General features: G+C 45.2%; 1 long non-coding RNA gene across 1 annotated transcript; it reads right to left on the bottom strand.

Moving 5' to 3' along the window:
• Positions 1-73,232: 73,232 nt before the first annotated feature.
• Positions 73,233-128,902, bottom strand: LOC119159881 (uncharacterized). The gene is made up of 3 exons (XR_005108146.2): positions 128,744-128,902; positions 77,335-77,429; positions 73,233-73,392 (listed from the first exon to the last, which is right to left on the bottom strand). It is a non-coding gene; the product is annotated as an uncharacterized LOC119159881 (long non-coding RNA).
• Positions 128,903-144,179: the final 15,277 nt, after the last annotated feature.

The raw sequence follows: 144,179 nt of genomic DNA, 5'->3' as shown, positions 1-144,179 counted from the left end.
CTCCTTTTAAAACTGTTTACCAATACTGTACTGTGCCCGGCGGTGCTAAAACATTTCAATTTATCCTTTGATGGCACGTGCCAGTTCTGTGGTGAGGTGGCTGACACCTTTCCCATCGTCTGGGCGTGCCAGTCTAATCCATCTATCCCCCCCAACCCCAATCCCACGAGAGAGGACTGGCAGGCGGCCCTGCTCGGCTGTCAAGACCTGAAGGCCCAAGAGGCTCTGGTTCAACGGGCGCGGGCGGCGTTGCTTGCCAATGGAGCCCCGGTATAGGGGTTCCACCTAGTGCTGTGAGGGTAGGAGGCCAATAAGGCCCCAACCCAATCACCTGTCTGTAACCATTTAATGGTTAATAAATGTTTTCACCACCACCACCTAATGGGTCTCCGTTTAGAGTCCATTCGCCTACTCATCGTTCCCGCGTCAAGCCGTCGCCAGCCCTCACAACGCTTGACGTGTTTTTGGTGCATCGTTTCTGACAGTAGTTCCAGTGGTGCCACATGGTTCATCATCGTAAACATATACATACTTGACGGCGGCCAGCCTCTCCAAACGTATGCGCACCATGGAATCTATCCTATAGGACAAAAAAAAAAGCCAGGTCCCGCGTACCGGAGGAAAGTAATGATATGGGAAGCACGAATGAGCAATGCTGATATATGACTTTAAAATCAGCACAACGTTACGAAGTGGCGGTGAATGATGCCGTACATGGCTTCCGTGCAATAATTATCAGGTATAGATGTGTCGTTTACCTTTGTCATCTATTCACGTCACGTGATACCAAATTTAGTATATGTGGAGCTGGCGAAACGCCCGCGAGCAAGCTATGAGTGTGGTATGTTGTCATGTTCTTAAATGACACGTCTGTCAAGACTATCATGTTTGCACCAGTCATATATTTTGTCATCCATTGACGTCGCGTAGCACCAAATTTAGTATATGGGAAGCTAACAAAATGGCCGAGCGCATCATGAAGGACCCAATATACTTCAATGTAGCGTTTACGCACGAACACGCTGGGCACAGCGACGCTACGTTAGCAAAACGCGCGCACTTTATAGTCTGGCGCCAGGTGCGACCAGCGTCCATCGATGCGGCCCGACGGCAACCGGCGTGAAATGCGACATGCTGCATTTCGTGTCGATGCGTTACCCAGGCAACACTTCATCTCCCTCTTTTTGTGACAGAGGGACGCAGGACGCACTGAAACGCGCATGTGTCAAAGCAACGCAGCGCGGCGAGCGCCTGCGAGTATATGACAGGACCAGCGCCTGGCGTGGCAACACCGGCATGACCCGACGAAATGAATGCCGGCCAGCACGCGCACCGCGTCACGTCGAAATGTATTGGAGCCTTGACTGTGGCATGCAGTCATGTTCTCACATGAAACGCATCTCATCATTATCGCATTGGCATCTGTCACATACCTTCGTCATCCATTGACGTCACGTAATACCAAATTTGGCACATGTGAAGCGAGCTAAACGGCCGCGACCGCATCTTGAGCATGGCATGTAGTCATGTTTTACATGACACGCGTGTCGAGATTATCATGTTTGGATGTGTCATTTACCTATGTCATCCGTTCGCGTCACGTAATACCAAGTTTGGTACATCTAAAGCTAGCGAAACGGTGGTGAGTGCATCATGAGCGTAGCATGTAGTCATGTTGTTACAAGACACACATCTCATGTTTATCATGTTTGCACCAATATCATACCTTTGTCATCCATTCACGGGCCGTGATACCAAATTTGGTATAAGTGAAGCTAGCGAAACGGCCACCAGCACTTCACGAGCGTGGGATGTATACATGTTGTTACATGACACGGCATCTCATAATTAACCTGTTTGCACCAGTCAGATATCTCGTCACCCATTGACGTACCGTAATGCCAAATTTGGTATATGTTACGCTAGCGAAATGGCCGCAAGCTCATCATAGCGTGGTATGTAGTCATGTTATTACATGACGTGCGTGTCATGAGTTTCATGTTAGGGTCTGTCGCTTTTGTTTGCCATGCAATCATGACATACCATACCAGTTTTTCAACATGCCTTGTGAAAGAAACCACCGCGAGAGCTGCAGGACCACGAAATGTAAATCTTGACATTCATGACACAAATATCTTGATTTTCATGTTATGAGCAGTCAAATATGTTCTTCATGCAGTCATGTTATGCCATACCAAGTTTGATGTCGATATCATCATCGAAACGTCTAGGAGAGTTAAATGTCGTAGGCGGCTAGATAGATAGATAGATACGCTCAATGTTGCCGAAGTTCGCTAAGAAATGCTTCGCATTTAAAACGCGAGGCCTGCGCGGAAGGCGCAGCACAGTCACAGTGAAATCTAGATGTGTGGCCTTTCAGAGCCTTTTCTGAACACTCATTGGGTAACTGCTGTAAGAGAACTTGCTCTATACTCACTACGGAATTAATAATAAAAAATTCAAGGTTGTAGGCTGGGATTTGTTGTTCAATTTTTTTGTCAAATTTCTGAGATGCGCGGTATCCGTTGAACACTCGTAAAGAATTTTCTGCGAATTTTCGGCTGACGACGATGAGTAATTATGCCGTAGGTGGGTATCCGCCACAGTTAATTGGTGAACAAGCTTTGGTAATCAGTTGGAGCATTGGATGACCCATTCATTACGCTATTCGCATTGTGTGAGGACTGGTTGTTTTTCGCTGTTTTAAATCGCTTTATAAGTCCTATTAACACAATTGCTTTCCCAACATCAAGCCTGCCTAAAGCAAGTTTGCCAACAAGTCCCATGCACCGGCACCAGCGTGGCTCAGTAGTACAACCCTGATATGGCACCCAGTGGACCCGAGTTTGAGCCCCACTGTGTCTTTGCTCTGCAAAGTTCTTTATTTTAAATTTCGTGCGATGTGGTTACCGACGCCGGTGGCGACGTACAACCACGCGTTACCCGAGTTGTGAAGTCATAACTGCTTTCACTGTAAAGGCAGTATTATGCTATATATGCTTCCACGGCCAAGATACTATAGAACACTGAAATTACACAACATTGATGACGTACGTGCATGAGCAGGCTTGAGCACGTCATGCTCACGTCGCCTTGCGCATGCATCACGTGTTGATGCGTCTATGATGTGTGATCCACCGGCTGAGATACTGAAGAGGGTAGAGAAAAAATTTGGCTTGCGTCAACTACAAAGGGCGAGGGTAAGGGTCTGCATCTTCCCTTCTCGCACCATGTTTTCGTGGCTCGTACCGAAGCAATTTCAAAAACGATCGTGGTACAACTTCATTCGGCACGCAACAACTTCTAGTGTGTCACTACAACTTCTTATGTGACCTGGAGAAGGGCACTTTAAGTAAATTACCAACAAGAAGAAAAGCCGTGAGGATCTCACAAGTATTTTTTCTTTTGATCCGCACTCTCCTATCCCCTGACAGCTTTTTAATGTGCTCGTCGTCGTTTCTGTCTGTGTCCTCGTCTTCGGTTCGCGCTACAGCACTCGCCATTTAGGCTTAGAGAAGTTGCGCCTTTTTCTCTCCGCATCGCTCCTCGTCCTCCTTCCCTAACCACTCGTGCAATGCATATGGTTAACCTAGCGACTTTTATAAGCCGCTCGCCACGCTACGGTGAAGCGTGTCCTCCTCCCATTACGCTAGTTTTTTTTTTTTCTTTTCTCATCTTTGAAGACCTCTCCCCTTCTTTTACCCAACTTTCTTTTTTTCACTCTCACTGTCCCTTCATTCCCTGTTCTCCTGTGAGTGTATCGGTTGAGGTTTCCTCACATGAGAGACAGTTACTGTGCATTTTAGACAGTATTTTCCCACCCTTCCCCCTTTTTCTCAAGAATACCCCCCCCCCCCTTCTTCCTGCCTCGTACCATTTCAGTGTGGCTAGCGGTTGTTTTTTGGAAGTTGTCGAAACCGGGGGACTTGGTCAAACCTCATAGAGTCCAGAAAAGTGAATGTTGCCCCGTGACATGAATAATGGTTACAGTATGCACTCGAAAACAAAATTTGAGAATTAATAGCATTTTCTTATGAACCGATTTCGAAAATAGCCTTCGAAACGCGCAGATAGGTATTAAGGCAAGAATGCCACAAATAGACCTTTATGGGCACTATAATAAAATTACAGCATATTTACAGAGTGAATGATGATTAGTGGGGTAGATCGTCCATCAGTCCGTCCGCGCTTCCATCCGTCCATACGTTCTTGCTTCCGTCTGTGCAAATGTCTGTCTGTAGATCCGTCCATCCGTGCACCAGTCCGTTCATCTGTCTGCGCGTTCGCCCATTCGTCCCTCTGCTTGTGTGTCTGTCCGTACGTGAGTCCACCTGTGCGTCCATCCTTCCGTCCATCAAGTGAACACTCCAAGTACGGCTATCTCGCATATTTTTCATATATTCATCACATAGAAGTACCGCATTTACCGGACATTCCAAGGACTAAACGAGAGGCGGCTACCTACTACTACAACGACTTTACTACTACTACTACTACATACATTGTGGACGCACGGCCCACGGCTTAAAGAGCTTCGCCCCTTAAACATTATGAAAGCCATTCCTAACCTCTAAGGCATGCTCATATATTGTCACGTAAGAGTGAGGGTAGCCCGAAGACAGGAGACCGGGAGGCTTGTAGAAATAGAAGGAGATCCGTTTATTTGGCGGACTTGCGCCCACTAAAGGAAAGCAGACACATCGGCTTAGCGGGTGGCGAACAGCGTGTTCGACGGCCGTCGGGGAACAGTATGTCCCACTGGATTGCAAGGCGCGTTCATCATCCGAGATACAGTCGCCGTAGCGTCTGGCGCTATCTCGTTATCAACGAATGGTCGACGTGCGGGCCACGATCTTCGCAGATGAATCGCGGTGCATCCTGGACCACGATAAGGCCGCGTGCCGGCGGTATCGGCATGCGCAACACTATCAGCAATACGCTTCGCGGCAATATCAATGTGGCACAATAGGGACTCAAAGAAAGAATTCGACATTTGCCTAAAATCTGCTCTCTAATCAAATCCATTGGATTCCTGCGTAGTTCATATTGACAGAAGCTACGTCTGTGAAGAATTCCTAAGGCACGTTCTGGTTAAGTTGCAATGCTCCCTATGTGGGCAGTCCAGTTTAGGTTGTCATTTTAAATTACTCCTAATTATTGAAGCGATTCGACTGGTGGCATCGCCTCTTGTTTAAAACATATTGAACTTGAGATGAGATCTGCTAAATGAAATATTAACAGAGCACTTTTATGTACATTGAAATTCATGCAGTTTGTCTCTATCCGTATATACTATATGTAAGATAGCATATATAGCCTAGCATATATAACCTTATCTGTACCGCACAGCGTGCACTTTGCCAACTTTCGTCGTTCTTCGGAGAAGCGGGCCACCCGCCACGCACTTGTGATTTTGTGGATTTTTTTATACAGGGGCTGACGACGAATAATTATGCCTGGAGCTTTTGTAAAAGATTGGGGCATTCGAAGACCCACTCGTTACGCAATATTCACATTGTGTGACACGTGGTTGTTCCTTTGCTGTCCTAAAATACTTTATTACTCATAATAAATAATAGTGTAGTGCAGCCCCAAAAACACACAACAAATGAGCGAGAGAACAAGGACACAGCGCATTCTTCCAACTAAAGTTTATTAGACAGGACATGAATTCACTATGAATGAATTGTTCCAACTCGCCCGACAGGCAACGTTACTCTTACTCATAATAACACGGTTACTTTACTGAAGTGATGCCTGCCTAGGATCTATTTGCAACGGAGTTACAAGCATCGGTGGAGCTTAGTGGTAGAATACTGGGCTGCCACGCAGCGGACCAACGTTAGAACCCCCTTCTCTCATTACGGTTTTCATTCGGTTATTTCACTTGATGGCCTTCATGAACACCGGCGGTGGACAACTACGGCGTCATGATTTATATGTGGGGTTTAACGTCCCAAAACCACCATATGATTATGAGAGACGCCGTAGTGGAGGGCTCCGGAAATTTCGACCACCTGGGGTTTTTTAACGTGCACCCAAATCTGAGCACATGGGCCTACAACATTTCCGCCTCCATCGGAAATGCAGCCGCCACAGCCGGGATTCGAACCCGCCACCTGCGGGTCAGTAGCCGAGTACCTTAGCCACTAGACCACCGCGGCGGGGCAACTACGGTGCCAAAAAAAAACTACCCTTGTAGTGATAAAAAAAATGGCAGCATATCCACGGAATGAATGATGGGGAGTGGGGCGAAGCATTCGTCCATCCATTCGTTCTTGCTTCCGTCCGTTCCTGCGTACGTCTGTGTAACCGTCCATGCGTCCATCCACCCGATTGATTGAATGATATGTGAGGTTTAACGTCCCAAAACCACTATATGATTATGAGAGACGCCGTAGTGGAGGGCTCCGGAAATTTAGACCACCTGGGGCTCTTTAACGTGCACCCAAATCTGAGCACACGGGCCTACAACATTTCCGCCTCCATCGGAAATGCAGCCGCCGCAGCCAGGATTTGAACCCGCGCCCTGCGGGTCAGCAGCCGAGTACCTTAGCCACTAGACCACCGCGGCGGGGCGTCCATCCACCCGTCCGTGCGTGCGTCTGTTCGTGCGTCCGTCCCTGCGTTTGTCCGTGCATCCGCGCCTGCGTCCGTTCATTCGTCCATCCATTCATCTGTCTGTGTGTCCGTTCGTCCATCTATTCAGCACTCCAAGTACCACCATCTCGCATCTTTTCATCATATATTCTCCATATAGAAGCACCGCCATCCAGCGGACATTTCAAGGACTAAACAGGAGGCGGCACATGCACACTTTCTTACGGCTTGCACTTCGGGTTTACTTCCCACCTTTAACCACCTCGAGTTCATGGTATATACTAGTTCACTGTATTTATGGCACTGCGGCCCAACGCTCGCTAAACCTTTCTAAAACTAAGGAGGTTACACCCAGCGAGTATAACGTAGCAACCCTTTCTTGTCAGATCGTGCTCAATGTACATGCCAATAGCTGCTAATGGGGATCGCAGCGTGCGCGTTACCTAAAGGCCGAATGCTCCTGTCTCTCATTCCCCCTTAGCAGCCATTAACATGTGAATTGAGCACTATCTTTTATTGTTCAACAACGCACAGAAGAAATCTCTCACCGGAACCACCTTGGAGGTCAAAATCGTAAGGACCGGTATTTCGGGTATGTGCCACTGGTGGTTACGTACTACGAGGGACGCACAAGCCACGCCATAAGGAGCTTCGCCCCCAATAACAGCTTTCTCTGTAAAAGAACTGCCGCGTGACGGGGCCGTATGCGCGCGTGATGGCAATGCTCCATAAAGTTCGTTGTTTAAACGACATGCTCCTCTCACGGTGTTTTATGACAGTGACGAGCTGATGTAGCTGTTATCACTTGCGCTTCCGTAAGGAAGAGGCGCATGTGAGCATAGTTGCCACCTACGTCGTAAAGAGGTCGTTTGTTAGACGGCAGCTGTCCCGACCAAGTGCTGCGGCTGCTTATACGCCGAACGTTAGTGATCCGAGTAATATCGGTAGCATGTCACGTTGCGTCGTTTTCTTTTTTGGAGTCATCTGTAGTAAACATAAATATATTAATTATTATTAGACAGAAAGTTAGAAACTCTTTCGCCAGGCGTTTTGACAATTTACGGATTGAAGGATGTTTTCAGCGTTCGTTATTGAATTTTGCGTGATCAAGGAATCGAACGAAAGAATGAATGAAACGTCGCTTACTTCAATCAACAGTCAGAAACACGATCTTTGTCGTGACGTCAAAGAGTGTCTTGGCATATCTTTAAACGCTGTCTAAAGTTCGCAGAAATACCCTGTACATTTGCAGCTGTAAAAAACGACATATAATAGATATTCTTACTCCGTGATTGGAAGTACTGAAAATCGCGAAGTGTTATATACTTCTCAGCTTTGCACCCAAAAAGTACGTTTTAAATATGTTTCATTCAAGAGCATACTCCTTTTTTTTTTAAGAGCATTGACGGGGTGGCGTAAGCGAGGTGTAATGCAGCATTCTAAATCATCTTTGTTGTCTATTTATCAATAGAGATCGCCATCGTATTTTTTTTCATTCACTCACCCGTTACATGTGTGACTGCTGACTTTTACAATACACGTCCAATAACTAGTAACCATCTAGATAACCTGATAAACTACTGATGCGATTACGCGAACACAGCTCCATCGGCCGATATCATTGTACAACGCGTACAGCTTGCTGTATTTTCCCTTTTCCCGGTGACAAGCTCGGCCAAAGTAGGAGTTTCGTTTTGTACACGTCAATTCTGTCTTTTTGTATTGTCACAACCACGTGAAAATACATTGTTACGGGTGACAGATGTTTATTGTACAGGCGGGATGATGGATGGTTGCAGAAATCAGGCCTGGCACAGAACACATTCACTTCTTTTTTCTCTACCTCACTTTAACGAAAGTCCCGTAGCGTTTCCCCCGTTGCAGACGATTCCCACTGGGTGAGTTAGTCAGTGTCGCGCGTGGTATGGCTTCAACCTGGTGACATGTACGGCGTCAGTTTTTGTGGAGCGATGGCCAGAATATGTGAGGCGTGATATCATGTACGTAACGTCGCTAAGGCGCGACAAAACGATGAAGAGACCTGTATAGCGGGCCAGAAACTTTTGATACAAGCCACTCTTGTAGTATGGAGTCCATTGCCACACCATGTCACCTTCGCTGTACGACAAATGTCGATGTCGCTTATCGTAGCGAGCCTTTGAAGGGTCTTGGGCTGCGAACGTCCGGAGACGCGCGATGCGCGATGCTCCATGCCTCCTCTGCGTGAAAGAGTGTTTCTGTAAGGGATGTATTTTCTTGCTCTGAAAACGGGAGAATTGTGTCGAGGGTAGTACGTGCCTCATAGATGTAGAGAAGGTAAAATGGGCTAAAGCCGGTGGTCTTTTTTAGCACAGTGTTGTAGGCGGCTCCTGCAAGTCGGCGAGCCGGCTGCTGCAGCCAATTGTCTGCAGTGGCTGCGTCGACAGTGCCACTCTCGCCATGCACTGAATTGGACACCACGCTGTTTCTTTTTTGTAATGGTCAAACCAGCCACTGCTGCAACTGAAGTTCGTGTGCCCCATTTTCAAGGCCAGAGCGTCTGCCCTCTCCGTCATTATCGCTCAGTCATTATTCTGCAATCAGTCAGCTTCGATTTCTGAATAAGAAGAATCGTATTATACCCCAAATGCATTCACAGTTGTTTTTCTAATTATTTGTTGGGAGCAGAGGAAAAGATGTATTCTTGGTGTTGGTCATAGCACGCGGCACGTCGAACAGTTGTCCGGCATGATAGTGTCTCCAGCAAAGTGATCTTCTGCGCCAATACGCAGCCCAATGAAGTTCAGTGACTGCTAGTTGTCCGCTCGGAAGCCTTCGCGAATGTGCACACTATCTTTCAAGGCACCTAAAGAAATGCAGATTATGTTACGCACCTTCAAAGTTGATATGTACAGTTTACACTCGACCGCTGAAGGGAATAAAGCTAGTGCAGTCAAACCCCTATGTAAGAGACACTGATGTAAGAGAACAATTTGTATAAGAGACAGCTGTGTGCCTGCACCAAAATAGGTGTTAGAAAAACGCATATGTGGTACCCTGCTTATAAGAGACACCTCACATTACAAACAAAAATTCCTCTCCGATGAATGGGGTTCGGCTGTACTGTTCAACCTTTGTCGCCTCAAGTTTTCATGTTCGCTTGTTGTCTGTACGTTGAATTATTTACCTATCTATTTGACATATTGTCTGCCCTCCCACTACGGCGTGCATCATACTGTATTTTCTAGTATGTAATCCACCCAAAGATTGCAAATGCTGAGCTGAGGTTGGGGTGTGGGTTGTTAGTACATTTTGGTTGGCAAGTTGGCTATGTGGCACTGGTTCATTGTGATGCAGAGAGGCAGATTCACGACAGCGGGCAGGGATTTTAATCTTCTATTTCTTTTTAAAACAGTTTGTAGTTAGGGGTGCAGTTCATATGCAGTTTTAAATTATATGCGAGAGCCCCACTACGGTGGTCTAGTGGCTAAAGTACTCGGCTGACCCGCAGGTTGCGGGATCGAATCACGGCTGCGGCGGCCGCATTTCCGATGGAGGCGAAAATGTAGGCCTGTGTGCTCAGATTTGGGTGCACGTTAAAGAACAGTGATGGAGAGCAGCGATGGCGTAGTGGTTAGAGCATTCGCCTCGCATGCAAAAGGTCCATAGTTAAAACCCCGGAGCCGCGCAGTTCCCAACCGGATGAAAAAAAAATCCGCGTGGTGATGGAACTGCATCACGAGGCCTGGGGTGCGGCCTCACCGGTAACCACCGCGGGGAACGCACTCCCTCACCAGAAAAGGATTGGCCACCCTGGTGCAGTATCTGAACTACCTCCCACATGCATACGTCCAATAACTCACGGCCCTCAGCCCCCAGCAGCTGCAAAGCAACTGACCACGGCGGCGGTCAGATCTGCAACGCAGCAGAGGGTGCTTAGAATCTCTGTATCCGGACAGGCCGCCATTGGAACCTGAATTTGGCAACGTTTAACGCTAGAACCTTATCTAGAAAAAGAAGTCTAGCTGTACTATTCGAGGAGCTAGAGGGTGTTAAATGGGATATAATAGGGCTCAGTGGGGTTAGGAGGACAGATGAGGCCTATACGGTGCTACAGAATGGGCACGTCCTTTGCTATCGGGGCTTGGCTGACAAAGGAGAACTGGGAGTGGGGATCCTAATTCACAGAAACATAGCTGGAAACGTGGAGGAATACTATAGCAATAATGAAAGGGTGGTAGGTATCGTAATGAAACTGAATAAGAGATACAAGATGAACGTGGTACAGGCTTACGTGCCTACTACCAGCCATGATGACGCTTCAGTTGAAAGCTTCTATGAAGACGTGGAATCGGCAATGAGTAACGTAAAAACACAGTTTACAATATTGATGGGAGACTTTATAGCAAAGGTAGGGAAGAAGCAGGCTGGAGACCAGGCAGTAGGAGATTATGGCTTCGGTACTAGAAACGCCAGAGGAGAGCTACGAGTAGAATTCGCAGAACGCAATAATTTACGGATTTCGAATACCTTCTACTGAAAACGAGGAAACCGCAAGTGGACATTAAGGAGCCCCAATGGCGAAAATAAGAACGAAATAGACTTTATAATGAGTGCACACCCGGGCATCGTGCAGGATGTGGAAGTGCTTGGCAAGGTACGATGCAGTGACCATAGAATGGTACGGTCTCGAATTCGCCTAGATTTGAGGAAGGAACGACCGAAACCGATACGCAAGAAGCCAATCAATGAGCTAGCACTGAGAGGAAAAGTACAGGAATTGAGAGTGTCGCTTCAGAACAGGTTCTCGGCTCTTAGTGAGGAAACCAACCTTAGCGTGGATACAATGAATGATAATCTGACGAGTATCATTACGGATTGTGCAGTGGAAGTTGGAGGCATGATAGTTAGACAGGACACTGGCAAGCTTTCCCAGGAAACGAAGAATCTCATTAAGAAGCGTCAAACCATGAAAGTTTCGAGTACAACAGACAAAATAGAACTGGCAGAGCTTTCGAAGTTGATTATTAGGCGTAAGGTATCCGATGTAAGAAGGTATAACATGGAGAGAATTGAACACGCTCTGAAAAACGGGGGAAGTGTCAAAGCAGTGAAGAGGAAACTTGAGATAGGCAAAAGTTGGATGTATGCAGTAAGGGACAAAGAAGGCAAAATAACTACCAATATGGATAGGCTAGTTAAAATAGCGGAGGAGTTTTACAGAGATCTGTACAGTAGCCGGGAAAACCATGACCTTAATATTATAAGAACTAGCAGTAACCCAGATCACACCCCACCAGTAATGATAGAAGAAGTCAGAAAAGCTTTGGAGAGCATGCAAAGAGGCAAAGCTGCTGGTGAGGATCAGGTAACATCAGATCTGCTGAAAGATGGAGGACAGATTGTGTTAGAAAAACTAGCCACCCTGTTTACGAGGTGTCTCCTGACGGGAGGAGTACCAGAGTCTTGGAAGAACGCTAACATCATCAGCTTGCTCTCTGTAGTAAACAAGCTATTTACAAAGGTAAGTTGTAACAGAGTAAAGAAAACATTAGAATTCAATCAACCAAAGGAACAAGCAGGATTTCGAACAGGCTACTCAACAATCGACCACATTCACACTATCAATCAGGTAATAAAGAAATGCTCAGAATATAACCGACCACTATACATAGCCTTCGTAGATTACGAGAAGGCGTTTGATTCAGTAGAAATATCAGCCGTCATGCAGACACTGCGAAATCAGGGCGTCGATGAAGTATATATAAACACCCTGGAAGAAATCAACAGGGGATCAACTGCTACCATAGCGCTTCATAAAGAAAGCAACAGAATACCAATCAAGAAGGGTGTAAGGCAGGGGGACACAGTCTCCCCAATGCTATTTACCGCGTGCTTACAGGAGGTTTTCAGAAGCCTATAATGGGAACATTTAGGGATAAGAGATAATGGAGAGTACCTTAGTAACCTGCGCTTCGCCGATGACATTGCATTGCCGAGTAACTCAGGGGACGAATTGCAACCTATGATTACGCAGTTAGACAAGGAGAGCATAAAGGTGGGTCTTAAAATGAATCTGCAGAAAATAAATGTAATGTACAACAGCCTCGGCAAAGAGCAGCGCTTCGAGATAGGAAATGGTGCACTTCAAGTTGTAAAAGACTATGTCTACTTAGGGCAGGTAATAACCACGGAGACGAACCACGAGAGTGAAGTAACAAGAAGAATAAGAATGGGGTGGAGCACATTTGGCAAGCACTCTCAAATTATGACAGGTACATTGCCACTATCCCTCAAGAGGAAGGTATATAACAGTTGTATCTTGCCGGTACTTACCTACGGAGCAGAAACATGGAGACTTAGAAAGAGGGTTCAGCTTAAGTTGAGATCGACGCAGCGAGCAATGGAAAGAAAAATGGTAGGAGTAACCTTAAGAGACAAGAAGAGAGCAGAGTGGATTAGGGAACAAACGGGGGCTAGGGATATCATAGCTGAAATCAAGAAGAAGAAATGGACATGGGCCGGGCATGTAGCGCATAGACAGGATAACCGCTGGTCGTTAAGGGTAACTAACTGGATTCCCAGAGAAGGCAAGCGGGTTAGGGGGAGACAGAAGGTTGGGTGGGCAGATGAGATTAAGAAGCTTGCGGGTATAAATTGGCAGCAGCAAGCACAGGACCGGGTTAGCTGGCGGAACATGGGAGAGGCCTTTGTCCTGCAGTGGACGTAGTCAGGCTGATGATGATGATGATGATGATGATGATGATGATGATGATGATGTAGGCGTAGGTCATAAATGGTAAAACTTCCTCCCAGTTTTTATGCTTGGAATCAACGTCCATAGCGAGCATGTTAATGAGCGTCCTGTTGACACGCTCAGTCAGACCTTTGGTCTGTGGATAGTATGAAGTGGCGTGACGAAACTAGGAAGCAGACCGGTGAATAAACTCTTCTACGATGTCGGCTACAAACTGTCGGCCACGATCGCTGATGATGGCAAAAGGGGGCCCATGCCGGAGGATGATGTAGCTTTGCATGAAGCTACAAACGTGATGGGCTGTTGCCGCAGAGATCGCTGTGGTTTCAGCATAGCAAGTGAAGTGGCCAACACAGACTATAATCCAGCGGTTCTCAGTGATACATCGTGCGAAAGGGCCCATCAAGTCAATTCCAACGACCTCAAAGGGAAAACATGGAGGCGGTATGGGATGGAGAAATCCTAGCGGCGCACTTGTTGGATGTTGATGTTGTTGTTGTTGGACTCTTGTACCGTTGACAATGCTCACAGCTGGTCACGTATTTAGCTGTAGCCTGACGAATTCGGGGCCAGTAGAAACGTTTCAGTGTGCGGTGATAGGTCTTGGCAAACCCCATATGCCCAGAAGTTGGATCGTCGTGCATAGCTTGCAGCACGTTTGGTCGCGAAAATTTGGGGACAACCTTATGTAGGCGGGCCCCCTTTGCAGTGAGATTTCGCTTGTAAAGAATGCCATCCTGTACGACGAATAGGCTCTGATGCGGCTTATCGACGGTATATATAAAAAAGGAACCAGACTACGGTCTTGACGTTGTTGTGTACGGAACGCTTCCAAATCTGGAAACGGTGAGTCAAGAGCGGCCAGACAGCTGTCTAAATTGTCAGCGTCGCATTCAGTCGTGGGAATTGAGAGTCGCGATAGGCAGTTAACGTCCACGTGCCGGCGGCCACTTTTGAAGTAAACATCAAAGTCATATTCTTGCAAACGGAGCGCCCATCGTGCAAGACGACCGGTTGGATCTCGTAGACCAGTGAGCCAAAAGTGAGTGATGGTCTGTGGCGATGAAGAATTGGCGGCCATAGATGTACGGGCGAAGCTTGTGCACGGCTAAAACAGCTTCCAGACATTCTTGCTCTGTAACAATTGCCCTAAGCTTTACTAAAAAAAAGGCTCACGTAGGCAATGGCATGTTCGGCGGCGCCATGACGCTGAACAAATACTGCGCCGATACCGATTCCGCTTGCGTCGCTGTGCACCTCAGTTGAGGCTGATGCGTCAAAATTACAAAAAATAGGCACAGAAGTGAGTAGAAGCTTCAGCTACGAAAACATTGACTCGCACTCTTTCGCCCACTTGAAGGGTACATCTTTGTTGAGAAGATGAGTAAGAGGCTCAGCAACATCGGCGAAGCTAGGAACAAAACGCCGGAAATAAGAACACAGGCCCAGGAGGCTTCAGAGTTCTCGTAACGAGCTTGGTTGAGGGAAAGTGCTGACTGCGATGATTTTGTGGGGATCAGGCCAAACGCCGTGTTTGTCTACAAGATGGCCAAAAACTAGAGTTTCACGATCACCAATATGGCACTTTTTGGAATTGAAGATACGTGCTGCTTTCTCAAGGCACGTGAGAACGACATCAAGTCGACGATTAAGTTCTTCAAACGTGCGGCCATGGGCTTACAACATCATCAAGATAGCAAAGACATACTTCCTATTTTCAGCCACGGCGAACTGTGTCCATAAAGCACTCAAACGTGGCTGGAACCTTACATAGACCAAATGGCATGACGTTAAATTCAAATAAATCATCTGGAGTTATAAAGGCCGTTGTTTCTTTATCGGCAAAGCACATTGAGATTTGCCAATATTTAGATCTTAAGTCTACGGAAGAAAAGTACGAAGCACAGTGCAAACAATCACTAACATCGCCGATGTGGGGAAGCGGATATACTTCTTTTTTTAACTGAGTTAAGCCGCCGATAATCTACGCAGAATCTTCAAGACCCATCCTTCATTTTTACAAGTATAACTGGTGCAGCCCAGGAGCTAGACGACTCGTGTATAACTTCCTTAGACAGCCTTTTTTTTTATCTGCTCAGCAATAACTTTACGCTTCGACGGAGATACTTTGTATCGTCACTGAAGAATTGGATGGGCGGAACCAATATCAATCGCATGACGAGTGCGAGAACGTGGTGCAGAAATTCTGCGGCTAGCGAGTGCGAAATTGAAAACGGGTGCATCGTTGGAGAGGATCCATACTAACGCTTGTCTCTTCTCTTGCGATAGCGACTTATTCACCATATCAATGAGTATGTCATTACTAGAGGAAGCCACATCAGACCCATTTTCCTTTTTCCTGTCGTTGCTAATGACTGCAATTTTAACGTTGCTCCTGACGGCGAATTCAAACACGGCCAGCCTCAATAAAACAGGCAGTACAATCGGCTCGAACGAGGAGTTGACCTCCCCTTTGCCCCTAGTTGCATAAATCACGCGATGCGGTAAAACCACGTCCCTCTTCGCACAGCTCAGCTAGATTGGGTGAACCATAACGTCAAAGTTATCTTCTGTGATATCACAAACATTAACAGGCACTTAGACTATCGACTGGGGTGGCAAAACTGTCATCAACGACTGCAATAGTCTGTTGGCATCGCATAGGCTCTTCACGAAAAACCAGACAGTAAAACTTCATTAGCTGCGCAATTCACAGTGGCTCAACATTCTTCTAGAAAGTCGATCCCCAGGATAACGTCATCAGTAGAATTCAGAACTGCAAAATCTGCCTTAAACAGTTTAGCGCCGAAAGTAATAGTTGCAATACAAACTCCCACTGGGCGCAACGGTTCTCCACTAACTGCACAAAACGTTGTCTGGCTACCGCAAGAGAATATCAGTTTCTTGCCAAGACATGTCTTAAAATTGCTGCTCATGACTGAAAGAGTCACTCCCGTGTCGACTAACGCGGACGTGGGGACACCATCTATAAGAACACTGAACCTATTTTGTAGCATGGAAACTCACGGAGGCATATCTGTACGCAGTGAAAAATGTCCGGCGACCTCACCTCTATCGGCCACGGCGTCTAGTTTCCCGGTGGAGGAGGAGAAGTGAGAAGCCGACGACCTGGTGATAGCGACCGATGGTGGCGGGAGGAGGCTGGTGGCGTCACACTTCGCACAGAAGCCGTAGAATTGCTGCGGAAGGTCTGTTGTAAGTCGCTTCGGTAGTAGCCGTTCGGACAGACATGGAGGATTACCGGGATAGGGGATCTAACAGGCATAGTGAAGCGACGCGCTGGGTTCACGCATTTATTTTGTGCTATTTTTCGTACGTAGCTGCTATGCTTAATTGGAGAAACGGGGAGAAAGACAAACTGGAAGCTTTAATCAGAAAAGCTGTTAAGGCGGCACTGGATTTTTCTCTGAGTACATGAAATAATATGTTGTTGAGGCTGCGTTTGCATAATACTTTTGATTAAATTGCCGAGGCTCAGCGTAGAGCACAGAGAGAGCAGTTTCTGGGTACGCAGGTACGCCAGCTGGTAGGCATACCTTAAAGTCAATCGGGGAATCGGTGGCGACTCGTAATGGTGCATGCCTATACGAGTTAACAGTGAACATCAGGGTTAATATCATAGTTCGTCCGTTTCCGCGAAATGTGCACCCTGTGTATAATGTAGGGAGGCGAATGGTGAGAGCTAGGGCTTTGTTGCGCGAGGCAAAGGATCAGGAGGAAGAGTCTGCGTTTGTTTACTCAGCGTTTATTAACGTTAAAGATGCTTACTAGGAGGTGGTAGTAGTAGGGAAAGGGTGCGTTCGAAATGCCGCTTCTGTTTATACAAAAACACCGGGGGTTGCTGAGCCTGTGGCTATTGCCCTAGCGCTCATTGATTCGGGCAGAGTTTATAGTCTTTAGTGACTCTCTCTCTCTGCAACTAAAGCCTTCTTGAGGGAAGTTATTAGCGAACTGACTTATAGACTTCTGCAGGGTAAGGACATCACTCCGCATACCATTACTTGGTTTCCGGCGCACATTGGGTCAGTGGAGGGCGCTCCACGTAACCTCAATGAGGTGGTGCACTGAGAGGCACGAGGATTAGTGTGCCATGCAATCACTGAGGCGGCTTAATCTCCCACTCCAGAGTTTAGGGACCAGCTGGTAATGTACAACGATATAACCAAATAATATTACTTAGAGCACACATTATTACTTAGAGCCCTTGCCACATTTCAGGCTTAACAGGTCACAGGCGGTTACATTAAGGCTACTACAGACGCGGACGTACCCCAACCAAGTCATCATGAATAAAATTAATCTGGACTGCAGGGTTTAGATCTATTGTAGTAAGCGTGGGGGCTTGCTCGATTTTGAACACATGCTGTGGCGCTCCTCGGCAATGGCCTGTGCGGTGCGGCTTCTCACGGTGAACAGTGGTGGCAGGGAATGCTGACGCGCTTTCGGACCCACTGAGGGCTGTCCAGAGGGCCCATGTCATGGCAGAAGGGCTTGGCCTCTCTGTCCCAACGTGGGAGCAGCCAGCATCAGTCCTTATGAAAGGTCTTCATACCATACCATACCAAGAAAAACTTGGTCGCATATCTACATGCTGCACTACAAAACTCGTGGAAAGCCAATAGCCTTTTGTCGGCCGTACTGGATGAGTCCTGGTCTCATCCGCGCCACCTCGTTATGTCGTTTTTGTCCGGCGAGGTGGTAACATAATATTTTGGACAGGTTGGCAGAGGGCTTTTTCGAGCATTGTGTCGCATTTTTAGTGCATCATAAAAACACTGGGGTATTTAGAATTACGTATCTATCAAATTTCTAGGAAAAAAACACACCATTTGATAGTTACGCATTCATGCTGCGCCTCAGATGTGCGTAAAATGTTTTTGATCAACAATGCTCAAAAGTATGAACGCAGCTATCAGGTCAAGATGGCTGGGCATTCAGCAAACGCTTCATGATTGGTCGGGTGGTTGAATCATGTGACAGACGGACATACAGTAAGACGGACCAAAATTTTTGGGTTTAAGCATCCCAGAAAGGTGTCGCTGGGCAAGCTGGTGCGTACATGCAAAATGAAAAAGGCAGAATGCTGTGTCGTCTGCGTTCGCTGTTTTGTCGTAGTCATTCAACTTATTTAGGGGCGAAGTTCTTTAGGGCCGAGCCATGTGGGCGTCCGCATCCGTCGTGGGGAGATTCGTGTATGTGAGACACAGAAAATATTTAACAGTAGGCTAATATCAAGCATAATTGTGAGGGAACAATATAAAAAACCTCGAAGTAGAAACGCTTTCTACTAATCAATGGCTTTAACGTAGACAATATGGACCTCCGTACATGGCTTTGTCATCGAAGCTCACTGGCCGCTGTCAAGGTTGGAAAACAATTGATACAATCGACACATCTCTGTGTGTTCTTAAAAAAGTGTCACAATGAACGAAGAACAATAATAAATAGGCAGGAACAGTTTCAAACACCTACAAGCACAAACCTTTCATGCTGTTTGGCGACGTAAACGTAGACATTATGGACCTAGACGCCAAGCTTTGTCATTGACTCTTTAGGTCACTTTAATTCACTCAGTTTACAATATATGGGGCATCACTCGAACAACGTATAGTAAACACGCGAAAAAAGAGGTTCAAAAACACACTAATGTCAATAATAATTGTGACAGAGCAGTATAAAACACCTTTTACACTGATATACGACCTAAAGGTAGACATTATGGACATTAAGACTTAGCTTAGTCTACTCGTCATCACTGACTTTGTCTATATGCCTGAATTCTTTTGTTCTATTCATCCCATAGTAACATTTCTCCAGATATTTCTCCATAAAGACTTCTCCTGCCATAGACTTGTGAAAAGTGTGGCGACCACGGCCCCCCCCTTTTCTTCCTATGAAAATTACAGTGGTGTTCGTCCTGACAGGAAGACCACCGCTGTTAGAAAAGAACGAAAACTAAAGAAAGTTAAACCGTGTATAAGTTAATAACGAACACAACTCTGTTAGTCCGATTTGCACCCGGTATTCTTGCGCTCACATTTACACATTCATTAGAGTGCACCAACTAGACCAGCGAAAAATGGAATACAGCGAAATTTACGCCGTGCGACGTCAAAGTCACGGTGTTTCTTCCTGATTTATGTCCTTCAAGTGCAACAGCACCTCTGCAGTGCTTTACGTGCACGACTACCTTTGTCCTCACCACCACTAGCAGTTGCTCATTCATAATTAGCAGCTCCGTAAACCCTTGTGAACAGCCGAAGAACAGGTCTTGTTAGTTGAGCGTCGGTAGCAGCTATGCGTACATGAGCTTCCGGCCATTCCCGAAGGCGCGCTGCGTCCGTAGAGCTGTTGCGGACGCTGAACGAATCTTATATAATCACCGAAAGTAAAGATCGCAAACTTAGACAAGACAGACGCGCCTTGTCTTGGTGTGTGTCGTTTGACACAACGTCCGCAGTGTATATTAACTGGACCAGCAGAAAATCTTGCTCAGTTTTAGTTTGTTCTTTTGATTTAACTCGACGCATATGAGTTGTTTTTAAACCACCAAAAGCATACAGATACAATTTTTCAACACTGCAGTATAGGCAAACGTCAACGCCGTACAATCCTACTTGGATGCCCTAAATGCGAAAAAGAAAGAAATATCAATGAGAAAAAACCTGACTTAATAATATAACTTAACCCACATATTGGAGGTAACAACTTATGATATAGAGAACAATTTCTATGTAAGTCTCAAGACATTTAAATTATAATGACCATAGTGAATGCTTTGACGGTGTGTAAAAAGACACAATGCATGTTGAGGAAAGTTACTTGTTGGGAAAGCTGGTACATACTTAGGTAACTACAAAGGAGGCTTCAAAACGTCAAAATCAGGGGAAAAAAAGCAGAGCGACAGAAACATAGAGAGTGAGCAGAAGACCTGGCACTGACAAGTGACGCTAATTTCGGGAAAACCCTTCTTCTCAAGTCCACGCAATGCATGCGAAGATAACATATAAAAAAAAACCAGCTAATCTTAGCAAGTCACCTCTGTGCTAGAAGTAAACTTATCTCCTGGTGAAATAAACCGAAGCTGCACAAACACATTTGTCTGAACAACTTTCCAGATTTGGAATGCCTCAGATATTTCCTGTTCTCGCTGCGTCTTAGCCTTACCGAAAACTTTAACAGCGGTGTACAACCGCTCGACTAGCAATGCAACGGCAACTTACCACCAATGCCCGAGGGTAGAAGATTTTCATGCTCCCTCAACCGAAAATGGACACATCGACCAGATTGTCCAACGTAAAACTTGTCACGACTTAAAAGTGTGCAAATGATGCACGCGCAGTATTTTTTACATGATTTATGTCGCAAATCCTCCTTTTCGTGCCAAGCTGCACAACCCTCTTATAAAGACCCGCGAGTTTGCTGGGTGAGGAACAGAGAAGTTTTACATCAATTCTGGCTGCAACGGTTTTCAATCTTTGTGACATGCCGCGTGCGTACGGCATACCCACAAGGTCCTTAAGTTTTCGAACACCATCATCACTTCTGTGTTTTGCGTTTAGGCGCCTAAAGACATATTCAGCAACGGAGCTTATCCCCCACTTCGGGTATCCAGCCAGCAAAAGTTCATGTCCAAAGCTCAACCATGCTGTCTTGCATATTAAGATTGCAACTTTTAGTAACAGCATCTGAGAGACTAAGCTTGGCAATGCGTCTTAGCACAGAAGTAATCTGCTTAGATTAGCTGGGTTTTTTTTTGTACGTTATCTGTACATGCGTTGCACGAACTTCGGAGGAAGTGTTTTTCTGAAATAATTGCCATTCGTTAGTGTCACGTCTCTGTTCTCTCTCTACGTTTCTGCCACTCTGCTTTTTTTTCGATTTCAACATTTTGTGGCTTCATTTGTAGTTCACAAAACATTACATGCTACCCCACGGCAAATGCTCTGCAGACATATGGTGCTCGGCTGCTGACTTGGAGGTAACGGGTTCGACTCCCACCTCAGCGGTCGCATTTCTATGGCTGAATGGTAGCGGTGCTTGTACTGTTCTATATCATTCTACGTTAGAAAACACCAGGTGGTCAAAATTTACGGATCCCACGTCTACGGCGCCCTTCATGATCATATTCTAATTTAGGGACGTAAAACTGAACTATTGTTACTATTATTACGTGATGCATCAAACGAACCTAGTGTAAGTAACAATGGCAACAGCATATGCGCATAGACGACACATATGTAGAGCATCAGCCCTGCGTTCATGAAGTCCGCGGTTTGAACAGTGGTGCTTCGTAATAGCCAGTACGAGGAGTCAGTTTTGGGAGCGGGGGGGGGGGGGGAGGGGCAACAAACTGCTTTAATTTTTACTACGAGAAGGCAAGTGTTAGCTCTTTTGTGGTGGGCTATCCCGAAAGGCCATGGTGGATTACTGCTTGCGCTCAGTAGAATCTGCATATAGAACATAATAGTATGCCAAGTGAAGGCGCCAGATAGTCAAGATCACATACATAAAAACCTAAATTTGCGAAGGTGACCTTACCAGGAGCTCATGCAGTATCAGACTGAAGTAAAGCGGCTACAGTGTCTTCATTATAAAAACATTTCTCTGAGTGGCGACCCTCAGAAATATTCAAAATGAGGAGATCTTTGCAGACATTCAGCTCGACAGTCTCACACCTAAAAAGACGCTGCCGAATGGGCTTTAATCAGCAGCGTAACATAATGAATTGACGTTCAAATATTTCTAGTGCACGAGCCTTGTATCATGCAGATTAGTAGTATCACAGCATTTTCGGCACACTACATGGACAGACACCAGGAATATACATGAGTGGCATATGACTCAACTGAAGTACCTATAGCTTCGTCTGGTTTATTTTCATAACGACGCTCATTGCCTCTTGTGTAGCCAAACGCTCTCAAAGGACTATATCCATAAAAAAAAAATCACAGCATATTCACGGAGTGCATGATGATGAGTGGGGCGAAGCGTTTATCAGTCCATCCACGCTTCCGTCTGTCCGTTCTTCTTGCTTCCGTGCGTCCATCCGTGCGTCTGGCTGTACGACCGCTCGTGTTTCTGTGCGTCCATCTGTCCATCCGCGCGTCCGTCCCTGCGGGCTTCCGTTCCTCTGTACATCCGTCTCTGCGTCCTTCCGGTCGTCCATGTGTCCATGCGTTCTTCCGTGTGTCCATACGTCCATCCATTTGTCCGTCTGCCCATCTAGTGAACTCCAAGTACCTATATTTCGCATATTTTCATCATATATTCATCATATAGAAGGACCGTGATCTAGCGGACATTCCAAAGACTAAACAACCTACTACTGCGACGACAACTAATACTACTGCTACTACAAACATCGCGGACGCACGACCTGCAGCTTAAGGAGCTTCGCTCCTAAAACTTGAATAATTGGATGAATTATTACATGCACTCTTTTGTATCACAGGAGGAACACTTAAAAGAGCGAGGATTTCTATAAACTATTGGAACGGCAACTTTATTAGCACTCTCGGCTGATTTTTGCCGTTGCCGTCCTCATCGCCGTCTTGTCCCGGATATGTGTATGTAAGTATCTCTCGGTCTCTCCATAAATATTTACGGGAAGAGATAAGACATAACTTGTTCGCGAACCCTGACGAAGACCGGTTCACTGGTCGAAACCATTGGACATACACAAAACTTAGACAACCGCCAAGTTGCGTCTCATCTCTGCCCAAGTATGTCTGGCCCAAACCTCTTTAGCAGACAATACCGCAAAGGAAAGTATAGGCGAAGTTATTAAACGGAATAGTAATGTAAATATGAAGAAAGAAAAGTGGATGAAAAGATAACTTGCCGTGGGTTCCTGCCCACGGCAAGTTATCTTTTCATCCACTTTTACATCCACAAAAAAAACGGCGCACCAATGCCGCTTTTTTTGTTTTATCATCGGGCCACTGGTCTCTTAAGGGACGCACGAACTTGCGCGCGTAGTTTGAATACCGCGTCTCTCTTGCGTCATTATCCCTCCTCCAAGAACGCATCATCCCGATGGGTAGAAGCAGTGTTGCTGACATCGTCTGAATGCGTGGTCTCCATTGGAGACATCGGTATTTCTTATGATCGGGTGTATAAGGTTCGATGTTCATTGCCTGTCAAAGTATGGCTTCATCCTGACCACATGTAGTTTTTGTGCTGCTTCGGCATCTTGATGAGCTCCCTTGTCCTCCGGTGTCACATCGCAGTTCAAGATGCCAATGCAATGGAGGATTCGGTAAGGGCCGAATTAGCGCTGCAGAAGCTTTTCAGAGAGGCCGGGCGTCCGCACGCGACTCCATATCCAAACTCTGTCGCCTGGTGCTTAGTCGACTCCTCTCCGCCGAAGGTTGTAACGGCTTGCATCAATGCGTTGTTGTTGTTTCATGTAATGTCGCGCCAACTGCCGTGCTTTTTCTGCTTACTGAATGAATTCGCTGATGTCAGGCTTGTGCTCTGTGTTGTCGCTTATAGGCAGCAATGCATCTAAGGGTAGGGTAACTATTCGACCATAGACTAGCTTGAGTGGCGTCACTTTAGTACTCTCCTGCACAGGAGCATTATAAGCGAAAGTGGCGTACGGCAGTATTTTGTCCCACGTACGGTGCTCCAAGTCAACGTAAATAGACAACATATCGGTCAGAGCTCTGTTGAGTCGCTCGGTGAGCCAATTCGTTGGGGGGTGATAAGCCGTTGTTTACCTATGACATGTGAGGGCAAGTTTCATAATGGACTGCGTCAGATCGGCTGTGAATGTGGTTCCTCGATCCGTGATAACCACCTTTAGGGCCCCATGCTGTAGTACAATGTTAGTGATGAAGCCAGCTACTTCTATGGCCATGCGCCTGGTGAGAGAGGCTGTCTTAGAATACCAGGTTAAATAATCAGCCGCCACTACTATCCATTGTTTGTCCAATGATGATGCAAGAAATAAACCAAGTAGACCTATTCCCACTTGTTCAAACGAAGATTCAGGGGGTTCTATTGGTTGGAAGAAACCTGCAGGTTTTAATGAAGGCGTTTTGCGCCTCTGGCAATCTCGACATGTCCTCACATAATACAGCATAGCATCCAGTAAATTTGGCCAGTAGTACTTGGTATGAATGTGAGCCAATGTACTACTCCTCACTGCAAAGTGTCCTGCTTCTGGGTCATTGCGGCGGGCTTCGAGGATTTTGGATCGCAAGGCCGAAAGAACGATGAGTAGAAATTTTTTTCCTGTTGTGCTCGAAGACTCTTTTGTATAGAACGTTGTTTGTCATAAGGTACGACGACAATCCCCGGACGAGATCTCGAGGAACACGCACGCGTTGCCTTTCCAGATTCTTGATCAGCTGAAGCAACTCCGCGTCAGATCATTGATATTCAGTCATGTCTGCTGTGCTAACAGCTCCAAGAAACGGAAGGTCGTCCCCATCTTCCACCGGTGCAGATTCGACTGGTGCACGTGACCCGCAATCAGCATCGCTGTGCTTGCGACTCGACTTGTACACGACTGTTATGTGGTATTCTTGCAACCGAAGGCTCCATCTAGCAAGTCCCCAGAAGGGTCTTTTAGGCCTGCGAGCCACCACAGTGAGTGATAGTCACTGATTGCTCGAAATGGTCTACCATATAAAAGTACGGTCAAAGTTTTTGTATGACCCATAAAACCGCAAGACTATCTTTTTCCATCACCGAGTAATTCTATTCAGCTCTCTAAAGAGTGCTACTAGCATATGCGACCACTTGTTTCTCATCGTTTTGCAGCTGCACGAGAACGGCACCTAGTTCCAAGTTGCTTGCGTTCGTGTGAATTTATGTTTCGGCTTCCTCGTTGAAGTTGAACTTGAATGATTTTTTGAATGTTGGGCTTAAACGCAAATAAGACCAAGTACATGCTGTTTGCCCCCGTGAATAAACCAAGAAATTTTAATATGACTATTACCTACAAGGGACACATATTAGAACAAGTTAATAGCCAAAAGTTCCTAGGTGCCTGGTTTCAAGAAGACCTATCTTGAAATGAGCACATAGCAAAGTTAAAGTCAGAACTAAGTAAATGTATTGGCTGCTTATACAGGTTAAATTCTCTCATACCACTTTGGCTAAAAAACATCCTTTATTATACTATCTTCTACTCACGACTTTCTTACCGCGCTCTTGTGTGGGGGACTACAACACTAACAAACTATTCTAAATTGGTTATTATACAAAAGAGGGTTCTGAAAATCTTTGAAGACTTTCGTGGCCCTATACGTGACTTGCGGACAGAACCGCTATTTTCGAAATATTGCATGCTCAAAGCAAGCCAGATTTACTCTTTTAAGTTATTTCAGTTCATAAAACGCAATAGACTCTATCATTCACTTGATTCTCGTGGTTCTCTGTATGATTTTCGTACTTACGCTAGAAGGACTCCGAAGACTTGAACGATCTACGGACGACAACACTCATCTTTTCAGATACCCACGTTTTTAAACAAAATCGACAGCCTCCTAGATAAAATTGTACAGTTTCGAAGCGTACGATCAGGATGGTACTGATCGAAAACAACATTGAATTTTCTTGACTATCGTTCTATGTGTCCTCTTTGTCTAAGTTGTATCTGATGCTTTTTATGCGTGTGTTCTTTTCCTATGCTTCCCTGTGTATATTGTTATTTTTGTATATCTCTTGCAATAGCGATGAGAAATCGCAACTTATATCTATTGGTATTTAAAGCATTAAGATGGTTATGTATATTTCTGTTTACTATAAATAAGACTTCATTACTGTTGTATGTGTTACAGTATTTGCACATGTACCTTATGTATATTTGTATATTTTTGTATTTTTTCTGTATCCTGCAAAATTCTTATGTCAGCCTGTCTGCCTCACTGTATTTGGAGCAAAGGCCCTTTGTCAGGCTTTCAGCCTTTTGCCTTCGCTCCATTTTCTGTACTGGCACAGAAAGAAACAAATAAAGAAAGAAAGAAAGAAAGTTTGCAAGGACAGGGTGGTTTAGGAGTCACCATCATAGCTCATTGAACGCGTCTTCTTGCTCGCTTGTCCAGTTGAAAGGCGTTTCTTTTCTCGTCTGTCGAGATAGTGGTTCCGCAATCTTCAAAAAATTTTCGACGAATCACCTGTAATAGGCGCATATTCCTAAGAATCCTCTCACAGTCTTTTTATCTGTCGGTCTAGGAAACTTTCCTACAGCCACTGTCTTTTCGAGGCCATGTCGAATGCCTTCACAGCTAAACAAATGACCGAGAAAAAGGCGAGAGAGAGAGAGAGAATTTACAGAAAGGTAGAGAGGTCGACCTGAGCTATAGTTTGTTCTGGCCTGCTACTCCACACTGGGGAAGAGTGACTGGGGAGTGAAACAGTGATATATGACGATGATAAGGTAGAGGGATGATATGTTTTTATTAGGCCGGGTGACTCTACAGACGTGCATCCAGTCCAGTGGCTTCTAAGAAAGCGATGACGGCTCGTATACCCACATGTGTGCTGCTGGCGTCAGGCCAAGGACCTAACAAAACCTCATCGGTTAAAGGTCGACTAATATATCGGCCAATCGAAGATATCAGTTGCTGACGTTCGCTTGCATATGCTGGACCGTCGCAAAATATATGTTCGAGCGTGTCTGGCAACCGACAGTGACCACAATTGGGACCTGTGTCATTATGGCCAATCAAGTGGGTGTAACGTCTCGTGTAAGCCAGACCGAGGCGAATGCGGTGGATAATGCATGAGATGCTTCGCTATAACTTGTGAGGCAAACGGAACTTCATTTCCGGGTCCCATTTGGGCTGCCGCTTGTGCTGGTGTTCTGGTTTCTGCCAGTGCTCTAAGATGGAGTTGCGCGTTACGCGTCGAAGTAGGATGTTAGTATCTTGTCGAGAAATGGCGATGCACACTTCCGGGGCACAATTTGAAGCTCTCTTAGCTTCAGCGTCCGCCTCTTCATTGCCCATTATGCCACAATGAGCAGCTATCCATTGAAATGTTACACGATGTCTATTTTTTGTAGCAATGCGAGGAAGCAATGCGAAGTATGATATGGACCTTATCTCAAGAAGCCATCGATGGTTTGAAGAGGAGCTTTGGCATCGCACAGTATCGTCCATTTACGAGCGGGTTCTGTCGACATGAAACGTATTGCCTCCCGAATGGCAACAAGTTCCGCGGCTGTATGTGGTCTTGTGATCTATCTTGAAACGTCGAGCTGTCTTCATCTGCGAGATGACAAAGGCTGCGGCGGAGGTACGTTACGTGGAAAATCCATCAGTATATACGTGCGCCACACCGTCGTACATAGTATAAATGTGCAGCAGTGTAAGTTGTTTCAGGCCGATCGATGATACAAGGGACTTCTTCCTAATCCCAGGAATCTGAAATATGACAAATGGTCTAGGCAGGAGCCACGGAGGTGTCTCAGGAACACGTGAGAAAGAGAATCTTGGCGGTATGATGTTCTCGAGCCGCAATATAGCTCTTGAATAACTGCAGTCTCGGTGGCTGGCAGGGAGCGCTGATAGGGGATGTTGCCTGTGTCGAGTCAACAGGCGAAGTTGGAGAAAATGAGTTAATAAAAACCAAAATCACACTTTGGGGGTTTTATCGTCAGCCCAGCTGAACTATATATAGCTTCGAGCCCAGTCTATAGTCATTCCACAAGCTGATCGAAGGTGGCCGAAAAGATCACGACATCATCGAGATAAACAAGGCAGGAGTGCCATTTTAACCCGGACAGCACAGTATCCATCAACCGCTGAAATGTGGCGGGTGCAAAACACCGGCCAAACGGGATTACCTTGAACTTGTATAACCCATCTGCGGTGACGAAAGCAGTTTTCTCGCGATCTCGTTTGTCCACCTCTATTTGCCAGTCTCCACACTTGATGTTTAAAGAGGAAAAAAATTTCGTGTCTAGTAGTCTGTCAAGGGTGTCTCAATCCTTGGAAGTGAATAGATAATCCGCTTTGTGACGACGTGCAATTTTCGGTAGTTAACGCAGAAGCGCAAAGTCTGGTTCTATTTCTTTACCAGCACTACTGGTGAGACCCATGTGTTGGCTTATGGTTGAATTACTTCGTCTCTAAGCATTTCTTCAACTTGGCCTCTGATGACCTCTATCTTGGTGACACTCGGTACGGGTGCTGGCAAATAGGTCAATAGAATTATCGATTATGATCTGATGTTTGGCGATGAATGTTCTTTAGACTTTCGATGACGTGGAAAAACACGAGGCGTACTCCCGTATAAGGCTCTCGATTTTCTGTTTCTCTTTCGGTGGTAGGGCTGCTTCGATGTGGATAGATGTGAGTATGGATTCTATGCCGTCAGAATGTAGTGGTGCCGTCCCGGAAGAATTCAAATCTGTAGTCGGAACGTAATCGTGCAGATGACAACAAAACAGTTCCCTTCGGAAGATGTTGCACCTTATTTCGGAAATTTGTCAGGAAGACATTCGAGCACCCATCACTCAGCCGTACAATACCTTTTGCTGCACAGATCCCTTTCTCGAGTAGTAGCCCAGTATTGCATTCTGCCATTCCTTCGAATTTGTTGTATACATTGCTCCTTACGGTGACAACGATGTTGGATCTTGCAAGTACTGTTACATCGTCGCCTGCAATCTGGAGCACATCGAATTGTTTTCCACTCTCGAACTTCACAAAGGCCTGTTTCGTGAAGAATGAAACTCACATTTCCTGCAAGTTTATCACTGCGCCATTGGCCTCCAAAAAGTCCATTTCAAGAATTGCATCTCTTGAACACTCCAATAGGACAATGAAACTGGCGACGTGGGTGAAGCCGCGTATTGCGACTCTGGAGGTACACATGCCTGCCGGGTCGATAAGGTGTCACCTGGTGGTTCGCACTCGCAGTCCTATCCAAGGGGTCAGCACACTTTTCAGCGTTCTGGAAAGTACCCTGCTCATGTCGGAATAGTCTGCGTCTGTGTCTACCAAAGCATTCGTTTTGTAGCCGTCTATAAGAACCGACAAATCAAGAGCACGTTACCGTTTTCGCACGTAGTCTCGTGTCCATCATCACATTTCGAAACAGGCGCTGGAGGTTGTTTTCTTGCGTCGGCAGCGGCCTTACCTCCCCAGGTCGCCGATTTTAGTTTTCCCGAAGCGGGCTTTGGGGAAGTCGCCTCGGAGAGTTTGAAGATGGGCACGGACTTGGTGACTGATACCTCAGTGGCGCTGTCGACCGAGACTGATGCTGCTGCGAGGAGTGAGCACCTTGACGCGTTCACAAGTACTCCTCAATTTCAAAAGGTCGCTCCCCATTCCATTTCGTGGACAGGCAGCGTTTACGGGAAAACCCCGAAGTCCAGCTCGGCAATATTCACACATCCGGTAAAGATGGCCAGCTTCGCCGCAGTGATAACAAAGCAAAATTCAGTCAGGAGTGCGCCATATATCAGCTTTTCGGATCCTCATCTCGGGCGGGGACGGCGTAAATTGAGGTTTCGGCAGATGGGTGGTTGCTGCGGCGAAATGAGACCCAGGGCGACGAAAGAAGGTACAAGGGCGCCTCCCTGCACCTCGGCGTACGAGACTGCGGGCTGCATCAGAACCAGCGCTTGAACCGGCTGTGCTTGTGGCTGCTGCTGCTCACGGACTGCCTGCCTTGCTTCCTCCCGAACAGCTTCCGCTAACGACAAGACCATTGAGGGGTTGCCGTTTAGTTTCTGGAGCTCTTTTCGAACCACAGATCGAATGAGCTCTTGTTATACGTCAATGCCATTCCTGAAGAGTGCCGACACCGCGTCTACAGATGCTACGTTCACAACCCGTTTATAGTGCCTCGCTTGCTGTTGCAGAGTTTCGCCTCGGCGAAACATTTAGTGACGTTCCGTGGGGGGCATCGGAGCAAACCAGAAAAATCTCCTTCTTCACCCCACGCTTAAGGTGCCGAAGTTTCTTCATATTTTCATATTTTGATCATACTTTGATCATACCGGGGAAATAAGCGGCAAATGTCTCCAACATACATTGCGATGCTTTCATTGTTGCGCTGCCCCACCGTGGTGGTATAGTGGCTAAGGTACTCGACTGCTGACCCGCAGGTCGCGGAATCGAATCCCGGCTGCGGCGGCTGCGTTTCCGATGGAGGCGAAAATGGTGTAGGCCCGTGTGCTCAGATTTACGCGCACGTTAAAGAACCCCAGGTGGTCGAAATTTCTGGAGACCTCGACTACGATGTCTCTCATAATCATATGGTGGTTTTGGGACGTTACATTCTACATATTAATGAATTATTGCTGCGCTGGTTTCTTGCTTGCAAGGCAGCTTCAGCTCTTTACTTGCGGTCCGTGATCGGGTATGTCCGTGATCGGGGAAAATGATCGGGCGTCCGTGGCTCATCAACAACGACTTGCGTGGTAGCGACTGAAGACGAAACAATGTGTGTGGCATTGGTTGGAGACGACATTTCTGTGCTCTCACCGGAGACAGCTGTAGACACTCTAGGCTCTGGTGGCAGAGAAAATTCCGGCGGCTCACCAAGTAGACCGCGGCTGGCGTGCTGATGTACTGGCGTGAGCTCAGTTGGTTCGAGTGGTTATGGTTCCAGGCTGCTTCTTCGAAGTCCTACTATGTTTGGTATCATTACCTTGGCTTTTCCACCATAATTGTTACGCACAATCTAAATGGTGTAAGAATAACTATTTCTTGAGGCTAACTTGGGCCCGAAAAGTGAAGAAATTGTAGCAGCGTTCTTAGCAGGCGATCCGAAAAAGGAATTGATCTCCGAGAAGACCTCAAGCGGTGCCTCACTTCTTTTTTCTTCAAAATCCCGTGCTGAGGAGGCGTGCGCCATCACGGCCTTTTCTTGTTTAAGCAATGGGCCGCTGGTCTTTTGCGGGACGCACGAACTTGCGCGCGTAGTTTGAATACCACGTCTGTCTTGCGTCAATATATAGGCCGATCAAAACGTCATAAGTAAACAGTTTTCGAGAAGGGTGTATTGATTTTATCTTAATTATACAGGAACCGAAGCCAGACTCAGACATATATATATATATATATATATATATATATGCACAAAGAAGAATAATCAGGAAAGAAAAAAGATAAGTTTCATGGCTCATGGCTCTCACCGGTGATCGGTGATTCGAATCAGCGACGCCTCGCTTCTCAAAACTCTGCGCCAAACTTCTGTGAAATTACTCGGGCGCATAGAGATAAAGCAGACAAGCGGCGTAGTCCAAAAGAACACCACCCAGCCTCTTATCAGTGTTTTTATTAGCAGCTGCCTAAATTCCTTCGTTTGTCTTTAATGACTTTTCCTGAAGCTACATCAATACACCACCGTGCATTTCTTTTGAAATACGGGAGAACAACATCTGAATTGCTTGCACAATTTGCTGCTTCGCTACCTTTATGACTAGACATTCGCACGACGCGCTGCGCTGAACTGCTTGCTTCGATTTCACATGCGGCCGCTGCTCAAGTCATCTTTGCGTGTTGTGTTCATGCATGAGTGTGTGGAGGATGGTGTTCGCTTTTTGAAATGCAGCGAGATAGGCGCTCGAGGCGTATATTGGCGAAAGCGCCTCTTCTTCTTGCTTGCTATCTTGTTTACCTTAAAATACTTAGAGCCACGCCCGTCCGAACGAAGCAGCGCGTGACCGTGAATTTATTCTTCCTAAAAGGTTATCGATCTGTTGAAGATGTTGCGCTTTCAGTCTCTCTACGGTAACCTGTGTGACGGGGCTACGAAATGGATGTTCGACTTTAGCGAGTGATCCGGTTCTTCAGTTCTGGACTTGACTGCCTTAAGACTGAGCTTTCGCTCACGTTTCGGTGCTTCCTTGCGAAAGAGAAATCTTTATCCCGTTCAGAGATTTGGATCAATTCGTTCTTGCGTCTTGTGCGCGCTCCTTCAAGTGCTTTAGAAGATGCTCCTGTCTTTAAATTGTTTTTTGGAAGTAAGAAAAGAGCGGTGTTACGTGGGTTTCTCTTGCTTGTGAATTTTTCATTGCATTCTTGAAGAAACAATATTTGAAAAGCTGTCCTGAATTAGTGATAAGAAATGCTAAAGAAATGAATAAAGCATACCTGTTGTTTGTTTAAACCGATAGAAAAAGAGCTTCCTCACGAGCACTATGAAAACCAGCCCATTACTACAGGAGCAGCATGACACGGCCACCTCTCAGTCTGTTGATGCTGCGAGTGTTGGAATGGACTTCATCGGTAATGTGCTCTAGAAGATACTTCTGTCATGGGATTGTTTTTTTTTTATTGAAATAGAAAATAAACGAAGGAGTTTTTGTCACCGCTACTTGGCGACGGCTAGCCCTTTCCACTTAATTGGTGGAAATTAAATCATGAAAAAAAACAATAGCATATATACATATATACAGTCCTACAGGGGCGAGAGCAAAAGTTCTCCTATATGGGCAGAACAAACACGTAGACGCCATGCTCACTTTTAACTTTTGTCCGCTCAGTAGTCCTCACAAATCTTCGTTTCTTCGAAAAACTGTTGCAGCATCTTCATTGCTTTGCGACTTGTTTTGGATGGCCATGGACCTAGTAATTTATTCAGTGCAAATGGCGGCTCGAGATCTAACTTATGCAGTTCTTGTTCTAGTCGCCTTCGGCGTGTGTCGTGTTTTGGACAGTCGAGCAAGAGGTGACAGATATTTTCGTCGTCGTGGCCGCATGAACGTGCTGACGATGTTGCACGCTGAATATGGAGTAGGGCGTGCTTTGTGTAAGCAGTTCCGAGTTGTCGACGATGAATGAGTGTGTCGATACGTCTTGGGAGGTCACGGCCTAAGTGGTATTCAAGATTAGGATCAACAGAATATAGAATTGGTTCCTTTGTTTTTTCTGTGAACCAGGTAGACAGGCATAGTTCACGTTTTGTTTGTCTTAAAGTTCAATTTACATCATACTGAGATACTGGAATGAGACATGTTTGGGTAAAATCATGAGCGGTTTTCGCCAACTCATCCGCCATTTAAATTCCCTTAACCCCGCAGTGACTGAGAAACCGCTTAACTGCCACTCGATGATTCGACTTCTTAGCTTCTGAGACCTCTTTTAGAATAGCGTATACTATACGCACATCAATGTGTCTTGAAGTGGCATTTTCCACACATGCCAGTGCTGCTAGAGAGCCTGTAATTATCCCTCATTTTCTCGGTGTCGTTGGCAGTATAATAAAGCTTATGGCTAGCGAAATCGCAACCAGCTCCGACATTGTTGAAGAGGAGAGGTGGCCCAACCGACATGCATATTCTTTGTGCAGTTCCGGAATAATTAATGCTGATGTCGCTGTCTCTTTGGTGACAAGTCGTCAGTGTACACGTGAGTGTATCCTTGGTACCTGCCAAACAGATGACGTGGCGCCAACTGCTGTGCTGCAACGATTGGCACTTCATGTTTGCTGAGAAGTCCATCTATTGACGTTTGAATAGTTGGTAGCTCAAGCAGGCATGGTGGGTAGTTTTGATCCAGTGGCCAACGTCTCGACACAGGAAGCCGGGAAATGAACTGTTCGTACACATCGTGTATTTGCGCTCCTGCACGGTTCACGATGTTGGATATGAGCGGATGGGAAGGGTGTTGCGTGACTAGGCGAAAGAGGTGCCGACTTGTCTCCACATTTCTAATTACTACAAAGTTGGGTTCTCTTGCCTCTGCCAGTGTCACAGAACTTGATGTTGCCTGTGGAACCCCCAGACATATGCGCAAGCTTCGTGCTTGTAACAGCTGAAGTCGGTGTAGCAACGTCTGAGAGATGTTGTGGAGAACTGGCGCAGAGTAGGCAATTTTCTGTAGGATTAGTGCACAATGGACGGGGAGTAGAGACGCTAATGTACCACCCCATTTTGTTCCCGCGACGCAACTTATAACCTTCATGAGGCAGTTCACGTGATTTTCTAGATCAGCAATTTGCTGACTCCATCTGAGTTGGCTATCTAAGGTTACGCCAAGGAAGCGATGCTTTCGTGCGATTTCAATTCTCTGGCCATTCACAAAAAGCTTCAAGTTTTTCACTGTCTTTCTCGTGTAAAGCAGAACTAAAGATTTGACGTGAGTAATCTGCATGCTTCACTCTTTGAGGTAATCACTTATTGCATTTAGTCCTTGTCGAAGCCGACGTTCGATCACTTCCAGTCTTTTGGAAGTAGGAAATTAGCGGTGTTACGCGGGTTTCACTTGCTTGAGAATTTTTCATTGCAAGCAAGTTCATAAATCATACCTGTTGTTTTAATAAACCGATAGAGAAAGAGCTTGCTGACGAGCACTACGAAAACAACCACATTACTACAGGAGCAGCATGGCACGGCCGCCTCTCAGTCTGTTGATGCTGCGAAAATAGGAATGGGCTTCATCGGTAGACAATTATCGAATAAATGATAAGGGTGAACAAGGCTGTGTTTCAGCTCATTAATCACATCATATTCATAAAAAATTGGTAGATCCCACGTAGAGTGGGAATCAGTGATATGCGAAGCATGAATGAGGAAGGTAGAATTGTCACATTAAAATCAGCACAACGTTACGAGGCAGAAGTAAATTATGCCGTACATAACTTCAATGTCATGATTACAATGTGCGCCCATCATTCGTGCACGTCGTCTATTCATGTCAGGTAATACCAAACTTTGGTATATGTGAAGCTAGCGAAACAGCCACGAGCGCATCATGAGCATTGTATGTGGTATGTTCCTACATGACATGCAACAATTATTACCACTTTAGCACTATCTATGGTCATACACATTCGTTCTCCATTCACGTCACGTAATACCAGATTTGATATATATGAAGCTGGCTGAACAAGCGCGAGCGCATCATGAGCGTGGTATGTAGTCGTGTTCTTACATGACACGCATATTAAGATTATCGTGTTTGCACCATGTCATACATCTTTTTTATTGATATAGTTTATAAGAAATTGTTCGCGCACAATTAAACACCGGATACGTCTTAGCCCTTGAGTGAAACTTGAACAAGCATCGTAAAGTAAAACATACAGAGCAGTGCATGGAAAATAGAACACTTGGGAACACATATGCAAAAACACACTTATACGCACATATTGACACCTGTAAGGAACTGTCGCTTCGGCACAGCTGGAATGGCACTCGAAAGGAGGAAGACGACAACGTGGTTGTTGTGGGTTGGTCTCTCGAGCTGCCCACGTTTGCCTGCATGACTGTGCGCTCTTTATGCCGTTAGCAAGACCGGCTGTCGATGAACAAATCTTTGCCGTAACGTCTTTTGGTGGAGGTGCGGGGTCTTCACACAACCCGGCTCTGGAACTCCGCAGTGGACGCCAGCTTTGTCCAGCCACGATGCTTGAAAGCGGCATTCAGGCCTTGCAATCCACGCCGGCTCCATCACCTGTAATTCCCTTCCATCTTCTTGAGCCTGGCACGTTTCCAGAACGGACAGTACGGACGTCGAAGAATGGCTCGCATTGTTTGAGCGCGTCAGCAAGCACTACAGGTGGGACGAGACGCTTATGCTGGCAAATATTCGATTCTACCTATGGGGTACGGCACGCGCCTGGTACGTCACGTACAACCAAGACGTTCAGGCACTGTCCCGGAAGACTGATAAAACCATGTCCGAGGCGGGCAAAATCACCAACGTGTTGAAAGGCATTGCTGATGATGCTTTCAACATACTTGTGTGCAAGAACTTTACCACTGTCGACTCCATCGTATCTGAATGCCTACGATGTGAACAAGCTAAAAGCAGGCGAATAACCCACCACTTCACGAGACTACCAAACACCGCTGCGACTTCGTCTTGCGAGGATTCTGCAGTGCCCTGTTCACTTGCGCCTCCTGCCAATATCACAAGGATTGTTCGCCAGGAGCTGGAGACCATAGCACCCGCTTCCTATCAGCCCTCTGCGCAAGACAACTGGGCAACAGTCTCACCTATTCAACCCGTCGTACGTCAGGAGTTTGCCAATCTGGGCGTCCAGGTTCCCCAGCCCACGAGGATCATGCCGCAGACCATGAGCACTCCCGTCCACAACGCTGACCACCACGCTGTTCCAATTATCGCTGTGGCAGCTTCGACTCTTCGGATTCCACCACACTACAGAAATCTATCTTAGTGGCGCATGATGATCGACCCATCTGCTTTTCTTGCTCTAGAGTTGGCACATCTCCCGCCATCGACGCAACAGGTGGTATTTCCGGTCAAGCTTTCCATATGTGGACCACCGTTACGACCGTGGACACTATTCGCAACCCGCTTTTTCGGATGACCTTCTTCGGGACCTTTCACCTCTTCGTTCATCTCCACGCTCCGAACCATCCTACGCTGACGTCGTCGCCCAAAGAAACTGGTCTAGGCACTCGCCGTCACCTCAGGGTCGGCCGTCACGCTCCCCTCAACGCCACCGCTCTCTGTCACTGACTTAATCTGGTCATTCCCCGGAAAACTGACGGGTGCAGCTCCTGCAGGCGGCGCTGCGTTGACGACTCAGAACGAAAACCCTCAATCGGCTACAAATTCAAGACGCAATTTACTTCGAGTGTTCGTTGATGGCCACACCGTTACTGCTCTAATTGACACTGGTGCCCAAAAATCTGTTATGTGTTCAACACTTCGATATTGCCTCAAAAAGGTTTTCACACCTTCTATGTTCTCTACTGTTCGAGTGGCCAACGGAAGTCAAATATGGGTGCTTGGCATGTGCACTGCCTGCGTTACTTTTGCTGGCCACCACACTTCCGTTCTCTTCTCAGTCCGTGATGCTTACTCTCACGACGTCATCCTTGGAACTGATTTCTTAACCCCCAGTCCACCCTCATCGATTATTCTACTGGTATCATACGGCTCGAATTGCCTTTGTGCACCGATTTCACTCCTCCAAGTCGCACTCGGCTACGATCCGGAGTCTCTACGGCTACCACCCTAGGCTGCTATGTACATTCCTGTGTCGCCCTTTCCGTCCGTTCCTGATGAAGACTATCTGGTGGTTCACCTCATTGATTTGACCCTTACGCACCACATCGCACTACCACATACTATAGTGGTTGTTGCTAACAACACGGCGCTACTTGCAGTTCTGAACTTCTCTACGTCGACCCTAGCTCTTCCCCAAGGCATCACTTTAGCCGATTTTTCCACCTTTGATAAATGTTCGATTTGTTCTTTTATCCCTGACACTAAGACCATGGTGAATCTTGTCATCACCTCGCAATATAAGGCGTTCCTCGATAAAATGATATCTAGCGACCTCTTACCTTCCCAAATTGCAGCGCTCCGGGGTGTTCTATTTTCTTACCTGGATATCTTTGACGTCGACGACCGTCCCCTGAGCCGAAAAAGTGCCGTAACCCACTGCATCGACACCGGCGACTCCAGTCCACTCCACAAACGCCCTTATCAGTTGTCACATGCTGAGCGCCAAGTTATACAGACGGAGGTCGAGAAAATGCTGAGCAAAGGTGTAATTGAGCCTTCATCGAGTCCTTGGGCATCTCCGGTGGTGTTAGTTAAAAAAAGGACCACACCTGGCGCTTTTGTGTCGACTATCGCAACCTGAATCGGATCTCCAAGAAGGACGTTTACCCTCTACCCCGAATTGATGATGCGCTCGACTGCCTCCACGGCGCCAACTATTTCTCGTCCCTTGAACTTCGATCCGGATACTGGCAAATTTCGGTCGACGACCACGACCGTGAAAGGACAGCATTCATCACACCCGACAGCCTTTACCAATTCAAGGTCATGCCTTTTCTGTTGGGCAGTGCCCCGGCTACTTTTGAACGTATGATGGAATCGCTTTTCCGCGGTTTCAAATGGTCGACATGCCTTTGCTATTTCGACGATGTAATCGTTTTCTCGCCCTCCTTCGAAAGCCACCTGTCTCGTCTCTCGGCAATTCTTGACGTTTTTTTGTTGCGCTGGTCTCCAACCGAATTCGTCGAAATACTCATTTAAACGCCGGCAGATTAAACTACTCGGTCACCTGGTTGACGCCACTGGTGTTCAACCCGACGCTGAAAAAGTCCGCGCAGTCCGAGAATTCCCGGTTCCGTGTTCCACACAAGAAGTTCGCAGGTTTATTGGGCTCTCCTCATACTTCTACCGCTATGTCTTCAACTTCGTGGATATTGCTAGGCCCCTCACGGATCTCCACAAAAATAATGTGGTCTTTTCTTGGGGGAAGGACCAAGAACAATCCTTCACGTCGTTGATTACTGCCCTCACATCACCACCTGTGTTGGCTCATTTTGATCCAGCGGCTTGAAAAGAGCTTCGCACCGATGCAAGCGGTCATGGCATTGGTGTTATACTCGCTCAAATACAGAAGGGCACCAACCGTGTGATAGCCTACGCTAGTCGCCTTCTGTCGCAAGCGGAAAAAGACATTCCATCCCTGAGCGAGAATGCTTAACCCTTGTTTGGGCCATTGCTAAATTCCATCCGTACTTATACGGACGTCCATTCGCAGTCATCACGGACCATCATGCGCTTTGCTGGCTGTCGGCGCTTAAGGACCCTACACTCTAAGGCAAAAGGGTGTTAGAAGGATGTGTGGTTCATCCTTTTGTGGACTAATGGGGCTGCCACAACCATTAATCTCTTTAAGGACTAAATGCACCGGGTCTAACGGTTAGTGCCCTTAAAGGACTAACATTTAGTTCTCACATTTACAACTTAGTGAGTAACCGTTAGTCCCACAATTCACCCCGAAGGACTAACATTTAGTCCTCACATTTGTACCTTATAGAGCAACTGCTAATCCCTACATTTACACCTTACCGGGCAACCGTTAGTCCTCACAGTTGCACCTTGCCGGACGAACGGTTGATCCACTCAAATACTCATATCGGGTGAACTTTTTGTCCCCAGTTCAAACATTGTTCTTTGTTTATTTTCCGCCAGGCCTAAAACTTTTTCGCCTGTTTTTCCGCGCCGTGAGCAACAAATTCTGCAGAAAAGAACACGCGAAAAGTAGTTAGCCACCTATGTGTAACTGGTTTCACAGTCACGGCAACAACGACAGACAAAAGTGAGACAACGAAATATTTTATTTTTCTACGTACACATGAAGTTTCCCCATTCTTTTAAGAGAATTCTTGGTGAAGTGTACAAGTCCAGTCTCGTTGTCAAAACTTGTTCACTCCTTGGGGAGCTCCTCAGACGGAAGCGATAGATGACAAGCATTGCAGACGCCAGCGCACGCAGCCTTCTGCCTGTTGTGTTCCCACGGCTGCACATACAATATTATAGTAAAATTAGCAAGGCACACGTCACAGAAGATGAAGATGCACGCATATGACAAGTACGTGCACGTTATTTTAAAAAGAAGCGTTAAAATATGACACACAAATAACTGTACCTTCACATCTCGCACAGTCCTTCTGAAGCTGCTCTGACAAAAGAGATGAATGACGGGCATCCCAGACGCCAGCGCACAGTCTTTAGCAGTGTGTGGGCACACGGCTGCACAATAAGTATGTAAAATAGTGAGTTACACGTGACAGAGTATGAATACAAATGCATACGAGAAATAAGTGCTAGGTGAAATGAAAACATAGGTGAGATATGACATGCTAATAATTTCACATTTATGTCACACATCATCAAAAACTCATTTAGTTCCCCGTAGCGCAACAGCTTAGGAGCGGCGGCCGCAGTCACAACTCCGCGAACCACCGTGCCGCTAACAAGTGGGCGAGCCCTAAGCGAGCGACGTCGTTCAGCTCGGGCAAGGGAACGCGAGACCAAACATGGCGCTGCACGCGGAACGTCTGCCGCCAGCGAACTTCGAACGGGAAAGCGAGCGTACGCTTGGCCACCGCCGCGAACAGCACCGAGCTCGTTTGGAGCTAGCGCCGAAGAAATCGACGGTAATGCGGCCGTTTCGCACAAACTCGAGCGAGTGCAGAACGCAAACGCGAGTCCGCCGCCGCGGCCAGCGGACGGTGCCGAGCTTTTTGCGACCCACTGGCGGGAAAGCCAACTGTAATGGTGACCAATTTTCAGTGAGTCCCGACACTAGCGAAAGCCCCACCAGCCCGTGCTGGTTTAGAGACAGGGCGCAACATACTACAATCAAGCTTTTTACGAGAACCCGTAACGTGTTTTTGACGACTCCCAACACAGCGACGAGGTCTCAGCCCAATAGCATGAGCCCGAAGCTCATCGCGGCGGCGAAGACAGGCGAGCACTCGATGAGCGAGCGTACGGGAGGCCGACGCCAATGGCGGCCAATTTCTAGGTGGTCGCAAAGCCCAGGAGAACTGCAGACGCCAAAGCTGACCTTCGCGATGCACTTCGTGCGTGCGATATATAACATGACCGAGCTCGTTGCCAGCAAGCGCGATCCGTATCGCACACGCGACAAGAGGAGTAGAATAAAGAATGATAACCTACTTGTCTTAGAATCCAGCGCTGTTTTCTGCCCTGAGTCGGACTGAACTATATATCCGATAAGCCTGTTCTTCTCAGCCGCCATATTGACCTCAATTGTTGCTGTTGTGTGTTGGTCGTGACTACCTTAAAGCCAGAGATATACAGCGCGGCGTGGTGACGTGTCGAGACTTGCTCCAGATTTCATGGGTCAACGGAACGCAAAAGCAGCAGCCCACGCTCATCCAAGCGTGTACACAAGCACCACGTCGTAATTCTTAGATTGTCGATCCAGGTGGCCGTGGTCGAGCACTCCGAGCGTGACACTACGCGGACCGTCACCGGCAAAATACGGGGAAAGACTGAGCCAGCAGAGCAGGATAGGGAGGCCTGGTCACCTTAGCAACGCTTTTCGCGCTTCCTGCAATGCCCGGGCTTTTCATTCCTTAGTTACGCGCTCCACATTTCTTTCTGTGGTTGCTCCTCAACGGTCTATTCGTTAATTAGGCGTGCCTATTGGGCTTCGTTACTTCTTTTTTGGGTAATTTTGCCTTAGAGTGTACAGGAAGACTCGGCCGATGGGCACTTCAATTACAGGAGTACACGCTCTCGGTTGTGTACAAATATGGAAAGCTGCACAGCGATGCTGACTGCTTAACCAGGAATCCCGTTGATCCACCTAACTCCACTGATTTGGAATCTGATGCCTGCGTTTTATACATCACTAACTTTTTGAACGTGGCCGACGAACAGCACCGAGACCCATCGCTGCTCACGATCATTGACTGCCTTCAATCACGTCATACTGACCCTTCCCTTTGCAGTTTCCTGCTTCAAGACAACGTTTTGTACCACCGCAACTTACACCCCTACGGCGCGGAACTTTTACTCGTCGTACTACATAACCTGTGAAAGGATGTTCTGCGAAAATTTCACGACGCTCCAACTTCTGGACATCTAGGAGCCCCCAGAACTTACGACCACGTTCGACGATGAGTATTCTGGAAGGGTCTCTACCGCTCCGTTCGCCGTTACGTCGCATCTTGCGACCTCTGCCAGCGCCGAAACAAGCCTACGACCTCCCTGCCGGTCGTCTTCAACCTATTGAAGTTCCAGCCGAGCAGTTTTATTGAGTGGGGTTGCACTTGCTAGGCCCCTTTCCTACTTCTACATTTGGAAATAAACGAATTGCAGTGGCCACAGATAATGCCACTCTGTATGCAATCACTCGAGCGCTATCAACCCGCTGCGTAACAGACCTTGCCGACTTCCTGCTCTACGACAATATTCTGCAGCATGGCGCTCCGTCTCACCTGCTCACAGACCGTGGTCGCTACTTTCTATCTCGTGTGGTTGATTATCTACTCCGATCTTATGCTACCCGTCACAACTTCACCACATATTACCATCCTCAGACTAATGGCCTTACAGAGCTCCTAAACCGCACATTGACAGACATGCTTTTCACGAACGTATCTACCGACCACACTGATTGGGACATAGCTCTGCCAATCGTCAACTTCGCTTATACGTCGCGTCAAGAAACAGCAGGCTACTCCCTATTTTACTTACTCTTCGGACGTCATCCCTTACTGCCCTTCGACACACTGCTTTCATCAGACCAACCATCCTACACTTCGTAAGCTCAGGATGCAATCACTCGTGCTCTCACGGCACGCGCGGTAGCCCGCGCTCGGTTATTGTCGTCGCAGACCGCACAAAAGTTGCTTTAGTACCGTCGACATAAGAATGCCTTTTTTTCTGCAGAATCTCTTGTTTTTCTGTGGCTCCTACCTCGACATGTCAGCCTCTGCGGGAAACTACTATCGCAATACGCTGGGCCCAACCAAGTCCTTCGTCAGGTCACACCTGTGACCTATGAGATTGCCGCTACCACAAACTCATCGGATGCTGCACCCAGAACGGAAATAGTCCACGTTTCCCTTCTCAAGCCTCACAACACGGACCAACATGGACTCGCTCATTTAAGAGGCACCGAGACGGTGCTTTACCGGCCGGGGTGATAATACGTGTATCGAACTGTCGCTTCGGCAAAGCTGGAATGGCAAACGAAAGAAGGAAGACGACAATGTGGTTGTTGTGGGTTGGTCTCTCGAGCTTCCCCCGTTGTCCTGCATCACTGTACGCTCTTTAAGCCGTTAGCAAGACCTGCTGTCGGTGAACAAATCTTCCCCGTAACAATATCACAACAAAATGACAAGGAAATGTTCGAAAGTCAACAAATGAAGTATCTGATAATGTCCCTTGTGAAACCAGCACAAAACAACAAAGCACATGTCTGGTCCTTATGAAGATGTTGCCGCTCTCGTGTACATAACATTCCACACGTCATTCACTTCAGCACACATATATGATAAATGTCATTTGATACTGCTCTGAATAAGTACAACATGCGTTATGCAAATGAAAGTTCGTTATTCATTTCTTTGTGCCTGTCAGCAACTCCGCTGTCCTGTCTTGTAAGAAACGTGCTTACGCTTTTAAAGCGTGCGTCTGTAAAGCTCCAGTGACCACGGGCTCTGAAGTTTCTTCATGTTAAACAGTCCGCGGTCTAATGCAAACACTTCCGATTTAGGATGACGTCTCGGCGTGTCCCGATGTGGACAGTCTAAGAGAAGGTTACATAAGTCTTCGTCTATAAATACACGTTTCGCATTTGGGAGCTTCAGCAATGCCAATTCTGTGCAAAAAATGTTTTGTGTATGTAGTGCCTAGCCTCAATCGGTGAATAAAAGTTTCCATTTTGCTGTTTATTGCTAGCGTATTTCGAATTCAATCAATGGATTGATGTGAAATAAATCACAGCTCTTTCTATTTGGTCAAACCAAGCAGTTTTGCTCATTCTAAATCTTGTAGCCTATACAATACTACGCAACTCATTTTTCGAAATTGGTAAAGAAACAATTACATCTTTACGATGTGCCTGTCCTGCCGCTTCATCGGCAGCTTTGTTTCCAGGAATGTTCCAATGGCCAGGTATCCACTGCAATTCGATCGCATGTTCCGCTTTGCTTGCTTTGGTAAGCTCTTTCAGCGTTTCGTATGTCATACTGTCACTATTTACTGTCGTGTTTGTACTAGAGAGTGCTCCTAATGCGGCCTGTGAGTCGCTGAAAAGTACCAATTTTCTCGCGTCTGCTGCCGAGTTTATAAACTTTATAACGTACAGAATAGCGAAAATCTCAGCTGTAGTAGATTACGTCGTGTGACACGATTTAAATAATTCGTGAATATTAAGCTGTGGTATAATAAATGCTGCTGAGTGGCCCTTCAAGGAGCTTCGCTCCTAAAAGACTTTGGCACGCGGAATCAAACTTAGGACTTCTGAAACGTGAGTGCGAGGCATTAACCAGTGAGCCACGGAGAAGCAAGAATAAGAATGGGGTGGAGCATACTTGGCAAGCACTCTCAAGTTATGACAGGTAGATTGCCCTTATCCCTCAAGAGGAAGGTATATAACAGCTGTATCTTGCCGGTACTTAGCTACGGAGCAGAAAGCTGGAGACTTACAAAGAGAGTTCAGCTTGAATTGAGGACGACGCAGCGAGCAATGGAAAGAAAAATGGTAGGTGTAACCATAGGAGACAAGTAGAGAGCAGAGTGGATTAGGGAACAAACGGGGGTTAAGGATATCGTAGCTGAAATCAAGAAGAGGAAATGAACATGGGCCGGGCATGGAGCGCGTAGACAAGATAACCGCTGGTCATTAAGGGTAACAGACTGGATTCCCAGAGAAGGCAAGTGGGTTAGGGGGAGACCGAAGGTTAGGTGGGCAGATGAGATTAAGTAGTTTGCGGGTATAAATTGGCAGCAGCAAGCACAGGATCGGGTTAACTGGCGGAACATATGGAAGAAACCTTTGTCCTGCAGTGGTCGTAGTCAGGCTGATGATGATGATGGTGATAAATGCTGATGTTGAAGACGTTGTTGTACTTGATCCATCAATGTAAACGTGTATGTACTCTGGATACGGCATGTAAATCTGATAAAGTGTTAGTTATTGATCTCCTTGGATGCTCACGTCTGCCTTTCTGATAATGCCATCTACTGAGAATTCAATGCTTGGTATTGTAAGCAGCCATGGAGGATAGTCAACTTCCGAGTTCCAAAATTCATTTCTTTGTAATATATATTGATTACTTTGTATTTCTTCATGAACATTGCTTTTATCTCTTTGTTAAATCTCCTGGTCCAATGGGTGATCTTTATGTTGCGTCTGCAATGAAGGCAGACGCAACAAAAGTATTGCATTCATTGTGCATCTCCAGTATTGCATTCATTGTGCATCTTTGTTTCCTAAAACCTGTTAAGTAATGGGACAATACACCGGTTCTATTGCACCACCACTGAATTTGACGAATTTTATCTGCTACCACAAATTCCCGTTTGTACAAGGCTTCAGGAAGAGCACGAAATGGGAAGCTCTGTGAGATAGGGCCAATAAATGCTTGAATTACAAGCCAAGTCCTTGGAGCAGGTGTGCGGGGAGAGAGCGTGCCACAAAAATCACGCCAGTGTCGTTTACCTGACTTTTTAATCATCTGCTCATTACACTGTTGATTTTATGTGCATTTTTGTATGCTTCTAAACTTCCGCTGCGTCGATATGCTCTTTCGGAACGTCGTCTGATGCCTGTTAGATGTTCATACTCTCCGTCGACTGCAGCATAGTGTTTTGTAATAGGGACATTTTTGGTACATTTATTCGCATTATCTTGCAAAAACTCGGTAAAGCTTTCAACAGATGAAAGTTCACTATATTGGTGTGTTAGGCGGTACCGAAAAAATTTCCAGTTTGTCAGTTTTCTGTAGCACCTCATGTCGTCATTTCGGAAGGAGGGCTGATTTATAGGAATGGGAAAATGGTCACTGCCACGTGTTTCTACAGTGTGCTGCGGACAAATTCAATTTAACAATTTGAAATGACGCCTCCCCAACTTTTCGCCGTGGGCATAATTACTCGAGTTGCATAGATGTTTCCATGTGTTCCCAAGATCTACTGAATGGTGTCAGATGGACAACGGAGGTAGTCATATACCTTCATCATCTAGTCATGCCACCTAACTGCAAATTTGGTGTATATAAAGCTAGCGAAACGACCATGAGATCATTATGAGGGTGGCATGTAGTCATGTTCTTACATGACATGCAAGTCATAATTTCTACGTGAGGGCCTTTAAGTTATGTTAGCCATGCAGCCATGTCATACCATACCAGCTTTGCGTTGTGTCATGTGAACGAAACCATCGCAGGAGCGGCAAGACATCACATATAAATGATGACATTCAAGACATGCATGGGATATTTATAGTATGACTAGCCACTTATGCTCGTAATTAGTCATGTCATGCCACACAAGTTTCGGTATAAATCCCAATATCGGTATAGATGCCAGTCGTAGGCGGCTAGATAGATAGATAGATAGATAGATAGATAGATAGATAGATAGATAGATAGATAGATAGATAGATAGATAGATAGATAGATAGATAGATAGATAGATAGATAGATAGATAGATAGATAGATAGATAGATAGATAGATAGATAGATAGATAGATAGATAGATAGATAGATAGATAGATAGATAGATAGATAGATAGATAGATAGATAGATAGATAGATAGATAGATAGATAGATAGATACGGTTAAACTCACCGAAGTTCGCTAAGAAATTTTTCGCATTTAAAAGCATGGAAAAAAGAGAACAAATAGCTTAATATCTTGGATTGTGCGCGTGATCACGGCCACATTTTGATGGAGGCCAAATGCTAGATTCTAAACTTAGGTGTACGTTGCAGAACACCCCATGTTCTAAATTTATGTTGAACGCCCTGAGACATCATCGACCATTTTCATAACGTGGTTTTGGCACGATACACTGACTGTGTTTTGGATGCTTAACATGGATACAAAAATTTACAGTTAGCACACTACCCTTCCTTATTGCGTACGGTAAAGCACGCAAACTATTGGCTTTAGAGCACGCGGTTTTTATACTCCCCGTTCTTTGAGTTATGTTGCCGAAGTAAGACGAAACAACTATTTCAGTCACAAATAGGGCGTCAAACTCAGCTTCAATATTTCAGTCTTGCTAGAGATAGGTAGCGTTGTGCTTCTCCAATCCTGACTCAAGCCCCTTTCAAGAATGTCGAATGTATGAGGTTTGGAAAAAGGTATTTTATTGCTTTTTGAGATGTGGAGATCGGTTTTAATTTGTGCCTAACAATAGAAGTATACGAACATGAGACGATGCTTGCAGTTCTATGTTTTCTTTCAAACAGTTACTTGATCGTTACATAAGCGCTCAAGATTGTTAGAACGTTTTTACCTTTCTGTTTGTTTTGTTATGAATTTTCTCAATAACGTGATCACTTCCGTTAGTCTCCAGTGGTTGTGTAGAACATGCCGTTTCAGGGAGAGAGATGTCTTTGAGGCGTTAATGCATTTTCTCCTCTCTTTATTTATTATAAGCGATGTTTAACACCCCAAAACCACAATATGAATATGAGAGACGCTGTCGTGGAGGGCTCTGGATATTTCGAACAGCTAGGGTTCTTTAACGTGCAGATAAATTTTGGTAACTTTTTCCCGGTCCGCGCTTTAGACGCAGACACTGTATGTACATAGAGCCATGAGTCACCCACAGCGACATAGTTAAATACGGCTACGTTCCAAAGGCAATCAAAAAATGGATCACACTACAAAGTCCAATGATTACGTCTTCCTCCATGATAGCTTTTTCGGCAGCTTTGTAGTTACTCATTTTATCTGTTATAATTGCATCATGGCTCTTCTTTTTACCTTTTTATTCTTTTCTGCATTATGTAGACGTATTTTGATTTTCTTTTTGTTAATATTTGTTTTCAATGTGCAGAATACGATTGTGGATACCTGTGCTTAATTTTTTTATTGCGCACAATGTAAGAGTAAACACCTCTGTTCGCTGTATGGCTCGATTTTGTAATGTACTCCTCAGCTACTTTTTTTCTCGAATTCAAGCATAACATTTATTTTATCTGGTAAAATTTTATCTGTTTTGACAGAGGTAAAAACCCGCCACTTGGTGTTGACAGTATTGATAACAAACAAACATGGGGTAATTTCATGTGCATGTCACAAAGGTCATTGCCTGTATGGTAACTTTGGAAATGTTTGTAATGAAGGACTACCAGGAAAACCTTCACAACGTACTAACATGCGGTATCAAGCTAGAAATCTATAAAGTCGCTCAACAGTTTGGGAATCAGACAATTGCACGAGAACAGCCATCACTACAACAGTTAAGACTCCCCCATTCCACTTAAAGGTGTTGAAAAAAAAAGAGGCCCATCCTATTGTATATGACATTATCGATTTTACTATTAAAGCGCGGTGCATGGTTTGCAAGAATCCGTAACTTTATAAGCTGTGCTGGTGAGCACAGCGTGCGTGACAGAATTGAACAGCTTAATAAAGACCGAGGAGGAAAGCAGGTTGGTTATATAAATGCTAGGATCTGGTATTTTACCCTGCATTGGGGTGGTAAAAATTTTCTTATTATTTCAAGTATATCTCTTTGCTTCCTATACCCTATATCTTGACCTGAGTGCGTCATAGCATAACAGACATCTGGATGACCTTCACGTCTGCCTCTTCTCTCTCACGTGTCGGCATCTGGTATTGAGTGGTTGCGTGCATAGTCTTGCCATTTTTGTCATTATTTGCGAGCTGCTTCGCCACGACAGGTCCTGGGCTTCCGTCTTTATTACTGAGGGTTTGTCGGCGCGCTAGGAGAGATTTGAAATAGAAGCATGGCGAGCGGACGTATTAGGCAAGGCCGCGATCTCCAAATAATAGCCTTATAAAAAGTGTCACCTGGCCGAGAAAGTCTGTTCAGTGTCTTGCGGAACACTACGGTCTATTAATATGTCGTAACAGTGATATGTGTGTTACAAATAGAAGCGTAAAAAGGTGGTATAGCTGGTACATGAATGAAAAGTTGAAAAAAAAATAAGGGTGAAAACAGCGTGAAGTAAAGCGACATGAGCAGTGGCGCTTAACCTCGTGTCGCCTTCCTTCGTCCTGTTTTCTCCCTATTTTTTTCTACTTTTGAGTTCTGTAGGAAGTTTCAACAATCCTCTATCACGAAAATGAACACGGCGGGGCGCTTCTCGTATCTTTGACGAGATCAGACGCAAATTTTGCATAGCCCTGCACGGGCCCAATAACGTTGTTCGCACTCGGCATCATCCGGACTGTTTGACAACTTCAAACGCTGGCCGTGGCCTGCTGCGCGTATAGGGTGCTTGGCGAGCTCATCAGTACCCAGTGCTTGAACAATGCTTGCAGGCCTATTACTTGTGAATGGCCAAACGTGGTGCTTCAACGAAGGCACATACCAAAAAAAAAAACACATTGACATCATGACAGACAATATGCCTTATTGAAAGAGAGTAGCAGGTTGATTGTCGTAGGCGGAGCGTCTCTCTTCTAGTGCCCGCTTACCATTGCGGCTCGACGCCCTGACCCAGTGTAGCCAGCTGGATATCCAGTCGCCAATCGACAGGTCCGGTGTCTCACGATTCCGTTCGTAATTACCTGGGATACTCAGAGGCTTGCCTTTCCGGGCAGATTTGCACTGTATATGTGTTGGAATGATACTTTTTGTGTTGTCTGTACATCTCTCTGGTGCAGATATTTGTCGTTACTGTTTTTTATCATGAGTGTGGGAGTGCATTCACACCAATGGCAATCGTTCCAATATTAGCCTGCATGCATACCACTACAAAGCATTTTAGCGCTTTTACCCCTTTATTGCAGTGGGATGTACATGTCCCTTCTCACAGACATCAGAGTTAACACGCCTAAGAACGTATTGGCCATCGACGTTTTACATGCTGCGGCACCTAATATACTGCGCAACGTCAACGAGCTAGAGGAATGAAAGTTCGCTCCTACATTCCTGTGAGCTTTAACGTCGTCACTGGAGTCATCTACGTTGTGGATACTGCCATTCCCAGCTCCGACTTCGATGTTCTTGTCAAGCCGGCAAATGAAGCCAGCGTCATCACAAAAGTTGTCTGTTTGGGAAATTCACGCTGCTTTAATATCATGTTTAAGGGCGACTCTCTTCCTTCACACGTAAAGGTGGGCCACTTTCGGCATTCTGTGCTACCTTTCGTACAGAAGCCCTTACAGTGTAATAAGTGCATGAAGCTGGGCCACGTGGGAAGCGTATGCGAAAATAAGACGGTGTGTCCTCGTTGCGCGGAAGCCATTCCGCGAATAACTGCGATGCCACTACCCACAAATGCTGGAATTGTCATGGGTCACATGCAGCTTCGTCAAAAGAATGCTCAAAAAATCCAAAGAGAAATAGCGGTATTGAAACAAATGGTCAGAGACAATTCGTCGCATCGATAGGCTGCCAGAACCGTCTGAAAGAGGCGTCATCGTCGCTGCAGTTCATCAAATGCCGCACATGTTGCATCGACAGCGCCACTCCACCACCCTTCTCTTCCACCGCCCTTGCCTCCCACCGAAGGCGGCCAGCGCAGTCAACAAACCAACGAACAGCAATGTTGCAGATGAATCAGTTTGGCCTTCATTGCCGAAATCACAGCCACCTGCAAATTCCAAGCGCACATCACCAATCACATCCCTCCAGCCAGCCGCCGATAAGCTGCCTCAGAAGGACATGGAAGTCATCAGAATGTTCCGAACACTGCTGGATGCCATGCGAATGCTGTGTAGCAGTCTGAAGTCTCCACACGCTCAGAGTGCACTACAAGTACTGGATGCTCTAAGTCCAGTATTTGCAAGTCTTTAGTAGCAACCATTGCTCGACCAATTTTCTCCTTCCGCAACGAGATCCGACAAGCGTCGATACTGCAGTGGAACGCGAGAGGCCTGAAATCCCGCATCTCTTCATTCCGTCAGTATATATTCATCAATCGTATTCCTGTTGTTGTTATATATGAACCAAACGTGCAACAACCTCCTAGCCTATCAGGGTATGAATCTTTCGTTTCTTCAACATGCGAGGAACGCAGGCAGGTGGTTGTTTACATTCGCACAGATTTCACATATGTGCATCACGCAGTTCAACCGCATGATGACAATCAATATGTATGCTTACGTGTTAAAAAGGAAAAAGTGTCATTCACACTCATTGGTGTCTACATATCACCATCCGGACGGTTTGAACAAGACCGACTACGAGACATACTGACAACAACTATGGGCCCGTGGGTTATAACTGGAGACTTCAATGCACATCACTTAATCTGGGGTAGTTGGACGATCAACGCTAAAGGAAGAAACCTCGTGTCATTCGCCTCCAAACAAGACCTATGTTTCTTAAATAATGGCAGTCCTACATACCTGCTGGGTCTTACGTACAGCAGTTGCTTCGATTTGACTCTGGTATCCAGAAACTTCCGGTCGCAAGTGCACTGGTTTTCAGACATCGAAACGCATGGGAGTGACCACATTCCAGCTTATATGCGAATAAGGGGTCTTACTAACTCCTCTCCTAAGACCACAATACGAAGAATTGATAGGTCCAAATTTCAGCGACTCATGGAAAATACATGCCATGAAGACCCTGATCATAACTTGGAGGATGTCATCAAAGATGCAATGAGGGAAGCTTCCTGTCCCCTCCCGTTCACCGGCAAGCGTTCAGATTTCGACGTTGAACTGGAAAAACTGTGTGCGCTTTGCCGAAGGGCGCAAAAGAGATACAGACGGACGAAAGCAATATGAGTCTTGAGGCTGGCACGACGCATACAGAAAAAAGTCCAACGACGTTTAGACAAACTTGAACAGGAACACTGGAAGCCGTTGTGACGCATCTGGAGCACTATTCGTGGCCTGCGCTCGATTCTCCAACAAAGACATCCTTTCATGGCTTTAGCCCTACATTAAGGCCGCACCCAGCTTGAAGTGGCAAATGAGTTTTGTATGCAAATCGCTAGTGTGTCCGCCTTGTCGGGTGACACCGGTAAGAGTGTTATCCCTGAACCCCGCATCTCCAAAATGGACAATCTTTTCACTATAAAAAAACATGACGCATCTTTGGCGGCTTCCCGACAATCATCTTCACCAGAACCCGATGGCATCACCTACGCCGCTCTAGCCAACCTTCACTTCAACAGGAGGCCAGGGGACAGCTGTTATGCTATTACAACCACTCATGGCAGGCGGGAATTGTTCCCCAGTATTGAAAGATAAGTCGACTTGTGCCACTACCCAAACCAGGAAAGTCGCCATTTGATTTGACATCATTTCGCCCTATTGCCCTCGCAAGTTCCGTAGGAAAGGTCATGGAAAGGATGATACACGCCTAGAATGGTACCTTGAGCGCTACAACGTATACTCAAACTGCATGACGGGTTTTCGGCGAGGTAGCTCATCTCTTGACAACGTGATTGATCTCACAACATTAATCCAGCAACAGAAGAGCCTCAAGCGCATACCACTGGCAATCTTCCTCAACGTCAAAGGGGCTTATGATAACGTAACACATAAAGCCATCCTAGACTCGTTGGAAGCTGTCGGAATCGGTGGTCGGATGTTCCAATCAATCCAGGATGATTTGACGAGAAGGTCCTTTTTTGTACAAACCACACATGGACCTAGCACCAATTACTACACCTACCATGGCGTCCCTAAGGGCACCGTATTAAGTCCCACTTTATTTAACCTCGTGATGGCAGGTCTTCGTGAAATTTTGCCCAGTACTATCCTCATAACCATATATGCTGACAATATTTGTCTATAGACTTCGGCTGCAACTCGTCCACAAGTACGTGTAATCGTCCAGCAGGCTGCCATTCTGACATGCTCATATCTCCGCAAGCAAGGTCTTTCTGTCTCAACGGAGAAATGCAGACTGCTTGCGTTTACTCGCAGAGCCATGGTACATTACCCCGTTACCATCAATGGACAAAATATTCCATACGAGGAGAACGATCGCTTCCTGGGTGTGATTATTCACAGGGACCTTTCGTGGAGTGCCCACTGCGATTACCTGAAGAGAAGGCTAACTTCCATCGTCCGTATATTGCGGTTCCTCAGCGGAAAATCTTGGGGCACATCAATAAATTCAATGACGCTGCTATACAGGGCTTTTTTTTCTGGGATTTTTACGCTACAGCTTGCCGTTACTGGCAAGTACGTGCAAGACGAACATCCGCACCCTCGAAAGTCTGCAAGGACAAACACTACGCGTGTGCTTAGTATTGCCGCGATGCACCTCAACCTACGGGGCAATTATGATTGCAAGAGAGCACCCAATTCAAACATACATCACCACTCACAATTTGAGAGCCCACATAAGACACCTCTGCCGAGTTCCTGGTCACCATATTGCAGTGTTGCCACTTCAGAGACCACAAGCGATGTTTTCAAAGAATATTTCTGCTTGTAGAGAATGCCTTCTTTTTGGCTTCACTCCAGCAACAAGACCAGCGTCACCTCCGTGGTGCCTACAACAACCACAGGTGTGCCTCACATATTCCAGGAATAACGGACAAGAGCCGTCATTCAACAGTGGTCCTACGACAGGTGACATTGTCACTACTCAAGGAAAAATACGGCCAGAGGACCCACATTTACAACGATGGATCGGTCTCAGCTGACAGCTCCACAGGTGCTGTTGTCATCCCGACTACCAGGTCACATAAAGTTCAAACTGTCGCATAGGACAATATCCACAGCAGCGGAGCTTGCCGCCTTACGTGCTGCTATACTTTATATCGCGGAAGCCCGGCCTCAAACTTGGTCTGTGTTCTAGCTTGCAATCAGCTTTACGACAAAGGGTGCATCAACAACTAGTGAATGAAATAAGAGAAGTGCTTCACAAAGTTTTATCGAAAGGACATGATGTGGTGTTCCACAGGTTACCGGGATATTGTGGTATTGTCGGTAACGACCTTGCTGATAATGTAGACTGATCCGCCCACGCGAATGCCCAGACAACCCCAATTCCATTGTCGAGAACCGACGCTGCAGGGGGCCTTCACTCGTTCGCTAACACTGTGTCGGAAACTTGGCTGAGTGACCCCAGTGTCAGGAACCGCCGCCTACACAAATTGGACCATCGAGAAAGCTTCAAGTTCCATCGGACCTCTCCCGCCGGGATGCAACTTTACTGTGCCGCCTGTGGTTAGGAGTAGCTTTTACGAAGGCCTACTCCTTTCGCATAGGATTGGCGGATAGCTCCCGATGTGAATAGTGCGACACTAACGCGACAATAGGACATATACTGTTTTCATGTGAACGTTTTTTGAGCAAACGCAACTTGCTATGCGAAACGTTAGAGACACTAGACAGTAGACCTTTTTCTGAAGAGAAGATCCTTGGTTCATGGCTCTACGCGTCGCAGGCCAGCAAAGCGACGCGGGCATTGCTAAGTTTTCTAAAGACGACCGGACTACGCGACCGCTTATAAGCGTGCAATGGACAAGGTCGCATCTACACACACGTTGCCGTTCACTTCTCTCTTTCTTCTCCTTTAATACCCTCACCCCTTCCCCCAGTGCATGATAGCAAACCTGACATGTGACTGGTTGACCTCCCTGCTTTTCATTTCTCCTCCTCCTCCTCCTCCTCCTCCTCCTCCTCCTCCTCCTCCTCCTCCTCCTCCTCCTTCTTCTTCTTCTTTTTCTTTTTCTTTTTCTTCTTTTTCTTTTTCTTTTTCTTTTTCTTCTTCTTCTTCTTCTTCTTCTTCTTCTTCTTCTTCTTCTTCTTCTTCTTCTTCTTCTTCTTCTTCTTCTTCTTCTTCTTCTTCTTCTTCATATCCCTTCTCTTTTCTTCACCATGTTCTATATTTAGGTGAAGAAGACTGAATCGATTGCTTTCTCACTTAAGGCACACACGCGTCGATGTTCAAGAAAGTGGTTTTCGTAGTGTTCTTTACTGTATCCGCAAGGTGGCAGCACACCCACCCACGTGTTCTAAACTAACCCTTTCCGCTACACGCGCTGCATTCTTCAACATATTTTGGCGCTCTCAATCATATTGAGCAGATGATGGAAGCTTAACAAGTTTATTTCATACTAACTACTTTCTAAATGTGTGATTTTACTGACTTTCAAGCGATAGCAGTAAATAATTTGTTTCGCAGAAATTCCGGCGTCGGCGTCGGTGTCGGCGTCTGCGTCACCGTCATTGGTTGTGAGAGAAAAATTATCACCTTATGCCTGACCGAAAAATCTAGAAGCATGCAAATAAAATAAATGATAAGTAAATTCTGTGTCAGAGTGGGGACCGAACCAAGATTTTATGGGTCCGAGTGGTAACCTAAACCGGGTCGTTTGCGTGCCAAGTAGATATTTTAGCACACGACCACGCGTCTGCTTCTGAATACAGTGAAACGAACTTCCTCTGCTTGGAAATGCAGTGAAAGTAGACTTCACGATTTACAAACACACGCGTCACGACTCCTGTATACGTGCTTCACACTGCAACATGAAATATTGCAATTATAATGCATGGTACATGCGCCCGTTGCCAGTGGGCATCAGAACATGAGATTAGCATATTGTTTCGTGGTTTGGAGCCAGTCACCAACTACAAAAGGCACACACGCTACTGCACCTATTTTCTTAAGGCAACGTAGCGGGTACACATCAAGTTCGAAAAGGCTTCCTGGCCTGAGTGTTTGAAGTACGCACTAGAAACAGGATATCGCTATAGCGCTGAACCCTTAGAGTGAAGCTTCAGGGTCCTCTAATTTTTCAACGCTATATGTTTAAAGAGCTCGTTTCGCCGAAATTCGGGTGTCACCGTCGTTGGTTCTGAGCGAGAAATTATCATTATTGTGTGACTGAAAAATCGGCCATGTTTGCGTGACCAAAACGTACAGAAATATGCAAATAAAATAAGTATTTCAAAACTCCAGATCTCTGTGGGAATCGAACCCGGATCATCCGCGTGGCAAGCGAGTGTTCTACCACACAGCCACACCTCTACTTGGAAATGCATCGACAATAACTCTCTTTTTGGAAATGCAGTTGAAGTAACTTCCATGCTTTACAAAAACACGCCTCCTGTATTCATTTTGCACAATAACATCAATTACTGTCGTAATAATGCATGCGATAAGGGTACCTTGCCATCGGGCGTCAGAACATGAGATGAGCCTAATGACTTCATAGTTTAAAGCTAGTCACCCACTACAAAAGGAACACACGGTACTGCATCGTTAAGGCCACGTAGTGCATGCACAGCAAGTATGAAAAGATTTCATACAATAAGTGTTTCAACTAAGCTCTAAGAACAGAATATCGCCATTCCGTTGAAATCTTAAGGACGAAGCTTAAGGGAGCTTAAGGGTCCTCCGATAATTTTGTACCTACTCCTGCAGTTTTTTTTTCCAAATATTTCTGGAATTCAATAGAGGCAACCATATAATGATAATTATTGAAACCATAGCCAATCTGGTATTGTGGTATTGTGCAGTTGCCACTTTTTATTTTGCTTCCTGCACAGAAGCCTCTTACGTTGAAAGAAGCAGTTGAGCCTCTTTCACGCGCGAAAATTAGAATGTTGCAGACATGCCCGCTGCGCACATCTGTGGTGCTAGTGCCGTTATTGCGAAGGAATGCATAGCAGACATATTGTTAACTTTTTGTGATAGCGAGTTTGTGTATGTAGGTATTCATAGTTGATTGTAAGGCAGCAGCAAGCTCACATAAAAAAAAGGATAGGTAATATTTTTTTTCTGAGACGTCTGGCTTTCAGTGGCCTGTGAGGCACACACGTCGCACTTTTTTCTCGGTGCGCTTTCACAACAGAAAGCTCAACTTAAATATAAATATATGCGAAGAAGCCTGCACAAACGCCAATGCCATGTTCAATAGTAGGCATGCGCTGTTCATAAGTTAGGCCATATATATAGAGTTATAGAGTACCATGACGATCAAGAAACTGATAAGAGCTAACTCTGCGTTAGTTGTAGTGTACATTTCATTGCAAGCTCGCTTTCACGCATTTAAAAACGCAAGAAATTTTCTGAACGTTTTTTACAACAGAAGTTTGAAGAAAAAAGTGGCAGATCCCACGTACAGTGGGAATCAACGATATGCGAAGCACGATTGAGGAAGATTGAAACGTCGCTTTAAAACCAACACACCATTGCGAGGGGGACGTAATTTGCGTTGTATATGACTTCAATGTCATGATTATCTTCTTTGGACGTGTCATTTACCTTCGTCGTCTATTCACGTCACGTAATACCAAATTTTGTATATTTGAAGCTAGCGAAACGGCCGCGAGAGCATCATAAGCGAGGCATGTAACAACACATGACTTCATGCCTCATGTAGTCATGGTACATGACACGCATGTCTAGATTTCCACGTGAGGGTCTGTCACTAGTGTTTGTGATGCCGTCATGTCATACCATAGCAGTTTTGCAACATGTCATGTGAACGAAACCACCGCAAAAGCGGCAAGAACACGAAATGTACATCATGACATTCATGACATGCATGTCGTGATTTTCATGTTATCACTAGTAGGTTATGCTAGTCATACAGTCATACCATGCTATACCTAGTTTGGTATCAATACCATTATCGAAGTGGTGAGGAGAGCTAAAAGTCATAGGCGCATAGATAGATAGATAGATAGATAGATAGATAGATAGATAGATAGATAGATAGATAGATAGATAGATAGATAGATAGATAGATAGATAGATAGATAGATAGATAGATAGATAGATAGATAGATAGATAGATAGATAGATAGATAGATAGATAGATAGATAGATAGATAGATGCTATTTATCACTTAAGTTGCGTTCGTCTTAGAAGCTTAAGCTTTCTACCTTTGTCTTGGTCTGGGCTGTCTCATTTGTACTTTGAACGCTGTCTGGGTATTTTGAGTCGTAGGTGAACTAAGCTCTGTCAACCGCATTCCCTTCAAACTTGAGGCGTGCAACTTGCTCGAAGAGCAGAGTCCATGATTAGTACAAGGGGCTTGCTTTTGTGTCCTGTTGTTCTTCCTTTTCAACTTAGTTAAGCAGATCGTTTCGCAGAAACTCTGGCGTTGGTATCGGTCTCAACGTCGTTGGTTGCAACCACAAAGTCGGGAAATGGGCAAATAAAATTAAGAATAGAAATTTTTGGGGCCGAGTAAGAATCCATCTTAGACCGTGTGCGTGAGAAGCAGGTTCTCTACCAGAGCCACGGGATTTGTTGGAGCTGCTCTGGAGGACGAGTGCCTTCGAGTGAAAGGAGGCATTTCATCGAGACACATATTGCGTGGCAGAAGCGAATAAGAGCGCCACGCGTCAAAAAATATGGCTTGAGCAATAAGTGGGTGTTTAAAGACTCACCCATTACAAATCGCTAAGACATATTGAATCATCATCAGTAGAAGAACCATCAACGAGGTAAACAGCTGCGTAACTTCGCGTTTTGCGCATGCGGGCGTGCAGTCGGCCCTTCGGTAATTTGCAAAAGAAATAATTATGAGGAAATGGGCTTTTAACAAGTGTGCTTACAATAGGCATTGAACAATACTTTCAAACGGCTAATGCTACTCGTTTTATTATGGCATGGTTGAGGCACGCACCAAAAACAGGAGGAGCTTTTCAGTTCAGAAGAGGATGCGTACGAGGCTTGATAACACTCGTTGCTCCTCTTCGGTGAGCAAAACTGCGACTTAGTGTCAATATCTAATGGAGCAGGCAGGATATATCAGCAACATAAGGAAGGAAAACGGAAAAACCAACTGCTCAACATTAGCAAATTGGTGACAAAATGGTATATAATTGTGACTTGTCCGTATTTTATTGTTGTATTTAGTTCCTGAGAGCCTGTCGAACGTTTAACGCTGCTATCTCATATTCTGCTGTGACCTTTGTAAAATTATGTGATGCATGTAAACACCGGCTTCCTCCATGTGTGCTGCAAAGTGATCAGTTTCAATCGTGTCTTCCATCTCTTTATCAATTAATTTGAAAGTTTTCACACATTGAAGATTTTTCAGTCGTTGAGCTGTCATTCTTCACATTCTTACTTTCGGGGATGGTTAGGCTTGCACATAACATTCACATAAAGGTGGCGTCAGGAAAGCCCTTCACGCTTCAGGTGACAACGATAATTCGTGAAGTCCCCTCAATATCTCCTCCCAAAGCCCTTTTTCCCGGGTTTCGCGGCACCAAATGGTTGAGAAAAACACAAACCGCAACCCCCGTGGTGAAGCTGACGTCTTCGTTACTCGAATATTTTGATCTAATCCTAATCACGATAGTTCTACTTATATTCCTCCAGACAGTTTTGCGCATCCTTCACGCGCCTTTAGAGCTATCTTATGATTGTTCATGGTGACAACTTTCCATCTATGACGCCTGGGTAAGCTCAAACATACCACTCTTCTGTAAAGGAGTATGCCTGATATAATACTCTGTCAAAGTAAAACCACGCAGTGTGTGCTAATTCTTTGCTAATTATGACAATATGCAGATATATTCAAATACAATTTGCCACATCAAACACCTGTGGTTCGTATCTTTAACTACGAGCAACAAAATATTCTGTGACGTAAGCGTTTTCAGGAAGCAAGAGAGTGCATCTACAGTTCTGAAGCTTTGCGTGGCCGAAGCTGTTCATGCAGCAAGAACAGGGCATAACAGCTGCATCGCTTATGCGCCCGTCTATATCCCTTGACGCCAGTTTCCTGAGCTAGGAACTTGAGCTTGGTACAGCATAGCGAACACATCAACGCACTCTAAGACTCTGCCTGCAGAAAGCAGTGGACATTCCCGTTAAGGAGACCATGCAATGGCGTAGCTAGGGGTTAGCCACTGCGCCCGTGCCTTTCTCCCCCCCCCCCCCCCCCCACACACATCAAAATTTCAAAGGGTGCCCCCCTGTAATAAAAAACGTGTCACCCCCCCCCCCCCAAAAAAAAATTGTCTACCTGCTCCACTGAGGCAGGGAGTGCAAATACAGACTGTAAGAGAGCAGTCACGACACCGCAAATGCCTTGAATTCTCTCTAGTGTACGTGTTTGCAAGCTCTGCCACTCGAGCGCGAATACCTATATCAACTATACCTATAACAATCTAGCTCAGCACTATATGATTATGAGAATATTCCAGGTTTTCAGTGGTGGCTTTAAGTCTGACATACGCCCACGTTAGAGGGCATGCCGCCAAGGCATGGTGCGGGTACGAAAGGTTCATGTACTTCTAAAACGCGACCACCTGTGCTTGCGTATGGCCTAAACAAAAGTAATCAACGGTTTTTGGCGATGTACATGAGCGTAGTCTATTTATTTTTTTGCTTCTCGCACATATGGTTTTTACCATGAGCATTTAGCCTAAATTAAGGAAGTCACTTCTTCTGAGACGTTTATAACAGCGTTTTATATCATCTTTTCTCCCTTCTGCGATTTTAATTTTTCTACATTGCCCTCTACTTTGGAAAACCCGCTAGTCCGATTTGCCACACTTGTAGTCGCGAAAGGTGGTGTCACAGCAGAGCTAGATGGTAGGCGCCTAGCTGAACCTTGCTTGGCTATGCTTTTTATGTATCAGCTGTCTCTTGCTTCGCTAGACATACTATACTTTACTATACATACATGGCTGTGCACGTCATCAAAGCCAGCATTTGAAACAAGCCACCAGGTGCTGGCCAACACATAAGGAATAAAAAAGTGTTTACAAGAGTGACATTAAAATAAAAAATACTTTCTAAATGTTTCATATATTGTATTATACTACAGATTACTTTGTTTTTAGGCTGCTACGAGACGTTATAGTCACTTGTGAGTGGCTGAAAACTAGACGTTTTAGCGCTTCTTCTGTAACGTTTATAAACTTATAGACACACGGGTTATGAAATTGCTCAGGTGGTTTGGACGACGTCGCGAGAGATAACCTCAACATTTTCTGCATACTGAGGTGCTTAATAATGAGCTATGAAACTGAACAGGTTTCAGCACTGGAGCTATCTGTAGAGGCATGTATGTGCCTCAGATAGTCAGTCATCTGCCTAATTTATTTGCAGAGCAATATAAAGCAATCATTTGGACAAATGGACAAAAAGTCATGGTTCCACCAATGCTCACAGACCTGTAACTTTTTACATACTGATGTTTTCATTGAGTATTAAATTTAGTTAGCTCTGCATATAACTATAGTAACTATCATTCGCCGAACAAGGGGCCACTCAGCAGCCTCTGAAAATACGAAATATCAGTGCGTTTTTTTCTTTATGTCTCTCGTAATTCTTATGCATTCCATCACGCAAGAGCAGTGATTACCTTTACGGCAATTCAGTGCATACTCTATATTGGTTTATATGCGTGAAATATACATGTTTTCTAAACTGATTTGCGAAGCGGCTGCCCACCCATTATTTTTTGCCTCGAAGGAACGTCGTGCGCGAACAGCTTATTTCACTTGATTTCATGTGTTTCTGACTTCGCAAGTGTAGGTATAAGCGTCTAGCTAGCACGCACGAAATATTCATAAGCTCCACGCTTAGTGCTCACATCGTACATGTGCTTTCGAAAAGTAAGAGACGAGATATCGCCTGCAGGAGAGGCAGCGAAGGCGAAAAGGAAAACCACTCCCTCGTCTTTGAACGCGTGATGGTGAGGAGCCTTTCAGATGTGGATACTGCCTACACGGAAAATTTTCACACACAACACACAGCCTGGAAAATTGAAGTTACCGTATGGGAATTTGTAAGCGAAGTTGTATGGTACGTCGTTCTAAATGGGCGACGTCATGGCACACTGAAAGGCCGTCCTAAATCGAAACTCATGGCATTAGGCCCGCTCATATAAGGAAACCTTAGGGTTCGTGGCCACCCACCACCTCATATACAAATGCATTAGGAGCATTAGAACGCTTTCTTGAAAACAGTGCCATAGTTGTAAACTATTAAGGCATTTTTGTTGCTACTGCTTCAATGCCACTAGTTATTTGTATCTCATAGTTCTTATAAGTTGCCACTTATGTCGCTCACATGTGATGTTTTATATCCACGATAAATGAAAATATTATTGTGGACAGCATTAATTGCTTTACTTGATGTTTCTGTAATAATGGGAAGTAAGAGCCAACGGCTCTTCAGTAGGTCGGCTTGTCTTATTCGGGATTCGCTCTTCACGCCAGCTACTCTAGCAGCCATGCTTGACCATTGCTCTGGCTTCCTTACACTCGGCCAAGTTGCGAACTGGGGAGCTGCCGAAATGTTCTCGGGTGGATGATTACTGGCTCTGTCACGTTGGTCACCGCAGTCCCACAGGCCCGACACGCTGGAGCTCCACCGTTCGCAAAATTGTTTCAAAATGTCGCTGAATAGTGCTGGCGTCCGCAGAGGCGATCACCAGCAATGGAGTACATGACATGCTTCCAACGTCTCTTTTAGAGCAGCTGGACAAGCTCTTCATTACGGGGATTGAAGGTGAGCCATGAAGGGGGTGCCCCACGTAAGCTCGATTGCCAGTGTAGAACAGATTCGTGGTCACCTGAGTTGCCGCTTCGAAGTTGAGGTTTTCACAGCTCTTGTGAGAAAAACGGAGTCTCAAATATCACTAAGTCGGTAAAATACTTCTCCATCTCGCCCACCATTCAGTCCTTCAGTCCAAGAACGTTCTGTGACCGCTTCGTAGGCAGGCCACGCTTTAGCAGCAACGCAAAGGTGGTCTATGGCATTTAGCCATTTGCAATCTTCCGGCCAGGCAAGGAGGCCACCGAGAAAATAATGGTCTTGACCCACAGGAAAACGTCGTCCTAGAAGCCGAAGCATTCAGATACTGCCCAAATAGCCGATGATGGTGAAGTGGCTATCAAGAACAAGGAATTCAGCAACTTCACGTGGTAGAGTTGGCAGGATAGTTTTATGGGTACGTGCAGGAATTCCGCACATGGTGGTGTCCGCGTAGTAATCTGCGAGTGGTGGTCCCGGTGATCATGGCTGGGGGATTAATTGCTCACGACCTGTGAATGGCTCCCTATTCTTGAACAGGTATCAAACGTCGGCAAAATGGTGATGAGCTGTCCAGGAGCGCCATTGTATTCATGAGACATAAGAGACAACGCCTGTTCAGTAGGCCGGCAGTTCTTATTCTAGCTTCGTTCTTTAATTCACTCCAGCCAACCCGGCGCTCATGCCCGAGCATCCCTTGGTCTTCCTTACATCGCTTGATTACCTAATTTCTGGACAAGGTAATATTTATGGTTTGATCGTATTATCAGTACGTTGTCTGTCATCATTTTTTTTATCGTTCACTTTTTGTACGGTTGTTATCTTCAGAGCTGCTTGGAGTTTTGAATGACCCTATTATGTTTCTTATTGTGTTACAATTAGAAAGAACTTAGTTGTATGTAAGAGAACTCAAGAGTAGACGGTGCCTTACTGCTGTTTCGAAATCTCTTCACATCATATCAATTAGAATGCACTGTCTGCATTAAAGGTTATAATTTATATAAAGTTCTTTTAAATAGGCATAGTTTGGATAACTTTCCTTGAAAAATAACGAGGACAGTGTAAATGCTTGTTAGAACGCCTACCGATTTCAGTTAATTTCAGACTTATTAGAATTGTGGTTCAGAAATAATTTTCGCTACAAACTCGAAGCCCTGATTATGGTAGTGACGAATGAAAACTTGATGCGATGCCAATGACTCACTATTTCAAAGCTGCATGGTGAGTCGCTGAGCAGCTGGAACACCGACCTTCTTTTTCTCTTGGCGTCTCTCATAATCATGTGGTGGTTTTGGGACATTAAACCCCACATATCAACTCTTTTTCTCTTTCTGTCTTTTTTTGCCGTCCGACAAGTCGTCATGGAGCTATAGTCTGTCAGAGAATTCCCTGCTCTCTTTCTCTGTTTCTTTGTTTTAATGAGCACACGCATCACTGATACCTCACACAGAGGAGAAGCTTAGAGCACACGCGAAAGGGAATACTACACAAGGTATGCAGAAAGATGATGGCGTGAGCGCATTTATGCACTCTCAATGTCATCAATCCTACACTTGCACCATGAAGACTGCGTTTCACTAGTCGCTGTATCTGAGAAGGATTTCAGGGAATGCAAACACTGTAAAGTGAGTAGTTACAGGTCAACTACCTTTTAGATAGCTATCTTATATTATCTGAACCAACAGTTTTGACGTATGTTTCGAAGAAAGGAACAAAACCAGAGAGAAGTCAGAAAGGTTAGTCAAACACCTGCCTGATACTATATATATATACTCTACGCTGAGAAAATGAGAAAGGAAAGTGTAAAGATAACATAGGGAGAGGAGGGTATACTTTCAAATAGCACAACTTAACGAAAGCGACGTTAGAATGACCTATGATGTTTTGTTGCTGTTTTATTTTATGCTTTTTTCGGCGGGGACAGAAGCTTTCCGAACATACTAGCAGTTAATTGTCTGAAGGCACTAAGATGCACTGCCTCAGACAAGGTTGGATAGCTTAATTGTTGCAAACTATTTATCTACACAGTTCATTTACAAAATGAACATGCCCTAAATTCCAATCTTGTCGTAAATTAATCGCAAGTTTTGTCACTCGGAGAGTTGCTGCGAGCACCGCATCGGTCTGTTACAATGCATTATACTAATTTGTGAGACGAGCAAGAAAAGTGAAGGGAGATGCATTGTGTATTGTGCAACGGACGTCAGCAGTTAATTACTGACGTCTTTTGACGGGCCTTTCATGTAAGAAGTAGAATAACAGTCTGTCAAAGAAACCCATTCATAATTCACTCTTTTCCCTCGCAGTGTCAGCAATCTTGTGAAAAGAGCAATAACGAAAACTTCTCACCCAGTAATCACGCAATGGAACGCGTCTGCCGAGTTTCGTCGGGACCGCCTGTCAATGCAGCATTGACCGGCTGTCAATGAAGCTGGCAGAAGCAGCTGTGGCCTTCTGAGTGATAGCAGCCTTTTCCTGCAGATGACAGGGGGGGGGGGGCATTCGGTCGCTCCTGAAGGGTGACCTTATTAAGGAGTCCGCGATAAAGGGTTTCTGCATGGCGCGTTCCACGCAAAAAGGGAGACAGCCTTGCGCCAACAATATTCGGGTGGTTGACAAGGAGTGGTGAAGTGGCACGCAAGGCACTTTCTCGGCAAACGTAGGACACCCACATTTCTCAGATGTGTCTTTGATGCCCTGCACTGTTCTGGGTAACATATAATTTCGAGTAAAAAGTGTTGCAGCGTTCTTGGATTCACTTGAATATCTGTATTCTCTCTACTCCATAAATGCCGAGGAATTTTCTGTCAAAGTTTTCCACGCACGTGGAACCTTATACCTTTAAACAGTGGGAGTGATTGCAGGCTACGAGCTTAACGACGAGAACTCTATTGTGGTGCTCGAAGAGATCTCTACAACTGGTTGCATTGAATCCATCGCCACCATTGCCAAAGAGTCAATCAGCGACGTCATCGCCAAAGATACTGTGAAGTCGCCTTAAAGATGTTTTTCCTTCACTCATACTGTACACCAATTTTACTACGAAATGGGAAGCACTTGTCTTTTGAATAAATGAAATATATATGTAGCATGTTTTCTAGCACCGTCTCAATTATGTACGTCTTATTCTCCTATTTATATAAGTAATTATTTTCTCTGAGCGTCTAAAATGTCGCGGTGTTCGATTAAACCACGCAGCAGGCGTTTGACGCAGAGTCAGTGCCACCGGTATGTTTATACAGCAGTTTTTAGCATATGCTATTTACTAAACGCCCGTACGTCTGAAAAATTACGGCAGATAACACGCATTGTTGGAATCTATTTTATGCGAAGCAGTCAGCGAGTAGTTGCGCGTGCCGGATTTAGTTGGGCCAACTCCCACCACGTGGATCTATTTCAATGTGCATTGTCGTGGTAGAAATAATTCAGGGTCTAACAGACGGCGAGCACACACCTTCAAGTTTATTACAAGGCTCTTCAGAACCTCATGTTCAAAGACGAGGAGGTGCTTTTCTCCTCTTTTTCGCTACCCTTCAGACACGCGATGCATCGTCTTCGCCCCTTGCTTCTTGAAAGTACGTGATCACTGCCAGCATTAAGCGCTACACCCTAAGAGGATTTGGCACTTCTCGGCTACACCAAGTTATCGGTGCTTGCGCAGTTGTAAACACACAAAACTAACCGTGATCAGTTGATCTTGCGTGATATTCATGCGCTAGAAGGAAGAACAGGTGGACGGCTGCATGGCAAAACAGTGAAGAATACAAATCACATTTGATATTTCGCGTAAATTGATTAATTGAGAGTATGCACACTATAAACGTCACGGACACTACTGCCTGCGTCATATAAGTGCGTAAGAAGGAGAAGAAATATCAGGATAGAATAATGCACTCGTGTATTTTAAGAGCCAGGTAAGGGGCCCTTGAATAACATAGCAAAAGCCAATGCACTGATAACTATGAACTATTTTCACATGGAAACTTATAAGTAAAAACTAGAGAAACGCCGCCTATTAGACAAGTAAAATGACAAACCACAGGAATAGATAGAACATATATGTATCAACAGATTATTGAGCAGATATGTCAGTGTTTTGCCGCAACGAAGTGCACGCTACGGCGTCATGATGTGCATGTCATGGTCGTCAGTAAATTCAAGCAGAGGTTGATCAGGGCATGCTCGGTATGTACTTATTACATCGTTATGAAAGCGGATAGCCAGCCCTGCAAGCACAACTACCGTCGCCCCTACATGCCAATTCTTTAGAGTCATGTAATCAATTTTACACGGAAGGTTTGGCTTCGATTTGAGTCCAAGCTGTGATTCATATTCATCGCTCGCGTCTTGTTTTTTTTTTCATTATTACAAAATGGCCACTCTATATTTCATTGACATGGGCTCATTAACACCTCCGTGTGAAGCTGTACAAAGATATGTTCTTACTTTTCCTGGCTTTTCCTGGCATTCATGTACCGGACGCCCCGTCAAGCCGTGTACCCAGCACCCCCACCAGATGTCACAGGGTCGTGATGTGGCCGAAGACAGGTGACTGTATGTTGAGATCAAACTGCTTATTTGGGCGAACCTGTGTCCGGTGAACGGAAAGTCGGATTCCAGTAGCAGTCTTGCAATGATAGCGGCGAACGGAGCATCGGCTGTCGATCAACCGACCAGCGGCAAAGCGTGTGACATTTACACTTTTGCCATCGAATATTCTAATTTTATCGCTCGCGGCGACGGTATGATAACAAGACTTGAGCAAAGGAACGTGACATTATACACTGTGAGTCACCGGTGACGCATAATCTTACACCATGGACCGTGTTATGCAGTTGCGTGATGGTAGAAAGGGTTTTATAACGTACTTGACAGGAAAGTCCCGTTATTCGCATCATGGCATCTGAATCGCGCTCGTTGCGCACTTGTACTCCTATTCCAATTTAGGCGCATATAAAAAGACAATTTTGGAAATGCTTCACCTTCAATATATTGCCTTATACTATCATATGGCATTAGTCTTATCTGCTATGCTCGTGGCAGTATGTTTAGCATAAATATTATTTTTATAAAAATAAAATGAGATATCAGCTTCTCGTTCGGGAATTCGAACGTGGGTATAAAGATCGCTAAGTGGAATTGTACACGGACAAAGAATGCCCAAACGTGGGTGTGTGGGGCTTTGTTATTTCAAGGCCTGATTTGAGAAATGTGGCTAAGTCTCCAGTCAATCACTGGGCAAAATAAGTAGTGTGTGGCCTTTGGGAAATCACGCCAATTGTTTTCGGATACGTGTGTCAAATTTGAAGTAACTTTTTTTCTTTTTTTCTTTCACTTTCTCTGTATTCATCATTCTTTCTTCATAGCTTGCTTTCCTTTCAAATGAGTCTTTGACCTTTAGGTCACCCCCGAGGCACCTACCAGTCGCTCCAATCACCTTTCTGTAGACTCGACTTTTCTGTAGACCTGTTGTGCAGATTTCCCGCAAACCAGAGCACATGGCAAGCAGCCTTTTCGGATAATATGCATTTCGTGTGCCTGTGTGTGAATATGTATAGTATATACGTGCGTCTATATGTTCTGAACCATGACACATTTGAAAAGAAAGATTAAATGGGTGACAGCGAGACTCTAGCGCGTAAGCCGAATAACCAATGGCCATTAAGGGTAACTAACTGGATTCCCAGAGAAGGCAAACAGTGAGGGGGAGAGAGAAAGTTAGAGGTGCAGATGACATTAGGAGGTTTGCGGGTATAAAAATAGCAAGCACAGGACCTAGTTGATTGGCGTTACATGGGAGAGACCTTTGTCCTGCGCAGAAGATGTAGTCAGTCTGATGACGCTGATGACATTTTAGTCAACCACGAGGCACATACCAGTCGCGCTCATATAGGCCTAATCTATTGATTTTCAACAGACACAGAGCACATGAAAAAATGCTTACCGTTCAATGTGGGCGCCGGGCATGTGGGTGCGGATGGATTTATTATACACGTGTGCAATCAAACCCATTTGTAACAAAAACTCATTTTCACAATATATCGGTTATAACAATGACAAGCTGCTGCACCGTCAACTTTTTAGTGTTTTCTATGGGCAAAGAACCTGCTTACAACAATGTACTCATGCCTTATTACCGATAGAACAATAATTTTTTTGACTTTTGGGTGTACAAGCTGCAAGATGACAGAGAGCGAAGACCTTTAAAAGTAAGAATAAAACAAGAATTCAAGCTACTGAACGCTAACACGTAATCTCAAGGTCATAACTTCAAGGAACCACGCGTACTATTGTTATTTACTACAGTATCTTTTTCTAATGCATTATACGTCTACGGGTTTTTGCGTATATGAAAGTGGCCCGAACTCGTCTTTATTGTCTGCGATTGTACGGTGCGATAACGTCAGGCTGGGATCAGGCATGACTCGTACGTGAGAGAAGTGCACATAACGTCGACGCGACGGCAACGTTGTCACACTCCGTGTTCATGAGCATTCGCGGCCATGAAGAAGTACGGGCAGCAGAAGAGAGATGACATAAAAGATGTTCGATAAAGTGCCTTGCGTGCGCCGTGGTCTTCACTTGTTTCGGCTGCCTCTCAGCTTGGCTGCTAATGAGTGCAAATGCCATCAAACCTAACGTTTCTGGCATTGTGCTGTTCGGCGCAGATATCCTTTTTGTGCTCTTCACTTCCTGTACTGTTTTTGTAATTTGCTTGACACGAAAGAAAACTGTGTGGAATGCTTCGCAGCACATTTGCGGGAAAATTCTTTCTTGACTCAAGAAATTTAGTCACCGCTCGCTTTATTGGGGTTGCTTTGTGCCACTACATGCATTCAAATTCACTGCATGAGCGAGAAATTGTTAAAAGGGCAACTATGTTCAATGTCGTGATTTGTGCCTTTCGCAAGTTTCTTAAAACTCGAACGAGCACAATAAAAGAAGTAGTCAATCTAGAAAAATGTTTGCTAGCTAAAGCTAGGACATAATATTTGACAAACACTCCTGCCTCATTAACGGCTTTCATGACACCTAAAATTGCTCTGTTTTGGTCTGCTTGCACTGCTTGTGGCTGTTTTTCGCAAAAGTGTGATGTAAAGTCTGCAGGAGAAAATTAGTGCGAAGGTGGGGAAGAAAAAGTAGCCAGCATTTTTCTTTTCTGTTTTTTGGTTGACGCCGGATTCAAGTGCTGAGGCAACTACTGCCGCGTCGCGTTGTGCAATGTATGTGTAGTTGTGTGCGCTTATTGCAGTTTTATTCTGCTGCGGTTCATGTTATATTGTTGCCTATATATTTATTTCTTGTGTGTAATTTTTAATAATGATATGGCACCTGTATTTTTGCGTCTCGCAGGGCAATAAACCTCTCTTTGTGTCTGCGTTTATCAACAAAGTGGGCATGCGCATACCAAAAATATCACTTGAAAATAAAAGTTTCTCTAATGATTCGCATGTTTTAATGGATAGTGTGCATAAGCACACACTGGCATCGTCTGCTTGTTGTTCCAGTGGTGCTGCTTGCACCAAGCTGATTAATGCATGCGAACGGCGCGTTAAAACAATATCAAAGTATGACCTCAGAGATGAGCACGCGCGTAAAAGTGATCTCGGAGGCTGTATAACAATCCTAGTCACTACAAAATGGCCTTCAAGACAGTTTTTTCTGTGGTCTGTCGTCTCTGAGGCTGTAAAGTTTCACCACAGTCGTTTGGTGCACTGCTAACCAAAATCAGCCTTAGGGGCCTATGGAAATGTCCTCTCTTGATCTTTTATATTACTCTATGGGTGCCCTGGCTTCTAGGAAAGACGGACGCTGCCGCTCGAGCTGGATGATTGCTGCTGCCCGAGAATCGTGGTGGCTGCGTAGCTTCCTCGTGCTCCTGGCTCATCGTGTCGTGTGCCACGTTCAGTTCAAATAATTGTTTTTCTTTTCTTTTGATCTTGAGCTTCACTCGCCCTTGCTTTAACCATAGACGAAAGCAGCAAGCTCGACACCCACACAACTAATCTACTACGTCGGTACGACGATACTCACCTTCATGGCCAACGTTGACCATGGCTGCTGGTGGCTCTAACTTACGCGCCCACGTTTTATGCACATATTTACTTACTAAAGTGGACGGACTATATCCGCCGTGGTACCGGAGTTTTTAGAGCATCACAATTTTATTTGATGGTCGCAGGTTCAGTCCCTGCCCATGGCAAGTTATCTTTTCATCCTCCTTTCTTTCTTCGCATTTACATTACAATCGCTTCTAATAACATTCTCTATGCCTTCTTTTACATGATTGTCTGTTAGATCTAAATAACATTTTGATAAAAAAACGAGCCTTTATGCATACACTTCTTTACTATAGATCAATGTCATAACATATCTGTGGACACTGTAGACGAACCGTTACTATCAGTTTCCACTCAGCGTGGTTGACTCGTGCTATAAAAATGGAACGCCAGCACGCCCTGCCTAATACTACTTGTGAAACGAAGGGAATGTGAACTTGAGCACAAAATAACGGCGATTTGTCGTCTTCCAGCACACTTTATATGAAATAGCACGTGGTTGAAGAGCTATTTTACAGGAAATGAGACTATCTGTCTCCTCCCAGAAAACTGCGAGTAAATGAGTGTGCATGACCCTGCGCGCATTGTATGATATGATCCGACAGAAATCAGTGTTCCTAATAAGCATACCAAAACAATTTAAACGAAAAAGTGCTTAAGCTATATTACCCATTCAATTGCGATTGTGTTTAATGATTTATTGGTTGATTCCTACAATGAACATTTCGTTAGCGAAGAGTTTTGCTTGCATGGGCGACGGGTAAGTTACACTTTCACGTGATTGTTTTGTTCAAGGAGAGCATTCCAGAAGAAAGCAAGACAGCATGAATGCGGGAAAATATCCACAAAACACCCTTCGACTGTGTTTAGAATATTACCTTGGCAGGTTTAAGTGGTTGAAATAAAGAATCACTTCGTTTATTTTTTTTATTTTTTTAAAAAGCCATTTCATGTGTTCTTCTATAAAGTGGAAAAAAACAGAAAGCCTCGCTATTTTATTACGGACGTTGTCGTCACTTACACAATAAAATCCAGATAATGTATACATTTCGAGAACACCATCACACAAGTATATATAAATAAAATCCCCAAATAAGTAAACCGAAATAAAGAATTTTTTATGTGCGCCACCTGGCTTGCAACCAAAGTGCGGTAGCGAATCCAAACGCATGTTCTTTGTCGATCGACCTCACTAGGTGACTCGTCTACATGGTGTGTTTTCATTTTGTGTTGAGACTCGAGACCGCAGGAGGACTTCTCTCCCTCGAGTGGCCGCACTCGCTCAAACCAGCATTATGTACAGTTACATGACATCGGAACCAAAAGCGTTCTTTACTAACTTTAATTCCTTGAGCATTGCAATTTTTTGCCATCGCATGAACAACTACGTTTTTGTGGCAAAGCTGCTATTTATTCAGCGTAGCTGTACTCCTCCTGGTACAAACGCAGCAAGCACCCCTTTACGTGGGTTTGACATCTAAGCTCGCTGAAGGTGAATAGGGCGGGCCATTCGCGAAAACAGACAGTGGCTGATAAGAATAATATTAGCAATATTTTTTATTATTAATTATATAAGAATAAGTGTTCAAGTTTATCTTCCTGAAACCGAGACATTATTACAAGAGACGCCGTAGTGCAGGTGTTCAGAAATTTCTCCCCATGGAGTTTTTTCAACGTGCACCCAGATCTAAACACAATGGCCTCTACCATCTTGTCCTCGATCGAAAATACAAGAAGCGTGGGCCAGACCAGGTACCATGACCTCAGGGTCATCAGTCGGGTGCCATATTCCCCTCGCCGGGGAAAACAGCCGCTCAAGATGAGTATTGCCGCGAGAGTTGATGGCCACATCCAAGTACTTAGCGTGTTCGCCCCAAGAGTGCCAAAGGCGCTGAACACCATCAGTGTTCGGTATTGCAGTACAACACGCTGTTCCCCCGACGGGACATGTAGTGAAATCGTGTAAGCTTGTCGTCATCATTGTCTAAGACATGCAATGGATTTACATTTTTTCACCAACCCAGCCCTTGCAACAGCCCAATATGTGATGTATCATCCCCATTCTTTTTTCTGTATCTCTTCCCTTTCACCAGGGCGAAAATATACGAATTTGCACAAAGTGAACCATAACAATTGGCGAAGCTGGGTCCTAAAGTCTCAAATTTCTACGTCGTAGTCGCCAACTGGTATAAAACACAGACAGATGGTCGTCTCCACATTCGGACAGATGGACGAATGGACAGGAGAATAGCGCAAATGATAATGTATTAGGCTGTCATACACTTGATTGATGTGCACACAAAGTAGTTTTTTTCTTCACAGAGATGTTCGTAATCTTCGTTGTGCAGGTGTTCACTATTGATATCGGTTTTGTGCGGCGTGATGGACAGTGGACAATTCTGCCTAGTCTCAAAGGAGCGTCGCCCATAAAAAGTTTCTCATTCATTCATTCATTCATTCATTCATTCATTCATATCAGAGACACTGGCACACCTATTACTCGTGTGCCCATTGCGCTAGGAAGACGCCAGCAGCAATTCACACTCGCAGCGCACAAGCAAGTCAACCTCATCGCTGTAACGTCCGAGGTCAGAATCTCTATTCAGTATTACAACGACCAACCACGGCTCACCATCTGTATGTTTTCAGTTACCTGATTGTCTCATGAATTCCCTCAATTTTGTCTAAGAAACGAGCCGAAGAAACTCTTTTCAAAGAATGGTCTATGGGGTTTAACGTCCCAAAAGCACCATATGATTATGAGAAACGCCATGCAAGAGGGCTCTGGAACTTTTCAAAGAATGATTCATCGTTGAAAACAACTTCGGAACTTACAGTTCAAAAAGTAGAGTTGCAATTTCGCTTAAGCTTTGAAGGTAAGTATGCACATTGTTTTGAATATATTACCTGTAACACGAACATTAACACGTAATTTATGCCAGGTTGATTAACGCTTCTTAGCAATAATGCTAATAATTAAAGCGCTACACTGGCAACCAGTTCCTGTTCTAAAAACAACAAATTTAATTGCTAGCATTGCAAATCAACCTCAAAAACATGCCTCACCACCGCCTTCGAGTTCGCTCGGGCGACAAACGAAATTTTGCAGACAGGTCTTGAAGGTTTTAACCTTTGGACAAGATCTTGTAGTTGACTTCACCTAAGCCGAAGAAGAATGAGAACACATTGATGATGAACGTACGACCACCAGACACGTTTATGAATGATTGTGAATAAGGTAACAGCTAAGGTGCACCTTCAGTACACTTAATATATTGCAGAATGGTGCTCTCGTTGGCAGATGACAATCAACGTAAAAAAATCTGCATGCATGACGATAACACGGAAAAAAGCACCCTCTAACTTTCGCTATAACATAAATGGTGCTGCTCTCACGAATGTACAGAGACATAAATATCTAGGCTTAACAATAACATCAGATCTAAGGTGGGACGCTCACATTGATAATGTTACTTCTTCTGCTATGCAAAAACTATTTTTATTCGCAGATCGCTCCATCTGGCACTCACCTCGACGAAACTACTAGCCTACAAAACATTCATTAGGCCAATCCTTGAATATGGAAATATTGTATGGTTTTCTCATACCGTGACTAACATAAAAAAATAGAAAAGGTACAAAGGAAGGCCATAAGATTCATACATAACAAATTTAAACTGGCTGATTCAACCACTAGCCTTCTAGCTGTTTCTGGGCTTCCCACGCTCGAAACACGGGCGAAGCAGGCACGTTTCAAATTTCTTTATCAACTCCTACAGGATTATTTCAAAATAGATGTCTCAAACTACGTTGAATATTCGCAAACACGAGCTACCCGGCACCAACATACAAATACTCTATTAGAATATAAATGTAACAATGATGCGTTTAAATACTCTTTTTTTCCAGTTGCCATCCACGAATGGAATTTGTTAACCGCTTTCACCACTAATGCCCAGTCATTGTGCTATTTCTTATCAAGAATTGAAAATAACGTCTTTTAGCGTCCTTGATATGTCTGATTTTCTGTGACATGCAAACCAGCATTCACTTGTATTTGGTGTGTATGGTGTGCATAAGTGCTAATTGTATGCTTCAAGGTTGCTGATTTGTATTTTTACACATTATTTACCAATTTACGATCCTGAAAGTGTTAAGTGCTCTTTGTAACTGTATACTGTAGTGCCCACCTGCTATGGTCTCTTTGGAGACTGGCAGTATTGTGAATAAATAAATAAATATTCACCATCTACAACTTCTCATTGGCTTAATCTAGCAAACATGTAAGCAAGACTTTACGAAAAAAAAGGTAAGTAGACAAGGATGGGTAGAATGGAAACGGGTAAAAGCGCAATTCGCGCCCTTTTATGTGAACGTGGCTTTGTTTCACGAATCCATCTACTTTGATGTATTCAACAAGCCAACTGAGCATTAACCCTCTTTAGCTAAAAAGTATGATAGAGGTTGTATAGATATGTCCAATTTACTTAGTTCTTTCCAAGGGGAGATAAAACTGAGAAAAACTATTTTATTTTCAACGAAAAGAAAGCATGCCTCCAACTGCACACCTCTTTCCAAGGCAGCCGTATTTCTCCTACAAGAATGACACGGGGGGTAGTGTCATAATTTGAACACGTTTGGTAATTAATCATACATAAGTATAATTAAAATTATTTATTACGAAGTCAACAATGTTCTATTTTTGTTTATTAAATGGCCTGAAGGGCATGTGCCATTCCATATAATTTCTACTCATTGTGAGCAAACAAAATTGTACCTTTGGCGTGGTTATCGGAAGGTGCAAAGTCGAGTTACTCGTCAAAAGTGCTATACTCTGTTCAGCAAAATGATCCCATGCAGCAATAGGTAGTCGAGCGAAGTGGGGCCAAAATGTACGTGCAGAGTGCACTTTGAACCATGTCCGTTCTTTTTGTGCCGTTTGAAGTAACACGGCGTGCTTGACAAACACCTCCAGTTTGTGTCTCGAACAGTACATCTCACCGCTAAACGTATAATAAAAGAGGCCCATAGTGGAACGTATATTAAAGGAGGCACACCCCTTCGAACCAACCCACTTCTGTCTTTGGCATGGATGCTATAGCAGATGATATAACCGGTATCATTTATAGTGCCCAGGAAAGTCTTGATCATTATACAGCTCTTTAGAGGTACATAACGAGTTACTGTACATTCAAGATCCTTCAGCACAGCTACATGATCCCAATGCGCGAAAAAAGCAAATGGAAACTGTGTGAGCTCCGATGAAGTCTCACTATATCCCATTTGTGTAACGATAGGGAAAAAAGTAAAAGTGATGTCTGCAGCCGCCTTAATGACAGGCACCCGCCATCGTTGCGCATTAATGACGCCTCATTATGTGTGCCTTTCCAAGCTAGCAGTTTTTACTATTGAGAGGTAACGGACTTCTCGAGAACAATCAGTAAGTGCAGCTGCATGCTGGTCTAATTCATCCCAGTATGCAGTTTACATGCGCCTGCATTTTTTACACGACCGAAACACGAGAATCACCTGCAATTAGGTTCGGGTGCATATTTTAATGGACGAGTGGCCTTAGAAGTCAATGCCCTAGTGACGAAAGTGCCGCGAGCCAACTGGCTCGATTACCTTATGGCCCCGGCTCAGAATCTAATGACGTTTGAGTACAATGCCTCCGGCTACGAATTCCTATCAGTGGCATTCAGAAAAATGCTAGCTGGCGTTGTTGATTGCGGTGAGGTTTAGCATTGACAAGACTTTGCAGTGGTGCTTTGTTCTTTTTCGAATATTGCCCTTACGAGACCGAAACGGGTGAGTCTATTATATTTCAACAAGTTTCTCTGTATCGTGAGTACAGAAATGGGAGCTTTTCTTAGCTAAGCTTACTTTAAAAACAGTATGACGTTGAGCTGTCGAGTGCATCATAGGCTTACTTAAGAGCCTAGGTCATTAGGATGCGTAAGAAATCTGTCGGATCTCTTTTATGGCATGAAAATTGAGTTAAGGTGTTTTATAGCAATGAAGTCACGGTGACTTAGGATTCAGTACAAGCCTACCATCTGACTCTCACAGCTTAGACTTGAAAGCAGTAAACGTACGTATTACTTGTACACTCGCTATACTGATCCCATGTGCAACGCGAACATCCAGCACTGTGGTAAACGCTGGGCATGCACGTTGCACTAGCGTCCGGTGGGAACATTAGGGCTTTCTTTTAACCCTTTAACTCATCATTCTCAAGTGACATACTAGGATTGTGCCCGTCTTTGAGTGGTGAAAATGAATGTTCTTCCTGGGACAATTTGCCTTACAAGGTGATGTCTGGAAAATCCACATTGACTAGATTTGTTTATTTCTTGCCAGGGTGTGTCTATCTCTAGCTCCCATTAAGGTATGCATACAGGTGGCTGTCATCGGCAAAAGCAAAGAAAAATGGTTATCACTCGTTCTAGGCATCCTATAGCAACGACAAAGCTTCCAGGGGTTAAAAGGCAAAACTTCAATACGAGCCTATTATTGACATGAATACGCCTATTCACTGCATAAAAACAATGAAAAATTAGATTTCAAATAACATTGCGAGTGAGTTTTGCGCGGCAGGTAACATGATAAAACTCCGAACAGTGGCCGTTACGGTGGAGTTTCTGCCAAACTTTAAGCGAAAATACGACCATACAACGCCTTCATTATTTAGTGGTTTGTTTTTAGTGGTACGGGTGTAATCTTTAATTATTGGGCCAGTGGGAGCAGGTATGGCGAAGTCAAAGCATTTAGGTTCCTTTCAAAATTGTCAAATGCGCTTCTCTGTGCTGCACATTTGTTTTACGTGTAGCGGTACTTATCCCCATGAACCTGTACGGGAGCTTCTAGTTATACCAACTGCGGTTGTTCAAATCAATAGAAAAGGGTTTACGTTTTCTGCGTCATAGCGCGAGAAATCTGCTCCACAACACGCAGTTTGTAGCAATTTAGGCACAATAGTTTCGCTAGCTATCTTTAAAGCAGCAAAGATGAGCGTTACAATTGTCTATAAGTTATATTCCACTCTATTTTATGAGTGAAAGGCCACTGGGTGATAATGCTATTTCACCCCTGCACTACTCACCTGATTTAGCATGTTGGGTCTTTAATTGAAGCGTTGAGGAAGTTGAGGTGATTTTATTCATAATGTTGCTGAGGCTCCTGGAGCAGTGTCTGGCACTGGGAATAGGAGGGAATTGCTTCAATCAACTTTTTTTTGTGGGAGATGGCGTCACAAAACTCCTAAAACGACTACACGGAACCCTATTTTAGAACCGCTTCTGTAAACGATGTAGTAGTGAAGGCGGCTGATAAAGAACTACCAGTGTATCATATATGCACTTATTTTTTCTTCCTTGTATATTCAGAAATATATTCTCCATTACGGCAGAATGAACAACACACGCACAAACATGAACACTCTGCAATACTCCAATACGTGACCAATCACAAGATGCTCAAAACAATGTGCTATTCAACACAATAAGATACACACAAAACAAAGGCCACAAACAACATGCGCTACAATGCAATCTCATGCATTCTTTAACCAAGACATTTGAAGACCAAAATGTTCGTCAAACGAATTCAGTTCAAAGTTCTTGCAACAAAGCTCTAATATTTCTGTGCAAGGAAACACTCACTCGAAGTGCGGCGCTCGTTGTCGCCCCACTGTTTTTTTTTTCACAATTTATTTCACATTTATTGTTGTTGTTGTTGTTGTTGTTGTTGTTGTTGTTGTTGTTGTTGTTGTTGTTGTTGTTGTTGTTGTTGTTGTTGTTGTTGTCCCACCGGAAACTCTCACATCATCAAATAAAGATCCGCACTTCAATAACAAATCTTCCTAACTGGTAACACGTCGGCTACTTACGCGCTGCGACGGCAGAACACGTCTTCACCCATAGGCGGTACACACACACACTTTTTTCCCGCTTGTAACAGAAGCCTTTCCCTGCAGGTGGTAAACTTTTTTCATCTCTCCTTACGACTCCCTCGACTTCTGGCTTTATGTTAACCCTGGGTTCTGGAAGTTTCGTGGGCGCACCGCGCAGCCAAAGCTGGGGAAGGAGCGAGACTTTTCTCGCACTCTCCGCGACCAGTGACACAACCAGTGAGTGACAGGCGCTTTGCTTCTCGATGTTTCTTGAGTTCGCTCGCCGATAGATGCGAAGGCATCGGTCAGCGCAGCAGCGGCGCCTTTGAGGGAGAGAGAAGGCGCGCGTGTGGACTCTGTCGCGGTCGAACGGCTCCTGGTATTGTCGCCACTGTTAGAATTCGGAGGCACGCACTTTCTTAAAAGCTTGTTTGTGCCAAGTATAAAAGCTGGGACTACATCTCCCGGCTTGTAATGCATTCGCTTCACTGAGTAGGACACGGGAACGACTTGCTGTGGCATCTGCACTCACGTTGATGCAAGGGTGGCATCATGAAAGACGTTCCTGTGCTTCGTCTGAGTGCACACTCAAAGCACGTTTTACCTAGAATTCTCCGTACTATGTATACATCTGAAGCATAACACTAAATATAACTATTTTTAACAAGGCCTTCCCGCCTTGCAAGTATCAACAGCATTGCAAGTATCTGCCTTACAGCCTTACAAGTATCAACAGCATTGTGAAGCATAGGACTGGAAGGCTAAACCATTCGCATATAATGCCTCAAATAATACGCGCGATATAAACTGACTAGACGGCTCGATTTAGGCGTACATGTCCTGGTTTGGTGCCGTGAGTCCCGCTGTCCTACCAACCTGTTTGTGGGACGCTGTTTGGTTGCGCTTTCAACAGAAAGTCTGCTTGCAGTCATGGTCTGCTGACCTTGAGTAAAAAATTACGGCACATTCACGGGGTGAATTATGATGAATGGGCGAAGCTCCGGAGGGATTCATCGGTAAACTGTGAATCTTCCGTGTAATTCGCCCAGTCGATCATCATGTAAAGACGTAAGAAACGCTGTGTGTGTATATACACAAATCAACTTTTATTTGTTATTAGACGATGGATGGCTTGCGATGTCCCTTGCCTCGCGCGCTCGCACATCGGGATTCTGTCTGCGAGCGCGCGCTGCTGCCGCCTTGCGCTCTCTCCGCTGTGCAGCCTTATCCATCCGGCGACTCCGAGCGCGTGCCAACAGCGAACGGATTTTATTACAACGCTCCCCCTAGCGTTCGTCGCCGCACTAAATCGAACTGGTGTCTAAATAATTATCTACTTCACAAAATAACCAGCTGCTGCAGACCATGTGTCAGCTTAATCATTCATGAGTCATCGGATTCGTACTCACTCAAACTCAGATCGGGATGTGAGTGAGAGCCTTAGCAAGTCCCGTTGAGTTCAACTTAGTAAAACGTTTGTGAGACTGAGCCCGACTGACTCCAAACCACAAATTGTATTTCGTGAGTGAGTGAGCCTCCGTGAATTTTACTCTTTTTGCCGAAGTATGGTCGTATCGAAAATTAATCTTCAGCATTACTATCAGCCTTACATGTATTCACGTTGATACACACGTGTACATACCCATAATGTAAAGCACTACCGCTAACACAACATTCCAAGAGTTGCTGACCAGAGGGTTGAACTACTTAGGCAGGTGCCTCGACCACCCTTTCCCTTGCAAACACTCAGAGGAAGTTCTTCATGAATATATTTTAAGTTTTCACCTCTTTCAAGAAAAATATATTTACTCGTTTGCAGAAGCTCATATCTCCTATTCAAAGGTAATATGGAAAAGGGACCGAAGAACTCAGTAATGATGCAATTCATTCAAACTAAATAACATTTACAATATGGTCGAACAAGGTAATTCTAGGCAAGCCGACTCATGAGTTGACTCACTCGGTCGTATTCAAACTTAGAATGTGCTGTAAGTCTCACTGTGATAACCTGGAGAATCGAAGTCTGAGTAAGTCTTGCTTAAGAAGAAAACTTTCATGAGTGTGATTCTTTGTCAGTCCAGCTCAAGCAAATTCTGGCAAGTATGAATCCTCGTGAGCTCTGAGTGTAAACTACCTCTCATGAGCCAGTCTGAGTGAGCTCCACAATTTTCGCCGACGTATGCTCCAGACCAGCTTAGAGACTCCTATGCCATCCTAAGTTGCAAGGCCGGCGATACTAAGAGCTGAGCCAGCAACACCACACTATGAACGGAGAGGTGAGCTCATGCAGTGCCGTTTTGAAACTCACCGCTACCCACATAATCACTAGCAACCGGTGAGAATGGAAAATGTTTTTTAAAGGATCCGCTGATAAATTTTGCAGTGAAAATTTGCGCTGGGAATATTCGCCGAATAGGCATTTCCTGAAGCGTCTATTATTATGCAAAGTGAATTTTGGCTGCATGCTTCAAGCGGGATTTAATTTTTCTTTCGCCCTAAAAAGAACTGTAATGGCAGCCTTCTAACCCAGATATGACCATGTCCTCACCTCACAAGTTTGTACATTTTTTTAATAGCCTGCACCTTCCTTTCCGCAACTCACACTGTAGACACAAGTAAGCGTGTGCTATACCATATAGATAGATGCAGCAGTGGGTCAGGTGCGGCAAGAGCTTAAGTGCGTGGTATACTGCTTTCAGGGCAGACTGGGTAAGTAACCCTGCTGCCGAAGTGTTCTTGTCTGCAATATATCATGAAGTTCACAGGTGCGACTAAAAATTACGGCACTGGCCACTCCTCAAGAAGTTCCTGAAGGACTATTTAAAAAATAACGTACTTTTACACGTATTATCTGCCTCTGCATCTAACACCACACGGCCGGCTACTTACCGGAGAAAAATAGGAAGCATAATACGACCATATGTTGGCTTACGTTATCGTTGCGTATTCATCATCGTCATCATCATGAGCCTGACTACGTCCACTGCAGGACAAAGGCCTCTCCCATGTTCCGCCAGTCAATCTGGTCCTGTGCTTGCTGCTGCCAATTTATACCCGCAAACTTCTTAATCTCATCTGCCCACCTAACCTTCTGTCTCCCCCTAACCCGCTTCCCTTCTCTGGGAATCCAGTTAGTTACCCTTAATGACCAGTGGTTATTCTGTCTACGCACTACATGCCCGGCCCATGTCCATTACCTCTTCTTTATTTCAACTATGATATCATTGACCGCCGTTTGTCCCCTAATCCACTCTGCTCTTCTTGTCTCTTAAGCTTACACCTACCATTTTTCTTTCCATTGCTCGCTGCGTCGTCCTCAATTTAAGCTGAACCCTCTTTGTAAGTCTCCAGGTTTTTGCTCCGTAGCTAGTACCGGCAAGATACAGCTGTTATATACCTTCCTCTTGAGGGATACTGGCAATCTACCTGTCATAATTTGAGAGTGCTTGCCAAATCTGCTCCACCCCATTCTTATTCTTGTAGTTACTTCAATCTCTTGGTTCGGCTCCGTGGTTATTACCTGCACTAAGTAGACATTGTCTTTTACAACTTGAAGTTCACTATTACCTATCTTGAAGCGCTGCTCTTTTCCGAGGTTGTTGTACATTACGTTCGTTTTCTGTAGATTAATTTTAAGACCCACCTTTCTGCTTTTCTTGTCTAGCTCCGTAATCATGAGTTGCAATTCGTCCCCTGAGTTACTCAGCAATGCAATGTCATCGGCGAAGCGCAGGTTACTAAGGTATTTTCCATTAACTCTTATCCCTAACTGTTCCCATTCTAGGCTTCTAAAAACCTCCTTTAAGCACGCGGTAAATAGCATTGGGGAGATTGTGTCCCCCTGCCTTACACCCTTCTTGATTGGTATTCTGTTGCTTTCTTTATGAAGCACTATGGTAGCAGTTGATCCCCTGTAGATTTCTTCCTGAATGTTTATATATACTTCATCTACGCCCTGATTCCGCAGTGTCTGCATGACGGCTGATATTTTTACTGAATCAAATGCCTTCTCGTAATCTATGAAGGCTATGTATAGTGATTGGTTATATTCTGAGTATTTCTCTATTACCTGATGGACAGTATGAATGTGGTCAATTGTTGAGTAGCGTGTTCGAAATTGTGCTTGTTCCTTTGGTTGATTGAATTCTAATGTTTTATTTACTATGTTAGCAATTACCTTTGTAAATTGCTTGTATACTATAGGAGCAAGCTGATCGGCCTGTAATTCTTCAACTCCTTGTCATCTCCTTTCTTATGTATTAAGATGATGTTAGCGTTCTTCCAAGACTCTGGTACCCTTCCCGTCAGAAGACACCTCTTAAATAGGGTGGCTAGTATTTCTAACATAATCTGTCCTCCATCTTTCAGCAGATCTGATGTAATCTGATCCTCATCAGCAGCTTTGCCTCGTTGCACGCTCTCCAAAGCTTTTCCGACTTCTTCGATTATTACTGGTGGGGTGTCATCTGCGTTACTGCTAGTTCTTATAGTATTAAGGTCATGGTTGTCTCGGCTACTGTACAGATCTCTGTAAAGCTCCTCCGCTATTTTAACTATCCTATCCATATTGGTAGTTATTTTGCCTTCTTTGTCCCTTAGTGCATACATCGCACTTTTGCCTATACCAAGTTTCCTCTTCACTGCTTTGACGCTTCCTCCATTTTTCAGAGCGTGTTCAATTCTCTCCATGCTATACCTTCTTACATCGCATACCTTACGCCTATTATTCAACTTCGAAAGCTCTGCCAGTTCTATTTTGTCTGTTGTACTTGATACTTTCATGATTTGACGCTTCTTAATTAGGTTCTTCGTTTCCTGGAAGAACTTGCCAGTGTCCTGTATAACTACTCTGCAACCAACTTCCACTGTACACTCCTTAATGATACTCATCAGATTATCATTCATTGTATCTAGCTAAGGTATGTTTCCTTACTAAGAGCCGAGTACCTGTTCTGAAGCGACACTCTGAATTTTTGTACTTTCCCTCTCAGTGCTAGCTCATTGATTGGCTTCTTGCGTATCAGTTTCTGTCGTTCTTTCTTCAAGTCTAGGCGAATTCGAGACCATACCAATCTATGGTCACTGCATCGCAACTTGCCAACCACTTGCACATCCTGCACGTTGCATCCTGCATCGTTGCGTATTAGGTTAAGTGAACTTATGCCTGGAAATTCGTGCTCCAAATAGAATAATTTCATCACACGTTTTATATTCAAATTCTTGAAAAATTGAAAGTTATTTCCATTTTAGCGATTTCGGTATATAATGCTTTTGACTGCGTTTAGCTCCCTATTATTGTACGGTGTGTGTGTGTGGCTCCTGTGATGAGCATTCCAGGTCTTGCTAGGTCATATTTTGGATAGATGTAAAAGCACGCTGTAATCTGGTTTAAACCCCCTGAAAAAAATGCTTTCTTGTCAACTCCTGGGCCATCCGAGCCTCTCTGCATGTATACCGAGATATGGGAGCACCGTTATCTCTCATAAATAGTACTGCCCCTGCCACACTCTTCGCTGTGCAGGGCCGGAGTTGTTACGCTCAGACAGCTCCCAACAAGAACCTATCCAAGCCCTGCGGCACTGTCCACAATATACCCCGAGTAGTTCTCAAGCCCGGATTGCCCCTTGTGTGGCAGTTATGCGCACTTCGAGCATATCATGTGAAGATGTGCCTTTGCCAGTTCCCCTTTCGAAACAAAGGAATAAACAAGCTGATTAAGGCCCAGGACTTCACTTCTCAAATTCTGGCCGCCCAGAGGGCCCGCGTGGGAGCTGTCAGGTTTAACCTGACCGTCCCCGAGTGGGGTTAGCCAGCTCAAGGTGATTTAACTCGTGTCTATTGTGGACATAATAAAGTTATTTAACTCATTCACTTTCTTGCCTGTACCGAGGTTCCTTTCCAACCAGTGTAATCTATCTAGAAAACTCAGTGAATATTATCAAAAACTTACTTTCAGAAAGTAAATAATCAAAGTCGTGTCTAAGATGCTGCAATGCCGGAATCCGCCTAGACGTCGCTGGAGTGTCTGCCAACTGAGAGAGCTTGTACGTTAACAACAGTCATTACTAAGGCGTCTGGCCCATCTGCTAATTGATTTGAAACTACTCGAAACCATCACATATAAACAAAGTGGTGTAAAGCTTTTTTTCTCGAATAAATAAAAAATGTGAATAATCCTCCATGCCCTGTTGTCAAGCCCCACGTTCTGTGACAGCAGGCATGCAGCGCAACCATACAAAGACAAGACGAAGGCACACTGCACTGTCCTTTCGTCTTTGTGTCATCAAGCTCTAAGTCTACTCTCATGGATTTCCAACAATACCAAGCTTCCACCTTGGTATAGCCGCACTGCATTGTTAAAACTCATAGGGTCACATATGCGTTGTTACTTGACTCGAAGGCGAAAGCGATATTTGAAATGCGAAGCGATTGTTTGCATAATACAAGCCCTTCTGCCATCTATCTATCTATTGATCTTTGAATATATATATATGTGACGCTTCACAAGCGAATGTGGGGAAGAAAGAGGAGGAAGACGAAGGGTCAGAAATAACTGGTGTTCTGACTGACGCCATGTCTCATCCGTTACACTAAGTCGACAGGATCTACCGCAACAACATCATGAGCCCACCAAAGAAGATGATCAGCCTGCCGAAATACACCGGAGCTGAAGACGACGTCCCTGTTGACAAGTGGTTGCACCTCTTCGAAACGAAGGCGAGCAACGTCAGCTGGTCCGAACGAGATCGCATCGACTGCATCAGCGAGTACCTGGAAGGTGAGGCATTCCGCTGGTACCTCACCGAGATTTTCGACGCAGAAGATACGTGGGAAGGCATCAAAACAAGCATGATATCACGATTTTCTACACCTGCTAGCGAGCCTTTCCGCCAATTCATACACTGCAGGCTCAAAAGAGCACAGCGCATCAGGCACTACTACGAAGAGAAGACACACCTTGGTCGCCTCGCAGACTTAAAAGACGTTCACATAGTATCAGGATTGACTGATGGTGTACCTGAAGAGATCGAAAGGCGCCTCGCTGGATTGACGCTCACCACCCCAGCCAAGTGGCTTGCTGCTGCGCTTCAAGCGGAAGACTCTGTCCACAGAGATGCTTCCCAACACTCGTCAAAACGGCAGCTCATGTGTCGAGAGCCTCATTCTACGCGACCATGGCTCCCTACAAGATTGATGCGCACCCCTCACAGTGAGTGCCGACATTGTGCATCTGCTGGTTTGCCGAATCAGTTTCACTGGCACAATGAGTGCCCTCGTCGTGAAATGGTGTCTGCTCTAACTGACAACCAGGGAAACGAAGAGGGCGGCCCAAAGGCTCATTAATACGTTTTGGTGCACTTGTGAACGGACACATGGTGAACGCAACTCTGGATACAGGAGCGACTATTACCTGTATCAATGAAGTTGTGTTCAAAAAACTCAAGCTGCAGTTGCTCAAGGATTCATGCATTAGTGTCCAACAAGTCACCTCAACCACAAAAACTTTGGGCCGCGTACGCATACAGTTGGAAATAGGGAAGTTAAAGCGGGCAGTCCAAGCACACGTTCTACCAGGCATGAAGACTGAATTCTTGCTAGGCCTGGACAACGCCTCCTTTTTCAACCTATCACTGGATTTAAACACAATGATTTTGTTTCAAGACAACAAAGCTTTGCAGAATTCCTTTCAAACACAAAAGTGTGTCTTCAGCGCCGATACAACCCCTCTCCAAGCCGTTGATGTCACGCACCTTCCACCATCGCAACAAGCTGCTTTGAGAGAGGTGCTTCACAATTACGAAGACATTTTCTCAAAGTCTCAGGTGGACTTCGGATGTATCGCGGAGGAACGACACTGCATTGCCCTCAGCAACAACGTGCCTATCCACAGACCACCGTATTGATGGTCCCTGGCAGACAAAGAGGAAATTGTCAAGCAAGTGGACTTACTTCTCAAGCAAGGTGTAGTGCGTCCATCTTTTTCCCTATACGCGGCTCCAGTCATTCTTGCAGAGAAAAAAGGTGAAGGACGCACACGTTTATGCATTGATTATCGAAAGCTTAACTCTGTCACTGTGCCTGACTACCAACCTATTCCGCCGTATAGACGATGTTCTAGACTACCTGGGAAAATCGAAATATTTTTCGACATTGGATATCACATCAGGCTATTGGCATGTCAAAATGAACCCAGAGGACATCCCAAAAACAGCTTTTGTCACGCCGAATGGCCATTATGAGTGGCTTGTTATGCCTTTCGGTTTGAGAAATGCTCCTGCTACATTCGAAAGAGCTGTGAAATCAGTTATCAGAAAACATAACTTAAAGAATGTCGTTAATTATTTTGATGATATCGTAGTCTTCTCCGACACATTTACTGAGCACCTACAGCACCTCCAAGCTCTCTTGCATGCCCTAAAAATGGAGAATATAAAACTTAAATTGAAAAAATGCCATTTTGCCCAAGATTCTATTGAATATCTGGGTCACAGAGTGTCGCATGGTACAGTGTCGCCTATACGAAGAAACATAGAAGCTGTTTTGCGATTCCCAAGACCGAAATCTCCGAAAGAGCTTCAGCGTTTTTTAGGCACCACCAACGTTTACCGCCAGTTTATACCGCACTTCAGTGACATAGTTTTCCCACTTACGAAGCTGTTGAAGAAGGACACACCATGGGAATGGGATTCCTCATGTGAACAAGCCTTTGAGAACATGAAATACTGTCTGACCAAAGAACCCATTTTACGAATTTTTTCTTGCGAGAAACCATGCATTCTTTATTGCGACGCATCTAACGTAGGCGTAGGTGCAGTTCTGAAGCAAAGAGATCATGATGGTAAAGAACACCCCGTTGCCTATCACTCGCGTAAGCTACTCGCGCACGAATTAAATTATGCCATTACAGAGCTCGAATGCCTCGCTATAGTTGACGCTGTTGACAAGTGGCACTGCTACTTACATGGACGACCATTCACTGTTGTCACCGATCATGCTGCTTTACAATGGCTCAGAAACATAAAAAACCCACATGGCCGGCTCTTTCGATGGTCTTTGAAGCTGTCGATGTATGACGTTAACATTCGACATCAAAAAGGCAGCGAAAACATCGAGGCGGACGCATTTTCGCGAAGCCCTATGGTTCAACTCCTTTCATTACCAGAACTTCAAACTTACCAGGATGACCACCCTCACTGCAAGTACACAACGGAAAACGGGGTCACTATCGTGACACGTAAGGGAATTCGCAAAGTGTACGTTCCTCTCAAGCTTCGACTGGGCCTTCTGCAGAAAGCACACTGTCAGTTCGGACACGTCGGAGTAAAGAAAACTCTGGGCTTGTTGTCATCATCCTACTATTGGCCGGAAATCATCACAGACGTTTCATCCTACGTCCGCCACTGTGACATATGTCAGCGTTGCAAGAAGCCGAAAACCAAGAGATTCGGATCTCTCGAGTCACTACCACCTGCAGAACAACCCTTCGATCTTTTAGCAATGGACACTATAGGTGGCTTTTCAGGATATGGCTCGACAAAGAAGTTTATTCACTTGGCGATCGACCACGCTACGCGGTATGTCTGGGCGTTTCCCCACAAGAACGAAACTTGTGACGCATACATTTCGTGCATCACCGCCATCTTTGCAGCAGGAAAACCCAAGAAGTTCCTATCTGATCGTGGACCAGCTTTCACAGCTGGAAAATTCAAGCTGTTTCTAAAACCCAATGGTGTCCACCAATTGTTCACATCCTCCCAACACCCTCAATGTAATGGCATGAACAAACGTAAAAATCAGACTATTGTAACTCGGCTAAAGTGCAAAATGAATGAGCAGCCACAGAAGTCTTGGGTCAAACATCTTTCGGATGTTGTCGATGAATACAACAGAACCCCACATGAAGTAACACGATATCCACCATCGTACCTAATGTATGGAATTCCTTCATACGACACAATTTTAGACGCACCAATGGAGAGTGTACAAGAAGCAAGGAAAAGTGCAATCAAGAACACGCTTGCCTATCATGAGAAGAACAAGATAATCTACGACAAAAAATTCCTACCACAAGATCTCCAACCTGGTGAATTGGTCCTCTACGAAACACCTTGGCACCCGAACAAAGGAAAGCTCAGTTCAGTCATGGAAGGACCTTACACAATTCTTCGCAGAGTCTCTCCTGTGAACTATGAGATCGACCGATGTGTAGCTCCGTTAAGCAGAACTACTGATATTGTGCACGTCAACAAACTGCGCCGCTACTATTGTCCCAATAAGTTGACGCTCTCTCGGGGGGAGGGGGAAACGTGTGACGCTTCACAAGTGAATGTGGGGAAGAAAGAGGAGGAAGACGAAGGGTCAGAAAAAACTGGTGTTCTGACTGACTCCATGTCTCATCCGTTACATATATATATATATATATATATATATATATATATATATATATATATATATATATATATATATATATATATATATTCGCCTACATCAGTGTGTTCTTGTGATTATCCCCGTAATTTGGGGTAAGCCAAAGTTTGTATGGGAGGCTAAGCGAATATGAGTCGCTGGTGATGACATAAATAACGTCACAATCATTCCGCGTATGTCACCAAACCCTTTCCGCTCGACAGTTGCAGATACCCGCGAGTGGGTAGGTGCCACAGGTGTTTAACAGTTTACACATACCCAAGATCGGTGAGAGATCACATGAGTAGTTTTAACCCATAGGCGTTAAGAAAAATCTGACTTGGGCTGCGTTCACTCTATGAATGTAGAGAACAAAATGGCCCTGTATCTTCATGTTTCACTGCAAATGTTGTCGAAAGACTTGCGTTTGGAGCGAGTGAACAAAAGGTTTCTTACAGCGACAGCTGTTATGAGATCACAACTCGAGTCACGCACGGTTGTCCGCCGCCATTGCCGTCGGTCTCCGTAACCATGTCGCGCAAAGTTAAAAAAAAAATTGGCAGATTCCACGTACAGTGGGAATCGATGATATGCGAAGCCCGAGTGGGAAAGGTTGATACACTTTAAAATCAGCACAACGTAACGAGGTGGAGGTAAATGATGCCGTACATGACTTCCCCGTCATGATTATCATGTTTGAAAGTGTCGTTTACCTTCTTCATATATTCAGGTCACGTGATACATAATTTAGTATATGTGAGCTAGCGAAACGAGCGAAACGACCGCGAGCACGCTACGAGCGTGGTATGTTCTCATCTTCTTACATAACACGCGAGTCAGGATTATCATGTTTGCACCAGTCATATATTTCGTCATACGTTAAAGTCAAGCAACACCCAATTTGGTATATGTAGAGCTAGCAAAACGGCCACGAGCACATCATGAAGGGCCCAATATACTCCAATGTAGCGCTGACGTGCGCGCACGCTGGGCACTGCGACGCTACGTTAGCAAAGCGCGAGCACTAGTCTGACGCCAGGCGCGACCAGCGTGCTCTGGCTCGGCCTGAAGACAACCGGCGTGAAACGCGACGTGCTGCATTTCACGCCGACACGTTACCCCGACAACACTGCGTCTCCCTCTTTTTGTGAAGGAGAGACGCTGAACGCGCTGAAACGCGCATGCGTCAAAGCAACCTAGCGCAACGCGCACCTGCGAGTATATGGCAGGACTTGCGCCTGGCTTGGCAACGCCGGCGTGACGCGACGAAATGAAGGCCGGCGATCACGCGCATCACACCATGTCGAAATGTATTGGTGCATTGACTGTGGCATGCAGTCATATTCTCGCATGACACGCATCTAATGATCATCATGTTTGCACCAGTCACATACCTTTGTCATCCATTGACGTCACGCAGTACCAAATGTGGCTTATGTGAGGTAGCGAGACGGCCGCGAACGCATCAGGAGTGTGGCATGTAGTCATGTTGTTACATGACACCGAGTCGTGATTTTCATGTTTGGATCTTTCATTTAGCTATTTCGTCTGTTTGTGTCGCGTGATACCGAGTTTAGTACATGTGAAGCTAGTGAGACGGCCGCGAGCGCATCATGAGCGTAGCATGTAGTCATGTTGTTACATGGCACGTATCTCATGTTAATCATGTTAGAGTCTGTCGCTTGTGTTTGCCATGCAATCATGCTATACCATACAGGTTTTGCAACAAAACCACCGGAAGAGCTGCAGGGCCATGAAATGTAAATCAAGACATTCATGACATAAGTTTCATGATTTTCATGTTAGGATTAGTCAAATATGTTTTTCATAGAGTCATGTTTTGCCATACCAAGTTTGGTATCGATACCATTATCGAAACGACCCGGAGAGCTAAAAGCAGTAGATAGATAGATAGATAGATAGATAGATAGATAGATAGATAGATAGATAGATAGATAGATAGATAGATAGATAGATAGATAGATAGATAGATAGATAGATAGATAGATAGATAGATAGATAGATAGATAGATAGATAGATAGATAGATAGATAGATAGATAGATAGATAGATAGATAGATAGATAGATAGATAGATAGATGCGCTCAAAGTCGCCGAATTTCGCAACGAAATGCTTCGCATTTAAAAACCTAGCGCACTAAAGACCCAGTGGGGCTCGAAACCCGGGTGTGCTTGGTGCCAGCCCATTATTCAACCACTGAGATACGCCGGTGCTTCTGACTTGTTGGAAAACCTAGCACCAAAAACACATTGAAGCTCGAACCCGGGTCCGCTGAGTGCCAGTCCAGCGTTCTACAACTGAGCTTCGCTGCTGCTTGTGAATTGTTGGCAAACTTGCCTGAAGCAGTCTTCATGTGGGGAAAGCAATCGCGTTAATACGACTGATCAAGCGTTCGAAAACATCGAAAGAACAACCAGTCGTCGCATAATGCGAATACCACAACGAGTGGGCCGTCCAATGCGCCAACCCATGACAAAAGCTCCTTCTTGTTCCCGTATTAACAATGGCGCATAAAAACTTGAGCCATAATTCGTCGTCGTCGACAGCTACTGCATGAACAATTGGCACGAAATTCTTTGCAAGTGTTTAGCAGACATCACGCTTATCGGAAGTATGACTAAAATTAGTATGGCGAATTGTGGAGTACTTCCACCAAAATTTATCATTAATCCCCTAGCTAGTGGGTATCAAGCAAGTGTGCTTGCATTAATTATCCCATGAGTGTTTTGTAAAGACTCCTAAAGGCCACTCTTTTAGATTTCACTGCGACTATGCTGCGCCTTTCGCGAAAGCCTGGGTTTTTTCAATGCGATAGCGTTTGAGAGCTCGTGTCGCAGAAATTCTGCCGTCTCCGCCGGCCCCGTTGCTTGCGAGCGAGAATCGGGCGTGAGCGAAATATCGTGACAGAAGCAAATTAAATAAAAGAGAAAAATTTCGGTCTCATTGGGCGTTGAATCCGGGCCATCCGTGGGGCAAGCAGGTGTCCTACCACAAAGCCACGATGTTACTTCCGGCTACTTCCAGAAAAAAAAACCCTACATAAATGCCATGTAGTAGAAGGAGTCTCCTTAATGCATTTGTTAGGCAGGTGTCCCGACGAAAACAGGCCAATTCGGCGATTTGTAGGCACATTGGGAAGGCCATCAAACTACGTTGAAGAAGTCCAAGATAGTGCAGCCATCGCTGCTAAAAACACACAGGAGCTCTCCAACAGCTCTAAAAATGGACAACTGTGTCCGTCTATCGAAAACCATACCATGCCTTTGCAGAGGCGTTAATCAAGAAAACAGCAAACACTAGATAATGTGCTGCCATCTGTGAGGCATTCTGACACTCTTTATGCCCCTTCAAGGAAATGTCATGTCAATTAACCACAACACTTGCGTACGTTAAGGTTTTCATTCTCCCGACACCATTAAAAAGGTGACGTACTGCAGTTTTCACTTCACCGACCATAAGGCGATGCTTGTTGCGGTTGGCCGGAAGAGGTCTCCAGAACAAGTCGAACAATTTTCAGATACCTAACGCAAGACGGAGGTAGCTTGTGACCATTTACGAATACAAGTGTCCCGCCTACCCGCAGTTCATAATAGAGGACCATGTGACTATATCACTGTAGAATATTTTCACGAAGTTGTTACAAAAGGGCTGTTCATTTGATCGAAAACCTGTACCATTACTATAGATGCGTCACACTTGCACGCGTGCGTGTTTATTTGCGTGTGTGAGTATGTGTGTGTAACAAAACATATTATTAAGTATGCATCTAGTGGTTGCAGGGCACACTAGGGGCTTGATTTCTCTACAGCGTTCAACTCTTAAAGGCGAAGCTTAAGCGTCCCCAATTTTTTATGATGTCCTGCGCGAGAAAATTAGTGAATTGTATTATTAAAGCGCTGCGTTAGAGTGCCTTGATGCGCGCAGCGGAGGCGAACGAGTGCATCGAGGCACGTCACACGTGAGACAAGAGCGCTATCTGGCAGTTATCTTGGAAAACGAAAGCACGCGGCGCGTGCGCCTGTCTCGGAGGCGATAAAATGTAGGAACACAACACGACGCGTAGGTGCCACTACCGTGTCGTCTTAGAAAAGTGTTGAAAACACTTCCCTTTTTGTGCAAGCGTTGCATTGTCGGCGCAGCGTGATAAACGCTACGGACCTTAGAATTACTTATGTATGCATTTTCTAGTATAAAAAGATACATACAAAATATTGACGTGTTGTTATTGTGCCTCAAATATGCGCAATAATTGCTTTTCAATCGACTATTACACAAGTATGAACCCTGAAACATAAGCAATATTGGTGGGCGCAGCAGATGGGGTTGGGTTTTGGCCGTTTTGGGTACCGTTTCGGCAGACAAATAGACAAGCCCACTGATAGACAGACAGAAAGACAGAGAGACAGACAAAACTTTGTGTCGAAGGTCCCCAAGAGCGAGGCGCCGCGATCGCTGGAATGAACGGATGCACATCACTTCGGCTCCGCAGTTTTCGCATGTTTTTTTGGCGAAACTCACCAAGCGTCATCAGATACTCTACATCAGCAGAACGAGCTCATCACCAGGAACCAGTGGACATGAAGCTCCAGGTGAGCATTTCGATGTTCGGCCGTTTTTGTGCTAGGAACGCGTAGCAGGAAGCCCGGCCCCACGCCCGTAGACGCGCCACCAGCGTTCCCGCTGATGCTGCGTCGGCAGCCCAGCCTCGCGTCTGGTGAGCAGCGACGCACCTTTCCTGCAACTTTCCGGCCGCGGCTGGTGTTCCATGGAGCTAAACCTCTCAGCGTTTTCTGGTCATCCTCACAATAATGGAAGTCACTGTGGAGGGACACAGCGTCACAGAGGAAGAACCGGATAAGAGCAAGGGATGGAAAGAGGTCCGGAACAGAAGGTCAAGCCGGCAAGACTCCCAACATCACGAGAGCAACTCGTCACCGACGCGGCCTGTCGAACGCAACGATGCACCCAGGAAAAAAAGATTAGCCCAAATACGCAAAGCAAGCAGGATGCCACATTTGCCAAGTGGGGATTACAAGATAGTTATCAGACCAACTGGAGCAATCAAAATGTCTGAGCGTGCGTGGTTAACCCAACAGTAGTGGAGCAAGATGCGGCGGGCATCCCTCTAGAGAAGCGGGAGGAGGATAACATATGCTCCTACAACTATCAAAATATTCTGATCGCCAGTACACCGGATCAAGAGCATGCGAACAGACATCAGACTATAAGACATATCAAAGTTCAAGAGAAGTTTTACGAGACAAATGCTAACGAGAAAGCGCCGGACATGACGGCCAAACGAGTCATCAGAGGAATCCCACTCGAAGATGGTCCAAGAGACATCACAGCAGCTATACTTACTACCAAAAATCTAACGGCAATAGCAGCGAAGAGACTCGGTAACACTACCACAGTGATTGTGCTCTTTGACGGACACAAAGTGCCCACGTTTGTCCAACACAGGGCAGCTCTGCTTTGATCCTCACTATACCGAACACAAGTAGATTTCTGTCGCAAATGCAACAGCCCTGTACACCGGGAAGACGTGTGCCCCAATCCTGACAACAAGCTTTGTGCAGGTTGTGGAACACGAAACCCAGATGAAAGCCATCGATGCGAACCCAAATGCCAGCTATGCGGTGTAGACCATGCCAACGCAGACAGGACATGCAAAGCCAAATTCAAAAAGCCTTTTATGTGAAGCAAAGACAATGACAAAGGCTGCAACAAGAGTGACTACAAGGTTAAGAAGACTCTACATCAAAAGAAGAGAAGGCTGATATTTGCGGAAACTCCCAGAAGCAAGGGAACGGCGCTCCAGGTCCAGAACAAGGTCGAGCACGAGATCAATATCTCCATCGATTCGTCGATCTTCATCCCGTTTTCACTCCAGAAAACCGGGGACACGACGCCCATGTTGATCTAGGTCTATGTTCACAACAAGGAAACCCACTACAGGAAACCCGAAATTTAAGGTGAGTGAGCTGGGCGGACGCGGTCGAGGGTCCTCGAGTTGACGCGGAGACTGCCATTACCAATTAGCTAAGGGAACTAATGCACGAGAACGCTCAGCTGATGATAATGCTAGCACGCATGAGTGATAAAATAAGAAGCCTCAAAGAGAAAAAGTGCCCAGTAAGCCAGGTAACTCTCGCTCCACATGCGAGCACAAAAGAAATAACTGAAATCCTGCAAAACAAGATGCATGAAGGAGATGATTCGCCTCCTCTCAAACGCAAGGCTCAAGCGAGAACTGTTAAACAAGATGACGTGATGGTAGATAGAACATTACCTGATATACAAATGACTTTTGAGGAGATACAAAAACCAAATAAAAATGGGACGAAATGATGTACCAAAAAGCTAAGGCAATAGCAACGAATAATAATAAATTAGACGTTCTAGAAACAAAGCAGTTACCAGGCAATGAGCTTTCCTCCGGCGCAGCAGAAGCACCACAATTCATATCAAATTCTCAACCACAGAACTATATAAGATCAGCCTCTCTCCAACTTTCCACTTCCATTCCATGGTCACAACCGCAATGACGCGGCCAAAGTAAGCTTTCGAATGTGGCAATGGAACTGTAGAAGTTACGAAAACAAAAAGTCAGTTTCGCAGCAGTACTTAAAAGGCAAAGATAAACCGGACGTCATAATTTTGCAAAAACTACACGGTATTGCAAAGCTAGCAGGATACAGATCATTTGGCTATGCCGAAGGAGAGGCCAGGGCATTAACCACGCTGGTAAAAAGAATCGTCACGTGCGTGCAACACAACACAGGGATAGTGAATATTGACAATATCTTATCGGAACTCCTCCCGCAAAAGAAAACAGGGCGTAGCTTATTCATTCTTAACATTTATAGCAACCCTTTGCAACATAAGCATAAATTTAAAAACCTATTCCAGAAAACACTTAGCCTGGATGGAGAGAATCTATTAGTTATAGCAGGAGACTTTAATGCTCCGCACACGGCATGGAGATATCTATATACAAGACCAGAAGGAAGGGCCTTGTGGGATGACTCGCAAAAGTTGCGCCTAACACTCGTCACAGATCCCAGCAGTTCAACCAGAATTGTCACGGCGCAAAACAGGGACACAACCCCAGACCTAACTTTTACCAAAATAATTGAAATGGCAGCGTGGCACAACACACAAGGTTTGGGCAGTGACCACCGCATATCAGAGTTATATTTCGCGTATGGCCCAAGTAGTACCAAAAAAAGAGAAACCAAACTAATAGACCAGGAATCGCTTCGTAGAACGCGAGAGGCGACAGAACAACGACCAATCACAGACATAGAACAATGAACCAAGCAGCTCAGGGAAGACGCCAAAGCTGTAACTGAAATGGTGCCACCTGTATCTGACTTAAGAAAATGTGACAGCAAACTTCTCCACATGTGGGAAGCAAAGCAGTCCCTCCAACGAAGACTTAGTGGCTAAAAACATAACAAGAAGTAGAGAAAGCGCATAGCAGTTCTTAACAAAGGCATAGAACAATATGCTAAGCAGCTCAGTAAACAACAATGGGACGAGATTTGTAAATCTATGGACAGGCAATTAGGCACCAGCAGAACCTGGCACTTGCTCAGGTTCCTACTTGATCCGGAAAATAACAAAAAAGCAGCGATGACATTACTAAGTTCATACATGACTATGATGGCATAGAAGAGCAATATCTCGAAGAATTAGAGAAGAAATACATCACACAGGCAGCCCCTTGTAACTATTCTAGCTACAGCGGTAATTGAAACCCCAAAATTAACGAGGAAATTACAGAGGCAGAAATACGTGCGGCCCTACAAAGTATAAACACCAAATCAGCCCCAGGACCTGACAGTATAAGTAACGAAACTCTTAGAAACCTCGATGATGAATCAATCTCCAAACTAACAGAACACATGAATGAGTGCTCGATAAAAAGAACAGTACCATCTGAGTGGAAAAAAGCGACGATAACGCTCATTCCAAAGCCTGGTAGGAAGCTTGCCATCGACAATCTCAGACCAATTGCTTAACATGCTGCGTCGAAAAATTACTAGAACATTTAATTTTAAACAAAGCCGACCACTTCTTAGAAGACAATAACATCTATCTAGTATCGATGATAGGGTTTCGCAAAGACCTTCTGACACTAGATGCGATGCTTCAACTCGAGCACCATATAATCGACAATAAAACACGCTCCACAAGGGCCATCTTGGGTCTTGACCTTAAGAAGGCTTTCAATAATGCTAACCATACAGCCATACTGAAAGACGTTGAACGGATATGACTAGGGCAGCGGATGTATAACCACGTTAAGAGCTTCCTGTCAGGCAGAAAAGCAGTCATCTCCGTCGGAGGACTCAAATCACCTGAGATCGACATCGGTGGCGCAGGCACGCAGCAAGGCTCTGTCCTATCTCCAATGATCTTCAATCTCATCTTAACAGGGCTTCCTGGGTAACTAAATGAAATTTATTCTCTACACCATTAAATGTACTCGGATAATATTTCTATCTGTGTCTATGATAGGAGCAGCGGCTCTATAGAACAACGACTGCCGACCGCAATGAACATAATAGAGGAACACCTGGTAGGAACAGGTCTCAAGTGCTCCACAGACAAGTCACAGCTTCTTCTGTACCGTCCCACGCTTAGAGGTAGGCCTCCCACTGAATATGACAGAAACGAGCCATATGAAGAAATTAAGATACACACAAAGAACGGTCAAAATATCCCTGTAGTCAACCAACTCAAGGTACTGGGCCTTGTAATTGAGGACAAAGGTACAAATGGTTAAACCATTAAAAATTAGAAGTGAAAGCAACAAACGCCATAACATTATTAAAAAAATTACTAGCAAGTACCAGGGTATGAAGGAAGAAAGTATCATACGGCTGGTACAATCTTTTGTAATCAGTCAGATAACTTACATAGCTCCCTTCTATAATTGGTTCGCCGCTGAACAGACCAAAATTAACAACCTGATAAAAAAGGTGCACAAAGTAGTGCTAGGGATTCCCATCAGTACGTGAACAGATCTTTTTCTAAAACTAGGACTCAACAACACACAGGAGGGACTCATAGAAGTACAACAAATGTCTCAGGTGGAACGACTAACAAAAACTTCTACTGGACGGAATATACTACGCAATCTAGGAATGAATTACCCCAACCAAAACGGAAAAAAGAGGACGATTATGAGAGAAATCCGTGAGAAACTTCTGGTACCTAATATACCCAAGAACATGCATCCATGTTACGACAAAGGTAGACGAATGAGTAAAGCAGAAAAAATGATCCAAAGCTACGGATCAGACGACAGAGCCGCCTTCGTAGACACAACAAAATAGCCAAACAGAAATAGCTACGTCGCAGTAGTCGTAGATCACAACCAACAGCTCGTTACCCGTGTGTCAGTTAATACCAAACTTTCTGAGACAGCAGAGGAAGTAGCTATTGCTACTTCCTCTGCTGTCTCAGAAAGTTTGTGGCAGACGCATCGAGACATGCGTCTGCCACAAAACTGCTGATGTGGTCGTCGATTGAGGGTGTTAGCGTGGCGACCGCAATTCTTTGAGGAAGCACTTGCTTTATGAAACCAAAATCGATAACATGTAAATATTTTTGGTTAGAGGCCATGGTTAGGACGAAGTTTGGGACAATCATGTCACGTGCCAGGAGAACAACAAAATCGGCGTCACGATATAATCACTGGAGAAGGTGTTGCCAATTCAACAAATGTGAGAGCTTTAGGTGTATCCAAAAGAAGTCAGCTGTGCAGAAGCTGTTTGGAAGTTCAGGGTGAGAATCCGAAAGAACAGGAAGTTCTATGCAGAGAGTACCGGCAGCGCAATTGATCAGGCCAGAATGCGTGAATAAGAAGTCCATGCCGAAGATAAGGTCGTGAGGGCAGTTTTCAATCATCGTAAATGAAACGGGGATGTGGCGGCCGGCAATGCTAACACGAATGGTACGAATTCTAGTGAAGCACACAGTTCAACCATCAGTGACAAGGAGGGCCTTAGTCGCTGCAAGTGTGAGGACATTTTTTTTAGTAGGTGACATAAAAAGCACTCATTATGGACACTTCAGCTCCAGTATTGACCAACGCCATCAAACAAATACCACCCACATACACATAAATACAGTTCGAATTAGTGGGGAGCGTCAATGGGGGATTTAGATCACTCGCAATTGATGCAAAACTACTTCCCGGAGTTGCATCATCTAGTTTTCCTTCCGAGAGGATCCATAGTTGACCGGCGATGCATGACGGCGTGGTTGGGGCGATGGAAACGGCGGCGTTGAGGTGACGGTGAACGAGCGGTGGAGCGGCTGTTAAGGACGTCGGAAGTAGGTTACACACGACTGGACAAATACCGACGGGAGCCGTCACATGGGCGAAAAGAGGAGAATGGGCTCTAGTTTGGGAGTGTCCAAGTGCTGCGGCAGTAGCGGGAGACATGGCCAACTCAGTGGCAGCGGAAGCAGATCGGTTTGTCGTCTGCAGTTCTTCATTCCGTCGGGTTGCGGCATCGTGGAAGAAAGTATGAGTCATGACGCAGCGCATTTATTGTCATCGGTCTGAATGCGGGTCGGGGGACAGAACAGGCCACAAGAAAACCAAGCTTTGCAATTTCTTGCCTCACGACGGCGTGAATAACGGAGACTGCCGGAAGTGTTTGCGCGGCGCCATCGTCGAGTGGAAGGGAAGAAAATGGCGTCGGACTTGACGCCTCAAGCTCCAGTCGAAGTATACGTGTCACGTTCTCCTTCATGGGTGGTGCGGCACTGAGATCGGTGCAGGTAAATGTAACAGCCATGTTTGGTGGTCGCGTAAATTAAGGCAGGACATGGCGGCTTTTGGCCATTTCGAAGCCGTGGCAGTCTTCAATATTCATATCGATGGTCGTCACGTTAGTGTACACGAGCAAGTTGAAGCCATCGTCCGCGATGCCCTTGAGTATGTGACCCACCTTGCCACTCTGTCATTAGCTCGTCCACTTTCCGGCACAACGTGAGCACGCCCTGTATATATACGAGACATGCGACTCAGTTGAAGGCTACACACGAGTGGCGAGTTCTTTTCGCGCTTTCATTTGGCGACCGGACAGGTCCCCAAAGATTTCGCGTATTCTCTCTTTGAAGTTATCCCAGCTGGTAAACTCGGTCTCATGGACGTCGAACCAAACACTTGGTGTGCCTTCCAACTAAAAGATTTTGTTGGCGAGCATTATGGTAGGGTCCCATCGGTGCGTCTGGCTAACACGCTCGTACATACGGAGCCAGTAGTCAACGTCAAGCCAACGTTGTGCGGAAAATGTACCGGGATCATGGGGGTAGGGCATCGTCAGGTATGTGGTGGCTGGAGCTCCATGTGGAGACGCTGACGGGTAATTGTCATTGGTAGCCATGGCCGGAGACTGAATGGTGTGGCCACTGCGAAGCTTCGTGGTGAGGACGGGGAACTTTCCACCTCCATCAAATATGTTACGTAAAAGATGAGACGCCGAATCGACGAGGCTGTGGATGAGATGTATTTAAAACCAGCAGTCATGGCATGACCACTTCACTAGCGATCAAGCAGGGAAAACCTTTCGTTTACTCGTAAGGCACACATGCGCGTCACCCCATAGAATATCAATATACATGCACATAGCAATATCAAACAAGATATGGCACGAAAAGACATGAGTAATTTTAATTCACGAGCGGTAAGACAAATCACTGCATATACACGAAGTCAAAGACGAGTGCGCAAAGCTATGACGCCTGAAGTCCCTAAGGTCTACGTCGGTGTCACCGACTAGTATAAAGGACGAACAGATGGACGGACGGACAGGTGGACGTTTGTATGAAAACGTGGCCGGTAGGACGCCCGGCTGGATGTACGGACAGATGAATGCCTGGAAGGTTGGACAGATGAGAATATGCATCAACGGACATACGGCATGAGCGATCATGTAATGTGTTGTCCTATAGTTAATTACGCTTAAAGTCGGTTGTTTACGCTCGTTTTCGTCTTTTGTTGTGCAGGTGTTCAGTTTCGGTTTGGGTTTTGTGGGACGTGATAGGTCAGCCATGCGAACTTCGCCCCTAATAGCTGGCATCACCAGCGTTGACCCAACGAACGCATAGAATACATATCATGGTCCCAGCAAGAATCAAACCCCAGCACGCTGTGTGGCAGTCAACTATTCTACTACAGAGCCACGCCATCTCGGAACTGCTTTTCAAGTAGACCGTAATGTTCATGAAACGTCTATTGTAGTTGCGGTGCTGGATATACGATCTTATAAACAGTGTACGGGCGTAATTCTTTCATACAGCCACCACGCCGGGTTAACGACAATCTTAGTGAAGTGCCATCCACTGATGCTCATTTATCTAGCAGTGAGGGACGCCGTCGCCGCTCGATAAAGCGCTACATACTAGCTTACCGCTTCTAATGTTGCTAATACCCACTTTGCTGTTGGCATCATTGCTCAGCCGTAAGCATGCGACTGTTGAACATATGTCTGTGCGTGCAACATTTGTACATTTACTTAGCGTCACTTCGAAACGTGTCGCTCAATAAAAGAATTACAACACAGTGACCTTCCCTCCACTTGCTTTGCATAACATTGATTCCCAAGGTACATGAGATCTGCCGAATTGTTTTCTTGGTCGATGTATTGATACTGTCATGCTACTGTCCGAAGTTTGTCACGCCGAAGAAAATTTCGCACTGTTTCAAACATCGCAGGCATCGCAAGAGCTTCATGTTGCTCATTTGGCCTCCTCCATTAACTCTATTTTGACGAAGTGACGAAGTCACGCTATGATGTCATCATGCGGTGTAACAGTATGTGATGCATAATGACGTCTTAGTGGTGTCATGGCGACATCAAATTTTCGTTACATGTGGTGTCGTAGTGACGTAACGTGGTACGTCGTCACGTGGTCGTGATTATTCGCATGAATGGTGTGGATGCCGTGGACGCCGACAGTCAATGGGACGTGTTTAGCAGAAGTTATCAGCAACTATATACACTCATTGTTGTTTAATGCATTCCTTGTATACCAGTGTAACTGAGGAGGGAGGCTTTTTAAGGAAAATAGGTAGTAGGGGAAGAGAAAGGGGTTCATATGATTACACAAGTGCAGCGTTAAAGAGATACTAAAGCCAAATATGAAGTTGATGTTGATTGCTGAAATAACGATTTGAAAACCTTGTAGTGCTACTTTTGTACCAATAAAGTGCTTATTTTCAAATAAAATCACGTTTTCTGGTACGCACTGCGTTAGCGCACTTCATTGCGTTAACGCACTTCAAGTTACCCACCTCACGTGGAAACTCTGACGTCACTCTTGCCGCGCACAACGTTGCCCGGCTTTACTGCGCGGCCGCCAGCACAGGAAGCAATAGAGTGAAAGTAGTGAGAGCCACAGCAGCAACAACAGTCATTCAGTATTGTTCTGCATGCATGGCCTCCGAGATAAAAGGTGCTTGATTTAACTAGACCCCGAAAATTGGCGCGACCTTTCCAGGTTGACCAGGCAAAAACTGAAGTTTAGAATCACTCACGCCATTGCTACATCCGGCGGTTTTTTTTCCTCGAATCAAAAAGAAAGAAACAAGCAACAATTGATTACGTCTCTTCATGCACGGAAGGTTCTTTATCCTGTGATATTGTCCCAATACTAGCGAATAAATGTAGGCGGTAACTTTAACGTGATCAGGATCAATTTGCGACTGTCCTAAATGTCCTAAATTACGGCTCACACTGCTCAAGACGTCGGACGACTCGAAAAGGTACCTGCAGTATCGGCGGCCGACGGGTGCTGTGCAGCCCGCTGCGTCCAAAGGTGCTAGAAGAAACGAAACAAGCATCAGCGAGAGCGCCACCATGACTTCCCAAGGTGTGACACCAGGTCAGAAGCACCAGGTGGTTTGCGCAAGCATGCCTGACTGCAAGCGACAACACAGCGTTGAATCAGAAGACGAATCAACTGTCGTCGGGGACCACAACGGAGCGAACCTCACAGATCTAGACATGAACGGGGGTGGTTTCCGCCTTGTGCGACATCGCAAAGACAGGACGGTGGGCATTCCTGTGTCAATTGCTCCAACATCCGAAGGAGCTAACTTGAGGCAAGTCAATCCTATTGACCTATACTCGGAAATTGAAACGATTCTCAGTGGAGCCCCAGTTAAGAGCCGTTTCACCGCACAGGGAGCCCTGTTCTTAGATATAGAGACAGAACACCAAGCTAATATGCTTCTAGAGACCAACACTATCTGCGGCCTTGCCATATCTGCCCATGTACCGCACAGCTACAAGAAAAATACATGCTTTATAAAAGGGGTCCCAAGATGGTACTCGAACGAAGAGCTGTTAACTTGCCTGAGACCTCAAGGAGTATGCCACGCAAGAAGAATCATACGACGGGCCCAAACCTCATCCTCCGAGTGGGCATCAAGGCGCACTGACTCTGTGGTTCTCACATTCGCTCCCAATTCGGAACGTCCAGAGGAGATCAACCTTGGCTTCACTAGACACGAGCTGGTAGACTACGTTGAGACGCCACCACGCTGTTTCAAATGTTAGCGTTTCGGACATGTTGCTAAGCACGGTCGTGGGGAACAAAGGTGTAAGCGCTGTGGGGGGCCTCATGACTTTAAGACGTGTACAAGTAAAGAAAAACTTGTGTGTGCAAACTGTGGCTGCGACCACCCAGGTAGCTGCGGCCGATGTCCAGCTCGAACAGCTGCGCAGCGAAGAAATAAGACGTTTGTCCTCAGCCCGAAGACTGCGAACGAACCATCGCTCACAAAGAAGACGTCCGGCGCGCCACAACATGGCCGTTTGGAAAGCGAGTACGCAGGAAATTTTCCGCGCCTAAATCCGAAAAGAGCTGCTACTGAGTCAACGCAAGTGCTCAACGCTGGTAAGAAATGTATCACGAAAGAGTCCGCCAAGCGCACCTACGCTGTTGCACTGAACCAACCTCAAGTACCATCTGGAAGCAAACAACAAGAAAACCTCGAGCACGTTAATCGCGCTCTATTCACCGCACTACGTTCACACGTCGCTAAGATGCCTGCGAGTTCAACGAGGGATATGTTGGAAGCAGTCCTGGCTTTAGAGTCAGTGTTACTTTGCTCTGCTTCCACAAACACACAGTAGAATAGTGGCAATGTCTCGCCCACCTGGGCTATTTCGTCCTTCGAAAGTGCCCTTAATAATGCAATGGAACAGCGCCGGTCTTCTAAAACGTCTGTGCGAACTCAACCTTTTTCTGCGCGACATTCTAATACCGATTCTAGCCCTCTCCGAAACTGGTCTACCGAATGCAAGGACGCTCCCAGGGTACACCCGACACGACAACCCGAGCATAACGTCGTTTGCAAATGGAAGCGTAATGATATACATAAGGTGGGAAATACCTCACGTCGCCTTACCAGTGCAAGGCCTCTGTTCCAACTCACTGGAAGTCGCTGCTGTGCATGTGCGCCTGGGAAACCGAAAACTGAGTGTGGTATCGGTGTACATAAGCCCACGAAAAAAGGCCTCCATGGAGACTTTCCTAAAGGACCTTTGCACCCGATGTCCCGCTCCTCGAATAATCTGTGGTGATTTTAACGCGCACCATTCACTCTGGGGGATAACAGTGTAGATTTTCGAGGCAAGGAACTTCTAGCCGCTGCGGATGCTGCCGACTTATGTGTGGGGAACGATGGCAAACCTACATTTTTCAGGCCACCAGATTTATGGAGTGCAATAGACCTTGTACTTCACTCCACGGACCTTCTGGTATCATCGACCACGGCTCCAGACAGGATGGGCAGCGACGATTTCTCCATCTTCACCAATATCCTGGGATTTCGAACTGCTGGTCGACAATTCTGCAATGTAACACGCTGGGACACCTACAGAGAAGCGTTGGACAAATCCACTGGTGAGCTGTTCGCAGATATGTTGCAAAGCAAGCGAGCAGCTACTTCGTTGCTGAAACTGTCCGACCATTTCCCTGCTCCTGACTTGAAATTTAAGAACCTCTGCGCAGCACGTAGATGGGCGGAGCGGAAAATAATGCGAGCAAAAGGAAATCCATCTGCGAAAACCGAATATAACAGGATAAACGCTGCGATTCGTCGCCATACAAAAAAATTAAGACGAAATCAATGGGCCGCTTTCTGTGAGAGTTTGTCAACGTTTACGACCTTGACAAAGATATGGGCAGTCATAAATAGTCTTTCTGCTGGGAAAATCCGAACACACAGGCCATTCGAAGCCCTGGCTTTGAAACAAGCAATAGATTTGCAAGCCCTTGCAGAGGATTTCGCAGACGTGTACACATCTGGTAGATCAGCAGGAGCGGCGATTTTTCTGTTACCCCAGTTTTTTTCACACAATGGATACGCCATTCACCTATCGAGAGCTGGATATGGCACTTAGCAAATTAATAAGACGCTGTATCGTGAGTCCCGATTTCATCAGCAATCAAATGCTGACAAATCTACCATATGAGTGAAAAAGGGCCCTTTTGGAAATATTTAATCATGTCTGGAGCACGCGAGAGATTCCATTTGTTTAAAAGACAGCATGGGTGGTGCCAGTCCTAAAGTCCTGAAAGGATCCTACGAGCCTCGCGTCATATCGACCGGTATCTCTTACATCATGCGTATCCAAGTTGATGGAAAGATTAATATGTACAAGTTTAACTTGATACCTTGAACAAGGAAGACGATGGCCATCGTGTATGACCAGATTTCGCCCACGACTGAGTGCCCAGGACAGTGTTTTGGACCTATTAAGCCACATCGAGCACCACCACGTCAGCGGACTCTCGACACTCGCCGTCTTCATGGACGTTGCCAAGGCATATGATTGTGTGCTTCAGGCAGGCATCGTCAACGGGCTCCAAGCCGTGGGTGTGTCGGAAAATGCTCTTCGGTTCGTACATGAATTTCTCAGAGACCGCTATGTTCGTGTTAAGCTTGGAAATGTAACGAGCGAAGAAAGATGCGTTTCCCTCGGCGTCCCACAAGGAAGTGTTCTATCTCCCTTGCTTTTTAACGCTGCCATGGCCAGCCTTCCCGACACTCTGCACTTAGCTCTGAAAGCAGTTAAAATATCCATCTACGCCGATGACATCTGCATTTGGATCTCAGGCTACCAGCACAAACGTTTCGCCCGGATAGCACAGAGCGCTATTTCAATCATTGAGCGTCACTTGTTGACACTTGGCCTATCTTTATCAGCAGAAAAATCGGCCTTCATGCTCTTCCCGGGAGCGCGACGGAAGTCAACACGTCTGTCGCTGAATATTCGAGGCCACTCAATTCGTTGTGCAACAAGTGTCCGTTTCCTGGGCATTATCATCGACAACAAGCTATTATGGCGACGTGTGGGTAATGGTATAGTCACTGCATCAGTGCAAAGGATCAACGGTCTTTGTCGCATGGCAGGGGTCCGTTGGGGCTACAATCCTACGTCCATGCTTAAATTGAATGATGCGCTTATAACGAGCCGCATTCTTTATCAGCTGCCCCTGATATCACCATCACCAAGCCAGTTCGAACGCCTAGAGGCAGTGCACAGAAAGGGCCTTCGCTTGGCGATGGGAGTCCCGCAGGCGGCTTCAAACACGAAGGTCACCAATGAAGCCGAGTCTCTTCCGCTCCGCCTTTTGGCGTCTCAGGCCTTATTGACGCAGCTGTCAAGACTGGGGGAGTCCTTCGCAGGCACGGCGCTTCTCCGGCGGCTAAGAGCAAGAACTGGCTCACATTTCAACGCGGCACTAAACACAATTCGATATTTAGGCTTGAAACTGCCTAAACGGCGCCCTATGGACCCTCCATGGTCTTTTGTGGATGTTGCGTGTAAATTCAGCGTACCCAATCTACCAGCGAAGCGCACCATTCCAGCCGCGGAAGCAAAATTCCTTGCGCTAGACCACTTGAGCACCTTGTACCGCAGCCACCTACCTACAAGTGTACACCGACGGATCAGTGTGCACACAAACGGATAGCTGCGCAGCGGCTTTCTGCATACTCTTCCTTGGCGTGTCATGGTCGGGCCACCTGGATCGCGTCGTTTAGTCCACAACGGTAAAAAGCGCTGCAATCACGGCGGCTTTGTGAAAATTGCGATCTTTTTCTGCACGAGATGTTGTAGTGCTGACGGACTCCAAATCGGCGCTACAAAGACTTCATCGTGGCTTACCTCAAGAAAAGTTCACCAGGCAATCCCTGGCACTGATCAAACACCTAAATGGCAAGAGTTTTAATATAAAGTTCCAGTGGATCTCATTCCACGTTGGCATTGAGGGCAATGAAAAGGCTGATGCTCTTGCATGCGAAGCACGTACACCTATTCCAAAAGTGAGAACTCCCAAGACTTACTAGAACAACAAAGATGTGATACGCAATCATTTGAAGGCGATGTGCAAGTTTCCACACCAAGCATGTGTAATTCATGGACTTTCTCGTGAACAAGCGACGCTGTTGTACCACATAAGAACCGGCTCCACATACACCCCGGCCTGGTCATTCAAGACTGGGAGACACGCTTCCCCGTTCTGTGCCTTCTGTGGTGACATCGGGGATATTGAACATTTCATTTGGCTTTGCCCACAGTTTGATGTGCAAAGAGCAGCGATGATCCGCACCTTGCAAAAAGGCTGTCATAGGCACCGGACAGTTCATGACGTCATCTTTAATGAAGGACCCGCGGCAACTTGAATGAACGTGCAACGAATTTTGTTAGTCTTCCTGCGAGACACGGGGCTGTCTGACACGTGGTGACATTTTCCAAATTCAGGAGATGCTCAGGCGAAACAATTGCCGGCCATGCAGGCCAGGCTAACCCCGCCTGCTGCAACACCATCACCACCACCACCTTGCGAATGTCCTACACATGGCACATAAGTTCTCGCGCATTCACATTGGTTTTCTGGTAAGCGGGGCACTAATGCTGGTATCATTGTCGGTTGAGACGTTGTCGTACATTTAGCTTTCGCTGTGAGGTAAGTTGTTATTTGACTTTAGTGTCACTTTACGTAGGTGTCTTTCATTTTTACCTGCTAAAGAATGCAATGAAACTGCCACGTCAGTTTGATCTCAAAAGCTTGTCGTTTAGCTGTGCAGTCTGCAGCCGTATTCAACAAGTTTTTAGCTATATTCGTTTTTTTAATATGCAAGCCCGTAACCTAGGTGCTCACAGGCATATGTCACGAAAAACCTCGATCACACATTTACAGCTCTGCCGTAATACGGAAAGTTTATGCGAAGAAACACGCTTAAAGCATGGCAAGTATTATGTCTTGACAAATCACTTTTCTTGTTTTTTCAGGCATGACTTTTATCCTTGGGTTGAGCGACTGATGTAAGGCATTGTCTTATTAATAACCGCTTTCTTCTTCAACCGAAGGCTTAATGCCATGCTACTTTAAGGTAACCTCTAACCATCTCATATATGCATTTCTAAGCTGCAATACAAAAATTCTTATGATCAATTAGGCGTACCCTCCTATTATTCCGTATGGTGAGACATGAACGCGTAATCAATATAAGCGAAGACTACCTACATCCTGCTCCTTTCTTTGTACAATCGATTCATTCAATTTTATCAGACATGAATGCCAACTGCCCGGAAGAAAAGTATGTGTAAGACAAACATACGTTCGTGTCCTTCAAGACAAACATGCTCAATCTATATGAATATTTAGAAACTTCTGTGAGCACCCATTAAGAAAAGTACGACGAAACAGTAGAACTGTTATCAGAATAGGTGCCGGAATGCATCTTACAACTCTCTAGAACCTGTAGATACGGCTGGTGATCCTTCAATGCAATACTATTAACACTGAAGCGGTTTTTCTATGTTCTTTCCTTCAGGTATCGATGTATACCCACAAGCCACCACAACCGACAAAATTACCATCTATGCCACAGCACACTAGATTTTAGAAAGAACTTCGGAAGACGGCATAGCAGGGTGCCATGTAGTAGTGAACTCCAGCACACACAAACGTTTATGCGGCTGTGCGTGTGTAGGTAATCTACCATGAGATGCTCTCTTCAAACTCTTGGATGTGCACTTGGACATGGAAGTGCTTAGCGCAAGCCTCTATAACTATGAATCTATAGCCGGATACCGCTTAAGAGGTCATGAGACGATCCACTAAAGCTAGCAGCTTTATGCCTCAGCGACAAAAAAAAATGGCTGCGGCTTAGCTCCGCGAAGCGCAGTCATGCAAACGAAGGCTTCTTTATTCGCTTATGCTCGCTTACCGATCGCAGCCAAAGCCCACTTTACGAATTGAAATACATGGCTAGTCGAGCTTTCTGGACTGCGTTCATTCACTACCTCTGTTTCGGCAGTTTCGGAAGTCATCGGCAGTCGCACGCGAGGCGTCTACTGTCGCCCCCAAAGTTCGTCGCTGTTGTCTTTCTGCATCCTTCTTTCTAAATTTAGCTCACGGAAGTTCTCATTGTGATCTCGTTTCTGCCTGCCACCTTGCGCACTTTGGCTGAAGTTTTCTCTCTGACTCTTTAGCAAGCCGAGCTCCATTCAGGATATTTTGTCACAGCTTGCTGCCGTCGCACTTGTGACCACGCAGACATTTTCGGCTCACATGGGTCAGCAACCCGCTCTTTTCTTTTATCGCACGACCATGGCACGAAGACTGAAAAGAGGCCCACTTGCACAGCATGGTAGCTTAGAATTAGTATAAAAGACTTAAGAGGAAAAACTGGGCCCGAAAAGCTATAACCAACATAGCACTCAGGTCTTTAAACGTTGTCATTGTTGTTAGTGCAATACTTTATAGAAGCGCTGAAATTAGCAGATTAAGTTCTCGCAGTACAACACATAAACAAGCGTGTTTGCGTATTTGAAATGAACAAAAATTGAGTGACGTTCATATGAAGTACCTTTATGAAAGATGCAATTGTCGTTCATGCAACCTATAGCATGCTCAGAAAGGAGCACTTCAAAATTTCTTTGCTAGGTGGTGCCGCTATGCCAAATGAAACCGTTGTCGTACTGCTGAATACACCGGCTTTCTCGCACGTCGTCTGAATTGTAGTGATTGTCTCGCCATCCATGCTTTTTGTTGCCGTGAGCCTACAAAGACTATATGTGACAGTCTCTCATTGCGATGAAACAGATATGAGAGAAACAGATAAAAATGCTAGGGATGATTGCAGCATACCCATGGCAAGCGCGAGTAAGACCACCCGAAAGCGGAGCATTGTTCCATTGTGACGATATTCATGCGGTTCTAGGTTTTAAAGAGCCTCCCACCAGGCCCCAAAGCAAATTTTAGTTAGAACGTGGCTGTTGTTTTGTGTCCGATGAAACGTATTTTTGTTGTGGAATAAAGTTTCACTTTCAATATATAGGCGGTTAGAAAGTAACAGTAGTTTATGGGGTTTATGGGGTTGATAATATCAGGAAGTGCGCCATAATGAAGGACTCCGGATGCATTTTGACTATCTGGTCAACTTCAAACCGCCTGTCATGTTAGTTTGTTGTAATTCACTAATTTTGTATTTTGTTAACTTCTACTACTCTGTTTTATAATAGCAGAATGGCGCTTTTAAATTTCGGTTGCGTAAATAACACTAAATGTATTTTATTTATTTTTGCGTAGTTACCTAATGCAGAATTTTTTGGTGTAAAGAAGATACTTTGAGATTTTTATAAATTGATATAGTACGTATTACCTATTTCTCTACAATTAGAGTTCTCGGCCGGGTAGAGAAAAGGTAATAACGGTGGAAGAAAGTCCGTAACAGTTGCAGTTACAACCTACTTCGTTCCAATCACCAACTGACTACTAGTGTACGTAGTAAATAGATAGCAAAAAGTAGTAATGGTTGTAGCTAGTGACTGTTTCATAACGCATGTAGTAAACAAGTTGCAAAAGATTAGCATAGGTCTAAGAATGGTAGTGAGCGTGTAAAGTATTACCTATTCTTGCAGGTGCAACCGTTTTGGTAACTTTTTTAAAGAGCGTGTTCGCGCTATACAAAGCGCGGGAAAATGGACATCATACAATAGACGCTCAAATAGCAGTAATTGCATTTGCAGCCTTTCATGCTGAATACGCAGTCACCGAGCTGAAAAAGGTTCAGTTTCTCGTTGAATCCGTACAGAACATTGCGGTAAATGCTTGTAAATGTTCATTAGCCGTTTCTACAAACAAAGTCTGAAGTTTGGCAGTTTTCCACGTGCCTATATACGTGGATTACAACGCGCATTCTTCTAAGGTGGAACGTTTTTGCGGTTGTCACAAATGTCGTTCGAAGGCGTTTGCAGTACTCGTGCCGGCAGTGCCGCCCCAGCTGGTGGTTGGACGGCAGCAGCGTGGACGGCCGCGTTCCCTGGCCGGAACCTGGATCGCCTGCGTCCGACGCTTCGGCCCGCTGTCTCCCGTCTGCCCCTGCTCCGGCTCGTCCCCAGCCACACAGCCTACTGCCACGTAATGGTCGCACGTGGCAATCGTGGCACGCCACCTCTATGGGCCACCACTGGTCATCAGCTGATTGGCGCACAGTAGCCTCGTAATCGCACGTGCCTTCTTCTCTTCATTTCTTGTTGTCGCCTTCGTGCCACCTGCCCTCCGCTCGTCTTCTTCAATTTTGGTTTGCCGTTCCTCGGCGTCTTTAAGTCCTTTCCTTACAGCGTTAATTGTATGCTGGTGCACGCTCGTGACAAACAGCGCGGGCGCAACAGCTGCATATTTTCTCGAAACGTTTGTTCACCCTGAGGAGCAGGAAACTAATGTTCTAGACCAACTCTTTTCCGCTGAAAATTCTGAGCCAGCATAGCGTCGCATTTTACATACGCCCCTTCGTTCAATTCACGGTAGCAAACAAACGCTGCACACATTTTCCATCTCTTGTGTCAATCTTTTCTGCGGCTCCAGCACTTCTTGTCCTCAATCACACGCAGTTGTAAGCGTATGATTTCAGCTGGTTTTTTTTTTTATCGTTTCTTAAGCTGTGGTGTTTATAATGGCTGAGAGCAGGAGTTGCTTTGAGTGTCAAAAGTAACATGTATACGCGTTGCAGGTAAACTTAACGATGACGCTTCTAAAGTGTTCCAATAAGCACGAATGCGTTCACAATGGCAGAAAAAGGCTGAAAATACGTGTTTTTGAGCCCTTCGCTTCTCGTGTCATTCGCGTTTCCTTGAAAGTGCGCTTCAGGCTTCAGCACATTTATCAACGACAAACGAAAACTCACAGCCCTCACAAATACTAATATACAGACAGCATAAAAAAACGTGAAACGATGAACTTTTATCTAGAAACTACTAAACCATCCTCCTCAGCATTTTCTCCTCCTACCAGCCTACACGCAGTCTGGCGACTCTGACCTTGGAAACTTGGATGTGTTGATTCGATCTGACATGTATCTGCCTGCTCGTATCATGGCGAAGTCGTGCCTCACCTATATAAAATTTGACGCTGCCATCTAGAATAATCTAGAGCATCTCACGGCGCTCACGTACTTCTCGCATAATCCACGGGTTGCCTGTCTTCGCATCTTCATACGTTTACTTGACGTGTTAATCTTTGCGTGTTAATTTTTACTTGACGTGTTAATTTTGGCGTAATGTTCCATTCTGTGGCAGTGTAGCCCACCACAGCTGACGTGGCACGGTGGTAGTAGATTTCCTGAGTGCTGCTGGCTTTCTTTTCTACTGAGACTCTGGCCAGCTAATCGTGTCATGGCAAGAGGCCTGATTTTAAGCACTAAAATGTGTGTTTTGGGCGCCAAAGACAGGCAAATAAAACACCTTTTAGGCCCTCAAAGTCATATTTATAGGTACAAGAAATTTCTACAAAAAATATTTATCCCAACACAACGACATCGGTGGCTTATATCTATAGCAAAACACAAAAAAATTATATTTAAGATAGCAGAAAGGTACCAACGATTGAACATAGGCATGCATTTTCCGCGCGATTCACAGTATGTGGTATTTTGTTTTGTTGTCTAGCATTGTGCGTCAAGTGTCCACCATTCAATTAACACTCTCATGGGTCTCTTTCGTTTCGTTGTGGCTGGGAAGGGCAGCGCAGGAGCATATAACCAGACCACTGATACACCAGATGACAGGCATGCTATGTCTAATCGCGTAGGATCAGTTTATCCACTATCAATGAAAGCCTTAAAGGGCCCCTCACTAGGTTTGTGCATTCCGAGCTGACAAGCATAATAGTGCACTGGGCACTCCGGATCACTCCTGTTAAGATTTGAAAAATAACACGACGGGGAAAAGCGCTCAATTTCTAATGAATGCTACTTGCCCTTCTCACGGCCATGCAGCCCAAGATCTAGGGAGTGACGTACAGCTAGGATTGGCCCTGTTTTTACGTCGCTCCTTTACGTTGAAATTGGTGGACTGACGTGGCATACTGTACGCTCATTATCAGAACTTCGTTAAATGCTAGCTGTATCTATAAAAACAGACGAAAAATGTTCCGTATCCTGATTATATTCTGCATTTTAAACAGTATCTCAATAAGAGTGTTGCACGTGACATTATTCTACTTGGCATGTGCAATTGGGTGTTCTGTTGGGTAGAATGAATGAGGAGTACTTTGATTTGGGCTAGGTGCTTCATATGATTTTGAATGGGAAGCGCAAAAACAAAAGGGAAAGAAAAACAGCACTTTTTGTCTCTGTGTCTTCATTTTCCTTGTGTCTTTGCACTGCCTTTTGAAAATCAGCGTAATGAATGAACGCTGAGAAAAATAATGAAACGTGCAAACGGAATCTCAGCTTGTTATTATTTTTATTTTTGTTTTGAATAGCCTCGAGATGCTATTCACTAATCGGCCCTCGCTTAGCGTCCGCCTCGGTGGAAGAGTCGCTATAGGGCGCTCCGCTGCTGACCCGAATGCCTCAAGTTCGATTGTGGCCGCGGCGGTCACAGCTAGATGGATATGAAAAAAGTAGATGCCCGTGTACTGTCCACTGTCAGTGCACATTAAAGAATACCAGTCGGTCAAAATTTGCGGAGATCTCCACAACAGCGTCCCTCATATTGATACCGTGATTTTTTACGTTAAACCACACATGCTACTACTACTACTACTACTGCTACTACTACTACTACTACTACTACTACCCCATTCCGCTTGCGTTCGTCTTCTCGTAGTTCCTGCGTCGTTCCTTCGCCAACCTTGGCAACGCATAGCTTGTGTTTGGTGCGTCGTCTCTGACCGCAGTTTCAGCGGAGCAACGTAGCGTATCGCGGTCACAATAAATGATCATTGCCAGCCTCTCCTAAAGTACACGCACTGACTGATCCATCCCACAAAAACAGGTAATACACAACAAAGAGCGTCAAATCGACACAACATCGATGCCATACGCGCACGAGTTGGCTGGGGCACATCATGCACGCGTGACCTTGCTTACGCATGTTGTTCTTGGTGCGTATGCGTCATGTGATTCTCTAGCCATACTGAAGAAAACAGGGAAGGAATAGGGCTCACGATGGCTACTGGGACCGAGAGGCAAGACATTGTGATATGTGGGGTTTAACGTCCCAAAACCACTATATGATTTTGAGAGACGCTGTAGTGGAGGGCTCCGGAAATTTAGACCACCTGGGGTTCTTTAACGTGCACCCAAATCTGAGCACACGGGCCTACAACATTTCCACCTCCATCGGAAATGCAGCCGCCGCAGCCGGGATTTCAACCCGCGCCCTGTGGGTCAGCAGCGGAGTACCTTAGCCACTAGACCACCGCGGCGGGGCGAGGCAAGACATTCAAGCTTGCTTTTCGACATCAAGCTTTGGTAGCATGTAGTGAACCAATTTAAAAAATCACCATGGTAGAATGCTTTTTATTGGGCACGCGAGAACGCCTAGTGTCTAACTACAACTCATTATGTCACCTAAAAAGAGGCGATTCAAAAGTACATTACGAACAAAACAAAACCCGCATGCACATCACATTTTTTTACCTGAAGACGCTGCAGCAGATGGATTACATACAATGTGAAAGAAAACACGCATTCATTGACCCAGCACACTTTCTTCTCTTTATAAGTCATTTCGTTCTGTCATGAAACTAACAAAAACAAATTATTGGAAAAATACATTTGACACGACATTCTCAAATCCTAATTACCGTTGCGCGAAGAGGGCTGCTTAGGTACATACATTTTCGTATGTGAGTTTAGTATGACATAGGAACCTTAACAACACTTTAATTTATTGTGATGATAATAATTCCCGACCTAGTTAATTTTTTATATTGTTACAGCTGTAATTCCTTAGTAATGGCTTAGAACAAACCTTGAAGCGTCGTTCTGTATTTTTTCATGTTTGTCAAAGACATATGACAAGGGATCTCATACGGAACAAGCATATTTAAGCATGCAGTGAATCTATGCTAAATACACCGTTGATTGAAAACATGCCGGCGCCTGTCTCAGGCTTTGCCGTATAAAGTGTAACGACCTGGTCACCTTCGCCATCTTTGAATCAACAAGAGCATTCCATGAGTGGTCCTCCATGGTTTTTCCTTCGTTCTCTAGCTACCCGCAGCTGCCCAGAAAAACCTGCTCTTTTTTTTCTCACCGCAAACCCATGTTTTCAGGGTGGTTCTTCAGTTCCTTCAGGGCACTGGACATCTATTTGTAGAAGGTGGTCTCCATGTCCTCAGCCACAGACATCACTTTTATTTTCTTACCCAATCTTTAATTCTCTTTCCTCCTTTTCCTGCAGACGCTGACACGTGCTTCCACTTAGGGCTGCAGTAATAGCTTTTTTGCACTCCTCATGCCCCTCCTCTAATCACTCGCAGCATGTCAGCTTTGTCCTTGTTGAACCTTATAGAGTTTGAAAATATCAATTCTGCCATTTTTATATGAATAACGGTTTCACACCACGCCCGAAAAAAAATTTGGGTTGATATACGCGCTTATATACGCGCTCATTTATAAAATGGCATTTATAGTCACTTATAGGCATTTAGGCAGAAACACCCAAATTAGGCATTTATAGGAACTCTAAAAACACCATAAAAGCCCTTCTTAACCTCGAATTCATGCTGACATATCAAAATGACATGATAGGAGCGCAAAGAACAAGATAGGCACTTGCCTATAATCCAGCCTCTAGTCAAGACTTGTTCACCGCGAAAGCTTGCAGCATCTTCGTCAATGTCGACGGCACACCGAAGAAGCCCAGTATCATAGCCTAGAGACGCGAATACAAGCCGTTCTAGTCTCCATTGCTCTCCTCGCGAACCAGCTTTCTTTAGCCTATTAAAGTTTCTTAATTAAGCACTACAGGAAAATCTAGCGCTGCGATTTTTTAGCCACCATAGGAAATAAGGGTAGAACATTCATTTGCCTAATATTCGTGCTTGGTTCTTCAGACGCACTTGTGGCTTTATTCTTAATTAGAACAGACCACAAAGCCAAAGAAAGTACATCTATGTTATTTATAGTAATTTGAGGTAAATGTAAAGAAAGTAAACTGGAGGAAAAGAAAAGATAACTTGCCAATAGGATGAAAGAAACGGAAAGGAACGTAAAACTTTCGAATAATGTATCCGATGCATGACCGCCTGAGCTACGAGTGCTAGTAAGCGCTACTAGTAGCCATGACAGCAAGTGCGAACACCCTTTTTCTGCCTGCTGACTTCATGAAACCCACGACTCCAGCAGAAAAAGTGTTGGATTCCGTTTCGCATAAAGCAATGGGTTGTTGTATCGTTCGTGAGTCGATTTGAATTGGGGAACCTAGAAGGTCAAGGAGGCAAAGTGGTACCACCGAAGTTTTGTTGACAATCAGCCTACGACAAGCAGCCGCAAGCCACACGAAGCCGAATGTAACAAGTAGAATGGTGCTCAGAAAAAAATTCGGCAGAACCCACGTACCTGGGAATCGACGTTACGCAAAGCATGCGGAAGAAAGGTGACCGTGTTACAATTTTTTCATTGAGCGACACATAATGAAATGACGCTAAATATATGTACATATGTTGCACACACAGACATGTTGAAGAGTTGCAGAAGTTTATATAACCAGTTGTTTGCACTTGTGCAATGATGCCAACTTGAACATGCGTATTAGCAACACCAGACGCTGATATAAAGCGCTGATGCTCGCGAGGATGCTGGCCCTGGACGCTGCTAGATAAATCAGCTTCAGCGCATGGCAACTAACCACAATAGACGTGAACACGACGCGACGGCGGTATTCAAGGGGCACATATGTAATATTTATAAAGTTTGATAGGCAGCACTGCAACCACTATTGACGTTTCATCAAGATTAGCGTCTATTTGAAAAGTAGTTCTGAGACCTGGCGTAGCACTGGTAAAATGCTTTATTGCCACGCAGAATTCTTGGGTTCGATTCCAGCTGGGACCATGACATTTATTCTTTGTATTTGTCGGGTTGACACTACCGATGTCGGGTATTTCTTAACGCTTGCGCGTTACTATTTGCAATGTGGTTCTCGTCGTTTTAGGGTAGATACTAAGTGTCAATCACATGTGTCACATACCCGCATTACAAGCGGCACACACTGGCCCGTGGGTATGGGCCACTGTCTGGCGGGAAGTGTTTGACGAGGTGCGCGACGGGATTGTGACATTATTCATCTCTTCACCAACACGTCATATTCATCAAGCCATTTTACCCTTCTATGCTAATTTTGGTTCACGCGAATTTAAGGGGGTGACAACGAGAGCATCCAAACACAAGCGGTTAGACAGACAGACAGACAGACAGACAGACAGACAGACAGACAGACAGACAGACAGACAGACAGACAGACAGACAGACAGACAGACAGACAGACAGACAGACAGACAGACAGACAGACAGACAGACAGACAGATAGATAGATAGATAGACAGACAGACAGACAGACAGATAGATAGATAGATAGATAGATAGATAGATAGATAGATAGATAGATAGATAGATAGATAGATAGATAGATAGATAGATAGATAGATAGATAGATAGATAGATAGATAGATAGATAGATAGATAGATAGATAGATAGATAGATAGATAGATAGATAGATAGATAGATAGATAGATAGATAGATAGATAGATAGATAGATAGATAGATAGATAGATAGATAGATAGATAGATAGATAGATAGATAGATAGATAGATAGATAGATAGATAGATAGATAGATAGATAGATAGATAGATAGATAGATAGATAGATACGCTCATAGTCGCCGAAGTTCGCTAAGAAATGCTTCGCATTTAATACATGTACAGCACAGCCTATCATTCCTATACTAACTGAAGCAGTAAACGCTGCAGCCCCCACAGACACTAGTACTAGATTTCCCTCTCTTGTGTTATTAGAAAATCCCATATTTATCCCCACAAACGTTGAAAATGCCAGCTCGATACGTCCTTCTACTTATCTTGTTGTTTTTCTTTTCGTTCGCGTCGCGTCATGCGTATTTCGAGCTCATTGTCGTACTTGCTCCAAGCATCTCTACATTTACAGCCACTTCTCCTTTGTAGTAATATTTAGATAGGCGAGAACAACCACAGTCATACTCATTGAAAGGTCTTGACCAAACTTCTAAGAAACGGTTCCTTTGTAGCTGTTGCGCAGTGTAGCATCGGTTACAGAAGCATACACATGGCGAAAGGTAATTGTTTCTTATAGTACGCAATTTTCTCTACCGATAGACTGTCAAACGTTTAGTGTGAAAAAAAAAAATCCTTTCGGGTAAGTACTGTTTGTTTCTGTAAACTGTCGACAAACGTACGAAAAAAAAACACCACCCAAGTAGTCCGTAGAAATGGTTAACAAGCAAGGCTGGAACGCTCGGTCACCGGAGGTTGCAGGCGTCGGAGCAGAAGCCGAAGTGCCAGTCAAGAAATTCACACTGAAGGTGGCTATCGGCTCTGGTAAACACGTTTCCGCCATTGCCTCGTTGACGCTGCTCCGCTAGTATACAGGCCGCTTCCTCCATTGTCGCTAGCATTCGGCTTCGAAGGCTGCATGATCCTCGGTGCGCAGTTGCCTTATGCTTAGCCTCCAGTTCCTGTTCTTTTGTCCGGGCAGCTGTATGGACCCATCGAACATGAATTCTCACACGAATCAGCTCTCGGCGCTGTTTTTAGAAAGTGGTTTGCTGTTCGGGTGTTCTTAAGATACGTGCCCACTTACCTTCCATTTGGAAGTTGTAAGTTGAACATTCCTACGATGAGAACCTGTTCACGCACCCATGATTGTGTCACGTGATGTATGTTTTCATTCTTATTTTGCCTGTCGACTTACTTGACCGCTTTTTTTGGCTCAGAGGTGACGCGCGCGCGCCGACAGGACGGGGCCGAATTTTTAGTTTTTCCATTATTTCCCTTTCCTTTATCCCTAACATTCTTTTCTTTCCGACTCCCCATCTTTGTGGAGCGCTGTTGAGGGGACCTCCATATGTGCACTTCGCTAATTGCCTCAATGGACGTAGAACGCGCATCATGTTGTCCTCATAAGTGCTTACAGACGCTTAGGAAGCATGCACAATCTAATAAAAAATGAAGTATTCTGGGAGTAGTTCTCCTTCAGAACAATAATCGTCATCTTACTTTCTCGCGCTTTCGTTCTGAAAAACCCGGCGCTAGCCACTTTTCTGTCAAGACTACTATGTCACTTTGGTAACGCGCGCGCCGTTCGTGGCCGCGAATGACTGGAAGCGTAGTGACAACGCGACGAAAGTGTACTCGAAGTAGATGACAATTACTGTTGTGTGCCAAAACACTTACCAAATACAGATCTTTTTTTAGAGTGTATGATTACACTAAAGTCTACATTTCTCGTCTCGGTAATTGTTGAAATTGCGAAAGGATGTAAGCACGAAGGCATGTACTTGGTTGGCTAACGAATAAAATAGTAAGTGAACATTTTTTGCACCGTTCATTTCATAACTTTGTCTCACTGTCTTCGTTTTTAATTGGATATTACCATTGTCCTTTCCTACACCCTTGTTCGTGCAACCACGTTTAGTGCATTTAGCCTTTTCTTTGAAATTTACCGATATTGTTGTTGCCTCTCACCCCTTTTTTTAATAACTGTCTGAAACTTCTATTACTGATGTCATAAATGACCGTTAGGGTATATGAATACAGGAAATGTACGAACACACGAAGATGGTGAACGTTCATTGAGTTACATGATCTAATTTAAATGCTCCAACTACACAGAAACAGCATGCATTCAATCGACAGATGCGGATGAAACAAGACCTTTTTGATGAAACAACCCTTTTTGACGTGAAATCTCTCTTCAAAGAGCAGTGCTTTGATCGCACATCAGTAGAGAAAAAGAAGAAAGCGGAAGGACTGATTTTAATTTCGAAACGTTGCGCATTACCTCGGTAAAAAAGAAACAAACATAATCGTGGGTATGCATCAGATTCTGGCAGTAGTTTCACGGCTCTTTCATTGTTGATAGAGTTTTGACTCGCTTCGCTTCCAAAGTAGGGCTCCCGTTGAAGTCATGCTCTGTGCAAGTGCTGTTGAAACTCGTGCAAACGGAGACCGCCGCGAATCGAAACAACAGTCCCCAAGCTCTTCTCGGTAATTCGTTCTTGCGTGCGCATCATACTTTAAAACGTTGTTTCCTTTTGTTACAGCACAGCTCCAGGAGTTTTAAAGCGCCTCGGAGGAGGTTGCATTTCTGATAGGTGCAGGTGTGCCAGACGCGTTCGATCGTCGAAAAAAAAAATTCTATCGCTATGCGAGGGAGATGAAGTGCAGGAGGAAACAAAAGGTAAACTCAGCTGAAGCTTCGCAACGAGATGAAGAGAAGGTGTGGGTAATAGCATTCGCAACCATGCTGAAGCTCAGAACATAGAATAAATAAGTGAGCACGGCCGACCGAATGTATTGTTCGATGCGATGTGGTGGTACTTTATGCATCCCATCCAATCATCTTGAGATGCAGTGGTGACAAACACAGCAACAATTTTTAGCAACTGTGCAAGGAGCGTTATGCCTGTCTTTGGCCAACAGCTTCTGTGAGGGACCAACACAATTATTGAGTTATTCTGAAGGAAAGAGCTTTCCTTCAAATTAACAGGGAGAGATCTTTTTTGGGGACTGTGCAACAAGTATTTATTTTCGAAGAAGTGAGAGAACGTAAGGAACGTTTGATGCTTTGCGGAATGTACAAAAACACTGTGGATCTCTTTTTGGTTTTGTTTTGTTTTTGCTTAAGGTCTTGTAGCGCAGGTTTACACAGAGAGATGTAAAAATATCTTCAGCAGTTGTGACAGCATTTAAATGCACGGAAATCACTCCTTGCTCCATCTTCCTAAGGGATAGTTGTAAGTTCATTGTCAAAAATATTCTTTCAGAGGTGAGAACGAGAATGAGACTGATAGCCACATCAATTTCTTCAAAGCGAAGCGCTTTCTCATTTCGCAGTTCGGTGGCATCAAAACGAGACTGCTGCAGTAGAAATTATACGTGCAGCCTCAGAATTAGCATGAAAAGCATGTGAGCTTCACTTTTTTTTTTTTTTGACAGCAAAATTTGCCTCAAATGGGAACTAATGTGCCAACTTTGGTTAGGGAAGGCGTGCATATTTTTCAATAACATCAGAGTAATAAAAATTTGGGGATTTCACCTCATAGCAAGGCAAACAGAAAGCCTGTACCTGTTTTGCGGAAGCAACGCAAGCATACGGTAGTCACCGCTGGTGGTTTTTAATAAAGCCGGCTAGCTACAATAATTATTATCCTCATGCACTAGAAAACTAGAAAGAGGCAACCGTTCAGGCTAGAAGTTAAGATGTATCGAAATTCCTGTTGACCGAAAATTGCGGAAATTACCACTAATTCGCACAACGTTTGAAACAAGAAAATGGGCAGTTCTAAATACTGATGTGTATGATCTGTTGTTTCTAGGCGCTCGCTAGTTCATGCAGGTAGTTTAAAGGTTTCTTCTAGGCTGTTACAATGCTTTCGCTGCGTGATACTTGATTTTTTAGATGCGGAGCATCTAATACTCGAGGCTTGTAGTGCGGCGCCGTCCGCAAGCTTCCTCCTCCTTCTTCCACCATCTGTGCATCCCTTCCTCCTCTACACACCGCGCGCGCTTCACTCCTCCACCATCTGTGCATCCTTCCTCCTCTACACACCGCGTGCGCTTCTCCTCTTCACGAACATTCGCTAGCTGTATAATGTAGCGCGCATGCGCCGTCACGCTTCGAGAACATCGGCAGCTGACGCGCGCGCATGCGCCGTCACGCTTCGAGAACATCGGCAGCTGTCGCGCGCGCATGCGCCGTTGCGCTTCTCCCCCTTCTCGAACATTCGACAGCTGACGCGCGCATGCACCGTCACCCACCATCTGTGCCGCGCGCGCTTCTCCCCTTCGAGAACATTCTACAATTCTCCTGATTCTCCAGTGGACGCGCATGCGCCGTCGCGCTTCGAGAACATTCAACAGCTGACAGTGCATGCGCCGTCGCGCTGTATATATACTCATGATTGATTGATATGTGGGGTTTAACGTCCCAAAACCACTATATGATTATGAGAGACGCCGTAGTGGAGGGCTCCGGAAATTTAGACCACCTGGGGTTCTTTAACGTGCACCCAAATCTGAGCACACGGGCCTACAACATTTCCGCCTCCATCGGAAATGCAGCCGCCGCAGCCGGGATTTGAACCCGCGCCCTGCGGGTCAGCAGCCGAGTGCCTTAGCCACTAGACCACCGTGGCGGGGCGCGCTGTATATATACTCAAGGTCGGCGCTCACTCGCTCAGTTGCCGCTCGTCGGTTGGTTTGTACGGCGCGTCGACGTCCAAGGTCGCGGTGAAATGAATTCCAACGAATCCACAAACACAATGATCGACGTCCCTTCGACCAGCGCCGCCCTTTCGCATACGTGTGTACGTGTTCACTCATTTAACACCCCCTCCTACAACCACGTTAACCAATTTAGCCATCGACCCAATTAAGTCGCAATTTAACACCCCATTTCACAACCACGTTAACCAATTTAGCCATCGACCCAAGTAAGTCGCACTTGACCACCCCGTTAACCAATTATATGCTCCGCATCCTCCTCAGTGTTCCCCCGAGGGAAGCTGCGGGCAATTTTTTTTTACGTAACTCTCTGCGGAGAGAACTTCAATTTAATCCACACGCATTCCCAGACACAATTGGAATGTCCGAACTCCATAGACAGAAGCTCACACTGAAAGTGGCTGAAACCAAGCGTTCGCTCTTCCCCTTCACGTACGGGCACATCGTCGTTGGCGTATAGGCCTTTGATCCTTGTGTGGTCTTCCATGCCGTTGCTCTTCCCGTTCCCTGATATTCTCTCGTTGTACGCACTTGGGGTCGTCACCTCGTCACCATCGCTTCGCAGCCATTTGCTGTTGGGCTAACTGTAGCGTTCTTCATTTTAGTTGACGAATGCTTAGCAGTCGAATCATGCAAATTTCTGCGGCACGTGCTCTTGCGATGATAACAGGTTTCGTGCAGGCTGCGCGGTTCATCCGTGTAGGCTGCACAAGCTACATCTACCCTTAATAGCTTCACAGTTAAAGTTAGTTTGCACCGAATATGTGTATAGGGAGTGAACTGCGCAGCGCTTACACTCCAAACTTATTCATTATTAGTCAGAAAATGCATATAAAGCACGTACTTCAAACTTGAAAAGTTCGTGGTGTGTCGAAGTTCTTTGACCTGCTTGCTTATAATTTGCGTTCATACGGCTACAATTACCTAAAGGGCTGCACCTCTCCTCCTTTTTTTTTTCAATACATGTTTCCAGTCACTCTGGCTTCGACGTTCGGTACTCAAAGGCTACCTGTCGCTGTGGCTCTCTTCACAGCTGCGGCCCACCTCATTTTTTCTTTCTTCATTGCATGGGAATTCATACCTGCGTTTACCTTTCACGATCAAGTTGTAGCAGCCAATGGCTGAACAACCGACCATAGTTTCATCATCATCATCATCATCAGCCTGACTACGTCCACTGCAGGACAAAGGCCTCTCCCATGTTCCGCCAGTTAACCCGGTCCTGTGCTTGCTGCTGCCAATTTATACCCGCAAACTTCTTAATCTCATCTGCCCACCTAACCTTCTGTCTCCCCCTAAGCCGCTTCCCTTCTCTGGGAATACAGTTAGTTACCCTTAATGACCAGCGGTTATCCTGTCTACGCGCTACATGCCCGGCCCATGTCCATTTCCGCTTCTTTATTTCAACTATGATATCCTTAACCCCCGTTTGTCCCCTAATCCACTTTGCTCTCTTCTTGTCTCTTAAGGTTATACCTACCATTTTTCACTCCATTGCTCGCTGCGTCGTCCTCAATTTAAGCTGAACCCTCTTTGTAAGTCTCCAGGTTTCTGCTCCGTAGCTAAGTACCGGCAAGATACAGCTGTTATATACGTTCCTCTTGAAGGATAGTGGCAATCTACCTGTCATAATTTGGGAGTGCTTGCCGAATGTGCTCCACCCCATTCTTATTCTTCAAGTTACTTCAATCTCGTGGTTCGGCTCTGCGGTTATTACCTGCTCTAAGTAGACATAGTATTTTACAACTTCAAGTGCACTATTACCTATCTCGAAGCGCAGCCCCTTTCTGAGGGTGTTGTACATTACTTTCGTTTTCTGAAGATTAATTTTAAGACCCACCTTTCTGCTCTCCTTGTCTAACTCCTTAATCATGAGTTGCAATTCGTCCCCTGAGTTACTCAGCAATGCAATGTCATGAGCGAAGCGCAGGTTACTAAGGTATTCTCCATTAACTCTTATCCCTAACTGTTCCCATTCTAGGCTTCTCAAAACTTTCTGTAAGCACGCGGTAAATAGCATTGGGGAGATTGTGTCCCCCTGCCTTACACCCTTCTTGATTGGTATTCTGTTGCTTTCTTTATGAAGCATTATGGTAGCAATTGATCCCCTGTAGATTTCTTCCAGAATGTTTATATATACTTCATCTACGCCCTGATTCCACAGTGTCTGCATGACGGCTGATATTTCTACTGAATCAAATGCCTTCTCGTAATCTATGAAGGCTATGTATAGTGGTTGGTTATACTCTGAGCATTTTTCTATTACCTGATTGGTAGTACGGATGTGGTCAATTATTGAGTAGCCTGTTCGAAATCCTGCTTGTTCCTTTGGTTGATTGAATTCTAATGTTTTCTTTACTCTGTTAGCAATTACCTTTGTAAATAGCTTGTATACTACAGAGAGCAAGCTGATCGGCCTGTAATTCTTCAACTCCTTGTCATCTCCTTTCTTATGTATTAAGATGATGTTAGCGTTCTTCCAAGACTCTGGTACTCTTCCCGTCAGGAGACACCTCGTAAACAGGGTGGCTAGTTTTTCTAACCTAATCTGTCCTCCATCTTTCAGCAGATCTGATGTTACCTGATCCTCACCAGCAGCTTTGCCTCTTTGCAAGCTCTCCAAAGCTTTTCTGACTTCTTCTATCATTACTGGTGGGGTGTCATCTGGGTTACTGCTAGTTCTTATAGTATTAAGGTCGTGGTTGTCTCGGCTACTGTACAGGTCTCTGTAAAACTCCTCCGCTATTTTAACTATCCTATCTATATTGGTAGTTATTTTGCCTTCTTTGTCCCTTAGTGCATACATCCGACTTCTGCCTATCCCAAGTTTCCTCTTCACTGCTTTGACGCTTCCTCCGTCTTTCAGAGCGTGTTCAATTCTCTCCATGTTATGCCTTTTTACATCGCATACCTTACGTCTATTAATCAACTTCGAAAGCTCTGCCAGTTCTATTTTGTCTGTTGTACTTGACACTTTCATGGTTTGACGCTTCTTAATGAGATTCTTCGTTTCCTGGGAAAGCTTGCCAGTGTCCTGTCTAACTACCCTGCCTCCAACTTCCACTGCACACTCCGTAATGATACTCGTCAGATTATTATTCATTGTATCTATGCTAAGGTTGGTTTCCTCACTAAGAGCCGAGTACCTGTTCTGCAGCGACACTCTGAATTCCTGTACTTTCCCTCTCAGTGCTAGCTGATTGATTGGCTTCTTGCGTATCAGTTTCTGTCGTTCCTTCTTCAAGTCTAGGCGAATTCGAGACCGCACCATTCTATGGTCACTGCATCGTACCTTGCCAACCACCTCCACATCCTGCACAATTCCTGGGTGTGCACTCATTATAAAGTCTATTTCGTTCTTATTTTCGCCATTTGGGCTCCTCCATGTCCACTTGCGGTTTTCTCGTTTTCGGTAGAAGGTATTCAAAATCCGTAAATTATTGCGTTCTGCGAATTCTACTAGTAGCACTCCTCTGGCGTTTCTAGTACCGATGCCATAATCTCCTACTGCTTGGTCTCCAGCCTGATTCTTCCCTACCTTTGCATTAAAGTCGCCCATCACTATAGTATACTGTGTTTTTACCTTACTCATTGCCGATTCCACGTCTTCATAGAAGCTTTCAACTGAAGCGTCATCAAGACTGGATGTAGGTGCGTAAACCTGTACTACCTTCATCTTGTATCTTTTATTCAGTTTAATTACGATACCTACCACCCTTTCATTAATGCTATAGTATTCCTCTATGTTGCCAGCTATGTGTCTGTGAATTAGGAACCCCACTCCCAGTTCTCTTCTGTCTGCAAAGCCCCGATAGCAAAGGACGTGCCCATTCTGTAGCACCGTATAGGCCTCATCTGTCCTCCTAACCTCACTGAGCCCTATTATATCCCATTTAACACCCTCTAGCTCCTCGAATAGGGCAGCTAGACTTCCCTCACTAGATAATGTTCTAGCATTAAACGTTGCCATGTTCAGGTTCCAATGATGGCCTGTCCGGATCCAGAGATTCTTAGCACCCTCTGCTGCGTTGCAGATCTGACCGCCGCCGTGGTCAGTTGCTTCGCAGCTGCTGGGGACTGAGGGCCGTGAGTTATTTGACGTATGCATGTGGCAGGTAGTGGCCAGATACTGCACCAGGGTGGCCAATCCTTCTCTGGTGAGGGAGTGCGTTCCCTGCGGTGGTTACTGGTGAGGCCGCACCCCAGGCCTCTTAATGCAGTTTCATCAACACGCGGATTTTTTTTTATCCGGTTGGGAACTGCGCGGCACCCGGATTTGAACCACGGACCTCTTGCATGCGAGGCGGATGCTCTAACCACTACGCCATCGCCGCATCATTGACCATAATTTAGCAGGACGAAAACAAACGGGCGAGCGCGCGCGTGAATCCCATAGTCTGAAGCTTGCGGTGAAGCGGTTCGCCGTCGTCTACTCTTCTCGGACTGGAAGCCGGCAGCAGACGGTGCATCGCACAGTCTCTCGCTCTTTCACTGGTCACTTATTCTGCGACGCGTTTGTAGCCGCTTGTTCAGTGAAAATGTTCTCTTTTCTTTTTATTGGCACATGATATTTCGCACATTTTCAAGAACGAATCGATAAATGGAAAAGGGCAAACGTAAAGAACGATAAGACATGCTTTTCGAACGAAGCATGCCATTTTGCTTTGATTCATGCAGTAATATTTTCCAGAACCACCTCGATTTAATATTTTCGAGCACAAGTGGCGACCACTTCATCCCTCACACGTACTTATGGGCACATGCTGCCAAATGTCAACATACGTTCTATGACAACAGAAGAAGTACGCGTACTCTGTCAGATTTATGGAAACCACTGAGCGCGGAAAGGGCACACGGGACGAAATGGCCGCTCAATTAATGGTATCGTTGGACTTGAAACCATCGATGTAGCTCTTGAAGCAACGTACGAGTAGCATGGCACGGCGTCTTTCCTCGGCTTTCACAATAGTTAAAAACCGTGAGGGTAAGTTTATTGAATAAATAAATAAATTCAACAAATACGACTAGTGAGAGATGATAAAACTACAATTGGGTATCCCCATACCATAACTAATTACGCAAAATTCACGCGATACCCACATTACATCATGGCGCATTCACTCGGGTTCCCCCCGAGAAAAGATGCGGGTGGCTTATTTTATCAACGGACCGTAATGCTCTGCCGAGAGAATAATAAGCTTTCTATGTATGTGAGCCAGTGAGCAATTACGACGGAACGAACTTTTAGCGCTGTCACGTTAGTACCTGTGGGCTTGAGGGAGAAGCGAGCTAGTCCATGATCAAAGAGGATAGATTGGATAGTGGCACTTCCTGGAAATACTACTGAGAGGCGAGGTTTGAAGGTGTACACAGAGGAAACACCGACCACAGTTTTTCTGTCACATTCTTCTCGAGAATGCTTGGTTATACTTTGTGCGGAAGGGAAATATTTAGGGCAGCGGGAATAATTTACGACTGTATAACCTAGAGTATTCAAAACAAAAGAAGAACAGAGCTTATGCTGACCCTTACGGAGATAAATTTGCGTTGACTGTTGTTAGATTCAGGGATATTCGAAATATGGAGTGTCATTTCTCGACAACGCCGAAGGCGCTGTCCGCCATCTTCTTCGGCGCGCGCGCAAACGTGAGACCAGCCGCATATTGCAGCATTTTAGGTGCTAGTTGCTGGTTTATAGCCGTCATTCTGAAATGCGATTTGACTGCTTCGAACGCTGTACAGGCACAACCAGAGAGTCGCGAAAACATCGGCCATGAGGTAACGCTGCCTTGAATCGAGTCGGCTGATTACTTGAGTGCGGGACGAACTGATTTCGGAACGAACTGGCACTAAGTGGTTTCGTCAACGAGATAGGCATGACGCTTTAGTTCAGCATAACAACTTGCACTCGTAAATGTGGTGTTCGACGTTAGTTTTCATCTACCCACACATTTAATTTCCTCTCTCTGCAAAGCAAGACAGACTTAGTAGACAAACCGCAGTACATTTTCAATATGCGCACCTGTTTAGTCGATGGAGGAAAGGTACGCGCGAGGGATTGTGATCGATCGGCATTCGTTTGCTAGTCGGCATTTTGCACCCACGAAAGCCATAGTTTGCGAAAATAACGTAGCTTTAATTTAGACGTGCGGCAATAAAGAAATAAATAGGGATCTGCAGACGAATCGGTTTGAGAATCACGCATCTCAAAGCCTAGAGGAAGGTTTCGAAGTGAGTGGATGCGCAACGCATATGTGAAGCTGAATAAAAGCACCGCGAGTTCGCGAAAACGTTACCTGTAGTCGACAGTAAAAGATTCAGGTGATATTTTGCCTTCACAACGCATCAAAAAAAATTATACCCACCCGGCAGGTCCAGCAGCTATGGTGCTCGACTGCAGACTTGCACGTCTTGGGATCGACTCCCGGCCATGGCAATCGCTATTTAGATGAACACGAAAATAGTTGACGGCCCTGCACTGCGCGATGTCAGTGCACTCTAAAGTATACGCCTGTGCGCCGGGACCGAAATTGCCGGTGGCGGCGCGTCAACTACGCGTGGTTCATTGGATCGGAGGCGGCGTGGCGGGAGAGGGGGCGGGGGGGTGGGATCGAGATTCAAAAGTTGGTAGATATAAAAGCGAAGCACTTAACATGATAGCAGCATGTGTTAATGTTTCTTTTTTTGGTGTGTGTGTGTGTGTGTGTGTGTAACTGTGATTTCCAGATAAAGCTGTCTCAGTTTTCAAGATACAGCCGCTACAATAATTATATACGAATATTCAGCACCTTGAAAAGACACAACCAAATACATGTTTTCGCAATTCTTTTTCTAATTGCTCAGCACTACATCTATGCAGATACCCATCAAGCTAATTCAAAAACGCACATTTGGCAGAAAAGCAAAAAAACAAACAAAATAAAACGTACATATAGGTTGTATATAGGGTTTGTACGTGTGACCAGATTGTTTCTGCGGTTATCCAAAGGCGCATAGTTTACATGTACAGACACGCCCAACATGAGTTTCAACATGTTTCCCAGATAAATGTGGCGCCAATACTGTATAGGGGTGCCTACATAGAAAACCATCAGTGATTCAAGCACTGTTTAGAATACTGGTATTCGTAGAACCCGTTTTACCTTTCCAGTTATAGCGTAGGCTTGGGCCACCATGGAGAAATCTTGGTCACCGTGGAGCAACTGTTATTGAGTGCCATTGTACATGTCTTGCTTTTTCCAACACAGATCAAGCGTACGGTGGTACAAAAATGTAGGTGGCTGAAATTTATAAGATGGTTCGGCTCCATCAAGTACCTTAGTGTTATGTGAAAGCACGCTTCCAAGCCACGTCAGGTGGTGATATGCCTCCGCATAACCACTACCTCCCCTAGAGCATAGGTTCAGAATTTTGTTAGCATGGTTTGAGCTTTTTTTTTCGCTTGTCTGAGAGTGAGGTGATATCCAGAACACCCTCAGCCACTTTTGTGCAAGAGCTAGGCCTTTGGACCCAAGGCCACTTAAGCTTATCAGGGATAATATTCAGCTAGAGTCATTCATGAGGCCACATTTTGGATGGCCCTCTAATGATATCATGCAATAAATACTAAAAGCGTAATGCAATTTTGTTCTCCTGTATTTCTTTTTTCTCGTCATGCAATGTAGGGGTGAGTGCCTCCGTGAAGGTCCGTTTCTATTTGTGCTTCTGGTATGACATGTTCGAAGGATAAAAACAAAAGGTATTTTTAAAGTCAATTTTGTTTCAGTGAGCTGTGTACATTCGTATAATGTGATGCAAATATACATTCTGCAAAATCACAACGCATAGGCAGTGTGGACTGCGCGGAAACATTATACTAAACTTGCATTTCTGTGGTCTAATTTCGTGTAGGTGCACACGTTAACATGGGGTGATACCATGTAACAAGTTATAACCAAGCATATGTAAAAAAAATAATGGGACTGCAATAAAACAAAATGAAATCCTGCCACCAGTACACCTAACACGAATATCATGAACACAGTATGGACAATTCTTTTGCAGCACTAGGAAATTTCTTCTATTTATGAAAGCACAAGATGGTGCGGCATTTGAGTTCAAGCTTCGGAAAAACTGAAACTTTTTTTTTTAATCTCGAGCATCATTGGTTCTTAAGGAACTTAATTTTTTATGCTTGCTATCTGGTTTATATAACTGAAGTATAAAATTTGGTGGCCATGGCAAAAACCAAACGTTCATTCATTTTCGCGCACGAGTGAATGAATGCATATTAAGAATAAAGAAATTCTTCACCTTTTCAAAGGGCTTAAAAAGGTGATAAAACGTGCACAGAAGTGAAATGCGCAGTTCTGGGAGAACATAACGATTAAACCGCTTTGTCTTTTATTGCGAAAAAGACGAGCTTAGCGTCTCGCTTATCTTTCATGACGCTTGAAATATTCCACCTCCCCAACGAAGTTTCCGCATACTTTTCTTCCACCACTGGTTGAAATTTATTACATGGCTGGGAAACGATAGTTTCCCGTTTGACATGCAGAACATATCGATCATGAGCAACGCCATCATCTCGAACTCAATGCCTTACTACAGTGAAAGCTGTTATGAAAGTACAACATCCGATCTTGGGTGACGTCGTTGTTCGCCGCCATTACCGGTGGGAATAGCGGTGGGCATCCCGGCGAGATCAGACTAAGCACTTCTTCGGGTGTCGGAGTATTGAAAACTTTTTTATTTGTAGTCACATTTATTCAACCTTCGATAAGAGTGAGAACTAACAGACAAAGTTGCGCAGAAAAGTACAGGGGATGTTATTATAAGCAATGGAGTGTCTAGCATTACGTATAGACGTAACGATAGAAGCCGTTAAAGTTACGTCCAGACGTGAAAATAAGACGTGTCAGAGTTACGTACAGCGTGACAACAATACAGAACCGGCTGGTTAAGCTCGCCGAATTCAATCGGCAGCAGTGGTGTAGTCGGCTAGCGCAGCTTGTGCAGGACGGTGAAGTCGTTAGTTTCTTAGTTTCAGCCCAACTAAATAATTTATTTCAGTCTTTTTCTTGCGGAAGTATTCTTCTAAACAGCGCAGAATAATTGCTCCAAGGCTGTCACCTATATATATATATATATATATATATATATATATATATATATATATATATATATATATATATATATATATATATATATATATATATATATTTCTTGAAAGTCTTCCTGGATTCCGGTCGAGTTATAAGTCACCAGAAGAAGCGAACGAGCAAACGAAAAACGATGCTTTATTGCCAACGTTACGGCCGGGGACCGGCCTTCGTCAGGGCATACGTGCATATTACACTAACACGCACTTCTTAAAGACATAGCATGGGGGCCCCCAATTGTGAATCATCACTCTTAGCAATATTGACATACATGTTAACAAAAAGATATTCAGACATGCGCAGCATTTTCTTGATAGTGGAGCAGCAGCGTGCTATACAGAATATGGTAGGGCAAGGTGACTTGAAAGCATAGATACAAATAATATGATGGACACTTGTGATATCGCAACATTTGTGAATGAACAAAAAAAGGCAATGCCATGGTAAGTTACGTTCGTTGTCAGTGAAATATACATGAGCATAATATCACCATTGATGTCACAAATGTGGTAACAGAGTGTGCATGCTTTCTGGTCAACTAACTAATGTGTCACCAATGACACCGCAACGTAATCACGGCAGTGAACAAACGTGTATGTGGGCTACGGCGGTTAATTTATCTGTTTTGCCGGTAAAAACGTAAGCCTCCCTGGGTTCTCGTTTATTCCAGACGCTATGGCGTTAAATTTATGAATAAGAAAAGATTCACGGACTTCCCTTTCGTAGTGCGATTTAAAACCAGATTCGAGTATTGTGGCAGTTATGTTGTCGAAAGAGTGGCCTGGGGTAGCGAGGTGTTTGGACAGGGGAAGGCTACGCAGGCACCTGACGTGTGACCTTTGATTATTGAAGCGCAACCGGAAAGTTGTCTCCGTTTGACCAATATATTGGAGGTCACACAATGAGCATTGGAGCAAGTAGAGTGCATTGCTCGTGTCGCAGTCGAAATCGCCTTTTATCCAGAGAGTATCGCCTTTTATCCAGAGAAATCGCCTTTTATCCAACCTGGTCTTGTGGAACTTGCATCCTCGCCCCGCTCATCTTCACCCCAACGCCTCCAAGTGCCCAAAACCTACACCGAGCCACTTGCGCAAGAAAAATCTACCTACGCCACAGTTGCTGCGAAAGCAAAGAACCAAGGACTCTCCCCTCGTGACAGGTCTGGAAACATTTCTTTGTCTCACCATTACCCTTTAAGAAAATTCAATTGTGAGAAAAGCACTGTATCTTCAAAGAATTGACTAATACCGACCTCATGCGACAACCCTATTCAGAGTCGTGACTTTCTCAGAATTAGAAAAATTGTAGAAAAACGTGTGAAATACAAACTTCACGCATCTACGCTAAACACCTATCTAAGCGCCTTGACTGTACCGAAAGGACGTGTGATTTCGCTCAAACCAGCAACTTCCCAAATGTCACAACGCAACGTCGAGAAATGGAACGAAACGTTAAAAAATGCGTCTCTAGCTCTCATGCGCATCATCATCGACCATTATAATTCTGCTGTCAAAGCGTTGCTAAGCAGTGAACGACAGTTGCGCAAGGCTCGTATGTTGGATCCCTCTGAATCGGCTTCGCTGGTTAAATACGAACAGAGAAAACAATTAGAAATTGAACAGAAGAAAGCAAAAAAGTTTTTGCGTGACCACATTACTCTTCCAAAACCACTGACCAACGAAGATTCCCTTCCCGTCGAATCATCCTGTTCTAGACGAGACAAACTATCAGCTAGACCTAACATTGCCAAAACACCTAACGTAGACCTAACGTAGTAAACGTTTCAAACGTGGTTTTATCTGACTCAGAAATGAGTGTGCTTGCTCGGGGCTTGAATTTCTGTCCAGCTACTGGCGGCTACAATGAATTTAACTTGATAAAAGACTTAGATGGATTCGCGCGTAGTATGAGGCTAAGCGAATTCTTCCATAAATCATCATCCAAGAGTAACATGTCTTCCCATCAACACTGGACGCCGCCAACACAACGCGATAAGTTCCTCGATATGTACATTTCTGCAGTTCAGCGCGACATCCTGCAGGCTTATGGGAACCGCATTTCATTCAAAGGAAATCTCACATTCAAAGAACGGAATGCAGTTAAATGTTTACAAGAACGCACAGATATTGTAATAAAACCCGCTGATAACGGAGGCGCAATCGTGATAATGAACACAACGGACTACGTTTGTGAAGCTCAGAGACAGCTAGATAATGACACGTTTTACAAGCGACTCAGTGAAAACCCCACCGAAGAATTTAAGGACATCGTTACTGATACAATCAAGCATTTAATACTAGATGACAAACTTCCCGATAAAGCAAAGTTCTCATTAGTCCCACTGAGCCCTGTTCCAGGAAGGTTTTACCTATTGCCTAAAATACATAAGCCCAATAACCCTGGTCGTCCTATAGTGTCAGGCATTGGCACTGTCACCGAACTACTTTCAAGCTATTTCGATTGCCTGATTAGTATACTACCTCCAACTTTTCCATCCTATCTGAAGGACACTTCTCATTTCCTCGCTGACATCATCGACCTGAATATACCTGCTGACTCATTTCTGGTAACATTAGATGTTGCGTCACTTTATACTAATATTCCCCACAAAGACGGCATTCGTGCAGTAGACGATGCTTATAACGACTCATCATGTGACAAATCTGTTGATAGCTGTACATTAGCCACATTATTAGAACTCATCCTGGAGCATAATAATTTTCAGTTCAATGGTGTTCACTACGTACAAGTTAGTGGCACTTCAATGGGCACCAAAATTGGTCCAAATTACGCGAATATATTCATGGGCCAATTGGAAAATCATTTTCTTTCAACTTGCAGACTACAGCCATACTAATACAAACGTTTTATAGACGACATTTTTTTTATCTGGCATCACGGCGAAGCGGAACTAATGACTTTCATTGCAGACTTTAACAAGGTTCATCCATCCATTTCATTGTCACAATCGTACTCGAAGGCATCCATCTGTTTCCTGGATGTAACAGTATCCCTTTGCGGCGAAAAATTATCTACTAAAGTATACAGAAAACCCACCGACGATCCCCGATACCTTCATTTCAGCAGCCATGTAAAACAATGTGAGACGAGTATACCCTACAGTCAAGCACTTCGTTTCAAAAGGATGTGCTCTGAAAATTCAGACTTTGTTGTAAACTGTGATAAGCTTCGTGATGCCCTAACTGTACGACAATACCCGCCTCAGATTATCGACAACGCGATCATGCTCGCCGATGCAATGGACAGAAGAGCGCTTCTAAAATCAAATAAAGAACCTGCGCACCGGAAGCACATCAATTTAATTCTGAAACATTCTCCGTCAATTCCAAATGCTAACGCGATTCTCAAAAAGCACTACAACATACTAATGCAGAGAAATCGTCTCAAAGACGTCTTCCCGGAGCCTCCACGAGCAGTTTACCGCCGATCGAGAAACCTACGAGACATACTTACGTCATCCAAACTATCAACGCCAGCCCATGTGAGGTGTCACCCATGCAACAAGGCACGCTGAAAGGTGTGCCCCCACATGACCACGTCGCGTATTGTTAAGAGCTCTGCATCAAACTTCACTCTCTGGATAAAAGGCGATTTCGACTGCGACACGAGCAATGCAATCCACTTGCTCCAATGCTCATTGTGTGACCTCCAATATATTGGTCAAACGGAGACAACTTTCCGGTTGCGCTTCAATAATCACAGGTCACACGTCAGGTGCCTGCCTAGCCTTCCCCTGTCCAAACACCTCGCTACCCCAGGCCACTCTTTCGACAACATAACTGCCACAATACTCGAATCTGGTTTTAAATCGCACTACGAAAGGGAAGTCCGTGAATCTTTTCTTATTCATAAATTTAACGCCATAGCGTCTGGAATAAACGAGAACCCAGGGAGGCTTACGTTTTTACCGGCAAAACAGATAAATTAACCGCCGTAGCCCACATACACGTTTGTTCACTGCCGTGATTACGTTGCGGTGTCATTGGTGACACATTAGTTAGTTGACCAGAAAGCATGCACACTCTGTTACCACATTTGTGACATCAATGGTGATATTATACTCATGTATATTTCATTGACAACGAACGTAACTTACCATGGCATTGCCTTTTTTTGTTCATTCACAAATGTTGCGATATCACAAGTGTCCATCATATTATTTGTATGTATGTTTTCAAGTCACCTTGCCCTACCATATTCTGTATAGCGCACTGCTGCTCCGCTATCAAGAAAATGCTGCGTATGTCTGAATATCTTTTTGTTAACATGTATGTCAATATTGCTAAGAGTGATTATCCACAATTGGGGGCCCCCATGCTATGTTCTTAAGAAGTGCGTGTTAGTGTAATATGCACGTTTGCCCTGACGAAGGCCGGTCCCCGGCCGTAACGTTGGCAATAAAGCATCGTTTTTCGTTTTTTTTTCGTTTGCTCGTTCGCTTCTTCTGGTGACTTATATATATATATATATATATATATATATATATATATATATATATATATATATATATATATATATATATATATATATATATATATTGTTTTTTTAAAGAATATAGCCTTCGTGGCCGCGGCGGACGCGCGAAACCACGTTGCTATTGCGCCATACAGTTCTGCTGTAGCAAAATAGTGAGTGTTAGCGGCCAAAGCGCACCACGAGATTTTCCCTGAATGAGCGCTATTGGGAGCTTTTCCTGTAGAGTCTGTGTATTAACTCTATGAGTCGTAAAGAGTTTGTCACAGAAAACTCTAAGGCTTCAGTGACAATTTCTTTTGTGTTCTGAGGTGATTTTTTTCATTTTTCATGTTTTTACCATTACACCTATATATATATATATATATATATATATATATATATATATATATATATATATATATATATATATATATATATATATATTTAACGAGTCTGATGGATGTGATTTTGTCGCTGAACAACAATTGTAATGTGTAATAATCTACATTTCAAGTGTACGTGTCGTCCATCCATTGTATGATGTGACGCGATCGCGCTGTCGTCAATACAAGCCTAAAACAGGCTATCAATGCTCATTATCAGTGCAAAATAAATTAGAAATTTTGAAATAATGCAAACTACGCGATCAACTAAGAATTAGTTACGATAATGTATGTAAAATCACGATAAAGTTTTTCCAAAATTGCAGCTGTCACCTAGAACATCGCGGCTACAGGCTGCTACAAGTGGCAATGCGCGGGCAAACGTTTAGAGATACTTCCACAGAACACCTTTATAGATACAACAGTGGCATGAGCTGCACCATTAAAATTAGGCGGATGAGGTTTTCGGACGACGAGATATTTATATGTCGTGACGCGAGACAGCTGTAATTACTGTTGCTGTACGGGCATAATCCTAGTAAACGCTTTATGCTTCAGAACGGGCAGGAAGACGACGAAGCTGTTGCTGCTTGGCTAAGTGGAACATCCGTGGGGCTCTCTGCGAATTCATATATAACACAAAAAGATTACCTTGCTGAGTCAGCGATCAGCTCTCGAACTTAACTAGCCACACTACCACTTATTATTTAGCTGATACACTGCAATGATTCAACTTTCAGGAGAATTTCATATAATGATTCCACCTCAGATATTCAACAAATTCTATTATTTCTCTCCCCCCTTTTTTTCCTTTTTTTTACATTGCGCCAAATTAATTTCACAGTCAAAACACAGTAATCATATTCCCCTAGTTTAGAAAATCAAAAGGTATTGACTTGCATTAACCACCGGCTTCTTGGCCAATCCCCCTTAGTGGGTGAGAGCCACAAAAGAAAGGAACAAGCAAGCAAGCTCTGTCTGCATTTATCGTTTATTTTTGTTTATATTCTCAAGATGTCGGACGACTCGAAAAGGTACCTGCCGTATCGGCGACCGACGGGTGCTGCACAGCCCGCCGCGTCGAAAGGTGCTAGAAGAAATGAAACAAGCATCAGAGAGAGCACCGCCATGACCTCCCAAGGTGTGACACCAGGTCAGAAGCACCAGCTGGTTTGCGCAAGCATACCTGACTGCAAGCGACAACACAGCGTTGAATCAGAGGACGAATCAACTGTCGTCGGGGACCACAACGGGGCGAACGGAACCTCACAGATCTAGACATGGACGAGGGTGGTTTCCGCCTTGTGCGACATCGCAAAGACAGGACGGTGGGCATTCCTGTGTTAATTGCTCTAACATCGGAAGGAGCTAACTTGAGGCAAGTGAATCCTATTCACCTTTACTCGGAAATTTTCAAATGTCAGCGTTTCGGACATGTTGCTAAGCACGGTCGTGGGGAACAAAGGTGTAAGCGCTGTGGGGGGCCTCATGACTTTAAGACGTGTACAAGTAAAGAAAAACTTGTGTGTGCAAACTGTGGCTGCGACCACCCAGCTAGCTGCGGCCGATGTCCAGCTCGAACAGCTGCGCAGCGAAGAAATAAGACCTTTGTCCTCAGCCCGAAGACTGTGAACGAACCATCGCTCACAAAGAAGACGTCCGGCGCGCCACAACATGGCGGTTTGGATAAGGAGTACGCAGGAAAATTTCCGCGCCTATATCCGACAAGAGCTGGTACTGAGTAACACAAGTGCTCCACGCTGGTGAGAAATGTATCGGGAAAGAGTCCGCCAAGCGCACCTACGCTGATGCACTGAGCCCACCTCAAGTACCACCTGGAAGCAAACAGCAAGAAAACCTCAAGCACATTATTCGCGCTCTGTTCACCGCACTACGTTCACACGTCGCTAAGATGCCTGCGAGTTCAACGAAGGATATGTTGGAAGCAGTCCTGGCTCTAGAGTCAGTGTTACTTTGCTCTGCTTCCACATACACACAGTAAATAATGGCAATGTCTCGCCCAACTGGTCTATTTCGTCCTTCAAAAGTGCCCTTAATAATGCAATAGAACTGCACCGGTCTTCTAAAACGTCTTTGCGAACTCAACCTTTTCCTGCGCGACATTCCAATACCGATTCTAGCCCTCTCCAAAGCCGGTCTAACGAATACAAAGACGCTCCCAAGGTACACCCGACACGGCAACCCGAGCATAACGTCGTTTGCAAACGGAAGCGCAATGACATACATAAGGCGGGAAATACCTCACGTCGCCTTACCAGTGCAAGACCTCTGTTCCAACACACTGGAAGTCGCTGCTGTGCAAGTGTGCCTGGGAAACCGAAAACTGCGTGTGGTATCGGTGTACATAAGCCCACGAAAAAAGGTCTCCATGGAGACTTTCCTAAAGGACCTTTGCACTCGATGTCCCGCTCCTCGAATAATCCGTGGTGATTTTAACGCGCACCATCCACTCTGGGGAGATAAGAGTGTAGATTTTCGAGGCAAGAAACTTCTAGCAGCTGCAAATGCTGCCGACTTATGTGTAGCGAACGATGGCAAACCTACATTTTTCAGGCCACCAGATTCATGGAGTGCAATAGACCTTGTACTTCACTCCACGGACCTTCTGGTATCATCGACCACGGCTCCAGACAGGATGGGCAGCGACCATTTCTCCATCTTCACCATTATCCTGGGATTTCGAACTGCTGGTCGACAATTCTGCAATGTAACACGCTGGGACACCTACAGAGAAGCGTTGGACAAATCCACTGGTGAGCTGTTCGCAGATATGTTGCAAAGCAAGCGTGCAGCAACTTCGTTGCTGAAACTGCCCAACCATTTTCCTGCTCCTGACTTAAAATTGAAGAACTTCTGCGCAGCACGTAGACGGGCGGAGCGAAAAATGAGAACAAAAGGAAATCCGTCTGCGAAAACCGAATATAACAGGATAAACGCTGCGATTCGTCGCCATACAAAAAATTAAAACGTAACAATAGGCCGCTTTCTGTGAGAGTTTATCAACGTTTACGCCCTTGACAACGATATGGGCAGTAATAAATAGTCTTTCTGGGAAGATCCGAACACACAGGCCATATGAAGCACTCGCTTTGAAACAAGGGATAGATTTGCAAATCCTTGCAGAGCGTTTCGCAGACGTGTACGCATCTGGCAGATCAGCAGGAGCGGCGATTCCTCTGTCACCCCAGTTTTTTCGCACGATGGATACGCCATTCACCTTTCGAGAGCTGGATATGGCACTTAGCAAATTAAAAGGACGCTTTGTCGTGGGTCCCGATTTGATGAGCAATCAGATGCTGACAAATCTACCATATGAGCGAAAAAGGGCCCTTTTGGACATATTTAATCATGTCTGGAGCACGGGAGAGATCCCATTTGTTTGGAAGACAGCATGGGTGGTGCCAGTCCTAAAGTCCGGACAGGATCCTGCGAACCTCGCGTCATATCGACCGGTATCTCTTCCATCATACGTATCTAAGTTGATGGAAAGATTAATATGTACAAGATTAACTTGGTACCTTGAACAATGAAGACGATGGCCATCGTGTATGACCGGATTTCGCCCACGACTGAGTGCCCAGGACAGCGTTTTGGACCTATTAAGCCACATCTAGCACCACCACGTCAGCGGACTCTCTACACTCACCGTCTTCATGGACGTTGCCAATGCATATGATTATGTGCTTCAGGCAGGCATCGTGAACGGGCTCCAAGCCATGGGTGTCTCGGGAAATGCTCTTCGGTTCGTACATGAATTTCTCAGAGTCCGCTATGTCCGTGTTAAGCTTAGAAATGTAACGAGCGAAGAGAGACGCGTTTCCCTCGGCGTCCCACAAGGAAGTGTTCTATCTCCCTTGCTTTTTAACGCTGCCATGGCTAGCCTTCCCGACACTCTGCACTTAGCTCTGAAAGCAGTTAAAATATCCATCTACGCTGATGACATCTCCATTAGGATCTCAGGGTACCAGCCCAAACGTTTGGCCCGGATAGCACAGAGCGCTATTTCAATCATTGAGCGTCACTTGTTGACACTTGGCCTATCTTAATCAGCGGAAAAATCGGCCTTCATGCTCTTCCCGGGAGCTCGACGGAAGTCAACACGTCTGTCGCTGAATATTTGAGGCCACTCAATTCGTTGTGAAACAAGTGTCCGTTTCCTGGGCATTACCATTGACAACAAGCTATTATGGCGACGTGCGGTTGATGGTATAGTCACTGCATCAGTGCAAAGGATCAATGCTCTTCGTCGCATGGCAGGGGTTCGTTGGGGCAACAATCTTATGTCTATGCTTAAATTGAATTATGCGCTTATAACAAGCCGCATTCTCTATCAGCTGCCCCTGATATCACCATCACCAAGCCAGTTCGAATGCCTAGAGGCAGTGCACAGAGAGGGTCTTCGCTTGGCGATGGGAGTCCCTCAGGCGGCTTCAATTACGAAGGTCACCAATGAAGCCGAGTCTCTTCCGCTCCGCCTTTAGGCGTCTAAGCCTTTATTTACGCAGCTGTCAAGACTGGGCGAGTCCTTCGCAGGCACGGCGCTTCTTCGGCGGCTAAGAGCAAGAACTGGCTCACATTTCAACGCGTCACTAAACACATTTCGATATTTAGGTTTGAAACTGCCTAAACGGCGCCCTATGGACCCGCCATGGTCTTTTGTGGATGTTGCGTGTAACTTCAGCATACCCAATCTACCAGCGAAGTGCACCATTCTAGGCGCGGAAGCAAAATTTCTTGCGCTGGACCACTTGAGCACCATGTACCGCAGCCACCTACCTACAAGTGTACACCGACGGATCAGTGTGCACACAAACGGATAGCTGCGCAGCGGCTTTCTGCATACCCTGCCTTGGCGTGCCATAGTCGGGCCGCCCGGATCACGTGGTTTCGTCTACAACGGTAGAAAGCGCTGCAATCACGGCGGCTTTGCGAAAATTGCGATCCTTTTCGGCGCGAGATGTAGTGCTGACAGACTCCAAATTGGCGCTACAAAGACTGCATCGTGGCCTACCTCAAGAAAAGTTCACCAGGCAGTCTCTGGCACTAATCAAACACCTAAATGGCAAGAGTTTTAATATAAAGTTCCAGTGGATCCCATCCCACGTTGGCATTGAGGGCAATGAAAAGGCAGATGCCCTTGCATGCGAAGCACGTACATCGTTTCCAAAAGTAAGAACTCCCAAGACTTACCAGAACAACAAAGATGTGATACGCAATCATTTCAAGGTGGTCTACAAGTTTCCACACCAGGCATGTGTGATTCATGGACTTTCTCGTGAAGAAACGACGCTGTTGTACCGCATAAGAACCGGCTCCGCATACACCCCGGCCTGGTCATTCAAGACTGTGAGATACGCTTCCCCGTTCTGTGCCTTCTGTGGTGACATCGGGGATATTGAACATTTCATTTGGATTTGCCCACAGTTTTATGTGCAAAGAGCAGCGATGATCCGCACCTTGCGAAAAGGCTGTTATAGGCACCGGACAGTTGATGACGTCATCTTTCCTGAAGGACCCGCGGCAAGTAAGAAGAACGTGCAACGAATTTTGTTGGTGTTCCTGCGAGACACTGGGCTGTCTGACACGTGGTGACATTTTCCAAATTCAGGAGATACTCAGGCGGAACAATCGCTCGCCATGCAGACCAGGCGAACCCCGCCTGCTGCAACACCACCACCACCACCACCACCACCACCACCACCACCACCACCACCACCACCACCGGAAAGGGCACGCGAACCGTACTTGCATCCAGTCGGAGAGCCACTGTTTACCACTAACCGCGGTGTGACCAGGGTTCCACCATGATTGCTACCTTGTTGAGTGCTTCAAAGAAGCTAATGCAAAGGCAGCACCCGATACACTAGAGTGCTACCGGCTACGTCTTCCAAAAGTTAGTCAGCTGGTCTGTCTCAATATAGCTGCTGATATGCGAAAAAGTCCAGCACAATAAATGACGCAGCTTTCAACACACAAGTGATTTCGGTAAACCAGTGAATCTGAGCTTATGACCGCTTAATTCAGCGAGCGGCAGTGCCAAACGTTACCGTAGAAGATGCAAACGTCACCGTGGCACCATGGACGTAACACAAGCAGTGGCTGAAGTTATGTCTGGACGTAGCGCTATTGTTGACTATAGTTACGGCTGGACGTAACGATAACGCTGGTTATAGTTACATCTGGACGTAACGATGGCGGTGTTTACAGTTACGTCTGGACGTAACCCTAGCCACACCGTAAAAGTAATTTTAACGAAAATGCGAAGAAAGAAAAGTGGACGAAAGGATAACTCGCCACTGGCAGCATTCAAAGCATCCAAAGCTGCAACCTTCGAAGAACGCTTCCGATTCTCCAACACTGAGTTACGGTGGCGGTCATCCTACCATCCACTTTATAACATGTATATTGCCGGCTGACGCTACCACGTTTAAACGCACAAATGTACCCTTTCTAAAGTGAACGAGGGGATAGACGCCACCACAGCTCTGCGGTAGAGCGTTGGACGTGTTGTTCGAAGGTTGCAGGTTCGGACCCTGCCAGTGGCATATTTATCTTTTCGTGCACTTGCCGTTCCTCACATTTGCATTAAAATTAACTCTAATATCACCCCCTGTACTTTTCTTGGTGTTATAGTGTACTAGTTTTCATTAATATTGAGTCTAACAAAGAAGAAAATGCGCCCATAAATAAGCACTTTCATTTATTCAGCCTATAGGATTTCTTCTTTGCATAAATCATCACTCATTACGCAAGTTTTAAAAATATGAACGTAAACTACTGTGCACCCGCCTAACGTTTTGTTATGTTTATAAGACAACCATTATTCCTATATATTGTACGCCGCAGCACATTGATAGCGGGAATCCACAGTTGTTTCATTACCCGTCACTTATTTTGGTTGGAAGCTACGTGAAAACCACTGCATTTTCTCGCCCAAGGCTTCAAAGTTATGGTTCCCGAAAACGCCTCGTTTTTGAGCCACGACGAACCTTATCCTATAGGTCATAAGGCGGTAGAGCCTTGTGGCCTCTGTGGTGGCATAAACACTGCGCCTTGCCAACAGCTTAGCGGGTGCAGGCGTCAGCGATTGATAGGGAGCGCTTTAAAGCACCCGCATCGCGGAGCGGCGCGGTCCTGTTAAGCCATCGCATGCAACGTAGTTCCGACGAAGCACGGCCCAGTCGCCGGCACATGTAAGTATTGTGGTGATTAGGTTACTACGAACGAAACCGTCAAGCATTAATTATTAAAGAACTAAGCTATGACGCCTACACCTGACGGGAAATGTTAGCCGGTAAATGAAGCGAGACTGGACAGTAAACCTGAGTAACAACCGCAGTGTGAAAATGCTGCGTGGCGAGTCTTAGTGTAGCACGAAAGCTTGATCATTAGCGCATCGAAAATTTTTCATTTAAACGCCAGATTCCGGAATTTGACAAGGTGCGTAGGACTACGTGACGGGGCCAAAAAGAAGTAATTGTGTAGTGTCATGTCGTCCAAGATTGCGCACCGGCAGGTTTCTCTCCGGCCGTCCTCATTGCATGAGGGAGCGTAATTTCGGTGATGGGTCTTTTTTGTAAACACGTTTCGAGCGACGGCATTCTCATATGATTGAATACTTGGCTGCCACGCAGAAGGTTCGGTTTGAAGTTTCATCCGACACACATTTTTTTATTATTTCGCGCGATAGCAGTTGCAGACACCGCCGATGGCGTAACAGTATATATATACGGCGCTAAAATCGGCTCTTGTGCTGTCATAGAGCTTTTGCTGTAAACACT

This window comes from Rhipicephalus microplus, unplaced genomic scaffold, assembly GCF_043290135.1.
Source record: "Rhipicephalus microplus isolate Deutch F79 unplaced genomic scaffold, USDA_Rmic scaffold_23, whole genome shotgun sequence".
NCBI lineage: Eukaryota > Metazoa > Arthropoda > Arachnida > Ixodida > Ixodidae > Rhipicephalus > Rhipicephalus microplus.
This window is presented reverse-complemented; position numbering and strand designations above follow the sequence as displayed.